The sequence below is a fragment of the Cucumis sativus genome, chromosome 7 (assembly GCF_000004075.3).
Source record: "Cucumis sativus cultivar 9930 chromosome 7, Cucumber_9930_V3, whole genome shotgun sequence".
NCBI classification, from domain to species: domain Eukaryota; kingdom Viridiplantae; phylum Streptophyta; class Magnoliopsida; order Cucurbitales; family Cucurbitaceae; genus Cucumis; species Cucumis sativus.
The window spans coordinates 17069477-17171332 of record NC_026661.2 but is presented as its reverse complement, the minus strand read 5'-3'; the positions used below and the strand labels follow the sequence as shown (position 1 = coordinate 17171332).

Below are 101856 nucleotides of genomic sequence, written 5' to 3'. Positions count from 1 at the left end.
AAAACAAAGACCTTAGTTGTATCATTTTTAATATAAATGTTGCAAACATATTATTTTCTTGCATGAAAACTATAATTATTATTTGATTAGTTTCAATAAAAGTTAATTTTGTGAGACGAGCTTACGATCTATTAAAAATAAATTAACTAAAATTGAACATTCGGAACGATTGAGATTAAAATAGAAAGAAAAACTCAATTTTTTTTTTTTGAAATTGGACCATTGAAAAAATAAGGATTAAAATTTGAACAAAATTCAAGTTATGAGGACTAATAAATTATCTTGTAACCTAAAATACTTCTATGGAATCATATAAACTACATCCTAATATTATAAACCATAGGACCACATCTATGACTTAACCTAAAATACTTCCCATGTAACTTTGAGACCCTTAGTTTGACTATTATAGCTCGGTTCCATCTCATAAATCATACCTTCAAGTAGGTCTCTTTATTACCATTTCAAAGAAAAGAAAAAAAAAAGTTATTTTACATGACAAAACTTTTAAATTTTTATAAAATATGATAAAGATTCTATCTATGATAGATCACGATAAACGATACATATAAATCCATATACTAGTGTATCGTAGAAAATAAGGAATTTTGAATTCTTTAAATTAATAGTTTCTTTTTTGGAAAAATAAAAAATAAATAAATAGATAAATTACATATACTTTAATATCTTATTAAAATTATCATAAAACTCAAAGAACTTTTAGAGTAGTAAGTTTGTAGGGTACTTCTAACCCCAAAAAATGGTCTAGAATATTTAAACTTTTTAAATATATATACTCAATAACTAGTATATTGGAATCAATTCTTAATAATAATGTTTGTGGAGATCACAAGAAAGATTTATGTATAATACGGGTGCTTATGTTAGTATTTATTTATTTTTATAAAAATAAAGAAATAGACAATAAAGAAATTAAATTAACAAAGCATTTTTTTATGAGATTCTTTTCTTTTATTTTAACGAAGTTTTGATTGGTCAACTCCAACTTAATTAATTTCTAACAATATATTTATGGAAGTTGGTTGAAGCTAAGATAGGGTTATTGGATTGACCTAATTAATTAGAAGCTAGGTTAATTAGTGTGTTTAATTCGAACTTTTTTAGAAAAAACAAACTACTTGTTTGAATAAAATCTATTTTGAAAAAGGTAATATTATAATATGAGCTTGATGTCAAAATATGTACCTAACTTTTACATCACAACAATTGTAAATTTATAATTTTCAAAAGAACCTAGCTAACCTGCAAAATAAAAAATTAATAGTACACAAGTGTGTAGTACTTGTTACATATCCTCTAATTAGACAATTAGCAAAAAATATATCTGTGGTAGCAATAATACAAAACAAACTTAATAGTCCTAATAAAAAATGATTAAATATTTTCGGGTATATTTAATAGATTTTATATCATCAAAAAAGTATTTTATATGAAACACATAAATCAATATAATCTCTCTAATATGGTTGTTTCTAAACACATAATTCGAATTTGCCACGAATTCTCTTTTTACGCATTGTTTCTAAACTCTTTCTCTCTTTTAACAGCCTTTATTAACTGGTTGAGTAGACACACATCTTGCATAGTTGTGGTTTGTCTCCTTTGCCCACATTATGAACAAAATTCTTTGACAAAATTAAGCACACAAAATCCTAAATTATATATGCTTGTTGAAATGCTTTCAATTGTTTTCTATACATATATCTTTTCTTAGCTCTCTCCTCCCAATAATGATAGAATGTTATAACTTTCATGATATATACATATAGTTCTTTATTATATTGTTAGTGCATGCACCTTCTAGAATTAATTAATCTATAATAATTAAAATACTTTATAGACCATCAATTTCCTATTGATCAACATATAATTCTTTTGATGGTAGTCATTGGATTTCGTACTATTAATTTCTAGAACTTGATGCTCTACACTTTGAAGCCTCCTAAATTACAACTTTCATTCATCAAAGCAATAAAAAATAAGTAATAAAAGTTAATTAAATAAGAAGTTTAGACTTGTGACGTTTTTTGTTTTAAAAAGGATATTTTATATAGTTGTGACCTTCAATTTTGTATTTGATATATGTTTCTAATTCGTTATTTGATATTTTTAAAAACCACTTTTTATAATGATATCTTAGTTTTTCAATTTTGTAGGATTATGTAACTTGTGCTTCTTAAATTTTTTCAAGATCGAGTAGATACATCATTGAAAAATATTTGAAAACCATCTTGTATATAAATATATTTGACACTTATGAAATTAAAATATCTACCCAAAATATAAGCTCATTCAATTACTAATTTGTATGTTAATTTTGATAATACATCATATGATATTATTCTCTCTAATACCAAAATGTATTTTGGTATTCGTGGATGTAATTAACATATTATTAGTCAACCACACATAAATTAATTTATCAATTAAAATTTGATTAGGAAAATACAAATTGTATATAACAATGGCAATTTGAGTATAGTAATTTAACAAGTTGTTAAGACATATTGCATTTCCATCTAAAGGTGCCAAGAGCGTAAATTTCTTATTAATCACACATCGTGAAGAAAATATATAATCGAACACGCTAATGTGATCTATAGAAAAGATTTTTTCCTCTCGTTATAAAAAAAATTTCGGCAAGCCCTATAAAAAATATCACCATGTATATTCCCCATCAATCCTCAACTAATCAATATCATAATCATATAGATCACACTTATAAACTTTTCTTAGCACTTGCATGAGATTTCACAATCTTCTATATATATTTTATTCTCTAAAAGCAAAACATGATATAGTTTAGCATTATGGAAACCAAAAAAAGAAAAAGAAAAAGAAAAAACCAAGCATGGGCAACAAACAGCCACAAAACCCTTTTTCTTATATATATATTTGTCAATCAAAACCTAACTAATAAAATCATTCAACAATTCCATATTTCTTTTTTTCTTCTTCTTTAATTTCCCCTTCATAATCATCATTATCATTCCAACAAGAACACACACATAGACATTTTCCTATTCATTATTTCCCTTCACTTTCTCATCATCCAATTAAACACACCTATATATTCATCATCCATGTGGTTGATATATTGAAAAGCAAATTGAAGTAATGATTTTTATGAAGTGGGGCATTATTATTATTAATATATTATTAAGATATATAAATTGCAAAAATCATCCCAAAAGTGTAGTGATATAGTTGCAATAATTATATCCTCCGACTTATATAAAGTGTAAAAAATTTAGCCTTAAAATTATAAAAAGGTTAAAATTGTAACAATTGTATAAGTTTGAGGGTTCAATTTTTGTCCTGGATTATAATTTTTAACTATCGTAAGTTAATTTCTATAATAGAAAGTTTGAGAGTGTCGTAGACCTTGCAACATATTGTGTATCTAGATCTTCTACTCTCTTCTTCTAAGTACAATGCATCTTGTATTTCACTCAATTGGAAGCCTTTCTTCTAGTCCATCTCTCTTTTGTATTTTAATCGAATTTTAAGTTGATCTCTCAGCCTCCCTTTGTATATGCTCACTTTGATTAACACATCGCTTTTGGAATTGGAGCATGATGAGGACTACTGATCCCTCGATTTATAGTAACTTGTTAAAAAAAAATGTGTGATTACAATTATACTATTATACTTTGCAAGTATGACATTTTTTAAATTGCCCTAATTATTATTATAATTATCACTGATAGAAAATTTGTGAATGTGGCCTCCATGTGAACATGGGCATGCAATATTGGGAACAACATCTCAAGCAAAATTCCACTCAAAATTTGCTCTCTTGTGCGCATGCTCTCTTTTTAACACATCAAACAGTTTGGCTCTCTTCTTTTTTTTGTTTGAGGGTGACTCTCTTCCATAATCTCTCTAATATAATTGCAAGAACTTCCTTTTCTTTTGTTTGTTTTTTTCAACAAATAGTTTTGAGTGTTGTTGTTACCCATTTTTAAAGGCTTAGTTTTTATTCGTTTCTCTTCTTTTTGAAGGCAAGATAAAGCACTTTGCTACACATAAAGGGCACAGCCCAACATCTCCATATTCCATGTTTTTTTTTTCTTTTCCCAACCCAACTTTTTAGTGGGTGTTGAAAGGAAATAGTATTCAATGAAATTTATGATCACCTATTATTTGTGTGAAAATTATGGTTTATAATTTATTGTAATAATTCCCTTATTTTTATTTCATTGGATCTTTTACTTTTTCACCTTTATATCAAAAGGGTCATCAATCAATCCATTGTAGCTTTTATATATATATGAAAGAAAAAATATTTGGTTAGTAAAATTATTCAAAACTCAATCACATCCCAAAGATTTATTTATAGGTTTACAATTATATATTTTATTTGTTTTTTTTTTTTAAATATTTGTGTATATATAGAGGTAGCTTCTTTAAGTTACCCTTAATTTTAAAAGTTTAAGTACGAATGGAAAGTTTTAGAAGATTATGTTAATATCATTATTGAACAAGACAACCCTAATTAACTTCATGTTTGTATTCTTCAATTGTAGGTATATTATTGTTTCTCGACTTAATTTGACACGATTCGACTCAACTCTCTTCCCAAAGGGTTCACAACCATTCAAAACCCAAATAAAGTATTTGATAGGCTCTATTACAATTCACCTAATGTGTAAAATATATGTTATTGTGTCCATGTTAATTAATGATGCTCAAATTAGTTTAGTCTTTTATATGTGTGTATATTCACACTAATATCACTTCAGAGACGTAATTAGTAGGGTCTGAGTTATTAGACTTAATTATTCTAACACGATTCTTCTCTGCATTCTTTTGAAAAAGTTTCTCTCTTAATATTGCATATAACTTTGAAGTCATATATATACATATATATTTACTTTAGCTAAACTCTTAACACAGATCAGAGTTGAACAATTTTATCTATCTCCCTTTGTTCTATATGATGTTCTCATTTATATACAATAGTGATGTTTAATAATCATATATTTTAATAATTTTTGGTGATCAATAGTGATATTACTCTCCTTTTTTTTGTTCAACTATTCTTAAAAAACAAATATGGTGTACTACTTTTTTCTTAACAACATTGTTATATGTTTAAATTCTACATTGTTATATGTTTAAATTCTTTGTCAATACTTTAGTTACATATAATAATTTAATCTATATATTTTCAAATTTAAAATAATTTTATCACTACCATATAAATTTCCCTCAAAATTATTTAGTTTGTCCATCTCAGTAAAAAAAATCCATTAAAATAAAAAGAAAAACTAAGAAATTTCATGATATTACTAGAGACTTTTTTATATATAAAAAATGAACAAAAACATAATAAAATATAATAAAATTTTAAATTTTAATAAAGGTAATATAATTGGAAACTTCGATTTAATAAAGAAAAAAGTCAATTATTGTTGAGTTAAATTCTCTTCCAACGTTAGTTTAGGTTAAGCTAGTTTACATGATTTTCTTTCACTAATTAAAATAGAAGGTTTGATACCTCATTCTCTCCAGTCATCGTACTCAATAAAAAAAATATATAGAAAAAAAATTAAACAAGAAAAAAAAGAAGTAGGTATGTGCAATATATCCTAATTCTTAGAAAGCAACATATCAAAACCTCCTTTTATAGACTATATACCACTCTATATTGCTTACTTGTTTCATGTACTTGTCATATGTTTAACCTACCCAATTCACCTTTCGAAATTTAGGTTAAATTATATCAAACACTACTAAAATTACTTTAAACTTTGAATTTTGTTAAAAGAAAATATTACAAAATTTTAAATTTGTCCAAAACAATATCTTTCATATATTAAAATAAAGAAGATGACAGAGAGAAAGGATTCGATTTTGTTATCAATTTAATATCCTTCCAAAGACATATTGTAAAATTTATTTAGATATAATCAACTTTTACACATGAATTTATTAGAGGGCATTACTTATCATGCTAGTTTATGCATAGATAATGTGTATTTCTTTTATGAAAAATGATGTCATGTATGCTTTTCAATTTTGACACAATAGCAATCCATTAATTTTTACCTTATCTTAATGCAAAAATCTTGCTAACATATATTTTGTTAAAGAAAAATAAATTATAAAGATTTTCAAAGTAAAATCCCAAAACCTAATTTAACAACCCAATTTTTGAAAAAATAAAAAAGAGTAAATAGAAGTACAAGTACCAAAATTCTAGCTACCTTATATCTTATAATATACATTCTCACTTACTAAATAATTAAGAAAGAAATTTTTTGAAAAAAGGCAGTGAAAGCCAAGAGAAAGCCAGAGAAGACGGTGGATGGTTTTTTCTTTATATGTATTATTATTACTATTTCTTTCTTTCTATTATCCCTACTTCTTTTTTTTTATAATGAAATATTAACATTACCCACCTGTCATTTATCCCACAAAACTTGGAAGAATCCACCTCACCTTCACCTTCCACATGTCACATTCTCACAAGTCCCCAACTCCAAAGCCCCAATCCTTTTAAAAATTAAAATAACCCACCTCACCCCCATGTAACTTTAGCACACAGCCCCCCTCTCACCGGCGGTTTATTTTCATATTGTTTCCATTATCATAACCACATACAAAAACCCAACCATACACAAAAAAAAAAGCTCTCTATCCTTTTGCAACACTCATAATTCAAATAGAAGAGAGAAAAAGAAAAAAGTTTATGGAGAAGAAGAAGATGGGATTTGAAGAGACGGAGCTCCGGCTTGGTCTTCCCGGAAACAACAACATCGGAAGCAGTGAATTGGGTGAGGTTGCTGCTCGGAAACGAGGTTTTGCTGAAACTGTCAGCAGTGAGACCATTTCCAAGGTTGATCTCAAGCTCAATCTTTCTTCCAAAGAAACCGTTGGTGTCGGTGACGATGACCTTGTCGCCGATTCCAACCCTAGCAACAAAGACAAAGCTGTCCTCACCGCTGATCCAGCCAAACCCCCGGCTAAGTAAATTCAATTATGTCGTTTATTCAATGTGGTCGTTACAGCATGGAAAGGATTATTCGAAGTTAGATGGTAGTTATTATTTCAATCTCTTTGAATAATTTTCTCGTGTTTTTATGGATGTGTAGGGCACAAGTTGTGGGATGGCCACCCGTTCGTTCCTTCCGAAAGAACAACATGTTGGCGTTTGTGAAAGTAAGCATGGATGGCGCACCATATCTGCGTAAGGTGGACTTGAAGATGTACAAGAGCTACAAACAACTCTCTGATGCTCTTGCTGCCATGTTTGGTTCCTTCACCACCATTGGTAAAGCTCATATAATCAAGCAAAATTTTATGAGAATCATTCTAAAAAGAAAATTATTCACTCATCAGTTTGTTATAAACAACTGTTGTCTTAGAATTTTTTTCCAAGATGTAACTTTGACGAGGTTCTTATAATTTCTCATACATATTTGAACAAGAAAAACTAGTCTCATCAAATAAATTTATTTATTTATATTCTACTTATTCACTTTTTTGGTGACGTTTTGAATCCGGGTTTTGTTTATATTATTTGAGGTAACTGTGGATCTCAAGAAATGAAGGATTTCATGAATGAAAGTAAGTTGATGGATCTTTTAAGTGGCTCTGATTATGTTCCAACTTATGAAGACAAAGATGGTGATTGGATGCTTGTTGGAGATGTTCCGTGGGAGTAAGTTTTTAATATATTTTCATTTGAAAGCTATTAATTTTAATGTCTATACGTAACAAATTCATCATAAACCAATCTTTTAATTCCTCTATTTTGACAAAAATATAGGATGTTTGTTGAATCTTGCAAACGTCTACGTATCATGAAAGGAAAAGAGGCCATTGGACTTGGTATGTTTTTTCTTATCCTTGATCTTTTTCTTGTCTAAATTCTTCTCAATCTTAGAACAAGATATTGTATACATATAGATTCTCATGATAATATATCTTTTTATTTTTCAAATTATATAACTTGTGATTGAATTGTGGATACTATATATAGGTAGTTACAAACACAATGAATTTAGATGCATGAATAGTTTTCAGTTATTTCTTTTGTTTTAAAAAAATAAGGTAGTTGTGAGAATAGAAAACCTTTAAACTACCACTAGTCTTTTAAAAAAAATGGTTAGGAAGTACATCTTTTCTTTTCTTTTTTGGTTATTTTTTATCTTCACTTGTGAGCTCAAACTATAGAAAATGATATAGATCTTATGGAATAATGTTATGATATAAAAATGAGTGTTTGGATCTAAAAGCATAAGTTATTATAAGTTTGGGTATGTTAAATTACCATTTTAGGTCATTTTATAACTTGTGTATATTATAATTTGATTCTTATAGTTTGGTTAAATTATCTAAAATATCAATATATATTGGATCTTTATTAAATTCTAGTGTGACATAGGAAAAAAGAGTTTGTAACAAAGTCACCGACTCTAAGTACATAGTTTGTGTACGACCCACACTATTAACAAATTTGACTAATTTTTCATATCTACTTTCTCTCTAGGCTCTTGACTATATATATATATATATATAGTATTATTAGTGACAATGTTAACATTTGATATGATGAAGACTTTTGTTGAGGGATTTATTTGACTAATTTGTCTTAGAAACTTAGGAAAAATCGACGTTAGTTGTTTGAACAGAAATAGGTTTCTGTCGACACACATCAAGATGTGTGGACAGAAGCTCTATGGATATGGACTTACTCCCATGCAATCTATCCACAAAAAAAAAAAAGAAAAAAAAGAAAAAAAAAAGTGGTTGGTAGGTGTTATGTGTGAGCTTTTCTCAAGTAGGGTAAATTCAATCTTCTTAGTATAATCACTTCAAAAAAAACATTTATGGAAAATGTATTTAATATTCTAAATCATTCATTTCAGCACCAAGGGCTATGGAGAAATGCAAGAATAGAAGCTGAGCAATAAAAGCTAAAGTCATCTTCGTCAAAACTTGCAACTTCTCTCGATTCGATTTAGAGTCTTGACTTATCCTAATTATCGAAGCATCGATAATCTTGAAAAAGTTTAGATTTGAATAAAAGGATTTGAGAAAAGAATGCAGCAGGTTGTTTATTTGGATGTTGGATGTTACATATATATCATCGTCATTAAGTTGTAATACTTTTCTATATACCAAGATGTAAAAGTGGTAGTTTAATATTTGTCATACCATATACTTATTTTGTTTAAGTTCCAAGACATGGCTTGATTTGCCTAACAACCTTTGTTTAAGTATGGATGGATTTGGGTTTAAATAATATAAACTCCCCATGTTTGCTTGTAGTTATATATGTTATATTATTTGTTGATCTTTTTTTTATTAATTTATATAATAATTTCTCAATGATTGATTCTTGAAATTTCCTCTTACATATGATATGATATTATATTATATATATATATATTATATATATATATATATATATAATATATATAAATAAATAAAGTAATTTCAATGGTTGATATATAAAATAGAGTGAGAGGGCCAATAATTAAATGGAAATGTTCCATATGGATATGTAGCAATGGCATGTTGAGTATAGGGAACAAGATCATGTGGATGGTTGAAGAAGGCATTTATGTGGATGACCCATTTATGTTTTGAGTTTGTTGTTTATGTTATATAGTGAAATATGTCTCTATTTTTATGCCTAATAATGCAATGCCCTAAGCTTTTCAAATTTTGTTAAATAACACCATTTTAAGTACTCATCAAAAGAAAGAAAAAACCCTCAAACTTTGTGTATTAATCATACTTTTTAATTTCATGTGTGTCCCTCCTTTTGTCTCTCATCCACATGTGGATTGTGACTATGTGCGTTCGTGAACGATTAATTATGTGTGTCGCGTGTGTCCGTCTTTCAAGTGTCCTTGTATGTGTGACTTTTTTTTTTTTTTTCATTTTTCTTTATAAGTTTTGATTGAAGTTAATCATGGATCGTCATTATTTTTCAATAATTTCATCATTTTAAAAGTTCGAACTCTTTTCTATTTAATGATTTGGGATCAAATTCATTTTATTGTTTAAAATATAAAAAAAAATTTAAATTTTGATTTATAGTATAGTTTTGTATGTCACAGTGGACCAATAGCAACCCATTCTTTTCAATTCATGTTGGAGTTTTGGTTCAAATGGGTGAGCACCACAAATACCTGAATGTGATTCTTCTAAAGCCTTTGTTGATTCTTCTTTTCCTAGGCACTGTAGAAGAAGACCTTCATATGAGTGTCGATAAAGCGTGCCATCGTAATAAATAAATCACATAGCTCTTCTTTGTATCTCAGCTTGATGTCGAAGATCAACAAGAAGTTTTTCATGCTCTGATCCAGGTGGTCTATTATGGATTGACATCAATCTTCTTCATCAAATGTATACACATATATACATTGAATTTTTTTTTCTTTTTTTTTGTATTGACTTTCAATCGAGAGAACAATCCAAATACTCGTTAGTTTGATTTTAACCATCCATGAAAGACGAATAAGAAAATAATCTCGAGCATGTACTAATCCTTCCAAAGGTGTTTCAAAGATTTTCTTGTTCTTTTAATTGATACACATTATTCTTCTTCAAGTTACAATTATAATAAACAATGTGATTTTTTAATCCCTGTGATACATTTTAGGTTCAAATCCTATTTTTTATCTAAATTCTCCATGCATATTGTTCTATTTTTGGCCCATAAATTGAATCCTATTTTCGTATCTTACTTGTCTCTACCATTACGATTCCTGACTCCTTAACGAAATAACGATGCAACTTCTATATTTGAACGAAATAACCAAAAACTATTGCTAATTAATTCTATATATAAATATTTGACGTCAACACAAAAGTATAATCAACACATTTATCAAATAAACATCAAAATTAAAATTTGGTTTTCTCTCCAAAACTCAAATCTTTCATATCCCCTTCTTGATTTAATATACTTTTCAAATTGAAATCTCGAAGCTTAAGTAGAATAAAATAGAATTGACGTATTAATGTTAATAGACTCGTGACAATGTAAAACAAACTAAAAAGAATTAAATAATTAAATACAACTTAGGTAGAAAATAAACTCTCAGAAATCTCAATTAAATATTTTCACGTTAAAATGCTCATGTATTAAAGAAAAGGAAAGAACTAGGAAAAAGATTAAAGCAAAAAAGAACATCATAATGAATACCAAAATAACTTAGACTTGAGGTACTCAAAAAATTGTATCCGAACAAAATTACACCTAACATGAGTTGAGAAAGTAAAATAGAATGTCAATAGGTCAACTATCAAAATCTTGAAAAAACAAAGTAAATTTTTTAGTTTTCCTATAAAACATCAATTTACCATTTCATCTCTAACTAAAAATTTATATGTAAAAGACAATTTTGTAATTAATATTTTAAAATCCCTCCTATCACTAAATTTGATAAATTGAGTATAGATTCTCTAATTATCTCAACAACTACTAAATCCATTTTCAAATATAAAAAAATGAATTAAAATATTTATAAAATATAGTCAAATGTTAAATGTATCACTCATGAACACAACTAGACTTATGCCACTTTTTATCAATACTACTAAGATATTCATTCATGTATTTTTAGGTTAAAGTTGTTTTTTTTTCCTGAAATAATTGAGAATGAAAAAGATGAGAAAAGTGAAATTAGATCTCCTTAGATCTGAAATTCTTTAAATTATTGTACCAATATACATTTTTGGTTTTGTTTTTATCTCTCTAATAACCAAGACAAAAACCAAAGTTTGATTATTGAATGCTTTTTCACTTATGTATCAATAAAAAGAGCTAAGTTATTTGGCATATTGGGTATATAGTCTATACACATTAGGGGTATTAGATAGTGAAGAAATTTTGGAGAGGTTATTTTGTTATATAAAGTTTTGGAAGAAACTTTCAAAATGTAACACATCCAACTTATCAATATCCATGCTTTTAGAAATAATGAGTTTGAGTACATGTGTGCCTAAAACTCCTTAGATCATATCATAAATATTTAAATGAATTTACCTTTAAAATTCAAGCATGCCCAAACTTCACTCTCTTTTTCTCTCTTCCCAATTCCAATATCTGAACTTGAAAAGCATATTTAAATAGGGTCCAAGTTTAAAGCATATAACCTCCAACCCACCTTTTTGGCAATCCATGAAAAGGAATAGAGAAGTACTCAAATATATTGGCCCCCCAACAATGAAGTCATTGTACAAACTCTAGAATAAGAAGAAATCAATCTTTACCTTAATTGACATTTTCAAGAGATTTAGCAATTAGTAATGAAGAGGAAAAGGTAACCACCTCGGATTAACGAATTCATGATCCAAGTGTTGTGTTAATTGATTCAATGAGCCAAATCAACACCCTAAAGCATCTCTTAATTAAAATTCTCTATACTTGATTGCTTTGTTATAGTTGAGTTTAGGGTTAATAAAAGAATTAATAACCCAATTCCCAGATAACAATACTCAACCTTAGTCATTTTAAACTATATTATAGTTGAGGTTATAAAGTGATACATATTCAAATGTACTCACTGGTTCTCCATTTAATTGATGCATTGGTTAGTGGTTAGTTTCCACAATGGATTTGCTACATGCATCAGTTCATCATAGTTTCAAAAAACTCGGTCAAAAGAAAACTCTCGATCTCAAGAAGTTATTCAAGACTAAATATTGACTCAGTTGGATTAACTTTTTATGTAGTGCACTTAAAGACACTCATTTGAACACTTAATAAATCAATCCACGCCCTAAATATGGCCGATAATCATTGGGAGAAATCACCAAGTGAAGGCGACCTAGGATAATAAATCCTCCAAGTCCTGCACTAAACTCATTTTTAGAACATGAGGAATCTCTCAAATAACATGATTATAAATAATTATTATTCTTTATTTGAAAAAAAATGGACTTGTGAACCTTAAAAAAATGAAAAATATGGTTTTAGGGAAGTGGCAATGTTACATAGCGAAATGTTTAAACAGGCGAGGCACTCTGCCTCTAATAAAACCCCAAATGGGGTTGGCAGATGCACTTTGCCTTCATTGGCTAATTCACAGTGCTCAAATATAATCCGTGTACACCCAGAAGAAAATGCCAATCACAACTTCTGAATTGTCTAAGAAACAAGAATCTTACACTGATGGCTTCCGACCTTTCTTCGTTTCGTATAATTATCAGATGACTGTCAACACAAAAGAGAAAACGGGATCACTGTTAAATTTCTACTTAATTCAAAACCTAGAGGTTTGTATATTTGATCATTGGTGTGTATCGGTTTGGATATTGATTGGATTCATGAAGCCAAACATGTGAATTTATCAATTGAGAAAGAAATTATGTCACATCAATTTGAATATAGGACTTCTCTTTGTAAAGAAATTAGATTAATATGAGGGATGGAGAATTGAACCTACAAGAGATGGAGAATTGAACCTTTGATCTCAAGGTTAGCATTACACTAATTGAGCTAGACTCATTTTGGCTTTTCAACATGACTGCTTATGAAAATACTACTAAACTTGTTGATTACCAATAGCACACAGTTTAAGCTGAATGTGAAGGTATGGATATTATTATGTGTCTTAAGAATCACCTTTGTGTTTAGGCCGCTATACATATAACAAGTTCTGGCTTACCAGTGAATTAACAAGAGGTGGAACTCTAATACGTTTGGAGCCATCTGCCAAGCGTTTGCATGATAATAGGTTCTCCTCTGGTGCAGCAGCCTTATTAAGCTGAAATTGACAAGAAATCCATATTAACATCAGAATTCAAATCCTTATTTGAGCTATCTATCATGACATGGCCTGTTTCCACTCTTCCAGATAACTAATCCTCAAATTCAATAGGAGATTAATGTCGAGTAATCGATTTGTGTACCTGAGTTCGAATAGCTCCAACCAATAACTCCTCACAATCTGATGCATGCACATTTCGTAAACCAGGGCACTGAAGTAGCAATCTCTCTGGGAGAAGGCGTATATTCAATCATAAGATATATGGATTATAGACAGTTTCAAGAAGACTCAGTTAAGGGGTAAGAAAAAATAAATCACCTGGATGCAAATTTTTGCAAGAGTTCAGGTTCAGATCATCTAGTTGTGGGCAGTTAAGATATAGTGCCTGAATGTGAAGAACAGAATAAGAATGGAGAAAATAATGGCATATAGATTTGATAGCTAATGGCTAGAGAGTCTCACATCTAAACCAGAACAACCCCATAAACTCAGCTTTTTCAGGTTGTTGTGTTTAATGATCAGCTTTTGGTAAATAAGGTGAAACTTAGAATTGGGTGGTGGTTTTGATAACTTTTGATCACCAGAATCAGATGTAGAATCCGTAGCATTAGGGTCGCAAATAGTCATACCACAATCCATGAGTTCAAGAAGTGGCAATTCAGCCGTCGCAAATTGTATGCCACCTGAAGAGGAGTATGCAACTTCATCAGTAATTGTAAACCGGGAGCAGCATACTAAAAAGTTAATACAAAGAAGAAATTACACAATAGTCGGGTATAAAGATGAGTGATTACTTGAAGTGATATTAGGACAGAGGGCAAGGAGGAGTCTAGACAATGAATCTGGGAAAACATTGCAGATCATTCCTATGCCACTGTCACTGATGCTAGACCTGGAATCCAAATAAATGGTTGGTTCAGATGATCTTTTTATACTAATTATGGCATCAGAATCATAGAGATTTAACTTTTAAGTAAGCATTAACAAGAAAGAGATAATAAGTTCTCCAGCAATTCATTGCAAGATCGGTTATATCATTCATTCAAGCATGTGACCCTTGACAAACATTGACGCCTTGCATCAATCTATTCGGCATTTCCTAGATTAATCTCAAAAGTACAATGCTGTGTGAGATTAGTAAAAAAATATATACCCGCTAAGATCAAGCAACTCCAAGTTTGGATAGCTTGAAGCAATAGAAGCAACTGACGCATCGGTGATGTCAGCTCCAAGAACAAGTGAAAGCATCCGCAATCCCCTGATCAGTGCAAAAACAAAAGAAAAATGTACAATAAATATTTATGAAAACAAAGGGTCTACCCTGAACATTCAAGAAAGAACGAAAGTTTACTCGGCACAAGCTCATTGCAATACTAAATTAGTACTAGTAGCACAAACCTCAATTGTGCAGCTGTGAGTGCAAGTACTACAGCATGTGAAAGACGGAAAGATGAAATATGTATGTTTTGTAATCTTGGGCAACCCCTTCCCATGCCATCAACCATTGCAACAAGATCAGTGCTATCATTCTCTTGACGAGAAAACTCCAATGAAATCTCCTTCAAATTAGGGCAACTGAAAGCCTGTCAAAATAGCAAATGAATGAGCAAACTTACTTTTCCAACAGAGGTAATTATTATAAGAGATAAAAAGACGAGATATAACCATCTTAGAGAGCGAGCAAAGATCAGAAAGCCAAAGTGTGCCAAGACTTGATGAACAGAGGGAAAAACTCCCCAAACTAGAACAACCTTCCATCTTAAAACTCTTAAGACAGCGTTTATCGGCAACAAATCGACCAAGTTCACCACTGTGCATTAAAAATGAAATGAAATGGCCAAACATCAGTCATTGGAACACATTTTCTGTTATGACTGTCATTATTCTTCTCAACATAACAATTTTATATGGTCAATTATATTCACAGATCAACAGATAAAATTACCCTGTGATACGATTTATCGATAATTGAGACTTAGTGATCTCCAGAACTTCAAGATTAGGACACGAGAACGCAATGCAAGCCAACATCATTGAATCCAAGTCACTGCTACATCAAGAAATTCACTGTTAAAACAATCACACCTTCCAGCTTGAACTATGGTAAATCACTAGAATTCCATAGGTATCTTATTTTTAAAGGATAAACAGAATTTTGCGAGCTAACTAGTAGTTACAAGCTAAATTTAGGGGGAAATTGTTGAACAAGAACAACAAAGTCAACCCCATCTTAAGACAGTCATCAACTTTTACCACGGAATAAAAAGATTGGATCCTCACTTCCCCATTTCATCACAGATCAAAGCTCAAATCGTTTCATCTAACTAATTTATGTCACATTTAGTTCAACAGCATCCGGATCCAGTTCATTATTCGCATTTCAATTAAAGTCATTATCAGATTAACTCATCAGAACCAGATCTTCAACTAAACCAATAGATCTAAACCGTCCGATCAAAAACCCTAACCTTTCCAATCTAAGCGAGAGTGTCACAAGTCCAGAACACTTCTGCAGCAACGAACCAACAAATCCAACCTGAGCCCTAGGCGGAACTCTCAATCTCAACATCTCCGCCGCTCTCCAAATCTTCCTCGTCGTCTCTCTCCACCCCTTACAAACCCTCGCCGCCGCTAAAATCCCAGTCGGCGGAAGCCTCCTCAAAACCTCCCAAAGACATGTAGCCGGCAAACATCCAGAGGAGTCCGGATCGATATCAGGGTAATCAAACACCGGTTCGGCCTCCTCAATATCGTCAAGATCAGAGTGAAAGCCGCTACGGAGATCGTCGGCCTCGTCAAATGAGAGAGCCCGACGAAGGTGAGAGTGAGAGGCTGGGTCAATAGTAGAACCGCGAGCGGAATTGGTAGAATCGGTGGTGGGAGTAGAAGTGATAGCAGTGACGGTGGTGGTGGTAGAGGAAGAATTGAGGTTACAGACGTGGCCTTTCTTGGGGAGACCACACCGACCGCAGTTGTAGCTACCACGCTTCTTGCCGCGTTTGAGGTCGGAGTTGGAGACGGTGGGGGCGGAGGATTGAGGGTGGTGGAAGCGATCCATGGCGGCGGAGAGGGGATTTGGAAGAGAAGAATGAGAGAGTAAAAAGAAGGGTTAAAGGGATAAAAGAGAGAGAGGAAAGACGCGGGAGAAAGGGTTGGATTTCGCGCGTTTATTTTAAAAGAATTCAGGGAAAAATAGAATTTATAGGTGGAGCGTATTTGGGTTGAAATTACGCAATTGCCCATTCCCGTTGATTTCGATGAGTTGGAATTTCGTGAAATAAAAAAGAAAAAAAAACATGTGACAACACGGATTGGATTCTTCTTTCTTTTTTTATTATATGCTTTTCTATTCCCTAAAATCTATCCGTTACTATTTACTTTCTTTTTTTTTCTTTTTTCTTTTTTTCTTTTTTTCTTTTTTTCTTTTTTACACATTCTATTACATTTTAAACAATAATTAATTAATATAATAAATATTTTATTTAAATTTTATTTCCTTCTATTCTAAATTGATATATTTTACAAAATCTATCTTCTCTCCTTTTCTTCTTTTACTTTGTCTTTTTTGGCTTTAGTTTATAAATTATGAGGTTTCCTTTGTTTTCCATCCTTCCAATATTTTTTTAAATGTATGTATTTTGTTTTTTTATGTTAGAAAATAATTGTTACATTATACATACATAATTTAAACTTTTGTCATTGATTTATGAGACTTTAATGCATACTCATGGTAGTATATTAATGTGAGTATTTCCTATTATATCATTTATTGGTTAAAGAAAAATAAAAGTGAGGATGAAAATAATTTTCAATCTACAAAATTGAATGAATTTAAAATTTTAAAGATTGAAATGAGTTTTTTTAGTTAACTTTTATTAATTATTTTGAAGGAAAAAGTCTAAATAAGTTTTTAAAAATGAATTCAAATTTAGTACGTGTGATTTTGAATTGAGAAGGTTCGTCAAAACAGATTAGGTATCTATGTATGCCATTTATTTTTTAAAATATTAATTATAATATTTTATGCAGAAAAAATAATAATAAAAGGTAAAGGTAGTTTTTAAGTAAAGTTTTAGCAATTATAGTAAAATATCTATAAGTTCATAAATAACCCGAGTATAATAAGAAAACATTTAGTGATAAAAAAAATATACTAATAAAATGTTCAAACATACATTTTTAGTTAATTCAACTAGGTTACGTTTTACACGTATTAAGATTTTATTATGTTTATGTTTATGGTAACTCTTTCACACAACTTTTAATTATGAAAGTTTAGCGATTATATTTCAATAAAGTTTTCATCCCAAAAAATAGAATGTCAGAGACGTTAATTTAATTATGTTCCTAAATAAAATATTTCTTCTTGTCCATCCCTTCTTATTTAGGTCCAAGTTAGTTTAAATATTTTATGTTAGTTTGCATCATTTTAGTTAGTTTAAACATTTTGTAGTTGAGTTATGGTAGTTTTTTCTCTTTTTTTATCTATTTAATTTTGTAGTTAGATTTGAATTTTTTTTTCTTGTTTTTAACTTATAATCTTTTAATTAAAGAGGTACGTTTTAACAAGTCGAATAATACTTAAGTTGGTAATATATATATGTTCTTTTTTTATCATTCAAATATTTTATGGAATGAGTTTTGATGTGATTTGTTGGTTGAGTTCATTGCAAGCTTTATAAATATGGTAATATGAGTCAAAAGTAAAGAGGGGAATATATTGCATCTTTGATTTGTGTATGGTAATAGAATTTGAAGTGGAATCCTATGTTCAAAAGACAATATATATACATATATATGGAAAAGAATCAAGCTGTCAATAAAATGAGCCAAAGTGTATTAAAAACAATAACCATCTTAATGAGAAAAAAGTGGTTAGCTATAGGCATAGTTTTGGGATAGAAATTCAAGACCATATAATCTTGAAGTAGTTGGAAGAAATTGACAAATTATTTGAGCTCATTTAAGTTAATTGAAGAGTGTGAATTTTTAATTTTAGGTTACATTTAGGGTCCCTTAATCTAATAACCTTTAATAAAAAATGACAATGGAGACTAAAAATATAAAAATATTCTAAAAAAGATTAATTGAAAAAGTAATCAACTGACAATAATTCAAATATATAAAATAAATTAAATAAAGAAAACAAAAGAAATAAATCACGCATTGAACATTAAAACATACTAAGCACGCAAGAAAATTAAGGCAACAAGACGCTATTTGATCATCACCGAGAACATTAAGGCTTCGTCGATTGAAAACATGAGCTTGAAAGGATTTGGCAAAGTTGGACGATATTAAAATATTGGCCATAGTATAATATTGTGATAACTTTTACTATATATATATTCTATTTCATCCTACTTTGAGAGACCTTTTGAAGCGAAATAACACTCATATTTTTATTTATACACATTCTCAAGAGTTTAAGGAGACTTTTGAAAACAATGAAAAATATTCAAAACTCGTGAATATGGAGATTATAGCAACAACAAGAACTGACATGTGACAAATGATTTTTTTATCCTTCCTTTTTATTGTAGGTTTTGTTATCGACTTCTTCTTTCACGAGTTTAAATTTTGTATATCAATGAGCATATGGGGCTAAACAAACTCTTTACCTTGATTGAATGTTTTTACTTCATTTACATTGTTCTTATGTGTTCAATGCTTAAATCTAAGTTTACACTTGAGATAGGAAATTTAAACTATAACTTAATTATATAATTGAATAGTCTTTTCATATGAGAACGACTAGTGTCTCTTTACATGTTAAAAGAAGAGTTTTTAATGTCATGCATGTTAAAAACTATATATTTTTATGTTTTTGCTACGTTTCCATTTCTATCTATCTCTCAATTTATTTAGCCAAGAAAATCGTGTTATTATCTTGTATAATTGTAAGTGAACTAGAACACCAACATAATAGGAAGACTACGTTCTTCACTATATCACTGTATTAACATTTAACATCAATTTCTATTCCTCTTTCACCTCTTATTTCTGAGTCTACACTTCCTACTTGACAAAATTCAAGTCTTTGTATGTCTATACACCTGGAATTCAACTCACTGAACACTTAACTTTTTAATGATCTCGATTGAAATTGGCCTGAGATCACTCTAAGATTATCAATTAACCCTTTTCTATCCCAGTCTCGACTGACACAGTTTCGAGATCCTTCAAAACTCAAATTTCCTCTTTTACCAATGATCTTAGCTGGACTTGTCCCTGAGATGGCCCGAGATCTTCTTAGTCTTGCTTTTCTTCTTTCAATTTTTGTCGAATTCTCGGCTATTAAATTGCCCAAAATCTCACTAATTTCCTCTCTTTCCTTCAAATCTCGGTCCACCAGAATTGTCTCGAGATTACACTTGACTACTCGAGATTCAACTCTAGAACCCTTTTGTTCTTCATTTCAGTTTGCCACCCAGGCCTCGAGATTCCTTATGTTCTAACACGGGTTTTACAGGAAGAAAAAATAATTTAGAACATTCTCATCTCTAAGAAAACTAATGCAACAAACTAAAAGTCGTCTTTGAGTAACCACTTATTTCAAGCTAGAAGAAAGAGTCATCTAAAAATCTACACACAAAAAAACTTGTCCACTCTAAGATATTTAAAGAAAACATTATTACACTAAAATTAACATTTTAAAGAAGAGTTCACTTTGGATATGAGGCCAAAGCCTCAATCTCCTTAGCTACAAATAAAACGACCAACCCAATTGATCAAGTTGGCAACCTCACTCGAGTCGAACAAGACAATCAAAAGGAAAGGAGGATCAATTTCCACACATCTCTGTTAAAACCTTAATCTCAAGAAGGGCAGAAGCAAATCAACAAAATTCAAAGGTCACAAACAACCCACCTAGGGATTAAACAAACACATGTGAAGAAAAACTCACCAATAATTTTTCACATTTGATTTCATTCTCATAATAAAAACAAACATAAGAACTTGTCATAAAGTAAAAGCATTGCTTCCTTCAAATTTCCGTAAAGACTTTGAGAAAGGAAGCGATAATGTCATGTCGCGGCTCAACGGCAACATTGAGGGGTAGTTTGGGAAATGAGGTGGCAAAAAAATATGAAGGGAGGGTGTCAGTTCGCACGTGCCACTTTTCCCTCCCTACAAAACAAAATTGTCAACAGACATTCATCACTCAGGCTTCCCCATCCCTTTTACTCCATCTTTCTCTTTACCTACAACCCATTCAATTAATCATTTTCACTTTATTCATGCAACACATTCCAAGCATACATTTTAATGAATTCAAAATCAAATTATTGAAACTATTTTCAAACAAATAAAAGTAAGAGACCGTTCAAGTATTTCTAATAAATTCACAGAACACTTTTACGTGGTGTATACGTTCAAACCTTAAGCTTTCTTAAGTATTAAAAGTTTCTTGATTTACATCTTTATTCCTTTTCAACTTAATCTTGTTACTATATATATCAACATTTCTTTAAATCGAAAGATTGAATTATTTTATCAACATACATATTTTAATCTTTATTGGAAAACAATCCTATTTTCTTAAGATGATGGTGTGTATCTTTAGGGTGGCCATCAATATCTGATCTATCAGCAAACACCCAACGACCATCAACATAAATCATGCCCTTATTCTGATCTTGTCTCCACATTGGTGGAACCACATATTTATCTTCTAAGAAATCACATGATTTGTTCACCAACGCTGGATCTCTCCCAACTGCACGCTCAAATTTCATACCCTTTCCTTGATATCTGCATTTGAATTGAAACCAAGTTTAAACTCATAAGACATAAAGGGATTAGAGTGAAAGGTTTGTTTGAAATAATGTCGGTTAAAAAGTTCTTCTAAATATGTCTTAAATTGATATTGTTTTAGTTTGAGAATAAGACTTTTTTCGTTTACCCATCGAGTAGATGTAAATAAGCCTCCAAATTATGTGAACAACCAGGACTGGTAGAACGTCTTAGATATGGTGAATCCAAGTGATCCAATTGAAGCAGAACACCAACATGTACATAAGTAAATGGAAGTCGTTCGATCATCTTCAATACCCATGATGGTAGGTTCTCATTGAAGAAAAACCCAGGTGATTTTGGTACTACATCATGAATATTCACCACTCTTAATACCTGTTTGTTAAAAAAATAATAATAAGAATTTGTTGGATTGAATAAAGTTTTTTTTTAAAAAAATTATTTTAGCTCCTAAATCTTTGCCGTTGTCTTTAAACTTTGAAACTTTGATTATATATTTCATCTTTGTTATTAAAACTTTCATAAACTACCTAAGTTGTTTTGGCTTGACATGGTACAAGGAAGTGTATAGGAGACTAAAAAGAAGGGCATGTAAAGGGTGATACATTATATACGTGTCCTTTATTTAACTTTTAGGTGACTAACGGTTTTAATGGAGCTCCTTCAATTTTATCGTTTTTATATAATACATATAAAGAAAACTAATTAATGTTTAATATTGATAGATAGCTTAGTGGTAATTGATTCTCTTCTAATACATAGTTTTTTTAACTTTAGGTCCATATGATACTTTTACTATTTTGGCTAACATGTAATGTTAAATCAAATTGGGGGCGCATCGATATCAATTGGTTAACATCAACTCAAATAGACCTCATAAACCAACTTATGAAGAATAGTGGTAATTGGCTTTTGAAGGTTGTTTTGTAACATTGATGGGAGAAAATCAATTTTGAGAAGATGTACATAGTGTGAATTGAGCAACCCGATCGATTGATTGGTTTTGATCGGGCTGGGTAAGTCTTTTTTGGTCTGTCTCTGTTTATCCCTACTTCAAAAGGACATTTCACTTTCACAATCACTATTTAATTAATTGGATTTAAGTTATTTAATTCTCTCAAGTATAACTTAAAATTAAAAGGAAGAAAAAGATTATTAATTACCTTTACGCCTAGATTATTCAATCTTTCCCTAAATTGAACGTTTCCCACTCGAGGACCTGCAAAGGAGAAAACGGAAACATGTGCATTGCCACCATCTGATGTCTTGTTCAACCCCATTTCTGCAATATCATAAGCACTTATCATTGCCAAAGCGCTACCAAGACTATGACCAGTGATTGTGATGCTCATTTCTTCCCCATCAAACTTCTCCAACAATCGTTTCATCTCTGCCAATATTTGTTCTCTAGCAGAGAATTTACAAAATTCGCACCCATCTTCCTTGTCAGTATACAAATCCAAAAACCCAGATTCCACCATCACTCTTGGATCATGGCATCTAATATTTTTCGCCGAAATAGGAGTTAAATAATCTGTCAAATCTTCCACCCACTCCAACTTTGTCACTGTCCCTCTCCATGCAACAACAATATCACGTCTCCCTAAACGCTTCGACGTCTCATCGTCGGAAACGGCTACATACCTAAACCCACGAAAAACAAAGAAAGAGACACAAGAGTAGTCGTAAATTAAATGTCGAGTTTAAAGATTTAAAAGGTGAATAGTTTTTTTCTTTCTTTTTTTGCTTTCATGAACACACATACCCTATCCAATTGGCATGCTTACTCCAAAGCTCGGGGAAACGAGGTTTGATGAATACATTAGGCATTTGGATATTGCCGGTGGCGTAAAGGAAGCGAGTCACTTGGTAGCCTTCGTTTTCCATTCCTAGGCTTTGGAAGAAGCTTTCCAATGGGTATCTTGAGGTACCACAATACTTTGAATATGGATCATACACAAATGAATCGTAACATGCTTGAGCCATTTCCCCATACCTACAAAATCCCCATCATTAAACACTGTTTAGGAAGATTTTATCAAGTTATATAAATATTATTTTTGAAAATCTATTTATTTAGATATGATTAATAATGATTAAGTACATACAACATTACTTTTAAAAAAAATATATGTAAGAGATATATCAATCATACAGGACTACCCTATCACTTGTAGAATATACGTTTGAGAGATAAATCTAAATTTAGTTATATTTACGTTATTACATCTATTAATATTTTAGACCTAATTGGTATGTTTGCAATTGATCATTTATTAAACCAACTAAAATTTAATTTTTCTCTCTCAAAACGATAGGGGCTGAATTAAAGAAATATAGTTTGGTGGATAGTATAAATTATGTTTTGGAAAATTATTTTTAGATTTAATCTAAATAATGCAAAAAAAAAATTGAAGAAATACTTTTGTATTTTCAATTGTATCCAAAATTTAAATTTTAAATTTTAATATAATGCAAGATTATATTTAATAGCTAGAGATATAAGTGTTTAAAAATACAGTATAGCTATTTAAACTTACTTTTTCATTTTTTTAAATTAAACTGTGTATTATGTAATTATAAGTGAATAATGTTACAAAATAGTAATTATACAAAACTTTTTAACATAAACCATGTTCATATATAAATTAAACTAATTAATAGTAGTATATGGTCAACCTAATAATTAGTGTATACCTACATACTTAAAATAATTGTTTAAATTATAATTCATTTTATGAATTTTGGTGATAAACAGTTCATAACTAGAAATATGAAATATAACTTTACTTTCATTAATTAATCCAATCGTTTTCAAAATTTGTATTTATAGATTCTTACCATATAAAACTCTTTCTTAATTTTAGATCTTCACCCTAACTCTCCATGGTCTCATCTATCCAATAATAATATTCTTTTTAAATCACCAAATGCACTCAACATAAAAGAAGAAAATTGTGTCAAATTATTCCAAAAGTTTTAAAATATGTTCTTAAAATTTTTTAAATTAGTTCTTTAACAAAAATAATCTTGTTGAATATTGTTATTTTGGGTTGAAACAGTTGGTGTTTCCTCTTAAGTTTCAAAAGTACATATATAGGATTCAATGGTATTTTCGACATGAATTTCAAATGCATTATATTTTTTCAGACTTTTAAAAGTTCAAAGATATCTTTTACACTAAACACAAAGACTAAGAGAATTTTTTTATAAGTTATGGTCGTGCAATCCGTTTTGTATCGTGCTATTTCAAATGAAGCAATGCTTTGATGCAACTCATACCGTATGTCTTTTTCCATGCACACCTTTCAATTATTGAAAAAAATGTACTAAAAGGATTTTGAAAAGAAAACTCACATGACAGCTTGTGATCGAATACTAGAATAGAATGCATAACAACGAGTGTAATTCAAGATGTACACCTATTATTATTCTTTTAAAAGAGACTTATTGATTTTATAAGTGTTTTGAAAAGAGGAAGTGCATAATTGAAACCATCTATATGCCCACAAACACTGACGGATTTAGTATAGGTCCAGGGGGGCTCGAGCCTCCCCTCAACTTTATTGTCTTTATATAATATGTATAAACAAAACCAATTAATACTTAATATTTGTAGTCAGTTTAGTGGTAACTATGCTTATCAGCCCCCTTCTCAACCAGAGTTCAAGTCTTACTTTATGTAGTCATCCGCCACTGCCCACAAATTCATCTACTGTTAAAACTACGTCTTCATCTTGTTTTAAACAAGAAAAAGGATTGTTGCAAAATGATAGGGAAAGACAATTAACCAATGAAAAAACTGTGCATGAAAATTACGTCGTATCGTTATCGTTATAGGGTAAATGACAAAATTCTTAATTTTAAGTAATTACGATCAAAATCAATCCAATTATATTTACAATTCAAACTCATTAGAACTAAACTATTGATAAAATTCGATTACGATTACATTTATTTTTATTAGGTTTTGGTATAAACATAAGGTTAGTCCAAATTTTTGGGAACCTAAATAATTAAACCTTTTTACAATTGTTATTACTGTACCATCTTTTCCATTTCTCCTTCCTCCTTTATCTCAAAAACATGTGATAATGCAAAGCCATTTTGGGAAGAAGAGGGAAAGAAAGGGGAAGGCAAACGTAACCTTGAGATATTTAATTAATAACCTTTTTTTAGTACTCATATACTTCCAAAATAACTAAATAAAATGACATAACACTCAAATCCATTCTTTTTAATCTCACCTAAACCTTACTTGATAACTTTCAGACATTGATAGTCACTGATATGCTTCTATCAGCGGTATTGATAGATAATGATAAAAGTCTGTCATAGAATCCAAAATTTTGTTATAACTTGTAAATATTTTAATTTATTTTGTTATTTTTAAAAATATCTCTTTTTTCTATTTATTTCTAATTATCTTATAATAGATCCAGATAGATATTTATATCGTTAGCCATAAACATTAATAGATATCTATCAAGACCTTTTACAGTTTATGAGCTAGCTAGTGATATATATAGATTTAAAATTTTATTATTGATAGTAAATATTTTTAATAATTTTATCATTTAAAATAAATTTTCAATTTAAAAACATAACTTTGTTTATGTTGCCTGCTATCTCAAAGTGTTTAATTTTAAACGCAAGAAACTTCAAACTGTAGTTTTCTTAGAATAGATAAGAAAGAATATAAAGAAACTTGAGGAAAAACGCATTTGTTTTTTCAAAAACCAAAATCTAAAAATTAAGGATTAATTATGTTTGTCAACCAACTTTTTTAAAAATACAAGCTTATAAATACTTACTTTTGTTATCATATTTTTGTACCGATATTTTCAAAAATCAAATCAAATAATTCTAATATTTACTGAAAAAAATGTTAAAAAAATGATAAGGCCTTTATAAAGTCATTCCACCCATATCATACCTGATTAACTCTGATCGAAGAATAGGGTTCATCGGGTCAAGCAAGTCGGCCCAATCACCACTTCCATGGATCTCTCTCCACTTTTTGGCCAACTCAGTCTCATTCTCTGTCTCACTGGACTGAGTTGATACTTCTGAATCATCATCGGATAGGGCTGGTAATACATTTTTTCTACTTCTTGTAGATATCGGCAAAGATGGTTGATGAAGAAGAAGTTGAGTTCTCCATTTCCAAGAACAATGAGAATTGGAAGAAGAAGCATTAATGGAGAAAAGGGTTTGGTTTAGAGGAAGCTGAGACTTAGTTGAAAATGGAAAAACAATGGTAGAAGACAATAATGGAATAGCCATTGATGATAACATAATGTGTGTGTGCGTAGACTAAAGGATGGTGGCTTATTTATAAAAGGAAGAGAGTACTAAATCAATTCTTATTATTTATTATTACCTCTAATACTTCTTTTCATGGCACGTTTATCACACTTTATATTGAAGATGATAGTGAAGTTCAACACGGACCTCGACTTTATCCCTTTTTAACATATCACACTTTTAGCCATTTTTTTAGTATAACTATCGAGATGAACGTTTGAACTTTCGACTTTTATGGAGATCAGAGTACATGGGTTGGTAGCATTATACTAAATGCATTTTGACTTCTAGTAATTATGTAATCTAGTTTGAAAAAAATAAAGAATAATATTATACAGATTAAATGAGTAATTTTAGAGAAATGAATTTATAAATTATTTGTCTAAGGAAGGGTCATGCACTACAAGAAAATAGGAATATCTCAACACTTTTCTAGAGCGTTGGGATACGAGGCATTGAGAGATAGAGTCTCCTTCGACGTCGTAAGGTGAGCGTCGATTGCCTTACTCTTCGCTGACGCTGCATGTAAAATGTCGCGAGTTGTGAGGGCATTCTCGCGCCATTAGTAACACATCATTAATAACCACAATAACTCTTGATGTCCACGTGCAAGGCCAGCGTTGGAAAAAAGAAAACATTTAATTAATTATTGTGTCTTGTCCGATGCCATGCATGTGCACGTCGAGAGTTGTGTGACTATTCCCAACGTGTTACTAATGGCGTCGAAAATGGATGAAAACTCTCGATGTTTTCATGGTGCGTCGAGAGTTTCCTTATAAAAACCCTATTCCAGATCTGTAAATAGATCTGTCATTTACAGATCTAGAAGAAGGAAGAGAAAAGAAGAACGAGAGATGAATGGTCGCCACCTCTTAAAAAATCAAATAATAGTTTGAAAAAAAAATTACTGAAGAAAGAAAAAGACGTTGGAAATGAAAAGAAAAAAATTACTGAAGAAGAGAAAAAGATGATGGGAAGAAAAACAAAAATTGCAGAAGAAAGAATACGCAATGAAGAGCAAATAAAAATATTTTAAAAATTGCAGAAGAAGAGGAAAAGACAATAAAAAGAAAAAATATCGCAAAAGAGAAAAAGAAAAAAAATTGCAGAGAGAAGGAAAGATGATGCAAACCCATAATATTTTTTAAAATGGTAAATTCCATTAGTTTTTTTATTTTGTGACACAGTCCGTTTGTTCTATAAATTATATTCTTTTAATCAAAAGGTTTATCCTATGATATTATCTTTTAAAGAACGATTCGATGGTTCAAGATTTTATTTCCCAGCTTGTTTCCAGGAATATAGCAGTATCATGTGTTCCTATATATTTTGTGTTCATTGACATTCTCGTGGGTGCACGAAAAATTGAAGGACAATTTTTATCCTTGTGAAAAAATTGAATAAATAATTAAATGATTCAAATTGCTTGGAATTAGTTGTTATTGTTATTATTTTATTTTTTTCGAAGAAAAACCTTTCGACTCAAGCAAGAAGATCAAGCATCACTATGATGAAGAAACACTTAACCTTAATCAATTAGTGGATGAGAAATTTGATTAAGAGAAGATCTACACCGATAACACCTTAATTCGCTGATTGAAGAGATACATGAGACTAAGGGGGAGATTTATATTTGAAATATAATAGTGATTGATTTACTTATAGTAAGATAGAATCACTCAAGTACCGGATGAAGAATATGTTTTTCATTCTGATTTTTACTTCTAATCATAATAATATAATTATGGTTCATATCCCAAATAAATAAAATCTCAAATCTTGGGTCTGTAAATGTTGTGTCATCGAACTGGGTTAACAATGTGTTGTGTTCCTACTACCTTTACTTATTGCACCATTTGTCATATATTTTGTTATTAACCAAAAGTTTTTCTATAAGTACAATTGTTGACTTGTATACTGCTTTATTAAGTAATAATTTTGTCTACAAACTAACACGAGTCTTTTCAGCATACTTTGACCTCACTTTCATGGCCTCCTAAAAAAAGTATTAGGAGATTAACCAATATTAGGATTGCTTTAAGCTAAGCACATTTAACTTTGTAGTTCGATTGAGCCATAAAAAAAAAAAAAAAGTTGAATCTTGTTTGTATAGGTAGTGACGAATTTCACTTATTTTGATTGTGCCACCAGACACATGTCGCGAAAAGTTAAAATGTGTCGTTTCAAATTCAACCTTCTGTGACATCTATCTGACGACGTCGTAGAAAGTTGAAATAATAAACTCAATATTCAACTTTCTGCGACATCTCTCTGACATACGTCACGAAAAGCTGAATTTGAAACGACACGTTTAGAGTTTTTGCGACGTCGTTCTAACACACATCGCGAAAAGTTGAAATAATAAATTCAATATTCAACTTTTTGCGACGTATATGACAGAGAGACATCGCGGAAAGTTGAATTATTAAACTTAAGTTTACACTTTCCACGATATGAAGTTCTTCAACGTCGCGGAACAACTCTTTCTGCGACGTGTTGTTGTGCACATTGACAATAGGTGATCAACGCCCTTTCGTCGACATCATCTCTAACATTGCGATTGATCTGATTTCTCGTAGCGATGTACGACACAAGAAAGAGGAAAAACACAATAGCCATACAAAAAAAGCACACTTTTGAAGTGAAAAAGAGAGAGAATTACAAACTTGGATAGACTTCCTTGAATAGCTTCTAGTAATCTTCTCGAAATCACAAACCCCTTCAACATATGCGATGAACACAATCACAAAAGTTACCTTGGATGGTGAAAACATTATATACTATATTTTAGCATTTCACTCGCATATATTATAGCATGTGTTGTTCTTTATTAGTTTTATTAAATTTCTTCCCCAAATTTACTAATAATAATAAGAAAAAAAAGTCTTTTTCTTTTCCCAAAAAGACATTACGAACACACAATAACACAATTAGTGGTGATTTGGTAAAAACTTATAGAAATAATTAATTAGGCTTGCTAAGAGTAAAAATTTATAATTTCCTAATCTAAATTTACTTTTAAATTCTATAACTTTCCACTTTTTAATTTTCTCATACCTAATTTTTCTCCCACCACCTTCTATGATCGTCAAATTTAATATCCGTACCACTACGAAAATGTAGTATCGTGAGTGACTAAATTGAAACTTTTGAAATATACAAAAGGAACTAAATTGAAGAAGAACACTTAAAAATTTAGAAAAAAAAGTACATGCATAAACGGCAGGTTTTTAAAAGTTTTTCAAGTTTTTCAAGAACATCTCATCAATATCAACATAGAATTATTTTATCAACGTATAAATATTTCATTCCTTCTCGGAAAACAACCCTATTTCTTTGAGATGATAGTGTGTATCTTCCGGGTGGCCATCAATATCTGATCTATCAGCAAACACCCAACGACCATCAACATAAATCATGCCTTTATTCTCATCTTGTCTCCACATTGGTGGAACCATATACTTATCTTCTAAGAAATCACATGATTTGTTCACCAATGCTGGATCTCTCCCAATTGCTAGCTCAAATTTCATACCCTTTCCTTGATATCTGCATTTGAATTAAAATTTAAACTTAAATGGTATGATACATATAGAGGTTATAACAAAATACTTGTTTGGAATAATGATTGTTTGAAAAAGTTATATCAAACAAGTCTTGTTTTAGTTTGAGAATAAGTTTTTTTTTTTTTGTTACCCATCAAGTAGATGTAAATGCGCCTCCAAATTATGTGAACAACCGGCATCAGTAGAACGTCTTAGATATGGTGATTCCAAGTGATCCAATTCTAGCTCAACACCAACATGTACGTAACTCCATGGAAGCCATGTCGTCATCTTCAATAGCCATGGCGGTAGTTTCTCATTTAAGAAAAGTCCAGGTGATTTTGGTACTATATCATGAATATTCACTACTCTCAATACCTGTTTATTTTTTCAAAAAAAAAAATTGTGAATTTATTTACGTCTTAGAACTCATTATTTTCAAAAAAGAAATTGTGAATTTATTCATGTCTTAGAACTCATTATATATATAAAGTGAGCTTACATTAACTATAATTAATATTATATTAAAAAGAACTCATCCAAATATAATAAACAATTTTAAAAAACTAATTAAGTTTCCAAACCTCTCTGTATACATGTAGCTGTATTTAAAACTTTGAATTTTAAACACATATTTAATAATTGTTAATTAAAATTGACGAGTGTTAATTTGGTTTTAGAATAAACTCAAAGTGGAGGATTTGGCCATGAATCTTTTAGTCCTCAACATATATCAATATCAACACTGACAAATTTAGTATAGGTTTGAGTTATCCTTAACTTTATGTTCAATTAACTTAGTTGTAAAACTATGTCATTCAATCTCTTCTAAAATTTATTTTTAAGGTCCATTGTTTACATTTTTATTTCTAGATCTCTGTTGATGTCAATTGAGCTAATTAAACTTGTATGGAAGTGTGTATATAGTGTCGATCAGGTTTTATGTTAGTTTGGTAAGTTTTTTTTAGGTTTCTTCTTTCATTCTTACTTTAAAGGATATGTGACATCGCTATTATTTAATTAATTTGATTTCAATTATTTTCTTTAAGTATAACTTAAAAGAAAAGAACAATAATAAATTTAAAAAAAAGAGAGAAAAAGAATACCTTTACGCCCAGATCATTCATTCGTTCACTAAACCGCATGTTTCCCACTCGAGGACCTCCGAAGGAGAAAACAGAAATATGTACATCGCGACCTGCTGATGTCTTGTTCAACCCCGTTTCAGCAATATCATAAGCACTTAATGTAGCCAAAGCACTACCCAGGCTGTGACCAGTGATTGTGATGCTCACTTCCTCCTCCTTATACTTCTCCAACAATCGTTTCATCTCTGCCAATATTTGTTCTCTAGCAGAGTACTTACAAAATTCACACTCTTCGTCCTTGTCAGTATACAAATCTAGAAACCCAAATTCCACCTTCACAGACGGATCAGGACATTGAATTTTTCTTGAAGAAATAGGATTCAAAATGTTTGTCATATCTGCCACCCACTCCAACCTTGTCACTGTCCCTCTCCACGCAATAAGAATGTCACGTCTTCCCAAACGCTTCGAGGTTTCTTCGTCGGAAACTGCCACATAGCCTATCCAATTGGCACGCGTGCTCCAAAGCTTGGGGAAACGAGGTTTGATGAATAAATTAGGCATTTGGGTGTTGCCGGTGGCATAAAGGAAGCGAGTCACTTGGTAGCCTTCGCTTTCCAGTCCTAGGCTTTGGAAGAAGCTTTCCAATGGGTATCTTGAGGTACCACAATACTTTGAATATGGATCATATACAAATGAATCATAGCATGCTTGGGTCATTTCCCCATACCTACATAAACCCCCCCATCCACATATCAGACACTAATTACTCCAATAAAAATCAAATTAAGTCATATGACTGCCTATGACTAATAATTAAATGTAGAACACTTACCACGTATAAAAAAAATCTATGATATACTTCTATTAGGATAATATAGTCTATCATGGATATAAACTTGGTTAAGAGATAGATCTAAATTTTAATATTTTTTTAAAAAAAAATTAGCATTGTTTATACCTGAAATATAGTCAATGTAATAGTTAACTTCTAAATAAAATATTATAACAATTATTAAATATAGTCAAATAAAAAAAATATAATAAAATGTTACGGTCTATCGACAAAATGAACAACCATTGAATCAAATTATTCCAAATAAAAAGTGGAATATTAGGAAGAGAAATTAATAGAGAATATAAGAAATAATAATAGAAAGTATAAGGATCATATGAATAATAAGTGGAAGGGGACGAAGTTGGGGGTCATGACACAAACCCTTCACCACAATAATTTACGTACGATATCTTGAGCCATAAATTTTTTTAATGATAACGTTTATTCATTCATTATTGTGAGAGAGACATCTCAACTATTATTGTTTTTTTCTTATTTTCTTTACCCTTTAATTTTTTTGGTTCTAAGTTCAAAAGTATTTTTACCTTTTATTAAAATTTGTTTAAAATTTGTTGGTGTTTTGAGTGACATAAGGTAAGTACCTCAATCTTTATAAGATTCAAGAGTATCCTTAAACTAGAAAAATTACAATCAAATAAACCCATACCATTTGTATATAAACAAAAACTACTAATATCCTTCTACTTTTATTTTTTAAAAATTTGAGAGTACTTTTACTTAAATTATAAAGTTGGAGGACATTTTTTTTGTGTATAAATTTTGTGATAAATGTTGCATCTTAGTTAATTTCTAAGTGTTGTTCATTGAAGTTAAAACCACGTCATTTTTAATGGAGCAATACATTTGAGGGCACGTGTGATTATTAAATATAACAAAATTTCTTGTTTATATAACATTTGTCATTGATAAACTCTTAAACTTTGCCATATATTCATAAATATTTTCACCCAAATGACAATAAATAACTCTTTTATTGAATACCAAAATAATTTAACATCTCAATAATTCAAGGTCTGTACCATTGTTAATTATTATTGTACCTTCTTCGTTTCCATTTCTCCTTCCTCATTGTTCCAAAACCCATTGATTAATGCAATGCCAATTTTAGAGGGAAGAGAGAGATATTTATGACTTTTAGCTTTTTGTTATTAAAAAATTAAATTTAAAAACACAACTTTTTTTCTCTTTCAAAATTAGAAATAGTAGTTTGATTTTAAAACTACATTGAAATTTGACTAAAAATTAAAATGTACTTTACTTAGAATTGATGAACAACATTAAGAAATTAGAAGAAAAAAAAAACACAAATTGCAAAAACTTGAATCTAAGCACTGAAGCCTTTGATTTGTTAACCAATTTGTTTAGATGGTTGTTTGAAAATTAATTGTTTCTAAATATTACTTTCTATTTCTTTCTTTAGTCATCAGTACTTTCAAAAATCAAATACTCAAACAAGATTTAAAAAGTAACAATAATTATGAAACCTTTAGGATGTCATTCTAGACATATCGTACCTTATTAACTCAGATCGAAGAATAGGGTTCATCGGGTCAAGCAAGTTGGCCCAATCACCACTTCCATGGATCTCTCTCCACTTCTTGGCCAACTCAGTCTCATTCTCCGTCTCACCGGACCGAGTCGATACTTCCGAGTCAGTGGATATAGCAGACACTACATTTTTTCTGGTTCTTTTAGAGATTGGCAAAGCTGGTTGATGAAGAAGAAGTTGAGTTCTCCATTTCCAAGAAGAATGAGAATCTGAAGCAGAAGGACTAATGGAGAAAAGGGTATGGTTAAGAGGAAGCTGTGACTTAGTTGAAAACGGAAAAAGAATGGAAGAAGACGTTGAAATCGCCATTGATGATGATAAGATATTTAACTTCTTTGCGTTATATGCCAAATTACAGGATGTGCTTATATTTATAAAAGAAGAAAAAGAGTAGTGAATTATTTCTGAATTATGTGGCACGTTTCTCACGGTTGTAATTTGTAATGATGATGGTGAAATACTTCAACACCAATGTGGACTCTGACCCTCTTTACCCTACAAAGATAAGGATGGAAGTTTGATACTTATTCCACCTCAACACAAAAATATCAAAATGACTTCAATCAACATGCGATAAATTAGCCACACGACACGACACATGATCATATAGAACGATCTGTAAATTTTGATATATGATCTCAAGTATATACCATGCCCCAAGATACTTTGGAATTGAAAGAATTCTGCTTTAATCAGTTATTAGATCTCGAATCTTAGTGGAATCAAGATGGTCCGAGATTAATAAATGGTAAAGAATATATAAATTATCATAGGGATATATGAAAAAATCATCGCGCGTTTTGGATTTTTCTTATTTTATTAGAGAAATTAGAATAATTATTTTTGGGTTTGGTTACATTTTTATATATGTTATGCATATTATAGTTTAGATAAATGAATTTAATGAGAGATCATGCAAATGGAATGGGTGGAGAAGAAGGTGAAGAAGAAATATAGTGTGTGTTGGTTAATACATTAATGAGTTTTTGTTTTTTTTCTTTTTAGGTATGAGATGGGCAATGAAAAGATCATTAGATAATTAGGTATGGTGCAAGTGTGTAGCCAATTGTATGTATTTCTTCCCATATATTATACAATATCTTCTATCTTATTATATATTTTATCTCTTTTATTATGTCATATTATGGAAGTGAAGATGGAGTTGATATAAATGATTACTTTCCACGTGTGTGTATATATATATATATATATAATCTTTTGTGAACAATTAAAATATAAATAAATGATTTGAGTTGAATAATTAAAATAAAACAAAGGAGAATTATTAATATGTTGTTGTTATTATGATTGATTGATTGAGTTGAATACTATGAATGGGAAAGAAGGAGAGAAAGAGATAAAAGGAGAAAAAAGAGAAAGAAGATGTGATGTGATGTATTAATAAGTGAGGACTAACACATAAAATGTATTTGTCACCCAGCTGTACTACCTTGGAATAAACAAAATTTTATACTTCATTTCATAACAAACAAAAAAATATACTAAGAACTCCTATTGCTATCATAAATACAATTTAAAACTCATCAATTAATTAGAGTAAATACTATTGCACCACTCCTAATTTGTTACAATATTTATTATTTGCTATCGTTTTTACTATTTTATACTTTTTTATTCTTTGTTACTGTGTACTATTTTTCCTTATCAAACTAAAATAATCTACGCATCAAACACATACTATTATAATTTAAACTAAAATAATCTACGTCTCAAACACAAACTATAATAATTTAGGACTACAATAACTCATTCTTTGTCCCAAACACCGCCTAAAACTTTATATTTTATTACACACAGTTTATATTGTCCCACAAGTCTGTTTTTCTATTTTTTTTTTTACTTTTTAAAATTTATATATTTAATTTAAAGTTTTTACTATATTTTATAAATATTTAATTTATTTTATTACATGTAATCATTTTTTTTCTTTTCTGAAAACTTACCGGTTAAAATTTTTCACTTTCATGAAAATGACTTTTTTAATAGATATTTTTAGAGAAATTAGAAAATAAAAAAAATTATACCCATCTATTTATTTATTTATATATATTATTGTTATTGTTATTATTATTATTATATTTTAAACAAAGTTAAGAGAAATCACTTTTTAGTCCTTGAATATTTATAAAAGCATCCATTTAGTATTTTAAAACATTAATTTATAATGATTTAGTTTACATAATTTTCATTTTACAGTATTTTAGTTAAAGTAACAATTCAAAATTCTTTATACTTTAAAGTTGGTAACCACTTAATTCCTACTAAGGTGGTAGAAATTAATGTTAAACTTTGATATGATTTTTCTTTCCTAAGTATATCGATAAACTATTACATTATATTAAAGTAAATTGCTACGAATTTAAAAGTATTATGACTAAATTGTTATTTACTAAAGTTTAAGAGGTTAAATTGTTATAAAATTGAAAGTATATGGACTAAAAGATTAATGACTAAAGTTTACGGATAAAATCGTTATTTTTATGAAAATATATGGACAAAAAGTGTTTTTTAAATGATTTTTTATGATGTTATGAAAATATTAATTCACCTCTGATATCATTAAAATATATAAAAATGTAGACTTTTTGTTAATTTCATATCATACACATAGTTTATATTTATTAAATGTACTTATCAATAATTTTTTCATCTAACATATTTTAATGGGTCAAAATGAACTTTATATTAGTATTAACTATTGTACCTAAGAAATATACCAATGGTTCGTGGTAAAAAATAAAGAGAAAATAGACTTGATTTTAAAAAACAACAAATAAAAAGATTAACAAAAGACCAAATTAATTTTGATATATTTTACTTTATGAAAATTAAACTACTTAGCTTTTCTATTTGTTTTTGTTATCTACATTTTAGTCCAATTTTAAAAACTAAAAAAAAAAAACAAGATTTCATTCTAAAATTTTGGTTAGAAATTCAAATGCAAGTTGAACTTTTTATTTTTATTAATATTTTACCAATTTTCATGTTGCATATACAATTATTTATCTTGTGTTCTATATACACAATTTGTTTTCAATGAAATGTCATATTTGTGCTATATACTTTATGTAAATGTCACGTAGCCTAATGAATTGTACACAAAGATGTGATATTACATAGACAACAAAAATATAGAACTCATTTCCAACTTTGAAATCAGTGGCCTAAATTGCTTTTATTACGTTATCACATCAGTTTTTCCATTCAATAAATAACAATAACAATAAGGATAAAGATAGAGTAATGTAACAAATGTAAACACGATCTAAATCAATCTAATCATATTTACAATTCAGGCTCATTATAATGAATCCGACAATAAAATTGACCATTACGATTATAAGAAATTTTATTATATATAGTTGGATATATCAAACAAACGACGATGTTTTTAACAATTATCTCTCACATGTTTTTATGTACGATACTTTTGAAAAGAAACGATAATATCTGCTGGCTTGGTTACAAAACAGATGTGTATATATGAAATGAATTGTTATTCAAAAGTGGTCCAAAGGTATATCATTTGTCACATTTTCTTTTAAGATACCAAAGAGGATTTTTTTTTCCCTTTCTTTTGTCTTTAATTCCCTTCTTTCCTTCCATCCCCTTCTAGTGATTGTCTTTGATGGATATTTTAAGATTTTTCTTTTTAGTTGTATTTTCCAATTTTACAAATATAATATCTAATATCTAAATGAAGATTATATTATAAATCTTATCACTAAATGTGGAGAATGGTTTGAAAGTTTGTTCCTTAGGAAGGGAAGGATGATATGGAAAACTCAGTAAACATAATCCCTTTGTTAAGAAATTTCATTTTCAGCCACAACAGAAGTTCTTTTCTCAAAACATGAGTTTGTTCCATAAATCTTGAAATTTTCAATATTAATGTCATGTACAATAAGCTCTTTAAAATTCATAATTGCTTCAAGTATTTTCATTTTCCTATCATAAATATTTAACATTACTTGGTTTACTATTTCTGTTATAATTTTATTATTGTAAATATGTTTATTATATTGTCCTTTTTTATAATGTTATTTTACACTTTCCATGGTCATTATTGTATTATCTTGTATGTATAATGAACAAATGTGATATTTTGATTCACTCTCAAACTTGAAAATTAAGGTTTTGACTATGGTTCAAGAATTTAGAACCCTTTTATGTTACATCTAGGGTTATTTTTGTGGAGGGGATGGGTTTATACTTTTGTCCATTGTCGTCATCGTTGGTTTATTTTTCGTCTTCAATCGTCGTCGTCTATCAGATGCCACCGCCGGCCAAAAGTTTGTTCACCTTTTTTTTTTTCAATATCATTCAATCCAAAGAGGAGATCTGTCGTCGATCTACCTAACCCCAAAATTTCGATGTCATTTGACTAGTGCATGAGGTTCAAGCGCCGCCCCCTCCTCCCCCGCCCAATCCACACGTTGGTAAATGTAAGCACGTGCACCGTCCTTTTTGGTTCATTTTGTGAGGGTTTTTTTTAGTCCTTTCTAGTTATTTTCTTTGAATGAGTTACTTTAAAGATCCGTGTGTTTGCTTGAGCTATATACTCATTGATTGTGTTCATTCAAAGAAAAACATCTCTTTAGATTTTAATTAGTATTTATGTTAGTTTTTTTTGGAGGTAATGACCGACAAGAAACCAGTAGTCACGTCAAAGATGATATTGATGATGTCAAAAGTAACCGAGCACAAGTTGAGTGGATCAAATCACTATTCATGGAGATTGAATGTTTGCTACTTTATTAGGAGCATGAGATGGATGAACACATTAAGGAAGAGCCACCCGTTGATGCTACTAAAAAGATTTGGTTTCACTACATTTAAGAATGCTTCTACAAATGAAATTCATTTGACATGAAATCATTGAGCTAGTAAATCACTATGAATCGATGAAAGAACTACTGAAATATATGAATTTTCATTAGTTCGGAAAAGAAAAAAATTATCCAATGCTTGATGTCTATAAGGCTCTATATCAACTTGACCATTTCCAAAAAAATTAGTCGAATGTTGGATGGTTATAAGGCTCTATATCAACTTGACCAAAGAGAAAAGTCTCTCACGAGTTACTTTATGGACGTCAAAGACGTGTGAAGAATTCAATGCCTTGATGCCAATTAGTACTGATCTAGAAATTCTCATGGCTCGACATGAACAATTGTTCATCGTAAGTTTCTTAGTTGGTTTCTTGCACCTAAATATGAGATAACCAAATATCAAGTTTTGTCAAGCTCAAAAATATCATTGTTGAAAGAAGCTTACACTCGTATCCTTCGTACAAAGAAGCCACAAACAGTTATGTAATTTGATTCTAACATACTTTGTTTGGGTGCACAAACGACTATAGAGGTAATAAGAGGGTTGGTTCAAATAGCTCCAACGGTGAACAGATTCAATTGTTTAATATGTTGTGTTTTCTCTCTTGCTTTCTTTTAACATCAAGACTCCACCTTTTTTCACCCTCGCTCGACTCCCAACTCCCTCCATCTCCATTTGTGTCTATCTATCTTCACCGGTGCCAACATCCACTTGTCTCACATAACCTATAACCTCTCCTCAGATCTCCACATCTCAAGAAAAAAAAAACTCAACAAAACAAAACCAACCATAAGTTGATCGACTACCACACACAACTTAACTTATAATAAGTTTTCATACTTATCGGTTGGTTTCAGTGCCAATATTTAGTTTTGGAATTGATCGATGATGTATCCTTTAAGACAATTTTACTCTGCTAGCACATAAATTTAGTGAGTAGATGTCTCCAACATAGATCAAAATGGTACCCTTCTCGTGGACACACTACCTCATATCATAGAGGAGAAAAGAAACCTAAACTTCTCCAAAAGTAGAAATCTTGTGGTATCTTTCATCAACTTGGAAGACAAAGATACATAGAAAGAGTATTTAGGTTGTTTCTCTCTACAATTTAGATTGACATTTTAATGTTTAAATTAGACATACACTTGATCATTAAGTAAAGAAGCACAACCCATAAATGTGAAACTATACCATTCAATAAGTCACATGCTTAATCATAAGTAACCTGTTCTTGCTACCAAACTTATAATCACTATACTCCCTGGTATTTTTGTTTTCAATTTAATCAATCTTTTAAGAATTTCAAATTAAATCCGTGTTAAAAGTTGTCTAATAAATAAGCTTACCATGTATGTTATAATATTTGGATAGCTTTTAAAAACACATGGAAGTTCATGACCAAACTTATAATTGACAACTCCCAAACGATACCTTCAGTTCCATCAGTAATACAACAGATCATCCAATTTGTGCACTATAAAATGATGAACATTGATTTCCAAAATAACAAGACACAATTCTAATGGCGGAACATCTCAATGAACTGCATCAATTTATATGCCAACAAAAAAATAGAGCCGGCAAATAACAGAATAGCAAGCAGCTATTTTTGCTTTTAAAAATCTCTAAACTAGGATGCTGATGCCTAGCTAAAAAGGGAAACTTGTTACAGTTGGTTAAATGGTATGAACCTACCACATACAGCAATAAAAAAGAAACGATAAACAAAAACAGTGGTGAAGATCAAAGAATGATCAAATCTGACCTGTGAGATTCTTACTCCTCTTGTTTGATGTCAAGGCCCTTGAGCTTTGATTCGAGTTCGTCATCATGATCACCATTCTCTTCAGCATCTTCATCATAGTCTTCTCCATCTGGATCATTCTCATCCAAAGACCCAAGCATATTAGGAGAATTCTTAAATATCTCCTTCACTTCGTCAATCCCTTCTTCAGATATATAATTGGCATTGATGTTTAGCAACTTAAATCCTGGCTTCTGTACTAATATCTGTGCTACGAATCTTGCCCCAGCCCTTCGTATTGAATTTGTGCTGAAGTCGACTTCGCTCAATTGACCATGTCCATCCTGGAGTGCCTTGCCAATCAAAATCACACCATCATCCTTCAGTTCATTCTCAGCCAAATATAATTTACTGAGGAATTGCTTTGTTGCTACACATGCTGCTATTGAAACAGCGCCTTTTGCAGTTATATCGTTTCCAGCTACTTCGAGAACTTCAAGTGAAGGTGCGGAATCTTTAAGAGCATTAGCCAATGCTTCAGCTCCTTCATCCTCCAAGTTCAGATAACTAAGATAGATTTCAGTTAGACCTGGAAAGGAAGATATAGATTTACTCAAAGCAACTCCAGCTTCCACCCCAAACATGTTGTCACGTAAATCAAGCTTCTTGAGACGTGTACAAGTACCAATAGCTTCAGCTAGAGCTACACCTCCCTCAGAACCTACCCTTGTTGAGGAACAACGGAAATCCTCCAATGCAGGAGAACTCTTGACAATTTCGGAAATTGAAATTGCTCCTTCATCTCCCGTCATATTATTATGGAACTGAAGAATACGAAGCTTGTCTGTAGATGGAATCAACTCACGAACTGCTCTTGCAGCTTCCTCAGAAATACCATCATTCATCAAATAAAGCTCCTCCAAATTTTTCTGTGATCTCAAAAGCAATCCAAATGCTCGGACACCCTTCTCGCCCATGGCATTGTTTGAAAGGTCCAGATACCTTAAATCACAACCTTCTAATGCTGCAGAGAAAATGTTCATAACTTCAAGAGCATCCCCCTCTGACCTTCCAGCAATGAAATCTGATAGGTCAACCTCTGTCAACCGATCTTTGATGGAAAACAAGATCGGTTCAGCAACACGAGCAGCATCTAAGCCAAAACTTCTATTACTAAAGCAGATCTTAGTAAATAGGTTTCCAGGATCTTTAAGGGGTTCTAATAGAACCTCAGCCTCCTCTGCATCAATAAATGCTCTTCGTCCTCCTGATATATCAAAAACCGTTCCTCGAGTAGTAGACTTCTCAGATATTAATACCTCTCCATCCTCCTTTACTCTAGGACCTCTTTTCAATATATCCAGCATGAGCCTGCTAGATTCTTTGGCATAAATTTGAACTGCAGAGCTTCCATCACCATCTGGCTCCTTCTCAAAGTGTTGGTTTGCAGTTACAAAAGCCATATCTTCTACTTGCTTGGCATCCTCCTCAGCTTCTTCTTTACTTAATAAGCCATACTTCCGGGAAAAAATGGAGGGTGTTGTAAGATTCTTGATGATTCGTTCTACGAGCATGAACCTAGTGCTCTGGCTTGGAGGCCATAATTTAATTGACATCACACGAGGTTGGAATGTCTGGGTTGAAGAATCCATAGCAATATAATCTGCATCAAACTAGACAAAATAAGACAAAATAATCCATAGAAAAGTTCAGGTTTCTGACAAAAAGAGGAAATTAGGCAAAGTTTATTTCTCAGCTTAATTGTTCAGGTTTCCGACATCAAGAACCTTTGCACCTAACAGACGGTTGCCAAATTGTCAAGCAGATATGGTATCCCCATCTTAACTAATGTTCTTAAATTTAGAAGCAAATCAATATAGCAACCAAATTAGAAATAGAAACAAAACTATATAGCAAGATTAAAAAAATCCCATACTACCATACTTCCTAGTCAGACATTAGCCTGTCTTATACCATAACCATACACAACAGGCAATTATATTACAATGGAAAAATATCACTCACAGAAAAGTATCTAGAGAATAAACACTGAGACAATTGATACTGGGAGCAATGACAAATGAAAGATGAATAAGCCACTATGAAAATGGATGCTGAATAGTGGAAGACTTTTTCGAGCTTCCTCTAGATTAGTTTGGCTAGGGAGTTTCGAAGCAGCCGGTTGCATCTTCTTGCAAGTTTTTAGTTTCAATTTAGTTCTTTATCAGAGGATTTTGCATTATGCTTTGTATTTAGATTTCTTTGGATATGATTTTGTTTGGCTTGGTCTTTCCTATTTGGAATTTGTCTTTTAGCGTTTGTTGTAGCTGTAGACTGAATTTTATCTTTTCTTTTGCTCTTAGTATAACACTCTTGTACTTTGAGCTTAAGGTTCTTTTATTAATAATAATTTAAGAGGCTCCATTTCAAAAAAAAAAAAAAAAGGCATTATGAAAAATTAAGACATAAGACATTGAAATTCTTTTGGCGAGGGGCTTTATAATTCGCTAAAAATAATTTGCAAAAAAAGTATAAAAGTAAGGCTTGAACTTAGGTCTAGAGGGGGGCTTGAGCTTAACAGCAGATGCCTAATTGCAATGTCAAATGTTATATATTTATAATTACTACTAATTAAAGAAGTTGACAAAATGGCCATCAGTAGCCTTCAACTTTCTGTACGCATCTCAAAATATATCTTAAATCAGATGTTTATAATTTTATCATCTGCTAGTTCAACAATTGAACTTTTAACTAAAAAAGGTTCATATAAGAAAAATCCAAGACATATAATCTCTATCAGAATTTACACACTTGATATGCATAATAGGCCTTTGCACTTAGACAAACAATAGAAATACAAGATGATACTAAATTTTGTATTTTTCCTGACCAAATTGGAAGTATATCAAAGCAATTGGACTAAAGGCCATCAATACAAGCAGCAAAACCTACCAACTCATAAAAGGAAACCTATGAAATCACTCGCAAAAATTAAATGCGTTTACAGTCAATAAAGATACATAATATGATCTTGCGTGGAAGTAAGAAGCCATCTACAAACTAGCACCAAGAATAATCTTAATAATAGTTGTAAGTCGAATTTTCTTCAATAAAGTTTCCTTGAAGCAGCAATGAAACAAGACAAAAATATACATATTCAAGATTGAACTCCAAAAAAGTATATGAAACAGGAAAATTATACATTAACTAGTTTGCACAAAGAAAACAAATAATCAGAGATATTAAGAAACAAATTATGCCCTAGCTCATAGGCATCTATAGATTCTTCAAAATTGAAGAGGACTCCTCGTTAGTTCACTATTTCGCTTGTCCATTGTATTAATATCTCAATATTTCTTCCAGCCAATAAAGCCAAAATCGACATTTTTCTTTCTTTTTTGCTTTGTTCATCCGCATTTTCCAAAACAAAATTTGTCCTTCTTTTATTTATTTATTGATTCGGACAAGAACGATATATTATATCTTTCTTTTGTTCATTTCACTTCTCGAATCTGTTTTTTGTAATTTGTGATGTATACATTCTTAGTGATTGAAGAAGAAATTAACAAAATAAAAATGGTTATGATTTTTTTCGTGGAATGTAAATAGGAAGAAGAAGAAGAAAAACCTTGTAGATCTGAAAGATGAGTGGCGGCAGGGAGATCTAGAGACGGCGGAGATTAGGGGGTGAAACACTGTGTTTGTGAGAAAAAGAGAAATGGAGAGAAAGGGAGGTTTTGTGTTGTTGTATGAGAGGGAGGAGGGCAGCAGAAGTTTGGTTTGAAAGATGAGAATGCGGCAGGGTAGCGTGCGGCGGAATAGGGCGAGAAGGAACGGCGGAGTGCGGCGGGGCGGGGCGGGGTGCAGCGGCTGAACGTGAAAATAGGGTTTAGAAAGAAATGAAAGTTTGTTGGTTTAAAAAATTAAAGAAATAAATAAAAATAAAAATAAAAATAAAAGGTCTTTCTGCCCACACGACGAAAAGATAGGTTTGGTTTTTCATATTTCTTTAAAATATATATTTAAAAAGAGAAAAATACATAACACAATTTCTCAGCACAAACAAATATATATAAAAAGAATATTTAGAAAACTAAGGAAGAACACAAATTATGAACATAAGAAAGATAGATTAAAGAAAAAAAACACTCATCAATTAGATTCTTTTATGGTGGAATTAAAACATTCAAACAATTAACACTTTATTTACTGAATCAAACCTGCACTCACACCTTTTGGTCACATCTATGAAAAGCCTCCCATCAAAATCATTACCCAACCGATAATGAAGATGAGAAGAAAAACAATATTAATAACCACTGCCCTAAATAAGAAACCAAAATCAAAGCAAAGATATGAAGTAAAAGATGATCAAAAACTCATCTTTTGGAAGACATCCAAAACTTTGGAGATGCTTACAATTCTTTAGATGCTTAAGTAAATTATAGTGCTACAAAACAAAAATATGGTATGTAGTCTAAATGTCCACCCAATACAAAACTAAACATCCAAAACAAATTAAACGACTCCTAAACGATAAAGAGTTTCACCTATTTACAAATGTACGTTTACGTAACTTCCAATAAAGGGAGGTAGTGTGAAATATTTTATATTTCCATTAATTCTTAAATACTTCTTTCCCAAAATAGTGGCACATGATAAAAACTAATATCGTGGTCTCTAAATTTCGAAGTTTATGACTTTGATTATTATTAAAATAGTTAATCGACTTTTATAAAATTTTATCTTTTGCACAACTTTACGTTAAAACAGCTGTAAGATTGTAATAGGGAATCTGTCCAATAAAAAAAATGAAGAAGAGAAGAAGAAGGTTTTGTTGTCATTATAGCTAGAGTGAATGAGAAGTCATATATCTAAAAAGAAAATGGTAATAAAGAGTTCTTTATAAAAGTTACATTCTCAATTTAACCTGTTACGTCTTCTCAATTACTTAAATTTTATCTTATCTCTATTAATGTTCTTCAAAATTTATTTTAGAAAAAGAAATTGAAACAAAATAAAGTTGAATTTACGAAATAATAAGGTTTTAAAAAAAATAAGATGTAATGAGCTATAATAGTTTATTCCCATATTTGTTTCAAGAGTTGAGAAGTTAATCAACCAACTTTCAAACATCACCTTCGGTGATCATTGCCTACCAATCTTCGACCATCATGTCGGTGACTCTACCAGCAAACTTTCGACAATCAACTCCAGCAACCATCGTCACCGATCAATCTTGAAATTTTTTAAGAAAAACATATTTAACATATATAACAAACAAAAGAAACGTGTACATACGTACTTTTAAAGAGTGTTTTTATTTTAAGAAGTTTATAACAAAATTGTTTAAATAAAAATGAATTTTTGAAAAATCTTTTTCTAATTTATTCCAAATAAACATTTAGTTTAATTATAATAATCTTTTTAAAAATACACTTTCTTATGCTTTTTGATGCAAATTTATTTTCTTTATACTTGTTGAACTTGTCAACAGTTCATGTGTGAATTTATTCATAATTAACAATGTTTAACTAAATCACATGCCAATTTATATATATAAAAAATAAACAAGACATAACTTAGATTATAATAATATATACCTCAACTATAATAATTCATATCTCATCGACTATTATAAATACATCCTAAATTTTTTTTTTAAAAATTATGATGATTAAATTTTTTGTTAATTTTAAATATACGAACCCAAACCATAATTTAGTAATATAGTAAAATTTTAGATTTGTGAACTCCAAACATATTATATTAGTTTTGAAAAATAGATTCCATAAATGATGTAGACTTCATTCACCGTCAATGACTGTATCCATAGCTCTATCAGTGAGTGGCATTTTCGGGGATTTACGAGAATTTCTTGGGGGAAATATCAATGGCTGCCATTTGAATCTGAATTATATGCAAGTTCCCACCAACTCTTATTATTAACATCTTTGATTGCATTCATCATCTTCCCCACTTCATTTCCATCATCTTCATCACAAAAGAAAAAAAAAATCTTAGTATTATTCATTAATGGCGATTCTTCTCTCCAACTTTCTCTTCCCATTTCCAAAACAATTCTCTTCTCCACTCCCTTACTCAACCTCAAATTCTTGGTTTCAAACCTCCAGATTATTCAAAACAAGAAACGCAGAACAATCATCACAATGTCAAGTAATTTCAAGAACCAGACACTCATATGCTTCCATAGAAGAACACGAACAACAACAACAAATCAACATGGAAGAATCATTACCTGAATCAAAAATCGCCGATTCCTGGCGAGAAATCCACGGAAGCAACGATTGGACTGGATTACTTGATCCAATGAACGATCTCCTCCGTTCCGAGTTAATCAGATACGGCGAAATGTCACAATCCTGCTACGACGCTTTCGATTACGATCCGTTCTCAAAATACTGCGGAAGTTGCAGATTCAGTCGAGGAAAATTTTTCGAACGTCTAGGAATGGAAAACGTAGGTTATGAAGTAACGCGGTACCTGTACGCAACATCAAACATCAACATGCCTAATTTCTTCAAGAAATCGCGATGGCCAAAGGTGTGGAGCAAGAGCGCGAACTGGATCGGGTACGTGGCTGTATCGAATGATGAGAAATCGAAGGAGCTAGGGCGGAGAGATATTGTGGTAGCGTGGAGAGGAACGGTGACGAGGCTGGAATGGATTACGGATCTGATGGATTTTCTGAAACCGATCGCGGCGGCGAAGATTGGTTGCCCCAATTTGGGAGTGAAGGTGGAATCGGGATTCGTGGATTTGTATACGGAGAAGGAGGAGGAAGGTTGTGGATATTGTAGATTCTCGGCGAGAGAGCAGGTGATGGCGGAGGTGAAGCGGCTAACGGAGAGATTTGGGGGAGCGGAGGAGGAGATGAGTATTACGATTACAGGGCATAGTTTGGGAAGTGCTTTGGCGGTTCTCAGTGCTTTCGATTTGGCGGAAACCGGGTTGAACCGGTTGGGAAATGGTCGAGTTGTGCCTGTTTGCGTGTTCTCTTTTTCGGGGCCTCGTGTTGGTAACTTCTCCTTCAAGGAACGCCTTCACGAATTGGGAGTTAAGGTAGCTTCTCCAATTTCGATTAAAAAAACGAGACATTACTTAAATGGTTATTTTCAAATATAAATGATCTAAAATAAATGAATGTAAACGTGTACTCACAGGTATTGAGGGTGATAAATATTCACGACATAGTACCAAAATCGCCAGGATTTTTATTAAACGAAAGCATACCAAGGGCGGTGATGCAATATGCGGAGGGATTACCGTGGAGTTATTCACATGTGGGTGTAGAGTTAAAATTGGATCATAAAGTTTCTCCATTTCTTAAACAAACCAACGACCCAGTATGTGCCCATAATTTGGAAGCTCTCTTGCATTTACTCGATGGGTACGTTACCTTTCTCACCACCCTTCTTCTTTTCCTTCTCCCTTTGACCAATTTTATCTCTTACCTGTTTTTTAAATGTTGAGTAGTCTCTTTACTGTTTTAGTTTAGGTGATAGAGAAGTTCTTGTTTGCGATTTTAATTGTTTTAGTCTGGATAGAAAATAGTAAACATCACATTCAAACAAAATAAAAAGAAATTTGAAATAATTATTAATATCCTAGTTAACTATAAATTTTAATAATTAGAGATGTTAATTATTATAATTAGAGCCCCACGTATACATATGTTAGAGTATCCAATCAAAATTATTTTATACGAAAAATTATTAAAAATATTTATAAATATAATAAAATTTTAATTTATATAATCGTATACAGTGAATGGGTGATGTTGAAAAGTGCAAATTGATATAATTTAAGAAAGAATTAGTGTTGAAAGGGGTAGAATTTGAAAATGTTTATAGGATGTAATTCATATATTTGTATTTTTTTTTTCTTTAATGTAATGTCTTATTCGCATTTCACAAATTAAAAAATAAACTTACTAATTTTAAAATTGATTAGAAATATTAGAGAATAATATTAAACATTTATTTTGACAGAGTAAACAATGAAATGAAAGGAATCTGAAAGGTCAAAATAATTTAATATTATTTATAAAGGTTGGCATGATTTCTATAAATTAAAATAATCATTAAATATTTAATTAAACCCAACATGTAATACATATTTACATACTTTGATTCAACCACCATTAATTAAATATGAGTTGCACTGAATATTAAAATAAATACGATTCTTTTTCAATATTTTCTAAATTAATATATTCTTTTTACTTTTCCTTATGTTTTTATTTAATATACCCTTTTTAAATTTATTTTAGTTAATTAAAAAAAAATCTTAAATTTAGACGGTTTTCTTAAATAAAAATGAGAAACAATAATAAAAATAGTTTTCACAAACTAAAAAGAGAATACAAAAATTATTATAAATGAAAAATTAGGGAGCATCTACCAAATATAAGAATTTTTTATAAAGCTTATATCAATTTCTATAAATATCGATTACTATTATTATTTGATAAAAATGTTTATTAGAGTTTATTATAGTTTGAATATCGAATTTTGTTATATTTTATAAATATTTTGGTTATTTAAAAATGATGATTTATTTTTATTTTATAATATTGATGAAAAAACAATATTATCTTTTTAGTGGATGTGGTGTTATGTTCACGAAACAAACAAATTGATTTTGATATGGACAATAGATTATAATTTTATGATATCACTGACATTGAAGTATTGGGATATTCGTCTGTCACAAACAACAGTTATTGACATTCATTATTAGTTATTATAACAATATTGTTTGTCTCATACACACTTACCTAAAATGATAGCAACAATCATTGACCATTAATATGTTAAATGAAGGAAATCTATATGGTAGGTTGTTTAAGATGCTTGGGATTGCTATAACTTTAAGGGGAAAGTGTTTTTATATTAAAATTTTCAATTTTATATTAATTTTAGACCTTTATTTTGGTTTAGTTCTTTGTTTACGATTTCATATTGTTATTTTATTTTCAACTTTTCCTCTATAATTTTAAAAGATTTATTTAAACAAGTATATACTTGTATAGATTTACTCTTGAAAAAGAAATAACATAATCTATATATATATTTCTCTCATTTCTTATTCACCATTAAGTTTTAATGAGCATTAACTTCATTAGATAAATGTAAATGCCGACTCATTTATTTTAAAAAAAATGTATCGATTTAGTAATAATGAAGTTTGGCTAACTAACCAATATCATAATGAAACCTAGACCATAAAACGAAAAACTAAATTAAAACCTTGTTCCAATTTTAAGATGTAATTATTTACTAGATTCCCTCATTTATGAAATTACTCTTTAAATAAAGATCATTCATGAAAAAATGTGTTATTTAACGGGGTCAGGTAGGAACGGGGAAGCTAGGTATGACCTGGATACGCTCCTACACGTACGTACCAAACTTGCAATAAATCAAACTAAATTGTGATTTTAGCTAATAAAAAATAATTTAAAATTTATTTATGGTAATATGAGGTTAAAAAAGCGAAATAGTTACAAAACATAGTGTTGGAATGAAACAGGTACCATGAAAAGGATGGTAGGTTCGTGTTAGCGAGTGGGAGAGATCCGGCGTTGGTAAACAAGGGTTGTGATTTTCTTAAAGATCATTACTTAGTCCCACCAAATTGGAGGCAAGATGAAAATAAAGGTATGATAAGAAACAAGGATGGACGTTGGATACAACCTGATCGATTAAAATTTGAGGATCATCCTCATGATATTCACCATCATCTTACACAATTAGGTTTACATTTTTACTCCTAGCTACCTAGTTTCTTTGCTTGTTCTTAATTCAATTTACAATTTCTAGATAGGAAAATATATCACATTGTTACTCTTAGTTAAATATTTTGGACAATGTATCAACTAGTTTGGACAATGTATCAACTAGTTTGATTAGATAACGTTTATGTTATATCAATAATATAATCTATCACTCATAGATTTTAAGAGATATATCTAAATTTTCCTAATTCTTTTCCATCGTTTGTTAAAATTTTCTTACGTGTAAATAATACATGTAATATAACATTCAAAAAACATCGATGTTTACCTAAAACAGAGAACTCAATGTATGCATCGATATCAATATTTACAACAGAAGTTTTCACACACAAGAGAAGGAACAAATATAGAGTTAGGGCAGTAAAATTTTGGAAAACAGAAGAAACAGAAACGGAAATACCCACCCATTAAATAAGAAAAATGTACATGAAGAACCAACCATTAAGACAATCCACTCAATGACAATTCAAGATTTAGTCCGTGCTGCTCAAAATGTTAATGAAAAATACAAAAAGAAAAAGACCACAACCATAGTGAATTCATTGTTCTTCAAAGCTGCAATATTTGAAATTCGCGTCCTTGTAAAGTTAATGGTTTTCTACGACCAGTTTCAACAAGCTCTTCATCATTGTTATCATCGCCATTAATCAAATTCGATGTCAGGGCTGTCCGTTCCTGTACCTTTCATAGTCAACCTGTAAAAAATGAGTTGCTGAGCTACAAAAAGGAAAAGAAGTTTATTTACTTTTAATGTATTTAATGAATGTAAAACAAATGTTGTTCCTACTTCGACCGTATACACTAATAAGTGTTCGATATGATGTGTTCATAGTGTTGGACAAGGGCACTCTAGCCAAACTAAAATGTCCATACTTTTCAGGTTGGAAGGAACTAACACAAATTGAGTTGAAGAAGGCTAAACAGTTTAGGAAGGGATAGAAGAGGACTCAATTCCTCCACAATCCTATGCATGACAGTTTGATTCTATATGTTATCATTCGACCCCATAGCACGGTTCTGCCATCTAGCAATCCAATGTAGTTAGACTCTCATCTCAATCTACATTCTCTTTGACATTGCTTCTTAAGGCAAAGGGGGTTGGGCCACTCATGGCTGACATTATTAGGTGGTAGGAAAAATATCAAACTTGGGAGGGTTCTTGAAGTGTCAAAATCTCTATTTCTATCTATAGATGGTAGGATGGAACCTAGGAGGAGATGTGATTTTGAATTTTGGGATGTTCGCTTCAAGAGCTGGAACATTAATCGAAAATGAATTATATGCTTAATGAAATTTATTTTTCTTTTTAATTCAGATTTAGGGATTAAACCATAAACCATCCACCTTTGAAATGATAGTTTGGTCTCTTATCTACTAAATTAGGCATAGATTGGACGCCAAATAAATTGACACTGAAAAATAAGCATAGAGAGGCTGCAATTGATAAGAGAATGGTTCATTTACATCATCCTGAATTCCCCCTTGGTATTAAGTTCACCTATAAAATAACCGAAGAGAGTGTAGCTTATTATCAAAGGACCTTTTTAGGTTCACTGATGTTAAATATACCATCATAGTTTCATGGTATTTTCTCAACTTCTGGAGCAAATAACACTTAATTGATAAACTTGACATCAACATTTCTATCTCTAAAAGTAATAATCTTTGTAGTAGCAATGGAAACAAATTCAATGAAAGTTACATCACACTTGTAAAGCACTCGTATAAATGGTATGTAGGTCAAGAGAGCGGATACCTGAAAGGACTGACTGAGTTTTTGAATTACAAATTGATTAAGCTTTCATCCGTTTTATACCCCTGCTGCAGCTTTAGCCTCAGATTCTGACTTTTCCTAACAGAAGTAACCCAAATGATATCAGTTTCCAAGCCAATTTGTGCATTCTAAATTGTTAAAGGGCAACGATTCATTATTTATTAGTTGAAGACATCAAAAATTGCAAATTGGTCAACCAGCACAAGCTTATCATTGTCAACAAACCTCAGGATTTCTCCTAATCTTCCTTGTAGGAGTTCGCATGGTGACAAATTCTTCAGCAGCTGTAGGATGAACACCCACGGTAGCATCAAAGTCTGCCTTGGTCAAACCAGCTTTCACAGCCACTGCAAATCCCTGCCCATTAAAACCTCGCGTGTTGTGAACTTTTGAATTAATATCAGTAAAAGAGATATTATAAGAAGGATACTGATGAAAAGGTAGAAAGACCTGCACGATTTCTGGTGAATCGTCACCACACATGTGCAGTCCTAAAACCTTATTCGTCTTTGCACAGACTACAAGCTTCATAAAAACTCGGTCTGGAAGCCCTGAGAGTGTTGCCTTCAAGGGCCGAAAGTTTGCTGTGTAGATGTCAACATCACCATGTTCTTGTATGGCCTACATTGCAATTATTGAAATGTTAACATAACAAAAAGGGCAACACTTAAGGTACACCTTTGTGCATCTCACTCGAATTACATGTAAAAGAAGATTAAAAAAAGAGTTTTTCACATCTGGGTGAGATGCACAAAAATGAGCATAGCCTAGGATACTGACACCTATATAATAAACATATAATCTCTTCTTACCTGCTCTTCGTTAAGTCCAACTATTCCAATTGGTGGCTGGGAAAAAACAGCACAAGGAACAGCACTACGTAAAGAGTAGGATGTTCAAGAAAATAACACCATCAAAAAGAGAGCCAAAAGAAGATTAACACAATAATTCCAGAGAGTTTGTCAGATCACACTACACCAATTGCTAACAAATTAGCATAAGATTGATATACCTATAACTAGGTTTTGTAGGCTCATTCTGAAATATAGTTTTTGCTAACGCTCCTCCCTCCATCAAAGCAACAGGAGTAAGGTTTATTCTATCTGTAACATCTCCAACAGCCCAAATTGAAGGAACTGATGTACGGGAGTATTCATCAACCTGCAAAAACAGAAAATAAGGTTCTTAACAGATTTATACAAAAAAAAAAAAAAGCGAAGGCTAAAAGCAAACCAAAGGCATTACCTCAATTGCTCCATTTTTGGTCATTTTTACACCTACTTCTTCTAATCCCAAGTTCTGTGAACAAGTATGAGTAAGCAATGAATAGTATACTTGTAAGTTGTAACCCATTTCAAAAACAGGATAACACACCAGCAAAGGTTCCTTGGAGTATTGAAAAAGAACTACGAAAGCATAAAATATTTTCATTTGATTTTTTTGTTTGAGGAGAACAAATCATACGTTGTTCTATAGAGAGCATCCAATGATGTTTATGAGAGGAAAAAATAAACCATTGGGCTTATAACACTAAATATTTGTATCATGGTCCGTCATTATTGATTATTTACACTTAAAAATTTGCACACTACTTTCTATAGTTATAAAGTGCTACTTTATGCTTTCAACAAGTTACCTTTCAATTTTGTTCCTGTGGTAGCAAGCAAGCAGTTTTATCTCCACAATTAATGTTGTTTTAAGATAAGAATAATTTTTATTTTTTCTTAACTCATTGGCGCATACATAACCGATTTAAAAAAAGGAAGAACCGACAAAAGATTAGGGTAAGAAATATTTACAGAATACCCTTGTAAGACTAATACCATAATTTTGACCCCTCTTGTCAGCAATTAACAAAAATCAAATTGTAAGACTACTGGCTATGGAAATAGTAAGATTATTGGTAGAATATTAGGCTGGGTTTCAAAAGGAGCATATTAGTAATTAATTAGTAAGTTTGTTAGGACTGTTAGCACCGGCAGATTTAGTATAGGTCAGGCCCCTCAACTTTATTGTCTTTATATAATATGTATAAACAAAACCAATCAATGCTTAATATTTGTAACCAGTTTAGTAGTAACTATGCTTGTCAGCCCCCTTCCAACCAGAGCTTAAATCTTTCTTGTGTAGTTTTTTTCCAGATTTTTATTTTTGCTCTCTAGGTTACAACTCGAAGCCCCCTGTCAATAAATTTTCTGTGCAGCGTTCTTGCGTTTACTTTGTATTTCCTTGTTAGGTGGTATCCTAAATCTACATCTTTAATTTTTTTTCTTTCGAGATTTTTTAAAATAATTGTACTGTATACACTACATATATGAATCAATTAGATATAAGTGAGGTATTATCCTAGTTAGAATATCATTTCCTTTTCTGTTTTAGACAAGATTCTTCTTACAAATGAATAATGCAGCCTTTGAGTAAGAAATTAATGCCGTTTGTTTATTCGTTATGTATGCTTATAATAGTTTTAAACCGCTCACCCCTTCTATTCCAATTTTAGCCAGATTTAATCATTTCAGATCATTGTTTAAAATGTTGACATCAATAAAATGTCGATGACACAATTTTATGGAAATATCATAGATAGAATATCAAGTTTGATGAATATTTCTAAAAAAATATATAAAACAAAAGATTTGTTAAAATGTCTATATTAATAAATAAATATTTTATGCTTTCGAAACAAGTTAAAGTATCCATTATTTATATGATATTCACATTAGTGACGTTTTGTTGCTTATTATTTATGTTGCATGAATTTTGTACCAAAAATGGAAATGTCAATCCACCCCACGCCAAAGTTTAGCCCATGAAAATGTGAATAATATCGATAGAAATGTTGACATCTCAATAAAAATTTAATACCATGGTTGTGATAAGGTGGTTACCAAAAAAAACTGTAATATTGTACCTTTGTATTAGGCCTGCGCCCTGTTGCAAACATAACATGTGAGAAGCCTTCAACTGTTCCTTTGCTAGTCTTTAGAGATAATGACCCATCTGCTGATTTAAGGATAGCCTGTGGTACCTCCTCTGTATGGAACTCAACTCCTCTTAGTGACATCTGTTCCGCAACAAAATCTCTAATCTAGAACAAATAAAACAACCATGAGCGTATCGATGTGAAGGAAAATTGCCGAGCAAGCAAGAATAAAATTATCAACATTGTTTCACCTCTTCATCAAAGCCTCTGAGCACTTTTTTCTGTCGTATAAATACGTGGACTTCACTTTTCAAACCATTGAAGATGCCAGCAAATTCTAGAGCAATATATCCACCTCCAACTATGGCAATCTTCACAGGTTTGGATGGCAATTCAAGGGCAGCATCAGAATCTATAGCATACTCACTACCAGGAATGTCAGGTATGAAAGGGCGCCCCCCGACTGACACTAGAATGTGTCTAGCCGAATAAATTTTACCATCTACATCAATCGTGTGTTCATCCAGAATCTGTAGATATTGTTGAAATGGATGCACTTAACGATTGTATAACAAGTTCATTGTACAGAAGTATACAAGATCGGATCTCAAGAGTTAAAAGGGAAATAAAACGTCTGAGCACACAGTATTTGAAGAGTAGAACAGTAACATTTAGTGCTAAAATCATGAACTCACAGTGTTGCCCCACCTTTCCACGGCCTTCAATCAAGGTGACCCCAGCATTGTTCAAAACGTTTTTGTAGATACCAGTTAGTCGATGTAACTCAGCATTCTTGTTCGCAATCAAGGTGCTCCAGTCATGTTTCGGTTCAGTGTCATATTTCCATCCAAAGCCATGACTCTCTTCAAATTCATGTGCATACTTTGATGCATATACAAGTAGCTTCTTCGGTACACATCCACGAATTACACATCTGGCAATCTAATTGTAAGATAGGGCACATGGGAATCGAAATACATTCATATTTTAAAGAAGAGCATCATACAGACAAATCAACATATCAATTTCTATAAAAATAAGAAGAAAGCATGGGAAGGCTAATAGAATTAACGTTTGCTAACTAAGACTAACATCTCTCAAATACTGGATGTGGGGTATTGACCCTATCATATTTGCTCTCTATCACGCACAACTTCCTGCCAGAGCAGCAAGACAATTGCTCCAAGCTCCACAACCCCAAATGTAAACTTTTTTTTCCTAATGAGAAAACTTGACGCCCATTGAGAGGTATATGAAAGAAAACAAGGAAAAACCTTGCGAAAAAGGGTTCAGAAAAGAGAGATAAGACCTAGCAAATAATTAGAAAATAACTCGAGAAACCAAGGCCCAAAGAGAAACAGAGATTCTAACAAAACCATAAATAGCTAGAAGAATCTAACCAAATAATTCTAGTAAGCACTTCTGAATGAAAAGGGAAGCCCTCTTAATAGCTTTTTCGAATATATTATCTATCTTGCTATGACTCGTTGCATATGTACATCTTTCTACCCCTCTAACAATCTCTCTTCCCCCTAAACCAATTGCAGAATTCTTTTGTAACTCCAATGGCTAGAGCCTCTCGCCCGTCTTTTGTAAATTCCTAAATACATGCATAGTTTTATTAAGCATAACGTAGCAACAAGCCATGTACGACCAATTCCTAAATTCTCATTTCAAACCCCAACTCCCCAAAAAGATTGTTTCATAAAGGCAGTATAAATTGAAAACACCTCAATTCAGATAGCTCAAACTACAGAATATCAAATTTAAGCAGAAATTTAAAACTTACGTCCCACCAACACCTCCAGCACTATCGGACGAAATGGTGGAGAAAGGAAGCTCACAAACCGCCACGGAAGCACCAAAATTAGCAGCAAAGCGGGAAGCTCGCACACCCCCACTGCCTGCACCGATAGTAAAGAGATCAAAATCATATGGGCGAAGAGCTTCGACGCCATTTTCAGACTGGGAACGAACCACAATGCCACGGCGGCAATGAAGACGATTGTTAGTGAGAGGAAGGAAGCGGGGGGAGAGAGGAAGAGGGGATAAAGGCTTGGGAATTGAGAGAAAGGAAGAAGACAGAGAAAAGGGGAGGTTTTTGCAGAAGAGCGTGTGAAGAGTTTGTGAAGAAGAAAGAGAAGTGGCCATTTTGGTGTCTACAAAAAGCCTTTTCTATGGTTTTCTTTTTGGGTTTGTTCTCAGTGTTCAACAATGGTGGAAAATCGATTAAAATGAGATTTATTTTTTCTTTAAACGAAATGGGTTTCGGATAACTGTCGAGAAAATTCCAACTTTACGAAATTGTTTGACGATTTTTTTCATCAACGGTGATTGAGAGGAGAAGAGAAGCCGCCAGCGTTTGTGGGAGAGAAGCCTGTTCGCACGTGGCATCTTTAGGGTTAATCACTTTTATTCTTTTTCTTCTAACTAAATTCTCTATTCTTCTAATTTCCAATTTACTATTCAAATCAAATAATTATAAATACTCAAAACTTTTATTAAATTCTTGTAATTAAATTTCTCCACTTTCTTCCAATTTCATGAGTTTTTCTATAACAACTCTCTTCAAAAATTTACAAAATGTCATTGTTTATAAGTAAAAGTTTTTAGGCTATTTTTCATATTTTCATATAGGAAAATGAGATTTTTTTTAATGTACTTCTATACATATTTATAAAAGATGTCAAATGTCTCCATTTATGATATACCTATGGGTTTTCAATTCAAACATTATAACAAAATCTCTGATGAAACACCACTATTAAGGGTCATCTGTAATCTTGGGAAGTTCTTTCCCCTTAAAAAACAAAAAACTTTCTACTTAAATGTCACAAATCATTCATATCTTATGAAAATGTCCACAATGGGGACGAGGCACAACTCGAATGGCTTCTAGGTCCCCTTCCCTATTACTCAGTTACATTCTTTATATATGTAATACTGCCAAAGGAGACTATGAAAAGTTTTATTCAATCTGTTGTTCCAGGTGCCCATAGTTCATTAGTTATGATATGATGATGCTACTTCATCTTTTAATTACATATCATAAAATTTACTCAACCTACCCCGTAATCAAACCAATCCAAAGTTGTCCAAAATTTCTTCACAATCATTTTACTTCATTCTTTTCTTTTTGGAAATGATTGCCACTGTAATAATTTATAAGTAATATTGCAATTGAAAATATGATAATAATTCTTTTTTTATGGTTATAAATATTGTAATTCTTTCCAACCTTTGATTTCTTCTTTGGACGATATTTTATTTGATTTTATTCCTTATTCATACAATGAGTAAAGAAATTGTGTTAACTCAACTCAACACAAAAATGATTGGTTTTTCCATCACTTATACGTGAATTTACATCTTGTTTGTTTGTTTATGTTGATGGAGTGAAAAAAAATATTGCTCAACTATTGGTTAAAACAAGTTAAAAATAATTTTGCTATTGGGAATTTTAAAATCAATCTATTGAAAGAATATGAGCCGCCGTCCATCGTAGCTTCATCATCTTTCATCGTAGCTTCATCCTCTTTCATTGGAGCTTCATTTTCTTGATTGAGATAGGGATGTTGGAGTAACATATCAGCCGTCCACCGTTGTTTATAACTTCGAATAAAGCATTTTCTAATGAAGTCCTTACCTTGTTCGGATAACTCCCCAGGTATTGTTGCCATAATCTTGTTATCCAAAACTTCTATCATCAATTGTTTAGAATCTGTATAACCATCCCACACACACTTTCCAGATATCATTTTAACCAAAATGCAACCTAACGACCAAATATCGTGCGCGTCATCGACTTCGTTGAAGATGATGGATTCAGGTGACATATATCTTGGTGATCCTTTAAACTTCAATGAACTGCAATACCCGTACCTTTTATGTTGACCATTATCATCCCTATACTTGCATCTCTCTGCCTGTCCAAAGTCAGCAATTTTTAACTTCATCTTACCATCACTTTGAGGGAATGCAAGAATGTTGTTAGGCTTAAGATCAACGTGAACAAATCCCTTACTATGAATACATGAGAGACCTTTAAGTATCATTCGAAGATAATCTTTCACCTCATCCTCAGGTAACTTGTCTCTTTGTTTGATCAAGTCATCCAAAGTCCCTCCCGCAGCGTACTCCAACTTCAAAGTGTAAAAATCCTTATCATTACAAAAACTTCCCCCTCTGGTTATCTCACTACCAAAATATTGAACAATTTCTGGACAGCCCTTGAACTGTTTCAGTACTTGTTCTTCCCACAACAAGGAAGAATTATGTTGAAGAGGATAAATTTTGAGAGCAAAATAATAGGGAAGATTATTATCAGAACATTTTCTAATGGATTGCTTTGCTAAGCAAACTACAGCATAAGAACCTTGACCTAAGACCTTCACTGGAACCCAATTCTCCATTATTGGGAGGAGAGATTGTTTGAGTGTGGAGATGAAGCATTTTTATTAAGAACATATGAGTTTCCTGTAGGGAGAAGGAAAATAATAATTAAACATTACTCTTCCTTATTTGAAATTGAATGGAAAGATTTTCTCTTATTTTCTCGCTTTGGAAGGTGGGTCGTTATAAGGGTATATTAGGTAATTTCACAATTAAAAACATTAAAAAGTTTCCTAAATTCCTAATTTCACAATTCACATTCACATATTAGTTGATGTTAAATTAAGGTTTATTTTTCTAAAAATCAAATAATATATTCTCTAAATCCACGTGAAAAAATCTAAATTTTAACAAAAGCCCAAAGTATTATATGATGGAAATACTCACTATTTTTTTCTATCTACCTAAATTCTCCTATATCTTCTTTATACTATCTTTTTATATAAAAAACTCTCCTATACCATTATTAGTAATTTCTAGTAGTAGTTTAAAAGGAAATTTTTTATAAATATAACAAAACATTAAAATAAATTACTGATTGGGTAATAAAATCAAAAGTCACGACAAAGTCAATCCTTTTTTAAAAAAATATTATAGGATTGTGTTTCCTTTCTATCATTTTTTTTTCACTCTTATGCAATTTTTCTTTTCTTTTATTTTTTTAATAAACGATAGTGTAGCAAAAGTATCCGTATCTAAATATTGATGGAGACATTTTTTGTAATTTTTATTGGGCATGTGGTAATTTTCACGGTAGGATTATGAGTTTTTTCATTTTGAAAATAGTTTTATAGAGTGTAAATACTTTTATGTCTTTTTGTTATATTTTTTAAAAAACCGCTAAAAAACAAAATTTTATATCTAAATTTATACTTCAAATTTAAAAGTTTCTAAAAAAAATAAATTTCACATTTTATGTCTCAATAAAATATACTTTTATATAAAAGAAAAAAATTTGTAAAAAGAATATTTTAAAGGAAAAAACTTCTAAAATTATTGATAAATTGTCCAAAAAACTGTAGGTAGATTATGATATTTTGTTACGTTTGGTTATATTTGAAATATGATTAATTCTACCGATATTTGTTTAAAAAAATGACAAAAATAGAGACATTAGCAAATTCAATGATATTTCCAACCCAAGCTATAGACTTCTTATTACCTTCTACCTTCTCATTGAAAAATAAGATACTTTCTATATTTTATACGTATTTATAAAAGATGTCAAATATAATCTATATAACAAATATTTTAATTTTTGCATTATATTTATGTTTGGTTTTTCCCAAATCCCCTAAATTAATTTTTCCCTTTTCTTAAACAATCAATTAACTATGTTTTGTATTTTACTTTTTAAAACTTAATTCGGTTTTTTGGACAACACACCAAAAAAATTTAGAAATGAAAAAGAGTTTTATAAACTTAGATTTCAAAAACTTAATGGTAATTTACGATACAGAAAAAAGGATCAGAGAAATGAAACGATGACACATAGTTATGAATCACATTCACGGCTTTCTACATTGATACCCAACGAAAGGCTTGTATGATATGAATTCAAAAGCTTCTACAGAATTCAAGCCAAAGACAAAATATCCACAACAATAACAAAAGTAGCGATAATTAATGATAGTAAGTAAGATGGAGAAATGTTGGCTTAAAGTGATAAGCCAGATTCTTCATCCTCTTCGAGAGTAGAAGTGTAAACAATGTAGAATGCCCAAATGAGAGCAAAAACTCCCAACAGAATCCAACCAAGAAGATTGTTGCTCAAACCAAATGGAAGCCCAGTCCCTTCAGTGCTCAGTCTCTCATCCACCAAAGCCATCGCCGGGCTTGACATCGTTGCAGCACACGCCGCAGCTATCAACGATGCCCCCATTCCCAAGTTGCTTGATTTGTTCTCTACTTCTCCATTTCCCTTTCCTTCCATTGAACACCTCACTCCTCCTTTCTTTCCCAAGGCAGGCAACCCTATATCAAAGATGTCCATACAAACTATGTTGAAATATACTCTTAGATGACGTTTGCAGCAAAGTACTTTGGTTAGTTGTAAAATTCACGATTGAGTGAAATTGTTCTCAAGAGAATCCAAGCATAAAAAAGTTATACCAATCAATCACACTAAAATATGTTTTTAATTAAGTAAAGTCAGATTTCCTATACTAAAAATCACTACTAAACATATAATTGATCGAAAATTGATTTTAGATAATCAAAATCATGCTTCAAACTAAATTGAAAATGAAAAAAAAGTGATTTTAGTTATTTTAAAAACCATCTAAGAAATACTATTAGTTATTAACTCATTTTATTGTTGAGTCCATGTCTAAAATCCGTAAGCATTTAAATTTTTAAAGTTTAAAAACTAAATGGTTGAAAGAATGTTTGACTACCAAGAATGTTGAAGATCTTCCATACCTTTGGAAAAAATGAAAACATCATGAAAGTAAAAACCAAAGCCAAGATTTACATCAACCCAATGATCTTCAAAACAAGGAAAACAAAAGGCCGATTTGAGAGTAGTAGAAACGAAAGAACTCACCAAGAAGAAAAGGGGCGGGTGAAGCTGATGGCAGAAGGCGGTTCTGCACCAGAGAAGTGCGGACAGTGGCAGCGGCGGCGGAGGTGACGGCGGCCATTAGATTTATTTGGTCTTCAAATTTTGAAGGGAGAAAAAAACAAGAAATTGGGAATTTGGAGATCAGTGGAGATCAAAGGGAGGGTTTGTAAAGGATTAATATTATTTGTTGGGTTTTGAGTGGCACCACACAAAGGGTAGATAGAGAGAGAGGGCCAACCATAGCATTTCCTTCATATCCTTTATCTACCTTCCACCAATCACCTTCTTAAACGTGTTCTATCATCCTTTTCTAACCAATAGTTTACTCCTACGTGGACTTCCCAAATGTGCCATTTTGAGATTTTGCTAATACTTCACTCTCATCTTCCTTTCATATCTTACAAAGATGCTTCCAACTTTTATGTTTTTCTGCTCTTCAAAATAAATTAATAGAAGAGATATTTCTTTCTTTCTTTCTTTCTTTTAGAATATTATTTTGGTTTTCATTCTTTCAAGTTTGTTCAATTCATTCTTACACTTTAAATTGTTCCCTTTTACTAAAATTGATTAACTAAGAATACTATAGATAACATAAACTTGTTTCAAAAATCAACACTAACCTAATGTTGGGGATTAAATTTAAACACCAAAATTAGATTAATTAGATTAATGAAGAAGGTACACAAACTTTAGAAAAACAAGCACCAAAATGATATTTTATTTATTTATTTAGTTTGTGTTATTAGAATTTGGGTCAAACAATATACTTAATCTATTGCTATTATATGTGTATGTGTTTGGCATAGAGAATGAATTTAAGAAGCTTCTAGGAATTTGTAGAAATGGTTATGGGAAGTTTGACATGGAGGCTACACTAATAATTCAAAATTATGTTAATTTTACAATTGTAGTTTATTACTATTTGGGATGGGTGTTTTATAAAATTTTATAATCTAACCTCTTTCATATAAATTGACTTGTGATTTTATTAAATCTTGTTAATTATGTTCTTTATTTAATAAATTTAATATTATCTATTTACATGGCATTTAGATTTTACTAGATTTTGAAATAAAATTTCATACATTCTTGTCACTTTAATTAACTTGAAATAGATCATTTTTTTTAATCACAATATGATAACATCAAACTGAAATAAACTAGTATTTTATTCTTGAATTCAATCATTGAAAAAATATAATTTTTTTAATCAAATTATATTTGAGGAATAAAAAATCATATTTTAATTTAGCTGCTAATTTTTTCTTATTTTAATTTTTAAGTTTAAAAGATAACTTTAAGTCTAGGAGATCCATCTCTCTAAAAAAAATGTTATTAAACTAAATTAGAGATTGTTACCCATATAGTCTAAATAAATATACTTAATTATAAATATATTTATATATAAAAGGTAAACTAAAGACTAATTTTTTTTAATGAAATCCTATTTGCCAATGTGAAAGGAGATCTTTATTTATTGAGGAAAACGTATTACAAGTTAGTTATTTGGACAGAGCGTTCCACTTTTGGGCACGAATTATGCAAAAGGGGGATTATGGTTATTTTACTCCATGCCACACATTGTTTCCACTATTACATACTATTTCATTATCTCGGTCGAGTGCATCTTGGAACCATACTGAAAATTTTGTTTTTCTCACGATCAATCTTGACTGAGATCGACCACGAGATTCTTTCCAAATTTTGAAAAACTTCATGAAGATTTTTTGGTCTCTCTCGGTCGGGTGCAACTAACTCTTCTCGAGCCAAATTTGCAACGACAATCCTCAAGTTGAAAACATAAACATTTAGGATAACTATTCTCGGGCCATTATGGCCCCAAGTGTACCAAGTTGAAAAACAAAAGCAATTATGTCAATAATCCTGAGTCGAAGTTGTCCCAAGATAGCCCCAACCTAAAATATAAACATTATGTCAATGATCTTGAGTAAAAATTGCCCCAAGATAGACCTAAGCTAAAGAACATAAGCATTATGTCAATGATCACGAGCCAAAGTTGCCCCAAACTAAAGAACATAAGCATTATTTAGTATGATCTCGAGCTAAGATTGTCTTGAGATGTCCCCGAGAGAGACTAAGAAAATTTTCTTCAAAGAGTTCTTTAAAATTTGGGAAGAATCTCGGAGTCCATCTTGACCGAGATTGACCTCGAGAAAAAAAAATTCAGTTGTCCCAAGATGTACCTGGTCGAAAGAATGGAATAGTGTGTAGTAGGAATTTCGACATAAAATAAGGGAAGTAAAACAATAGTAATCCCCATTTTACTCAATTCATGCCTAAAACGTGGAGTTGAACTAAAATAGCCCACTTAACTCCCCTCAAATCTGCACTTCAAACACAAACTACAATAGTTTGCACCTCAAGCAAAAGCTATTATAATCCTCATATTACTATAATCTCGAGACTATTATAAGTCACTCCTCACTCCGAACATTCCTTAGTAACTAACTAATTAAGTGGTTTTAACAAATATAACAGTAAGATAAAATAGTAAACTAGTAAACGGTAGGTTGAACAATAGGTTTAAACAATCCCAAAACGTAGGAGTGAAACGATCCTAAAGCAAGCTATGAAAAAGGTAAAAATGGAGAAGCACTTTTTGTACAAGCTAGAATGAAAGTTGGAAAATTAGAGAGGTATTTGTTTAACATATCTTATATATATATGAGTTAGGTTTTACTCAATTTTAGAGAGTATGTCTTTGGAAGAAAAACCTTCATTTTTAGAAAATGTGTGGTTTTTAAAACTTTGGTAAACCATTTATTTATTTTTTTTACAAAAATAAGTGTTTTCAGAGTTATTAATTTAAAGCTTGTGTTTTAGAATTATGATGAAAAATTGAAATTGAAAAGAAAAACTTTTTTAAAAAAGCAATTTGTTTTTAGAAAACAAAATCTGGTTGCAAACATATATGGTTTTCTTTTTAATGGTAATTAAAAAAACAGTAAAAACAAAAGCAAAAAGTTTGAAATGGTTTAGGGACTTAAAGTTTTAATTTTTACTTTAAATGTATTAAAATATATTGTTTGAGGGCCTTCATCGTTTTAGTCAGTTGTTAACCCAAAAAAATAATTAAAAATAAAGGGCGGTGGAGCATAAGCAAGAAGCCAGTGTTGTAATTGTTGAGGATGATTGTTTGAAGCAATAATTCCATAAAGCAAGTAGATGAGATGAGTTGAAAGCTCCGAGGAAGAGTGAAACCCACTGTAAGTGATAGGGTGTTGTTGGCAGAATGAGGGAGAAAACCAAAGTCCACTCTCCTGACATGATCCAAATTCATGAATTGGAATCCTTTTAATATTTAACCTTTTTCTTTTAAATTCCAATCACATCAACAATATACACACATGTGATCATTACTATCCCTGGTTATGATACTAAAACGTTTTTATTAAAATAATTCGAGGTTATCAAACAAATCCTAGTTTTCGATTTGCTGTCAACAGTGTTCATATAAAAGTTGGGCAACATTTCCACCCACAAGAAGTAATCTTCACTATATTAAAGTATGAAGCATATATGAACAAAAAAAAAAAAAAATCTGAATGAAGTAAAACATAACTACATCAAATATGAATAGTAACTAGTTTTGGTAAATCAAGCATCACTTTATATAAACTGAGAATACATTAGATCATCAACTTAACAAGTGAAAATAATAAACTTCTTAAAACAAATGGAATTCTCGTCAATTTTGCATCACACCCAAAATGAAGTGAACTTTACAACCAGATTTACAAGCAAACCTTTCTTTTTCCTTCCTTATTGTTCATCAATTATCCAAATGTATGGTGCTCAAAAAGAATAATAAACTGTAATTCACATACATGAATATGGTACAAAATAATACAAAGCTAAAATAGTAACAGCAGGCTAATTACATTACTAATTCTCAGTGAGGTTTGATTCCTGGACCTTGCTATCATTCTCTTTAGTGCAGTGTAAAATTTCTTGTATACTTTTTGCAAGCCTTGATGCCTCCTCATCAAATTTTAGTGTTCTTCTCTCCAAACTCTGCATAACCTTAATGTTTATAATCTGTGTTCAAGACAACGATTCTACAAGATCCATCAGTACGGTAAAACGTACCTCAGATGCCCATAAGCAATCCCTCGCCTTGCGTGGAATTATGTGAATGTGAGTCTGAAAGTTTCAAGCTTACACAATGATTAACAAAGATTTGCTCTATATACTATGAAACTTAAGAGTCAGTCGGCTTCACCGCAGTATTTATATGTAGTCAGCTATATATAAAAGTCCTATAAGTTTCTTGATTGCCATAAAATCATGTGCTTGTTTCTAAACTAGCCCTGATCTTTCGGTATAAAAAATAAAAGATTAAAAGGGTCGTTGAATTCAACTATAATGCACGAGTTTAGGATTTTCTACTGATGCATTATAGTTGGAACCTTTGTTGTTTCTCAAGGAGAATGAAAGTGTAAGAGAGATCTATTACAACTTACATGGAATATAACTTGACCAGCAGCCACACCATTGTTAACTAATAAGTTGAACGAATCTGCATGAGGTAAATTTGTCTTCGTGTCAACTGAAAATTACTAGTTCATTTTTGGTTTCTTGGTTAAGAACACGAACTACAGAGAAAAAAATGAAAGAAATACAAATGCATATGCTTGAAGAAGAAATAATCCACTACAGATTGAAAAATGTGATCAAATTAGACATTGACGTTGATTCTAATTATGGGTTCCTGCTTCATATTCATGGCATAATGTCAGTTTCAGAACTCTATAAAAGGATCACCATACAACATAATGCAACAATAAAATAAGAATTAGACAAGGATATCCATTCTAAATGAAAGGTCCTATTCTAAAATAGAATGTTGAGTAAGGAGGTAACTTGCATTTAATTGGAAAATCTAGAGGACTGTAATGTTTTTTCATCAGATGGTTTCCAAACAACGTTGTGGCACTTGTATAACAGTAAGAAAAATGACTTATTATGTTAAGTTGTTTTTTTTCATTATTTATTGGAGCGCCACTCGTATCATATTCTCTAGAACTGTGACGTAGCTTGGGCAGTTCAGAGCTTTTTATGGGTTTAGCTTTCAATTTGCCCGTCATACAGTACTACAGGATAATTAAAAAGTTCCCCATCTATCTGCTGTTTCGAGAGAGAAGATTTTTATGGCACAACAGCATTTGTGATTTGTTCAGGGTTGTGGGGAGAGAGATGATAGGATCTTTAAAGAGGTCAAGCAGGATATTAAGGATATCTAGTCCCTTGCTACCCTAAAAAGGACTTGCATGTGTTTTTAGGTATTTTTTATAAACAAAAATTAAGCACTTTTATCTACAAAATAGCATGATTTTTTTTTTATAGGAAACAGATAAACATATTCCAATTAAGAAGAGGAACACAGCCTAAAGGCAAGGGGTTGAGAGGACTGTGTCTAGATATGCTCGCACAAGAAAGTAACTCCAAAAAGTATTTAGAGGTTTTTTTCTTATCCTTTTATTGGCGGAGGGAGGTAGGTATCTCTCTAATTATCCTTGGAATTGGAATATATACTCTTTTTTTTGCAGGAATATATATTTCAATCCTCAAGTAAATGAAGAGGAATATTACCTCCAGGCAAATTCCCTGCACTTTGGTACGGTATGTTCACGTGTTTCAAAATCTAAATGCAATAACTCATTCGTATATATACCTTACATATATACGTATACCTATAAGAGTGGTATCAATATATATATACCTATAAGAGTTCAAAATTCAAATGATTGACTAAAACCACCCTTTCACATTGTATTCATGCAACTACGAGTGCACTAAAAGAACATCTTTTTTAGCTAAACACAAATTCTTGCACATCTTAAAACATAATTAACAATAAATTAAGGATAAGATTGAAAATAATAGGTACAGTTTTGATGGGAAACTAAAACACAACCAAACTAATTGAAATATAAAGGAGGAAAGCTTAGAAGATAAATCAGGAAGATATTTGGATTGCCCCCTCATCAGATCAGTTTCAAGCCCTAATTCACTCCCAAAATGATGTTGTACTTTTCCTTTCCTGAGTTTCCTCTCTATTTATAATCAAATACCCTAAAAACTTCCCAGCTAATTACTAATACACACTCCCAGATGTATTTCAGAGATGCATGAACTTCCAAAATATGAAAAAAAAAATGAACATTTGAGAAAATGAAGGGAACACAGATCACAGAATCAAACAATGATGGAAATAGAGGTCAGTTCATACCACTACCAGTAGACTTCATGATTGCATTGCTAATGATGGGAACTTTCGAACACATTGCAGCTATCACCTGTTAAAGCAAATAGAAGATAGAGAAAATAAATACATATGATATCAGAAAATTGAAAGAAACAAATGAGGGAAAATAAATCCATGCGAGGCCACAAAAATATTATGAGAAAAGCTTACAACATAACATCTATAAGGTGGGGAAAATGTGGAGGAAGCACAGGATAATTTAGGAAATACTTCAAGCAAGTCAACCCACAAACAACCATTGATATAGCCTAGATAGCCACAAGGAGTATTCCTCCTAAAATCAAGATTGTGAATTTTTTATAAGCGTAATTATGAGGAAATTAATCTATATTACCCAAATAACCCCATTTTTCCAATATCAACCATGCCATGTTTGAACTATGTATTCGAAGTGTCTCTTGCCCCAACATATATCTTTCTGTTAGGAAACATTTTAAAAGAATTAATAAAAAAAAATTTAACAAGAGGTAATTTCTGATGTATATTGAAGGGTTGCCTTTTTCATATAGAAACACAGATTTCATGAAAACATAGATATCTATGTATTTTTTGCTACTCAAAAACAGATAAATGCAGTGGATGATTACTTACAGAAGGAGGTGTAGCTTCCAACGAAGAATAATGAGATTTTGGTATAATTAGAGCGTGCCTGGATGAAATATAAACAATGAAGTAACGGCAAAAAAGAAATAGAGCATTTGATGGGTAAAGCAATCCGATTCAACATTAATCTCTGTTAGATTAGGAAGCATCAACTTACATTTAATCGTTGTTAGATTAGGCTCCATTATTTTAACAAACATCCGGGTTACATGACGTGGTAAAATTGTGAAATTGAATATAGACTTGGATGGTCTCAAGCAGAGCTTAATTCAAAGTAGTTTACACGATTAGGTAAAATATTTTAAAGGATCCAAAGATAGAAATTAATTATGAAGACTCTTAGTGGATAAAATAAGTTACAGAACTTAAATTGATAAAAGAAAAAAAGGGTCAAGTAAATGCAATGAATCTAGTAGCCATGTCAATGACATATCCATGAGTTAAAATGAAAGATTACACAAGATAGAAGTGATAGGCCTCCAGCTGTGAAAGAGAATGAGGCGTCTGTAACATGACTGTCAAGTTACAATGTATGTTAGGAAGTAGGGTATATACTAAGCAAAGTAATATCCAATGGGATCGTGCAGATATATCATCATAAAAATAAACTTAAGCTACTATTCAACGTAACAATCAAATTAAATGTATTGGATGAATGATACCTTACCCATTACTCAGTGGTTTTGTGTCTAATATACAAAGGCAACTATCATCATCATAGAGCTGCAAGTTAACATAGTTTAGGGTAAGAAAGTGAAGAATTAAACTAGCTACTAATTCCTCATTATTGTCAACTGAATTTAAAAGGATTCTTTTTTTTTTTTCTTAGCAACTATGAGAAAGAAATCTGGGCTTCCCTAAATGACTTAGGAGATTGCCCAATGTAGCTAGGAGGAACTAAATCCTTTGAATGGACTTCTCTAATTATTTTACCACAGTCATTGTTTTGAATGGATAAAATGAGTACCTTAAAAGCAGGTGCCTCGCCTCGTATAATTTTGCAGAAAACACAGTCATCTTGCAGACTGCCCTTTTGAGAATCATAAATTAGGTGCTCGCTCTTGGATCCAGAAGCACAGCTCGAAGAGGAAAGATTTAAGAGAGGAGCTGGGCTACTTCCCAAGTTAACTGGGCAGAGATGCGAACAGAGAATGGCAAGCCTCCGGGCCTCCATGGACCGGTTGAAGCAGAAGTTCTTGCAGTCAAACTGTGAATCGCCATAAGTATATACTGTAACACATGTAGAGAATTTGATATAACAAACAGAGGCACTGTGCTATGAGCTTAGAAATCTAGAGAATAAAAGGACAACTATGAGCTGCAAATATTATGACTCAAAAAAAATGAACGGTACCCATGAGTTCGACAGCCCTTGAAAAAATCTCCTTCCGTTGTAGCCAGCTTATGTTTCAAGTATATTCCTCCAAAGAAACAGTCTTTAATTATATCACAACACGCCCTATTTATTCATCCAATCACCACCTATACTATTGTAAATGCCTCTCTATTAGTAATGCAACTTTCTAATTTTATACAATGAACCCTTTACCCCTTCTTGACATTCAGAGAATGTGAAATTTAAAAGGTGAGTCTTGGTATTGCCCCACTGACTCAAAACTTGTCCACAAGGTGGAGATCAGGAACAGGTGGGTCAAAAACTTCTCATCAACAGCTAAGTACAGACCTCCCAATTTTAATTCATGTTGGCCAGGGTCTTCCATATTTAGACCCAATACATATCTGCAGCTAAGTACAACAGCCAATGCAAATATAGGATATCAGCTAAAACTCAAATATGAAACCCATAAGCTTCAATATCCAGCACTAGCGTTGGTTTACAAAGCTTTTTGGTCTATTCAAAAATTCTTTCCAACCAAATAAAACCTCCAGTCTAGAACCAACTAAATAATAGTCATCAGCATCCTCTCATACACTCATTGGTGGGTGCCCTTCTACTGTCCTGATACCAAATAATTTGAGACAATAATCTCTCAGACAAAGATACAAGTTTAGTGCTACAACAACAGTTAACAGTCACAAGTGTATCTGATTATTACTCGCCCGCAAGTTTGAAACCGGAGATAAGTGGACCAAATAGGCTAAGTACATCCACTTAAACAAGATATACACTTTTCAGTTTCTCTATCTTTGTTCTCATATTTATTTTCTATATAAGTTGATAGGTAGTAAAGTAGGTCTTCCCTCTTTTCTCTTTTGATATGAACCCTTCAGGATTTGAAGAAACTCCCTAACACAAAATTTTGGGCCAAAAATACATTCTTTTACTTGCTAAAGATTTTATGCACCAAAATAAGATTGGATTTCGAGCATTAATGAACTCCTGATTTCCTCTCAACATGAAGATTATTTTAAAAAGAGAAAAATAAGTAGCCCTTTTGAATTATTAGATGAAAATATTAAATTGAAGAGAATGGAATGGTGAATTAATAATTAAAAATGATAGTGCAAATGAACTGTACCAAGCTATTAATTAGATACTCAATAACCATGTTGCTGTCGTATTCAGGATACTTTGATAATTTGAATCAATATTTAACAATTTTAAATTTCCGAACCATATATCTTCTCTTCTTTAATCCTGAGTTTAAATCCTATTTTTTCCCTTACTTTCAGCATTTGTCTAATTTTGAATTTCTACTTTCAAAACGCATTCCTTTCTCCTTTGTTCTGCTTTTCACTCACAAACTGAAGCCTTCAACACCCCTTTACTTTCTGATCAAACTTTGACTATTCCCCCCCCACCCCTTTTTCATAAAATAAAGTCAAAACCCACATTTGCTTCATTACAAAAGTTTGACTAAACCAAACAAACAATTCTGCAATCCTTAGCCAAAGCTACAGGTCATAAAAACAGAGTAGCTCATGATTGAATAGCACTAAAATTAGCAACAAAGGATCGTCATTAACCTCTTGCTATCTTGCCCGATTGTCCACCAAATCTTCCAGCACTGTCTTGCTCCGGATCCTGTATCAATTCAAGAACCCCATATCAACCTGCAATTTGTCCCAAAGGTGCAGCAAGACCCATGTGCACCACAAAGTGTTTGGAACCCAGATAGGAAATTCAAAGGGAAGAGCTTAAAAAAAAAAACTAGTTGGGGTAGAGAGTGAGAGTGAGAAAGAGAAAGAGAAAAGGACTGAGGTTTAAGCCTGAGTAGGGGGAAGAAAAAGAGAAGGGAAAAAGTGGGGATATTGATTGAGAGAGGTGCAGAATGGGATGGTATTGGTTTGTAGAGAGTTTTGGGTTTGTGGGTGAGAGAGAAGAAGAAGAGGAGATGATGAGATTCCAAAATGAATGGCTGCTCTATGCCTTAATTTCACTTTTGTAAAGATTGGTTTAGGCTTTTTTTGGATTGGATTTTCCCTATCAATGGGCCTCAGAATAGGAATAAGGAATAACAAAGGATAATAGAAGCCATTGGCTTAAGTGTAAAATGTCAAACCTCCTTTTCTTTTACTCTTTTTAGCATTTTAATTATTAACATCCAATCTTTTATTTAAATATTGAATGCAAACTAAACCAAATCCCATGAATCAAGGGATTGTTCAAAATATCAAATTACAAAAATCCTTTGGGATGAAATTTACTTCAAATTCAAAACAATATATGCTATGTGTTATAGTGTTATAGTGTTTGGTAAATAAATACAAAAACCTCTTATTTTATATAAAATTTAAATAGATTGTATACTTTAAAAACTTATAATTACAAATTTATTAAAAAGTTGAGAGAAGTACATGTAATTAATATATGCTATCTCCCTCACTCATGCATGGTATTCTCTCTCTACCATGCAAATATGACTTACTCTCATCTTCATATATCATGCAATATATTGTTCTCTCCTACATGCAAGAGACTTACTTTTTCTCTTTACATGCAACCCATTCATCTTTTTCCATTTTTATATAAGAGGTTAATATATATATACACACACCATCTTACAACATTGTAGGTATATTTTAGAGTTGTTCAATTTAAATTTTATTTTATATAACTTCTTAAATTTATTCTCAAACTTATATTTACAAAAATTGGTTTAAGTTACCAACACGAGCTTAGCTCAACTAGTACTTATATGTTCATGTGGACAAGAGATCCCGAATTCAAATTCTCACCCCATCCTTTAATACATTACTTTTACAAAAAAAAAAAAGTTTAAGTTGTAACAATAATCTAATAAATCAATAAAGATTTTTAAACTTTCAATTGTGTCTAAAATATGTATGATATATCTAAAAATTATTTCAATTATCAAATGGATTAGATATAAATTAAAAATTTTGTGTCCAATGACATAAACTTGAAATTATTTAGGTCAAACAAAAATGAAAAAGATGACATATTTTGTGGAGCGTATGATAAAATATTTATTATTCAATAATGTAAGTCTCAAATAATTAAAACATATTTTATTTAAATTATAAGATAATATGAAAAGAATAGTTTAGGAATTTGAGTTTGGAATCAAATTATTTGCTCGTGCTCTCGACTCTTGTATTTTGGATTGTTGCATGTTCATTATGCCTCAATTCATTTGACCATAGTGCATATCTATCTTAATTTCCAATTGGAATTTTAATGAAATGGTAGTTTAATTACTATATTTTTCTACAGACATATATTTTTGCATTCATTGGTTTTGATCCCAATATTTATTTTAATCTTTAGTTCATTTTGATCCTTAAACTGTTAAAGAGATTGACATGTTCATTAGTTAGGAAATAAAATAAAAACAAAATTGAAGAAACCAATATGATTGCTTGTTAAAAGTATAACTAAAACAAACATTTTGAAACTATAGAAACTAATATGAACCAAGATGAACATAAGTACAATGTCAACCTAAAAAATTGAACTCTAATGTAACCTATTTATACCAGTATTGTGACTAATACAAATCCAAAAATTTTGTTAACACTGTAATACTGTAAAAATAATCTGAAAAATATATAAGCAGTAAGACCTTGAACTTGAATTTAGAGTGTTGGAAGACAGTTTTACTGCTGGACAAGTTATTGAAGAGTATAAAGTTGAACTCGAACCTCACCTGGACCTATACTAAATCCTCTAATGATGACTGTAGTGTTATAAACAAAAGTACAATTAACCTATTGAAGAGTATAAAGTTGAACTCGAACCTCACCTGGACCTATACTAAATCCTCTAATGATGATTGTAGTGTTATAAACAAAAGTACAATTAACCTATTGAAGAGTATAAAGTTGAACTCGAACCTCACCTGGACCTATACTAAATCCTCTAGTGATGATTGTAGTGTTATAAACAAAAGTACAATGATCAAGTGGTTAAACGTGAAACTACAAAGTACAGTGGTATAATCCCAACCAACACAAAAGTAAACAAAAAGAGATAGAAGAAGAGGTGAAAGTCTCCCAATTTTCCTTTTTATGTACAAAATTAGGCTAACCAAACCAAAGGTGCAATTTCTTATTTTCAATCATTACTATAATTCAACTTCCCTACAAGGTTATGGTAAAAAAGAAAATACATACTTTGGGGGAAAGAATGAGTTGCAATTTACATGAAGAATTGTTATAGAAGTATAAGAAAGAATGGAGAGAATTATGCAGCCTCCTAAGATTAAAAAAAAAAAAAAAAAAAAAGTAACTAAATGTCACATCTAATCAAATCTCTAAGCTTTGTTTTGTTTTTGTTGGTTATTAATTACCCGTGAATGTTGCATTGTTCCAAATATGGGTTGTTGAAGTCTATATATTTTCTCCACAACTCTTTGTACTCTCCAAATCCAATATCTAACCATGGCTTCCGAACACCGTCGTAGTGTATAACAGCTGCCTTCCGTATGATGTCTAGCAGCACGGTAGAGTCATGGCCAAGTCCGAGCACATGCCACCGTCGCTCCAGCGCCGTGGTCTGGTTGTAGAATGTAACCCACCCCAATGGCAAGCTTCCACCCTTCAAAATTGGCCGTTCATTACTCTGCATCCATCATGATAAGAGTAGCAGTGAGAAATGGCAAGACAGTGTTAAAAATGTTTTCTGATCCAAACCTACGGATTCCAAAACGAACAATAGAATTGCTTCTCTAAAGTAGTTGATTTCTTTCTCTTTTTTTTTTTAATGAAGAAAATAGCAATTTAAATGAATTACAGGACTAATGTAAACCACAAGAAAAAGTGTTCTATAAATTGTATTTCAATGAAAGCGAAGAGTTGGCAGGACCATCTAGTTTCGAGGGGAGTTCTTAAAAGCATAGAATAAGTGGATGCTTTTTAAGTTTTACTAAGAGTTATTTTAGATTTGGCTTAATCCACAAAGGGTATCTATCACCAACACAGACGATGACCATGCTCATGGGTTATGAAAAGAATCCAGAAAGTCATCCAAAACACAATTTCAGATAACCAACAAAAAATCTTTCTAATACAGTTTTAGTCAGAAATGAAGAGATAGAAAAAAAGAGTGGATTTGAAAGCCTATGATAGCATGGATTGATAATTTTTTTGACATAGTATCAGAAGAAAAAAGATATACAAGGTAGGCAAGAGGATTCATTGCCCTTAATGGGAAGCAAAGGAAGAAATCAAAAGCTTAATAAGAATTTTTGCTGCTAGGGAATCTGATGTCCTGAGTATGCTTTTCGAGATGGTTAGCAGTTGAGGTATCCCCAGAAGGTTTTATTTTGAACAGCAACAAAGCTAAACTAAACATCTTATATGCGTCCTGGCAATGTCTTCATTTTTTGTGAACACAACGAAGAGAAGCTGGACAAAGGTTTTAAATTCTTTTGAGTTTTTTTTTTTTTTAATATATCTGTGAGTGTCCAAACCACTTGACTAATCTCACGGGACAACCAGCCTGACTTTACAATATTTGCGTGTCAAGGAAACTCGTAGGAAATTAATTCCTAGGTAGGTGGTCAACATAGATTGAATCCATGATCTCTTAGTTATTGAACTATGTTTCCCTTTTTACCAATAAGCCAACTCATGATGGTTAAATTCTTTGAGATCGTTGAGCAGTATTAGGAACAAACTCATACAAAACAACCATAGATGGCATCAGTGTGGACCATAAATATAAAGCTGGAGTAGAATTTTTCAACACCAAAGTGAGAGATTAGCCCTGTGGCTCATCAGCTATTGTCGGGGGAAAATTCTGACAAAAATGACTTTTGGGGTCGGGTAGATGGCTAGCCCAATGCAATAGCTCACAAGTTAGATATTTGGATCAAATGGAGCTCCTTCCTTGGCGAGTAGGATTTTATTTTTGTCCTAAAACCCTTGGATCCTTGTCTATCTTTCAAAGAAGCTAGTCCAGCTGGAACATGCTGGACTCAGCATACGCTTCCTCCCTTGATTCGCTCAAGCATTGACACTCCAAATGAGCACTATCACCTTTGATAGTGCAGCAGTAAACTGTTTAAACAATATTCTTGAAAGGTGGTTTTTTGTTAAAGAGCCTAGGAATTTTCATACGTTACCTTTTGGATTGGTTGAAATCTTTTAAGAGATAAACAACTCTAGTGATGCCAAAGACAATATCTCTCCTATTTTGAAGCACATAGCTATAGTGTTTCTGCTTCTATTAACTGATTTACCAGAAAATAATGTTCCACCTAAGGCAATCAACCATCAGGATATATATGTCCCCAAAAATTGGTATCTCCAACTTCTTCAAACAAATATCCTTTATAAATATTCGAAATAAGTATATAAACATAATTAGAGAACGATTCAAGAGTTCTCCTTGATCTTTCTTCTCCATTGGATACTTCTCCCGTGTGTCAAATTTCCTCCAACTCCATCTTACCATCAAATAATCTAATCCAACTCTTCACTCATCTCAGCAAGCTATTTCCCATTTTTACTTTAACTCCCAGCATTTCTCTTCAAAGGACTTAGTATGATCTAAATAAATATATTTTTGTTAGAGAACAATTCCTAGATTATCTTTTTTCTTGATGAGAACAATTCCTAGATTATCTGGTAACACTTTTGAAAAAGCCCTATCGAGAAATGTAAAACTAGGGAAATATTCAAAAGTTCTATTGCTCTTCAACTCCTCCCAACTCCGAGCAAACACACCAAATGCATACTTCCCTCTTCTTTCTTCTAACAGGAAAAAAAAAACTAGATAGGTGAAAACAGAGAAAAATGTTCAAGGATACAAATTCCCAACTAGAGTGAGAAGAAAAATCAACCAGACCAAAAAAGAAAATCATCAAAAGTCATACCATCCAAACAGTACCTAGAAGAAAAATGAACCTAATTTCAGAATCAGACTTATGAAACCAAAGTGCTACTTGTTAGTGATATATAATTAAATTTACCCTTACCCACAAACATAAGTTTTTGAGTCAATTGGTGATTTAAGAAGGTACAAAGCAGATGGTTCAAGGAGGTATTATGTTTAAGTCCATGCATTGTTGTGTTCTCCCCAATTAAAATTAATTTCCACTTATCGGACCTTCAAATATTTCAACCCTACAAGTGAGGAGTGTTAGTGATATATAATTAAATTTACCCTTATCCACTAGCTTAACCTTTTGGGTCAACTAGTGATTTAAGACAGCTAAACCTAAAAACCCAACAAAACGTAAAATTAGCTTCTAGACCATAGCCCAAAAGGCAAAACTTAGGTAGAAATCCATGACGACTGCTGCAAGCAAGGCTTCTGCTCCAACAAACGTGAAAGCTACTATGAGAAATATTTAGTAAACAAAAACCACCAGGCAAGGGACCTGGCTGAAAAGCTCAAAAAGGTAGAAAGATCTTAAATTATATCTGAAAAGTCCTTTAAAACTTCCATAGAGATGCACTCTAGACTAAAGATGGAGGAATTCACCTCAAAGAAAAATGAAAAAACTGATTTAATTTGGGACTTTGGGAGAGCCTTCTATATGCCAAATGCATACTTCACTCGTCAGACTAATATCCTAAATAGACACTAGATACCGCACTTATTTCTCCTCAATCCTTCAAGAGATGATCTTTGCCTGTGCTGGCTCTGAGGTTACTTTCATCCGATCCACTCAACAAATATACTCCTTTTTCTCATATCACAAACGCATCTTCGAGAAAGATATCAAATACACAATAGTTGGGGAGCTGAAATTTTGCTCAAAATAACATTCACCAGTTTAAAAACTTTGGCTTTCAATTAAGCCTTGAGTAAACAATTACCATTCCATCCATGAAGAAAAGAAATGAGAAGGAGAACTACAAGTAAAGGAGCCACAGAAGTCCAAAATTTAACTTTTCAAATCCAAGGAATTATACAAAAACATCACTTGCAAAGAAGAGCCAAATCAAACTTCCAACAACCCTTTGAAGGATTATCTTAAGAACAAATAGACGATGGATCAAGATGCTAGATAGGACAGCATTACAGAGAATGAGTTTGAAATCGAAGAGGGCAAAATGGTTTTCTCCCACCAGTTCGTAAAATAAACTAGGGCAGCCTTCCTCTAAAGGTCATTCCCAGGCTATAAAAAGAGGTCAAGTGCCTCAATATACCCTGAATATCGAATTTGATTATGGACTGAACAATCATTAATAGCTATGCCAATGAGCGTGGATTTGGCAAATTTAACCTTAATATTTGAGTTAAATTTGAAAAGGTGCCAAACCTTAATAAGATTATTGAGCTTTCTATAACCACTTTAGACATTAAAAAAAGTGTCATAAACGATTATAAGAGGATTGACTGGACTGGAGATGGTGAGTAGATCCATGATCTACCAGCATAATCAAATGAAAGAGAATGTCATTCGGTTAGAAACTTTACGACAAACCTCTTTGTTTTATATTTAGAAAATAGAGGTGTTTGAAATGTAGCCACATGTCCATGAAACCTACTTGGATCAATAGAGGTGTTTGAAATGTAGTCACATTTCCATGAAACCTACTTGGATCCAAGCCTTTTCTGAGAAGCACTCCCAATAAGAAATCAAATCCCTATCAACCATGTCCTGGGTTTTCCCAAAATTAATATTCATTACCCTCCTTGTTCATGTCACCTCATAATCATCCATAATCTCATTAGCCAAAAGGATGGAATTTAAATAAGAATTTGCTAATCAGAGACAAAGAAAAAATGATTAGCCACAATACATACTAGAAAGAAGTTTTTCTTCATCCAAGAAGCTAGCACACAATTGAATAAGTTTGAGGAAACAGTGACAATGCTATAGGATGGAAGTCAGTCACCTTGGGGGCGTTGATTTTGTTTGGACTAAGCACACGTAAGTTTCAACACATAGTGTGGCAAGGAAGAAGGGATAAAAGGAAGAATAAGCAAGCCATCAATTTCACCCTTGCATAACATCTTTTAAAATGTGATACCAATATCTACCTGACTGATAAGCTAAAGAAGAATACAAAGTAGATAGGAGACAAAGTAGACTCATTTAGCAAAACATTACAAGTAAGAACACAAGTAAACGATTTTAAACAAGGCCGATAGCGACTATTAATTTATAAAAAGTTAAAAATAGTTTTATATTTAGGAAAAGTAGAACGCAAACAAAGCAAGAACATCAATTTTCTTACCAATCGTAGATATTTATGATAGAGTGCAGTTAGATTTTCTTCCCTCCACCTTCTGAGATCAAATAAGTTCATACCAAATGCCCACGTGCATGCCTTATTGTTGAACTTTTTGTTAATCACTGGATCTGAGAAGTTGATAAACATATCCATCCGTAGAAAAGAAACTTCAGTATCTTGACAAGTTTCAACAGCACCATTTACCTTCCCCTTCATACCAACGTGCCACAAACCAGATAAATCCTTTTGCACCACCACATCATGATCAAGAAGTATGACCTTATCCAATGAAGGGAATATATTTGGTAGATAGAACCGAAGATAATTTAGTTCAGAAGTAAACCTTGGGTCACTTGAATTTTGCATCTTCCATCCTAGATCATACTCATTGGACAGCCATTTAAAGTCTTCCATGCTCAGGACCTCAATTGTTGCTTTTCCGGGAGGATTTAGTAAAAACCACATGGACATTGCTGGTAAGTTCAAGGAATTGGTCACTAAATGGAAGACAATTTTCTCCGGCTCCTGCAAATTTAAAACAGACAATTATACATATTTTCTTAGAATTTGCTGTCCCTAATAGCCATTATAGAACTGCAAGCAAAAACATCTACAAGATATACAACTTTGAAAATTCCTTCTTACAAATCAAGTAAAAACACATTTTAAGCTTTAAACTCTAATTAAGGTAAGCATAGTATAGTTGATTGCAATGCACAAATGGGAAAGATCATGAGTATATACCGTAGCACTTGAAATAGTGGAGTTGACGACAACTGCACAAGCCAAAACATTGTCAGAGAAGACGGCATAATGATACAATTTAGTATCATGCAACTTTTGTTGTTCAAGCAGCTGCTTCTCCGAAGGTTGCAAAGCAAAGTATTCAGAAGTCAATCGCATCGACAGACAATGAAAACCTTTTGGGGTAGTTCTTGCAGCAAGATTTAGAAGATAAGTAGTTTGTTTCTTTTGCATACGAACTTGCTCTTCAGCATTTTCAGTCATAGCTCGAAGCTTTGAAGACATTGCCGAGCAGTCTGGGAAAGCATGGCCCGCTTTTACTAATGAAGACTCCATATTTTTCATTTTCTGCAAAGCACTATAAATTTGACAGATGTTCAGGTGAAATTCCACTAGTTGAGATTTCTATTCTAATAAAAAGCAAAATGTGAAAAGTGGCATTGAAAGTCCTATTTACCTCTTTGGCAGATCTGAATCACAAGTAACTTCCTCAATTGCATGCTCCAACTCTTTGACTCGTTGCCTTAACTCTTTCATCAGATGAGCAGTACTACCTGGTGGGGCAAAACTTAGGTAGGCTTTTGCTCTTATCAGTTGATCTTTGATTTCCTTTACCTTATAATCTACAGATCTAGACTGGGCTATCCGTGCATTCTTATCACGCTTGGCAGCACTCCGATTATGTTGTGGATATTTTGTCTCTTTCTCCACATCTCTCACTCCCCTCGACTGACCATGAAGATTACTATCATGTCGTCCAGTTTCCTTATACGAATGCTTCTGCAATCAAAATTTAGAGCCAATTTGTGCAGGTGAACCAAACTATTTATTCTTTTTAGTTCATACACGCTAGAGAATAAATTCACCGTTGCAAAACATTTGTGCATCTAATGGTTCAGATGGGGTCCAAAGGTTATAAAAAAAACATTAAAGCAAGTAGGTCATGAATGATGACGCCACTTGTACTGAAATTCCAATGGTGAGAACCGACATCAGTTCCAGGAATTGTGGCTTAATATTGCACATACTGATCGGTTCAAATTAAACAAAATAATTTGCACTCATATCCATTCTCGATAAATTTGAACTTGATGCTCATTATTTCTGCAGGTGTGATGTGAAGAAATATTTTTGAAGGAAACAGTAGCCATTCATTGATGTGATGAAATGCTATACAAAGGTACTATCTACAGACAATTGCAAAAAAAAAAACACCTTGAAAGATACGTGAGGGCAGTAAGGCTGAAGTTACAAAAAGGAGGAGACATTTGCCACAATTGATAGCTGAAAAGACGTTTTAAGAAACTTAACGATTAAAAACTTAAGTAGTACAAAAGCATGTAACCAGATGCATTAGGTTAAACAAATCTTTACGGTAGAAATAAAAAATAGTTTGCATCAATATGTCATAGCATACCATACATTGATAACAGACTAAACAAATATAGGGGCTTCAACATTATCAACTGCAAGTACAAAAAGAAACACACCCTTCTACTTGCACAAGCTAAAACATAGTGTAAAACGGGAAAAGAACAATATTGCAAGCAACCAAAATTTATCATGGACATTTTTTGCATAAAAAACAAAACTTTTGATTAAAAACAATGCTGCCTAGATAAGAAATCGAACTTCAACCTATCGACACATCCAAGCAACCAGATTTATGAGTATAGTCGTAAATCAGTAACTCGAAGGGAGACCGGCTCCAACTTATTAATGAGAGAGACATTTCCTAAAAAGCAAAATCTTTCATCAAAATCCCTATAAAGAAACAATACAAATGAACTTCAACCAATCCTCATTTGTTAGGCTATTTTATGTTTAAGAGTATATGTAATCCTATATAATTGTTCCATCAAAAGGAAGAACCAAAACAGGGTTCCAAAATTCCATGAAGTATTTTCCTTGCTCTTAAATAAAAACTATATATGTTACAAGAGTTGCATATTCAAGAATAATAAATTTAAGTTAGAACAAGAAAAATTCATTTGCAACTTCTAAAATAAGATCATAAACAGGAGTTGAATAGCCAAAACAACTATCCACATGCTAGGCATCATTATCAAGATTGTCAAATTTCTAAAGAAATGATTTCATATTGAAGAATAAAATAAAATTAATAATTTAACAAACCAAGGAAGGCATTGCGCTCTACTATAGCCAAAATCACACATATGCATTGAAAATATCATTTGGAAGGAGATAAATTCTCATTAATAGTCCATATTCAAGAGAATAAAAATCAATTTGTAGAAAAGAGTACCTTTTCCCTACCATCCTCGAACCGTTTGTCCTTCTGTTCTTTGCTGGGTTTACTTCCTGAAGTTCAAATGGGAAATCCAGAAATAAAGCAAAATAAATAAGAGAAGTGAAAACTGTAGAGAGAAAATAAGACACAACAACAAACACATACACACCAAATTCAAGAGATTTGATTCCTTGTTTAGATTGAAAATCTTTATCTTCAAAAACAATGGGTTTGGGTTCTTTTAAGCTCTCGCCCGCTTCCTTCATGATAATGCCAGTAAAGATCAAATCCACTAACCATAAAGTTCAGAAATGCAAGGAATACCCAGGGAGCAAATGATTTAACTGATATATAAGGGTACCTGTCCAACTGAGTTAAGTGCTTCAATATCTCTCCGCTTCTGCAAAGAATAACATTGCAAAAGTAAAGACAAAAAAGAACTTCCTTCAATCTTCTCACAACGTTCATATTTATCAAACTCAACTAAATCACTGATAAACATCACATACAATTGAAAACCATCTCACCCAAAAATCGAAAAAACAAAATTCCAGTGAAAGAATAACAAGTAAGGCTACACCAAAGCAAAATCACTAAACATTTACAACAATCGAATTCTCTCATTTCAGCAAATCATTCACCTCCCAAACTAAAAAAAAAAAAAAAAAAAAAACCAATACAAGAAAATTAAAAGAACAATAGGCATACCCTGCTCCATAAATCATCGATGAACTCCCTCTGCCCTGAATCAAAACAACCAACGAAATCAATCAAAGAAAACAAACACATTAACTCGAAAAACCAAAAAAAAAAAAAAAAAACCGTCGTCCTCTAACATTCAGTAGTGAACAAAAAAAAGGGAAGAAAAAGAAAACGAACCAATAGAAGTGATGGTCTTGAGACGGTGAGAAACGAGAATCAAAGGAGCAAGAACAGAGAGAGAAAGCAGAGAGAGGATGAGAATCCTCTGGCATCGACGAAGAAACTTCATCAACGCCGCCTTCCAACAGTGGATCCCGTCGCAAAAAGGCTCAGAAAAACCATAAAAAAGAAAGAAATAAAAAAAAAAAAAAACAAAATTCAAACTGGTTGACGATGGAGGGAGAAGTGAATGAATGGATTGCTTGAAGAATACGGAATATGAATAGAAAAGAGAAAAAGGGGAGAAGTGGGTGTCTAGGGTTTAGGGTGAAGCGTTATAATATTGGTGTTGTTCTTCTTTAATGGCAGGCCGATTGTAGAGAGAGAAAGAAAGAAGAAGAAGCTTGCTCGTCTCGGCCATGTTCGGCTGCTTCTCTTTGTTAATTTCCTGTGACAAAGTTTTTCTTTTATTTCCATTATTTCTTTTTTATTATTCTTTTTCCTAATATTTTAAATTTCTTAATTATTTTTTTACTCTTTAGTGACGTGGAAAGAGTTGGCTTCTATTTTAAAAAGATGATTATCATAATGACACTATTATTGTGCTTAAATATCAACGCAAATTACAAAATCCCCTTCTAAACTACGCCACTTATTCCAATAATACTTTTAATCTTTTATTTTAAATAACTAATTCCTCCTATTTACTATTACTAATTAATTACACCATCAAACTTACGTCATTCTACTCAAACCAACATTTATATAAAGTTTTAGAATTTAATTTTAATGTTTATACAAGTTTAGGAATCTAAATTCTAAGTAAGTTCGATGGTGTAATTGTAATTATCATTATACATCGTATATAGATCCTAAAATAAACAAACAAATTCACATAAGTTTGACGTTTTAAGTCGAATCCGTCCACATCAACCTATCTTTTACTAACTAATTCTTTTTCCCCAGCATATCTTTTACCAACTAATTCTTTTTCAAATATTTTCTCTCCAAAGCTATTTCTATCGATATAGGTCAAATTCATATGTCTCATCAAAATTTTGAGGTTTTTTTTTTATCTTTTTATAGGTTCTCCATATTGTCTTCTTAAATTCATAATTCTTAAATCGATCTTTTTCTAGACTTCGATGTCATACCGGATAAACATTAAATTATATTTAAAAAATAATTAACAATAAGAATAGCAATTCATGCATTTTTTTAACTGTAAAAAATTGTTTACGTTAACCTTTTTCCTCTAAAATTTATGTTTCCTCCTGAAATTAAGAATTTAAGCTTCTCTCTCTTAATATCTATTGTATAACATTTTTCTCTAAAATGTTTATCTTTAATTCTCTAAATATTTATACATCTATTTCTCATCTCTCTATCTATTTATCTCTCAATAAAAACTTATCTTTTTTTTATTTGTGTATGATGCAACTAAATGATTAGGTAGGAGAATTTAGAGATGAAATAGATGGAAAATTAAAAGTTGAAGGACTAAAAATGGAAGGAGAGAGACAAAATTGTTTGGCTTGATGAAACAAAAAGAGAAAGGTAAATTAAATGAAAGAAAAATAAGAATGAAGAAATAAAAATAAAAAAGGAGGGCGGTGATTGGATGGTAAGAATAGGCCAAGGGGAAGTGTCCAGCTGTCGTCCAGGGTTCGGTAACGCTGGGCTCCACTTCTATCAAAATTCAACGGTTTTCTTTTTCTTTCTCTTTTTCTTTTCTTTTTCTTTTCTTTTATAATAATAATATATATAATTATACATACATATATATATATATATATATATATATTTTTGAATTAGATGAATGCACGTTATTAGCGGAACAAAACGCTTTTGTTTGGGGATAACGAATATAAGCATTTTCCGCATTTCCTTATATAATTAACCACAAATCTTTTTCTTTCTTTTTTTTTTTCTCTTTTCTTCCTTTTTTACTTACTCCCTTCCCTATGGTTATGTATTACATTTTATTCTTATATATACACAAAAACAATCAATATTATTTTCTTTTCATCATCATACATATTACATTTTGTTTCACTTTTCATTTTCCTTTTTTTTTAAATTTCTATCATAACCAATCTAAAAAATTAGACAAATCACAAGAAGTAAACTATAGAAAAACTTTGTTTGATTCCAATCTCTGCACATGAAGCAAAACCCATATGCTACCAAATGGGGAGGTCACATTATTGAATGTAATGAGTTATGTAATAAAAAAAAAAAAAGTTCATTGCTCATTTAACATCTTCATTAATGACTTGTAATCGAAGAAAGTTGTGACACTATTTACTTCTACTTGGTGATCCATTATTAGCAAATATGCACATTGAAAAACATCTCATATACAAATGTCGACAAAGTAAATTTAAGCAAGTCGACAAAGATTATAGAACATTCTCCACACAAAATGTTTCACCTTACATGGAATCTTGACACCCACACCTTTTTCCTCCAACTAGACTAACTTGAACCACTTGATGAAGAACGAGAACCACCATACCTCTCAAGCAATTCTATAGCCACTTTTAATAGAGTACTCAACATCACTTGTCAAACGTAGATCTAGTTGTTATCTCATTTCAAGCATTGAGCTTCAACAATTTAAAACTCCTTTAAGAAGAAAAAACTGCGCGGAAGAGACACTTAAGTTAAGCAAGTTGGAGTAAAGACAAAAGCAGTGGCACTTTAGAACTTTGGCCAATAGCATACTTTGGATTATTTAATAAAGACATTAGCCAAACTTTTTAAGAAGGGTATGATTAAATGTGGCAAAAGGTCCCGAAAATTTGATCTTCCTTCCTCCTACGAAAAAGACAACATTTCTCCCTATATTACTCCATAAACTCATTAGTTGAATTTAAGATATGTTTGTAATGCCAACATGTGTTTGATTTCTCATTCAAATTCAAGATAAATTACACAAAAGGGTTGATGTTAAAATATGTGAATGGAAAAACACATCCTTGATTATTACGTGACGACAATGGTAAATTTTTTATTTAGGAACGCGTGTCTTGTAAAAGACATAAATAATCTAAACATCGATATAGTATAATTATCACAACCTCTCTAACAAGAGACTCTTGGTGGTTGTAAGGGATGAGAAAACAATAAACTTAATCCTTCTAAAGTCATATAAGGATGTGTATTTATAGAAAAAGCTTGATCTAGGGAGTATGTCAAAGTTTTCAAGTCAAATTAGGCTCATTCTTGAACCAAATGGACTACATAGGGCACGGGTTTGACATGATCATTCATCAAATAAGGAGGCTTGGTTGCGGTTAAAGGTTGAGGTCGACCGAGTCAACTTGGGCAATTGACCAAATCTACATTCTCTTCTAGCCAAAATGGCTTGAATGGTTGTTCCTTAAGACCCAGTCTCACCCTTAGTCAATGTCAAACAAGTTCATTACACCCTTCAGCTTAAACTCTCATCTTTTCCATGTTTAGTTTGGTTGTAGTTTCTTGTTTGAGTTTCATCCTTTAATTAACATGATAGTGTTTGGACTTGCTTAAAGTCGATTATGCCTCTTCTAGACCAAATTTACTTATAACATAAGATGATAATGAAACTTATTCCAAAAGATTAAAGCATATTATATAAAACTACGTCTATACATACCCATGAGTCACACATTTGTAAATGCACTTTATATATTTCTAGTTTGTGTAAATTACATCAATTATTTCTTAAAATTTGTCACAATTATACAATTATACTTACACTATTGAACTTTGTATTTAATCAATTAAACTTCTAAAGTTGATAATTGTTACCATCTTTCCCGTAATTTATTAAAAGTTTACATTACACCCTCATGAGTAGTATATTTTTCATTTAACTTTTTTCTTATTGAAATGACATTCAATATAATAAAAATTTAAAACTTATTTGATTTTTTAAAATAAATTTGACTAAAGAAATTGAATTATTGGAACTAATACTAAAATAAAAACAAATTAAAATTTTCTTTTTTAGTGGACTAATTTGGTCTAAAAAGGGAAACTTGCCCCCAACTTTGATAATGAGGATTCCTTCCAATTTAGACTTTATAAAAAATAATAACAATGGGCTTTTTAAAGAAATTTTTTTTTTCATTTCCTCTAAATTGGGTATCACTTTACAAAGCCTTTTATTCACCAAAATGGATTAGACCTAAAGTTTATATGCAAAACAAAACTTCTCTTAATTAATTAATAGAGAAAAATAGAAAATTAACATTTTTCATTGTTTTCTAACTAAATATTTCATTTATTATTAATAATTATATGATTTGGGAAATTTTATTTCATTACTATTATTTTCTATTTTGATGTCAAAAACCTCTAATTTTATTAACTTCAACTCTAAGTTTGATTAACAATAAGGGATGATGGAATTAATATCCTACCAATGTTAAATTTCTATATTGATCACTTTATTGGTTGATTAATTGTGGGCATTTTTGTAGTTGGAAAATGCTATATTTGTGGGTATTCATTCATATTTAATTTTGCAAATAATTTCACCTACTTGATTTTTAGGTTATGTTTAGGTACTTTGGTGGTTTGGTTTTGTGTATTGTATGACTTGGTACTCATTATTGTTTCTTTGGGTCAATTAATTTATTGACAATTTTCAATTTTTCTTTTACACATTCACATATTATTTTTGTTTTTTGAGAAACTTGTTTTTATTTGTATCGTTGTATTTAATTTAAAAGTATAATATAAAATTCAGGAAAAATGAATACAAACAAAATTGTTATCATGTCTAAAACTTACGTTTAAGTTTTAGAATGAATTTAAACACCAAGTAATAAGTAAAAATATTTCAAATCTCGTGTTTAAGATACTATTTTGCAAAATTATTTAATTTTCACTCAAGAAAGAAAGTTATCAAACCATACAACTAAAGTCATTGTAGAAGATGATATCTATATAGTACTTGCAATCATGGTATTAAATTTTGTGAAGATGTCAACATTTTTTGTCAATAATTCTTCTTATTCAAAAGTTTGATATTCAATCAATATCTCCTTTATATGTTATCAAAGCATCCATCAAACATGAATACAAAAAAATTGCACTAATATAAATAATAAACATGTTAACGGGTTTAATGAGTGTAAATGATTTATTTATATAATATATATATATATATATCTGATGGTTTATTTATTTGTGTGATATAATTTTGGATAATTAAAATGAGTATTAGCAATTTTAAGAATAATAATTAAGTATATAGCAACATTTTAAAAAAAATTGCAAATATAGCAAAGTCTATTAGATTTCTATCATCGATAGACTCTTTTGGTTTATTAATGGTTGATTGATGATAGACTTTAACAGATTTTGCTATATTTTTTAAAAAAATATTTTACGTGTGTGTTTATAAAATTTTTGTTTTGATATAATTTTTATTCTATTCGACATCAACATTTTTATAGATATTTTCTTTGACATTTCTATAAAACGATCTCTACATTTTCATCGATATTGATATTTTAAACTTTGTATAGTGTATACACAATTAATAATTAGTAAACAATAACAAAACATGAAATTCAATCAAGTCTTAATTCTAAATATTAGACTAAATGTGCTTGCACATTTGTTAACATCACGTAGTACACTTGACTCATTCTAACGAGTCGAAGGTCATATTCTCAACAAAAAGAAATTCAAACAGTTATCCATTGGGTCACACTATTCACTTTAGATTAAGATGTATAAGTTGTGAAAATAATTAAGAAGTCATGTTATCTAAGGGAAGAGAATTGAAAAGAAAAAAAGAGAGGGAATAATCCTAATAGTGATGGATAAGAAGGAAAGCATAATAATTTGAAGAAGAAGCAAAAAAACACACACACACGTAACAAATTAAAGTGATCATATCATTATATGTTAAGGGGAAAACATATATATTGTTTCAACCAAAAAAGATTAAGAAAGGTTACTAATGAAGAATAGACATCTCACTTGAGGAATTTGTTTTCATGTTTATCAATCATGCAATGCCTAACACACTTTGGCTTTGCAATGTGTCTCTATTATTTCATTCAACTTTTTAAATCTTTAATGCCCTTACCAACCAATAATTTCACAAATAACATTATATTAAATATATAACATTCCTTTCAAGAGTGTGACAAATAAATTGCTCTCTTGTTAAGATGAATATAGTTCAACCGATCTAGTGTTTATAGTATTATTACCAATCTCGAAGTCAGAGGATGGATTCTTATACAATTTACCAAAACAGAAAAAATGAAAAACTCTCCTTAACGCTTTCGCTGTCAAAATAAATATAGCTCAACCGACATAGTATTTATAAAAAAAAAAATACTCTTTTTTCTTTTATTTCATTTTAAATGTATTCAAATTTATCATTTATATATTAAATTTAACCAATGTGGAATCATTTGACTGATTTTATAAAAATTACGGTAAAAAGCTATCATTGTACACTAAGAATGTGACTATTTCCTTACAAAATTAAATTCCCATATATAGAAATATCAAATACAAACTCGTTAAGTTTGTATTTTGATTGATAGTGACTCAATGATTTGAAAACAAGAGATTTAAATACTATAACATAATTATATTTCATGATGTTTTACTCTTATTCAATGTATTTGATAAACAAAAATATGTATTCGTTTAATGTTAATGTTTTCATAACGTCCCAGATCCAAGAGATTTAGAATTTGGATTCGACAACTGACGATCCTCGCAACTTGATAACATCATTCTTGTTTGTCTTAAAAGCTTGTTAGAGTGAAAGTTGTCTCAACAAGGTTCACATTGTTGGTATAGATAGTACTTTTCAAATCTTTTAAGCATTGATTTATTAACCTTACTTTTCATGAAGTCAAAGAAATAAAAATAAAGTAAAAAAATAAAAAGTAGGAAACCAATATAGAGATTTACGTGATCCACTAACTTTGTATTAGCTACTTCTATGCATTTGGGATTAGAAAAGTTGATAGACAGTACACTACACTACAGTTTTTTAGACTGTAAAAGCTCGAAATGGACGGTTACAATTAATATTCTTTAGTTTTATAAGGTATGATAAAAACATTTGGAGTTGGACCCCAACAAGAGTTAAAAGAGTACAAAATGAAAGAAAAGAATAATAGAATATGATGATGTATAATAACTTGAAATAAATGAAGTGTTGTATATGTTCATATTGGTCCCCTATCAAAACTCTCTCACATGACTTTGGTATATACAAAATACATGAATTACTTCACTTTCCTTTATTTCATTTTCTCTTTTTTATAAAAAGAAATTGTATGAAAAAGAAAAAAGAAATGTTTCAAAGAACACACCACCAACCAAACACTATTCATCCAATCTTTATAACCAAACATGGAAAGTACTAATCAAAAGAAGCTAATGATGAAGTGTATGAATGTTGTTAGGTATTGGAAGTTGGAATGTTCCCATCTCAACTCACTCACCTTTCTTTTTCCCAATTCTAAATATCATTCTTCTAAATTCATATGATTTATGTCATATTAAGCAAAAGTCATAAATAAACTTCGTACACCTTTTTATTGATAGACAACTGACATATGCATAGTTAGTTTACAGTAGTGAATATAAAAGACATATAAGAGTAAAAGATTAATTAATACATAATATTTCTAACTACTTTTAAGCTCAATTATATTCTTATTTAACTTTAAATCTTAACTAAAGTCGTTCAACAACAATTATTCCACTAACCTATATTATTGTTATTGTTATTGTTATTTATTAAAAGGAATTATTCTCCTATGTTACTTTTGTTGATGATTTCAATTGTTGTCATTCTCGTAGCTAGTTGCAACTTGAAAAAAGTGCATTAACCATTCATAACCTTGACTACTTAATCATGATTGGAATCTTGAAGATTATGTATTGTCAAATTCAACATAATTAATTAATATTAGTTATTCTATGATCTACGTATATCTAAAAGTTGAAGATTCAAATTCTCATTCTCCACTATTATTGTTGATCAGAGAAAAGAGTCACAAAAAACGTCTATCAGATAAATATATCACTTACAGTTCTAAAATTTCACGACTGAATCAACTTTCACATCATTTTTAAAGATTTCGTAAAACTATTTATTAGTTGAAAACCATGATTGTTATAAAATTATTATTTTTAGGTGTTTTTTTGGTGTATATGTTTGTACGAAATATAAATAGTTTATTTTTTATTATGATTTTTAGAAAAATCTTAAATTTAATTAGGGTTAAATTAATTTATAAATTACTTGAAAATATAGAGAGATATTGTGGTAATAATACATCATTTGAAGACATTTCATTCTGAAACCTTCTAAAACAAATTACCATCTAAAACAATGAATTCAATGAACACATTTAATATTTCACACATTTGGTTATGAACTCATAAATTAAATTTCAATCTAAATAATGGTTCAAAATGAGTTTTATAAATATGCATTATTTTTCCACTAAATCAAACTATTGAAATAAATATAGCCAAGTGTCTTTTGCTAATATTTATCTATATTTTAATTCATTTTGTTTGGTTATATTTGAAAATAATTTAAATATATTAACGAATATTAATTAATTTAGAAAAATGAGTATCATACAAATAATAATAAGATATTACATAATACATATTTTAACTTAAAAAGCAATTACATTTATACCATAAAATATTATATATATTTTTAATGTTTTATATATTTTTAATGTTTTTATATTTATTTTAATATAATTCATTCAAAATTTAAATTCATGGCCAAAATAAATATGTTCAAATATGACCAAATGAGTCAAATTAATTGAAACAAAAGTAAGCCAAATTGTTTACAAAAATAGCTAAAATAGTTAAATATTTTTAACAATTTTGTCCGTTAAAAAAAGTTTTCAAAATTCACTCAATTTAAACCATGAAATATTTGAAATCTACTCCGAAACGTCAAACAAGCCCTAAATAATTTGAAACATTCTCACAAAATTTGCGGCAAAACTAAAGCATTTGAATCAACATATTTGCTACAATATTTATGTCAAATGAGCTTAACTTAACTGACACATTATGCACTCCCAGAATATTCTTGAGACACATTATGCACTCCCAGAATATTCTTGAGTGAATGAGAATAAGAGATCCTGAACTTCCACTTTCAACCACCTTTTAACAAAAAAGAATCTGCGTATTAGAAAGTCAGAAGGACCAAAACTAAGGGACGAACATATATATGTATGCCATCATAATACAAAAACCTGAATTTCCAAATTGGGACTTCTCCATTAATTTAGAATAACAAAGCTGTTTGAAGCACTAAAATTGCAGAGAAGGATGAAAAGTTTTCAAGATTTTACATTCACACCCCAATCCACACAACTCTCTTCAGTCTAACCCCATCCATCAGGTTCTCCTAAATTTCTGACTTCTTGCTAAATGGATTGAAAGAGGCTTTTGCAAGGAAACCCACCTCTCAAAAAAGCTACAAAGCTGCTCCAAAAGTATTCCAATATGTACAGCAACACTCAAGACACTCGACGTTCTTGAATCCCTTCCGGGTAGTTGTCTTCATGGGGTTCAAGTATTTGCAGGTTGAGAAGGTATTCTAGGATGGTTGTGTTCACCTTCATATGTAACAATGAGCATTGAAGGTTCTTCGAGACAACGCTCAACGTGCTTTCTTGCTGGACAACCTCTCATGCTGCTGCACTTGTAGTATCCTCTGCAGATGTTTGGAAGTAAATTAAGACAGGCACAAATGAACAAAGTATATCCGAGATCAAATCAAGGAGAATTTCAGATTGAAGTTTCAATAGCCACGATTAAAGTATTTTGCAGAATGAGATGTACCCCTAATAACAATTTCTCGTATATGCATACATTACACAATGCAACTTGACAAAGTGAACAACATCAATTCCTGCTTAATTTATAAATCACGGAAACGGAGCCCCCCCCACCTTGAAGAAGAATTCAATGGCGTACTTTACTCCGAGAACAAGGGCAGACAAATAAAGCAAGTTATCAATATCCCAATTAGATTACCAGGCAAGGAATCTTTTATTCACAAAGTAATGCCAAAAGTAATATTAGAAATATTCCATAGATGCAATCATATATAATCCTTTTCCCAAATAAAAAGAACAGAAAAGATGTGGCAGCCTATGAATTCATATAATTAATCAGCTCATAGTATTGCCAGCCAAATGAACAATCAACACTTTTTGCATAACATTATGAAAACCAATATCAATCTATAAAGAAATAAGCAACATCAACACAATAAGCTGCCAAGTAGTGCAATACCTTGGGTGTGGAGAACCCTTGATTGGCTTTTGGCCATATTTCCTCCAGGAATAATCATCGGGAGGGATATCTGCAAGCTTGTTACTAATCGCGGGCACCTTGATCGACCGTTTCACTCTATGTTTCCTGCGAGAACATTATCAAAATTGAATCAGAAAAACATATAAAAGCATCCCCAAAAGACATCATAAACAAAACCACAGCTTCCCAACCTCTTCTTTGAGCAGTGACATCTCCCATTGCTTCCACATTTAACACTCCCATCTTCCCCTCTCCCATTGCATTTCCTCTTATGATACGAATTTTGATCGGAAGACCGGGGCGCCCCAATCAAATGGAAGGCACTCCCATCCAAGTTAGCCACACTCCCATCAATGCTCAATGAAGAAATAAACGACCTAGTGGATGACATTGTGTGTTGTGTGCAGCTAGAGCTATCAAAATTCAAGTTAACACCATTACTGCTCCTAAGATACACTACTTCAGGCTGCGGAGGATTAGGATTATTATTCAAGACCACCCTGTTCTGAAGCAAGTGATGATGATGATGATGATAAAGAGCAGCAGATTGAGATTGTATTTGTTGGATTGAACAAGTTTTGGCATTTGTGTTCAATTCCAAAGATGGGTTCCCCAAACAAAGAGGACCCATCTGCAAATTCCTGCCCTGGAGGTGGTCCATTCTGCAATCAGGGGAATAAGTTTCTAAGAACAAAGATTGGGGAAGAGGAAAAGGGGAAGAAGAAGAGGAGGAGGAGGAGGAGGAATTAAACAAAAAGTTGTTGACCTTCTTCTTTTTCCTGACCCTTGCATGACCCAACCCAGAAGAATCAAGAAGACACAGAACTTTCCTAAACTTAAACACAGCCTCTCCAGTTTCCGCCATTAAACAACTCCTAAGCTTCAAGTGATCTTGAGATGAGGAAGGCAGAGTCAAGAGATTCAACACTTTATGACAACTCTCAACAGCTTCCCTATTAGCTTCTTCAACCTCTTCCATGACGACCTTCCCGAAAAGAGAGAAGACCCAGATGAGAAAAATGGCTAAATCTGAAAGACCCTAGCTGAAATTAAGCATAAAAATGGACGAAAAAGAAGAAGAAGAAGAAGAGGGAAATAATGAGGATCGGAAAAAACAGAGGATTTGGGAAGCAACCCAACCCTAGATTCTTCTTCCTTCTGCCATTAAATTTAAAAAAGTAAAAAACTGAAACGAATTTTGAGAAACCCAAAAGAATAAAAAGCACACATCATCCATCCATCCATCTTTCTCTTTCTCTTTTGCTTTAAAATTTCTGTTTTCTTTTTCAGTAAAGATGGTATTTAAAGAGAGAGAAAAAAAAAAAAAAAAACTGATAGAAGTAGAAGAAATATTGATTTGATTAAATTGAAGAAGGAAGAAATGAAGAGAGAAGAATAGATTTTTGTTTCCTTTTATATATTATTTTTTTGTTTATTGAAATGATGAGAAGCAGCAGATGGCAGGGCAGAGGAGGAAACAGGGAAGCAGAGAAATGAAACTGCCGTCTCTCTCACAAATTTGTATCTGGGTCCCACCATCCTTACTATACAACACAACTCAACACAACTCAACTCAACTCTTCTTCTCTTCTTCTCTTCTTCTCTTCTTCTCCTCTTCTCTTCTTCCACTCTTTATCATCCTTTTTTCTTCCAACTATACATACACATTAATGGATTATAATCAAATTTTCCTTCATCTTCTCTATTTTCTCATACATATTTTCTAATACCATAAATAAATCATATCTTTACTCTATTACTAAAACTATTTCTAAAATATAAAAAGCTAATAACTAAACCTTACTCCTCTACTTTATATCAAATTTGGTCCACATGTTCCTATGTCTCTACAAAAATTCTACACATTAAACTTCCAATTCAATTTCTTTTAACAATAACTATACAGATGTGAGATTCAACTTTTGCATGAACATCTTCATTATTGTTGAGTTAAACTCAATTTATAGTCAATATGAGATATATTACTTAGTACAACAAAATGTTTGGTGACATATATCAAACATTGTCCACTTTTCTTATTCTATTTTGCTTTAGTTATTTTTATTTGTTTCTTTGTCTTTTTCTTCTTTTTGGCAAATAAAGGTATTGCTTGCAATTTCATTTTTTTTTATTAACATATTGAATGCTTTAACTTTTATGTTTCTTTACACATTGTTTACATCTCTCTCTTATTTTTTCTTCATTTTGGTAAGTCATGCTATTTATTATTGCCATTCTAACTTTTTAAATAAAGTATTTTGTCCATAAAATATGGTGTATTTGTTTATTTCCTCTTTCAAGATTGTAAATTTAATCTTTAAATTTTTTAACTTTTTTCTTTGATTTAAATACTTAACAACATATTAGATACTTCTTAAAATTTAGAGACCAATATCAAATATTGAAAAATAATAATAAGAAAATTTGAGAGGATGATGTGATATATATTAAGTAGGTGACATGCCAAATCTTTTATTAAGGGAGGTATGATGCAAGATTAGTAAAGTATCTTTTTCAATAGAATAAATGTTGCTAACTTAATTATTAAATATGTGTTTAGTTTAGTCATTTTTACGTATAATATATGCATTCCTAACAACTTATCAAGAAGATGAAACTAAAATAAAAGGGGAGGAGTTTTAAAATTATTTTGATTATAATTTTGGTTTTAGATTTTTACTTTGTAAATGATGTTTAAATGATATTCTTAACTTTTGTGGTTAAAAAGAATTGAAAAATGCTAAAATATTTTTAAAAAATACCCCTTTGACTTTAAAACTTGTTTTAAAAGAACACTGTGTTTTTTAAAATATAAATAATATATAAAATTTTTTATTTTTTCTAAATTTTTCAAAACAACATGAACTCAGCTCAATTGTATGTATTCGAGGATCGAAGATAAGAGACAGATCACTGCGTCGATATCAAAATGTCTACTCTAATTTCATTTCAAAATCCTAACAAAATTCTACTAGTAATTTTGATTTGAGATAATAGAGATATATTTGAAATAAATGGCAAAAAAATAGAAAAAATTATTAATTAAAATAGAAAAGGAAAAGGAAAGAAAATGTATACAAAATTATACATAAGAAGTCAAGGGTTGGATTTTGGGTTAAAGTATAAATTATAAATTGGATGAAAAAAGTACATTTTATTAAAAAAAAGATTTTTTAAAAATAAAAAATAGCAAATTTGACAAAATATTTACTTAAAATTATATATTTCTATTAGTGACATTGATAGACAATAATAAAAGTTATCGGTGTCTATCATTGATAGAATTCAAAATTTTGTTATGGCTTATAAATATTTCAATTTATTTTACTGTTTTTAAAAATGTCTGTTGAAAACATATGAAATAAGACAAGCAATGAATGAGTTAAGTTATAAATTTACTATTCTAAATTTATTTATTTTAATTATTAAAAGTCATATAGTCCTTTAATTTTTAAAAGTCTTCAAACTTTCTAAACATTTATTTTAACTATTATGTCAAAATTTAAAATAAATTAAAAGGAAAAAAATTTATTCTCAAAGTTTTTAACAACATGTGTTTGGTACATGAGTTGTGTTTGGTACATGAGTTTTTAAAATATACGTATTTAGTTTACAAAATTATAATTTTCAACCTGTAATTCTTAAAATAGGTCTAAAGAGTCTCTCAAACTACAACTATTTTAAATATCAAATTCTACTTCTTATGCAGGAGAGGTAAATGCAGCTTCTGCTTATATGCATCCTCTTCTCTTTCTACTTCTGTGGTATCCTAAATTGGAAAGGCATATGGGAGACTCGATTCTTCGTGTGTGAGATCCAAGAACAATACTTGCATTTCGAACTTAATCCAGTCTTTCTAAAACTATTTAAAATATCAAAGAATTGCTTTTAGGTTTAAATCCTATATTGGTCCCTAAACTTTTGTATATTATTCTATTTTGGTTCTTGAACTTTTAAAAAGAGTGTATTTTAGTTTCTACCGTTAAAGATTTTGTTAACTCTCTAATGGAATGATGATATGACTTCTATATTTTGATGACTAGAATGTCAAATAAGATAAAGACTTCTAATTGAATATAGAGTTTTATTTTTTAGTTAAAGACTAAACAGTAAATTAATGTTTTATGGAAGAACTAAAAAAATCAATGTCTTCTAGATTTTGATCCATCATCATTTGGCACATTGTCATTCTACTTCACTTTCTTAACTCATGATTGACACAATTCATCCACATATAAATTTTGTAGTACCTCAAGTTTGGAATATTTTGTGATTTATTGAGGTATTTTTTTCCTTCCGACCCCGAGAGTATGTTTGAAAAGTTGAAAAGTAAAAAGAAATAAAATGTTATTAGGTAAAATCTGAATAGAAAGGGGCCGGAGAAAAGGAAAGAAAAAGAGAGTAGCCGTTGTAAAATGAATCCAACCAAAATATGCCGCGTGTAATAGTCTTGATTATGATTGGGCGACACGTAGCTCAAAGCTCTGTTTTGACTCTTTCCTCTTTTAATTTGGTTATGCTATCTTACCGCATGGGTGAGGAGGGCCAAAATCACTGTCGGTCACTCACTCACTTTCCTTCCTTTAGTTTTTAGTTTAGTTTAGGGCTTGTTTGACGTTGTTCATCTTCTAAATCAATATAAAAATTCTAAACTTAACTGTCTTTAGTTTCGAAAACTTCTCATTTAGATTTCAAGTTATAATCAATTTAGAACGTTAAAAAAGTAGGTATTCTTAACTTGGAACAATTCTATATTATAAGGATAACAAAGCATTACATGTATTTTTAAGATAGATATATTAAACTTTATTCCATTCGTTACATGATTTCTTAAACAAATAAATGAAATCATCTGCCTCTTCAATATTATTTATGAAAGTATGAGATAGGATTTAATTTACGCATTAAATGCATGATATTTATGATGAAACCAACAAGGAATGTTTTGTGTAATCCTTAAAAGAACTATAAATGTGATATGAAAGAATCCATAATAAATGCTTCCTTAGAATGTCATTTATGAATGTACTTCGCCAATTATTTGTAATATATAATTCCTCTCTTTTCAATTATTGACGAATATTTTTGTATTCTTAGTATTTATTCCTTCTATTTATACTTTACACAATAAACTAAACCAAACAAAATGCAAAAACCAATTAAAATTACATCCCTAGACTTTAATTTCAATAGCAATAAAAAAAAACATTCTTAATTAAACCAATTAAAATAGTTTTTTAAAAAATGCTAACCATTCTAAAATAAACTTAATTAAAAAAATATATGAAATAAAAAATAAGATCTTAAATTTTCAGAATATTTATTTTTAAGAAACCCATAGAAAAAAGGGAATATTGATTAAAAAAAGGAATAAAGTTTTGTAAGATTAAAATAGCTTTAAAATTGATTCAGAAAGATTTGGTTTGAACCATGTGATCTGTCTCTATGGCTTTAAGCAATTATTTTTCTGTTCATCTCTCAAATGGAAGAAAGTGCATAGCAAAGAGTGTTGTAGATAGCGAAGTTGATTGAGGAAATGGCTCATAATTTACATTTATTTTGACTTTTATTCCTTAAACAATGATTCATAGTTGAATTTTGAGGCCATTTTGTCCTTTTTCATGTTATTTTCTTTTCAATTGGGGTTTAAATTATTATGTCCAATTTGGTGATACAATATGCTATTAATTTCTAAAAAGAAGTGAAACTAGAGGGTAATCATTAGCCATTTCCCCCCTATGAAACAAATATTGAAATTTTGGTACAACAAATGTGTGGATAAACTTGGATACAAATTTGCTAACAAAATAATGGCCTATTGTCTACCAGCTATTAATATTACTTTTGAGTTAGAAATCAAACTGAAAAAATGAGGTTGAGTTTTGAAACTAAAACGTAGATAGTATTAAGAACGAATGATCTAATCAAGTTTCAGTCTTAAAGAAAAAAGACAAGAAATTCAAAGATGCAAAGCGAGACAAAATACACTTTATGTTATTGAATCAACTTCTACTCGGTCTTGATTTTAAAAACTCATACAAACTTAAATAATAATTGGTATGATATGTCCAGATAGTTAGTTCCATATTCCTTTTGGAAGATCTGTGATATTGTCTTAGCGTTTTCAACATTTAAACTCAACATGCATGTAAACTTAAGTAGCCAATTTAAATTCACAAATTAAACTGTAAACTTGAAGAAGGAAATCACACACACCTATGAAGAGAGAGAAGGTAACAACGCAACACAATTGATCCAAAATAACAAATTAGCTTACCCTGTTGGGGCATCTGCTAAACTGTATGTGTCTTAAGAAACGTTAGCTCGTAACTGAAAGAATATAACTAATAAATCCATTGGTGTAAAGAACTCTTCAGCACAAGGAGAATGCAAACCAACTAAAGCAACACAAAAAAATTAGAAACGAGATCAAATTCTCCATACTCCCCATGATTAGTATTCTTTCGACTTGATTCCACATCTTTCAAGGTTAATAACTTGTGAATAAAAGTTGGCCTATAAGCTCTAATCTTATAGAAACTTTCGTTGTTCTTGAAATGTAAAACGTGGTTTTCTTGGTTAAGATAAAGTATAGGGTTCGTTATAAGGGCTTGATTTGCAAGATGAATGAATTAAAAGTGCTTTACGTAGGCTTCAAGAAAGTGAGTGTTTTCAAGATGCATGTTCTCAATCTCTACTATTAGAAGTTGGTTTTGAAGTGGACTAACGACTCAGGGATCTCTCAAAATCTCTTAGCAAGTGTAAATTCTTATTTTAACGACTCTCGAGAACATAACGCAACAACACATTGAACTTTTCTTTGTGGGAGCAATGCCATATTGAAGCAAAAGTTTATAATTCATATGCAAAAAGAGTAAAAATTAATGGCTAGTTCCTAATAAAATTGACTCTTCTACTTGTAAATCACAAGATAGATTAACAATACATATTTTCAATTCCTTACCGACTTATATTACACTTAGATACATGTTTTCTTCAAATTCAACTAATTGATTCTTTCAAGAAATAACCTTAAATTAAAGAGAAATGTACACATCATAGTGATATATCCATCACTACTCCAAACTTAGACCATGTTATTGCTTAGCTTGTCCTCCCAAGCAATCAAAACAACTCATGAAGAAAAAGAGCACAAGAAGTTACAAGTTACCAAACATACTTCTTTGACAAAAGTTTCTTTAGAGAGGAAAACATATTTCATGATAGTTCTTATACTCTATTATGTCAAAGGAAACCTTATTAAAGTTTACTTACACGAATAATCCACTTGTCTTTTTCTTGGCTAGTGATCTCTAGTTGTTTATCATACTACCGATCATTAAACTGATTAAGATAAATAGACCTAGCTTAGTCATTGTTTGACAAGCTTTATACCTCAAAACTCATCCTCAAGCATTCTTTCCTTTTGCCACCTTCCTCCCAAACTTATTTGACTACTGGGAGCTATTTTTCTTTTAAAAACGATTAAAATTTTCTTTTTCTTTTTTCAAACATTTTTCTAGAGAGAATTTGTTACTCTTACTTTCTCCTTAGCTTACTAACAAATGACGGTGAAAGTATCTAATATTATGTTTGACTTGTATAATAACATATTATACTTTCCTAAACCTCAATACACACATACAAATATATATGAAAGATACTCTTCTTTGAGTTGGCCAAGACACATGCATCACACTTGTGGTATGCCATTGCACAAAGAAAGCGTTTTAAAAAGTGAGTATTAATCCAAGTAGGTGACTCTTTCTCCTACTTATGTTAAACAAACCAAAAGACGATAAATAAAATTGTAAGAATAACATACACACAAAAAAAAAATAAAAGAGGTATATGTTTAAAAACTAAAAACAAATGTACAATGTCGGTTTTCTTAAAATAAAAAAGTAGATGCTTAATGTCGGTTTTAAGCTGACATTGTAGGTATATGTTTAAAACCGTTCTACATACAATACCAATTTTAAAACCAACATTAAAGATATATAAAGAAATTAGGGTTGGAAGGAAAAAGAATCAAACTCCTTTCCTTTATTCACGTTGCACGACCTCCTTTCCTCCAAGATTTTCTTAACTCCGTTGCTCGCCACTGAACTCACGTTTTGTTGAAGCCCAACTATTGAAAGTGGAAGCTTGTCGTCACAGATCTTATATGTTCTGTTGTAGCCTAGTTGGTCTTTGTAGTACAAGTCTGTTGCAATCTTCGATCTCTTAGTTAGATCTGCTTAAGGGTGAAATTTTGTTTTATGAGTTGTTTGA

At 31.1% G+C, this 101856-nt stretch overlaps 12 protein-coding genes across 19 annotated transcripts; 2 read left to right on the top strand and 10 right to left on the bottom strand.

The window, feature by feature from the left end:
- Positions 1-6586: 6586 nt before the first annotated feature.
- LOC101218948 (auxin-induced protein AUX28-like) lies at positions 6587-9300 on the top strand. Its single transcript, NM_001280733.1, is given in 5 exon segments — positions 6587-6996; positions 7122-7300; positions 7555-7690; positions 7799-7860; positions 8901-9300. Coding segments are annotated over 5 exon segments (693 nt in total). The 5' UTR covers positions 6587-6718; the 3' UTR covers positions 8939-9300.
- A 3588-nt stretch (positions 9301-12888) lies between these two features.
- On the bottom strand, positions 12889-16936 carry LOC101218483 (F-box/LRR-repeat protein 17). The gene is made up of 11 exons (XM_004146907.3): positions 16229-16936; positions 15706-15807; positions 15426-15570; positions 15159-15343; positions 14914-15018; positions 14555-14652; positions 14223-14443; positions 14079-14145; positions 13903-13988; positions 13659-13757; positions 12889-13204 (listed from the first exon to the last, which is right to left on the bottom strand). The coding sequence occupies exons 1-11, from the start codon at positions 16816-16818 to the stop codon at positions 13139-13141; spliced, it is 1764 nt and encodes a 587-aa protein (XP_004146955.2). The 5' UTR covers positions 16819-16936; the 3' UTR covers positions 12889-13138.
- Positions 16937-21131: 4195 nt separating this feature from the next.
- On the bottom strand, positions 21132-26906 carry LOC101206546 (phospholipase A1-Igamma2, chloroplastic). The gene is made up of 5 exons (XM_004146942.3): positions 26455-26906; positions 23284-23514; positions 22682-23162; positions 21667-21893; positions 21132-21515 (listed from the first exon to the last, which is right to left on the bottom strand). The coding sequence occupies exons 1-5, from the start codon at positions 26814-26816 to the stop codon at positions 21272-21274; spliced, it is 1545 nt and encodes a 514-aa protein (XP_004146990.2). The 5' UTR covers positions 26817-26906; the 3' UTR covers positions 21132-21271.
- A 3088-nt stretch (positions 26907-29994) lies between these two features.
- Positions 29995-34227, bottom strand: LOC101218243 (phospholipase A1-Igamma2, chloroplastic). The gene is made up of 4 exons (XM_004146906.3): positions 33832-34227; positions 31477-32188; positions 30522-30748; positions 29995-30374 (listed from the first exon to the last, which is right to left on the bottom strand). The coding sequence occupies exons 1-4, from the start codon at positions 34173-34175 to the stop codon at positions 30131-30133; spliced, it is 1527 nt and encodes a 508-aa protein (XP_004146954.2). The 5' UTR covers positions 34176-34227; the 3' UTR covers positions 29995-30130.
- A 5887-nt stretch (positions 34228-40114) lies between these two features.
- On the bottom strand, positions 40115-45677 carry LOC101217528 (RAN GTPase-activating protein 1). Of its 3 annotated transcripts, none has more exons than XM_031889288.1 (2): positions 45607-45677; positions 40115-42130 (listed from the first exon to the last, which is right to left on the bottom strand). In XM_031889288.1, the coding sequence occupies exons 1-2, from the start codon at positions 45617-45619 to the stop codon at positions 40500-40502; spliced, it is 1644 nt and encodes a 547-aa protein (XP_031745148.1). In that variant the 5' UTR covers positions 45620-45677; the 3' UTR covers positions 40115-40499. The 3 variants fall into 3 exon arrangements, with proteins under 3 accessions (XP_031745148.1, XP_011659268.1, XP_004146951.1); XM_011660966.2 differs by lacking the exon at positions 45607-45677 and adding an exon at positions 44096-44445 and having other exon boundaries at positions 40115-42140; XM_004146903.3 differs by lacking the exon at positions 45607-45677 and adding an exon at positions 44096-44440.
- A 482-nt stretch (positions 45678-46159) lies between these two features.
- LOC101217764 (phospholipase A1-Igamma1, chloroplastic) lies at positions 46160-50458 on the top strand. Its single transcript, XM_004146904.3, has 3 exons — positions 46160-47550; positions 47652-47878; positions 50023-50458. The coding sequence occupies exons 1-3, from the start codon at positions 46504-46506 to the stop codon at positions 50264-50266; spliced, it is 1518 nt and encodes a 505-aa protein (XP_004146952.1). The 5' UTR covers positions 46160-46503; the 3' UTR covers positions 50267-50458.
- A 92-nt stretch (positions 50459-50550) lies between these two features.
- On the bottom strand, positions 50551-57325 carry LOC101217298 (glutathione reductase, chloroplastic). 2 transcript variants are annotated; one of them, XM_011660964.2, is made up of 11 exons: positions 56774-57325; positions 55693-55918; positions 55236-55514; positions 54973-55149; positions 53307-53360; positions 53074-53222; positions 52874-52937; positions 52512-52682; positions 52287-52418; positions 52044-52139; positions 50551-50968 (listed from the first exon to the last, which is right to left on the bottom strand). In XM_011660964.2, exons 1-10 carry the CDS (start codon positions 57133-57135, stop codon positions 52098-52100), a joined length of 1656 nt encoding a protein of 551 aa, XP_011659266.1. In that variant the 5' UTR covers positions 57136-57325; the 3' UTR covers positions 50551-50968; positions 52044-52097. The 2 variants fall into 2 exon arrangements, with proteins under 2 accessions (XP_011659266.1, XP_004146950.1); XM_004146902.3 differs by having other exon boundaries at positions 50551-50982; positions 56774-57324.
- Positions 57326-58233: 908 nt separating this feature from the next.
- LOC101206308 (mitogen-activated protein kinase kinase kinase 17) lies at positions 58234-59566 on the bottom strand. The gene has a single exon (XM_031889265.1). The coding sequence runs from the start codon at positions 59394-59396 to the stop codon at positions 58401-58403; it is 996 nt and encodes a 331-aa protein (XP_031745125.1). The 5' UTR covers positions 59397-59566; the 3' UTR covers positions 58234-58400.
- A 1281-nt stretch (positions 59567-60847) lies between these two features.
- Positions 60848-62189, bottom strand: LOC101218005 (photosystem II reaction center W protein, chloroplastic). 2 transcript variants are annotated; one of them, XM_004146905.3, is made up of 2 exons: positions 61922-62189; positions 60848-61350 (listed from the first exon to the last, which is right to left on the bottom strand). In XM_004146905.3, the coding sequence occupies exons 1-2, from the start codon at positions 62016-62018 to the stop codon at positions 61034-61036; spliced, it is 414 nt and encodes a 137-aa protein (XP_004146953.1). In that variant the 5' UTR covers positions 62019-62189; the 3' UTR covers positions 60848-61033. The 2 variants fall into 2 exon arrangements, with proteins under 2 accessions (XP_004146953.1, XP_031745255.1); XM_031889395.1 differs by having other exon boundaries at positions 60848-61374; positions 61922-62158.
- A 3400-nt stretch (positions 62190-65589) lies between these two features.
- Positions 65590-72192, bottom strand: LOC101217054 (adenylylsulfatase HINT3). Of its 4 annotated transcripts, none has more exons than XM_004146901.3 (8): positions 71760-72192; positions 69799-70038; positions 69499-69554; positions 68820-68877; positions 68193-68259; positions 66424-66479; positions 66050-66103; positions 65590-65974 (listed from the first exon to the last, which is right to left on the bottom strand). In XM_004146901.3, the coding sequence occupies exons 2-8, from the start codon at positions 70003-70005 to the stop codon at positions 65846-65848; spliced, it is 627 nt and encodes a 208-aa protein (XP_004146949.1). In that variant the 5' UTR covers positions 70006-70038; positions 71760-72192; the 3' UTR covers positions 65590-65845. The 4 variants fall into 4 exon arrangements, with proteins under 4 accessions (XP_004146949.1, XP_011659265.1, XP_031744877.1 ...); XM_011660963.2 differs by having other exon boundaries at positions 69799-70061; positions 71760-72157; XM_031889017.1 differs by lacking the exon at positions 71760-72192 and adding an exon at positions 70186-70571 and having other exon boundaries at positions 69799-70061.
- A 2042-nt stretch (positions 72193-74234) lies between these two features.
- LOC101206067 (probable galacturonosyltransferase 6) lies at positions 74235-83702 on the bottom strand. Its single transcript, XM_004146940.3, has 9 exons — positions 83263-83702; positions 83092-83126; positions 82745-82783; positions 82553-82643; positions 82399-82454; positions 80590-80912; positions 80133-80490; positions 79392-79913; positions 74235-74817 (listed from the first exon to the last, which is right to left on the bottom strand). Exons 1-9 carry the CDS (start codon positions 83372-83374, stop codon positions 74542-74544), a joined length of 1812 nt encoding a protein of 603 aa, XP_004146988.1. The 5' UTR covers positions 83375-83702; the 3' UTR covers positions 74235-74541.
- Positions 83703-92493: 8791 nt separating this feature from the next.
- WRKY51 (probable WRKY transcription factor 21) lies at positions 92494-94920 on the bottom strand. Its single transcript, XM_004146900.3, has 3 exons — positions 93774-94920; positions 93562-93687; positions 92494-92977 (listed from the first exon to the last, which is right to left on the bottom strand). The coding sequence occupies exons 1-3, from the start codon at positions 94559-94561 to the stop codon at positions 92833-92835; spliced, it is 1059 nt and encodes a 352-aa protein (XP_004146948.2). The 5' UTR covers positions 94562-94920; the 3' UTR covers positions 92494-92832.
- Positions 94921-101856: the final 6936 nt, after the last annotated feature.

Coding starts and splice junctions, on each gene's coding strand:
- LOC101218483 (XM_004146907.3), bottom strand. CDS start 16,818: ATGGATCGCTTCCACCACCCTCAATCCTCCGCCCCCACCGTCTCCAAC. Junction 15,019..15,158: donor CTCACAGCTGCACAATTGAG/GTTTGTGCTACT, acceptor TGCACTGATCAG/GGGATTGCGGATGCTTTCAC. Junction 14,444..14,554: donor CTGTCCTAATATCACTTCAA/GTAATCACTCAT, acceptor ACTCCTCTTCAG/GTGGCATACAATTTGCGACG.
- WRKY51 (XM_004146900.3), bottom strand. CDS start 94,561: ATGGAAGAGGTTGAAGAAGCTAATAGGGAAGCTGTTGAGAGTTGTCAT. Junction 93,688..93,773: donor TGTCACTGCTCAAAGAAGAG/GTTGGGAAGCTG, acceptor ATGTTCTCGCAG/GAAACATAGAGTGAAACGGT. Junction 92,978..93,561: donor AAGGGTTCTCCACACCCAAG/GTATTGCACTAC, acceptor AAACATCTGCAG/AGGATACTACAAGTGCAGCA.
- LOC101218243 (XM_004146906.3), bottom strand. CDS start 34,175: ATGGCGATTTCAACGTCTTCTTCCATTCTTTTTCCGTTTTCAACTAAG. Junction 32,189..33,831: donor CTTCGATCTGAGTTAATAAG/GTACGATATGTC, acceptor GGGTTTATGTAG/GTATGGGGAAATGACCCAAG. Junction 30,749..31,476: donor TGAATGATCTGGGCGTAAAG/GTATTCTTTTTC, acceptor AAAAATAAACAG/GTATTGAGAGTAGTGAATAT.
- LOC101217764 (XM_004146904.3), top strand. CDS start 46,504: ATGGCGATTCTTCTCTCCAACTTTCTCTTCCCATTTCCAAAACAATTC. Junction 47,551..47,651: donor TTCACGAATTGGGAGTTAAG/GTAGCTTCTCCA, acceptor GTGTACTCACAG/GTATTGAGGGTGATAAATAT. Junction 47,879..50,022: donor CTCTTGCATTTACTCGATGG/GTACGTTACCTT, acceptor GGAATGAAACAG/GTACCATGAAAAGGATGGTA.
- LOC101218005 (XM_031889395.1), bottom strand. CDS start 62,018: ATGGCCGCCGTCACCTCCGCCGCCGCTGCCACTGTCCGCACTTCTCTG. Junction 61,375..61,921: donor ACCCGCCCCTTTTCTTCTTG/GTGAGTTCTTTC, acceptor ATTTCAACATAG/TTTGTATGGACATCTTTGAT.
- LOC101206308 (XM_031889265.1), bottom strand. CDS start 59,396: ATGGAGAATTGGGTTCCAGTGAAGGTCTTAGGTCAAGGTTCTTATGCT.
- LOC101217298 (XM_011660964.2), bottom strand. CDS start 57,135: ATGGCCACTTCTCTTTCTTCTTCACAAACTCTTCACACGCTCTTCTGC. Junction 55,150..55,235: donor TCAGAGGCTTTGATGAAGAG/GTGAAACAATGT, acceptor TATTTGTTCTAG/ATTAGAGATTTTGTTGCGGA. Junction 52,938..53,073: donor CCTACAAAACCTAGTTATAG/GTATATCAATCT, acceptor CTCTTTACGTAG/TGCTGTTCCTTGTGCTGTTT.
- LOC101206546 (XM_004146942.3), bottom strand. CDS start 26,816: ATGTTATCATCAATGGCTATTCCATTATTGTCTTCTACCATTGTTTTT. Junction 23,515..26,454: donor CTTCGATCAGAGTTAATCAG/GTATGATATGGG, acceptor GGGATTTTGTAG/GTATGGGGAAATGGCTCAAG. Junction 21,894..22,681: donor TGAATAATCTAGGCGTAAAG/GTAATTAATAAT, acceptor TTTAACAAACAG/GTATTAAGAGTGGTGAATAT.
- LOC101217054 (XM_031889017.1), bottom strand. Junction 69,555..69,798: donor GCGAGGCACCTGCTTTTAAG/GTACTCATTTTA, acceptor GTTAACTTGCAG/CTCTATGATGATGATAGTTG. Junction 65,975..66,049: donor ATTGCTTATGGGCATCTGAG/GTACGTTTTACC, acceptor AAGGTTATGCAG/AGTTTGGAGAGAAGAACACT.
- LOC101206067 (XM_004146940.3), bottom strand. CDS start 83,374: ATGAAGTTTCTTCGTCGATGCCAGAGGATTCTCATCCTCTCTCTGCTT. Junction 80,491..80,589: donor GATTCAGATCTGCCAAAGAG/GTAAATAGGACT, acceptor TCAAATTTATAG/TGCTTTGCAGAAAATGAAAA. Junction 74,818..79,391: donor ATCATAAATATCTACGATTG/GTAAGAAAATTG, acceptor TGATGGATGCAG/AGTAATGAACGGCCAATTTT.